Source organism: Amblyomma mixtum, chromosome 7, assembly GCF_055824585.1.
Source record: "Amblyomma mixtum isolate Tamu chromosome 7, ASM5582458v1, whole genome shotgun sequence".
Lineage (NCBI taxonomy): Eukaryota > Metazoa > Arthropoda > Arachnida > Ixodida > Ixodidae > Amblyomma > Amblyomma mixtum.
Genome location: NC_143018.1, coordinates 64,201,614 through 64,326,735, shown reverse-complemented (window position 1 = coordinate 64,326,735; position 125,122 = coordinate 64,201,614). Strand labels below are relative to the sequence as shown.

The 125,122-nt window shown below is 46.6% G+C and overlaps 1 protein-coding gene across 2 annotated transcripts; it reads left to right on the top strand.

Annotated features, from left to right (window-relative positions):
• Window positions 1-21,708: 21,708 nt before the first annotated feature.
• Window positions 21,709-124,022, top strand: LOC149336303 (venom factor-like). 2 transcript variants are annotated; one of them, XM_089552810.1, is made up of 41 exons: window positions 21,709-21,871; window positions 22,809-22,972; window positions 26,367-26,567; window positions 28,693-28,763; window positions 30,645-30,788; window positions 31,038-31,080; window positions 34,387-34,471; window positions 35,385-35,487; window positions 36,835-37,071; window positions 39,381-39,560; window positions 47,917-48,042; window positions 49,100-49,165; window positions 49,856-50,050; window positions 51,200-51,349; window positions 51,612-51,741; window positions 55,258-55,311; window positions 59,994-60,167; window positions 61,044-61,191; window positions 71,628-71,853; window positions 75,713-75,922; window positions 77,727-77,826; window positions 79,761-79,862; window positions 83,621-83,809; window positions 85,157-85,232; window positions 88,288-88,444; window positions 98,538-98,624; window positions 100,017-100,185; window positions 101,305-101,471; window positions 103,037-103,186; window positions 103,647-103,757; window positions 103,872-103,986; window positions 104,497-104,532; window positions 105,441-105,498; window positions 108,103-108,190; window positions 112,654-112,725; window positions 114,264-114,369; window positions 114,485-114,568; window positions 115,707-115,865; window positions 117,944-118,027; window positions 118,656-118,800; window positions 123,866-124,022. In XM_089552810.1, exons 1-41 carry the CDS (start codon window positions 21,741-21,743, stop codon window positions 123,993-123,995), a joined length of 5,223 nt encoding a protein of 1,740 aa, XP_089408936.1. In that variant the 5' UTR covers window positions 21,709-21,740; the 3' UTR covers window positions 123,996-124,022. The 2 variants fall into 2 exon arrangements, with proteins under 2 accessions (XP_089408936.1, XP_089408937.1); XM_089552811.1 differs by lacking the exons at window positions 108,103-108,190; window positions 114,485-114,568; window positions 115,707-115,865; ... (1 more) ...; window positions 118,656-118,800; window positions 123,866-124,022.
• The last annotated feature ends 1,100 nt before the right edge of the window (window positions 124,023-125,122 follow it).

Here is a 125,122-nt window from a genome sequence, read left to right as displayed (position 1 = left end):
TTAGGTTTATGTTGGCTTTCACATTGATCCTTTCCGAGCCATTCTCAATCACCTTTATTTCTCTTCTTAATTTTAATTACTGCCGGCCAGTTTCCAGTGCCATATTGTGCAAATGCAGTCGAGACCGCATATAACGAACATGAACGCCACGCTCCTATCATTATATCGGGATGCTCGCTACAAGTGGGTTGTCCATAGTATAGATAACAACCACTAGGAGGTCCTTTCGCGGAGTGCTGCGCAGTCGGTATATGCGAGTCGCAAAAGGCCTGGCCAAACTGGCGGGCGCGTTATCGCCCATCGCGACAAAGGGGGGATCGGCGCCGTGCCTTTAGGCCTAATGCGCACGCAATGAAAAGCCGCCTTTAATTATGGGGCATACATTAAATCACCCGCAAGTATCATCATTTCTGCGGCCACAGCCCTTACGTTTCGTAAGATCGACGCTGACGCTGTCTTTGCTGAGCGGTAACTGCTGACAGACTTTGCCGTGTGGGTACTGCAGCGGTGGTGTCTTAATACAGCACAACGCCGAAAACAGCATTCGAAAACCCGTCACCTTTCTGAAGAACCTAGCTGCCAGCCAAATATTAGTTTAGGCTATTCTTTTAAACAACTCTCCTGAAATAGAAAAGTGCACGCTGGCCAGAAAGACGCGCGTTCGATCCCGGCCACGGTGGTCGAATTTCGATGGAGGCGAAATTCTAGAGGCCCGTGTACTGTGAGATGTCAGTGCACGTTAAAGAACCCCAGGTGCTCTAAATTTCCGGAGCCCTTCACTACGGCGTCCCTCATAGACAGAGTCGCATTGGGACGTTGAACCCCAATAAACCAAACCAATCCAGAAAAGTGCAGGCTCCAAATTTTCAAATGACACTTTTTAGACCGAAACAATGCGCAAATTTTAAGAATTGCAAAGTTAGATAAGATAAGCCTCTGTTTACTACAGATAATTCAGTAAAACGTTATTTTTCTCTTTCAGTTTTGGTTCCGGCTTTGCTGGGTTGTTATGTGAAAAATTAGCACTAGGACGGTTATAGTGAACTACAGTGTAGCACGGTAGAGGAATGTGGAGGTTCAGAACGTATACAGAACCACCACAACGCACGTGGGTGGCTTTGACTTCATGCAGGCATTCAACGAGGAGCAAAGCTTCTTTTGCCACGTGACGGGCAAACGGCGCGTGTGATTTGAATGCAGTGAGAATCATCATCATCATCACCAGCCTGACTACGCCCACTGCAGGGCAAAGGCCTCTCCCATGTCTCTCCAATTAACCCTGTCGTTCGCTAGTTGCGGCCACCGTATTCCTTCAAATTTCTTAATCTCATCCGCCCACCTAACTTTCTGCCACCCCCTGCTACGCTTGCCTTCTCTTGGAATCCACTCTGTTACCAAGAGAAGGCCAGCGTCTCACTTCGTCCACTCCGTTACCCTCAAGGAACAGCGGTTATCTTGCCTTCGCATTACATGCCCTGCCCAAGCCCACTTCTTTCCCTTGATTTCAACTAGGATGTCATTAACCCGTGTTTGTTCTCTCACCCACTCCACCCGCTTCCGATCTCTTAATGTTACACATATCATTTTTCTTTCCATAGCTCGCTGCATTGTCCTTAACATAAGCTGATCCCTCTTTGTTAGCCTCCACGTTTCTGCACCATGTGAGTCCGGTAAAATACAGCTGCTCTATACTTTTCTCTTGAGGGATATTGGTAAACTGCCATTCATGATCTCAGAGAGCCTGTCATATGCGCTCCACCCCATTCTTATTCCTCTAATTTTTCCCCCAATGATCCGGATAAGCTGTCACTACCTGCCCTAAATAGACATATTCTCTTGCTACCTCCAGCACCGCGCCACCAATTGCGAACTGCTGCTCTCTTGCTAAGCTGTTGAATATTACTGTGGTTTTCTGAATGTTAATTTTTAGCCCCACCGTTCTGCTCTGCCTGTCTAATTCATTGATCATGCTTTGCAGCTCATATCCTGAAAGACTTAGCATGGCAATGTCATCAGCATATCGCAGATTATATACTTAGGTATTCTCAATTAACCCCAGCTGTTCCCATTTCAGGCCCCGAAATACCTCCTGTAAACAGGCAGTGAATAGCATAGACGATCAGATCCTGCAGGATTGGAAAACAAAGCCACCTCCGGGTGATATAGTTACTGCTCCTTCTCTCGAGCTATGGGAGACCGTGCTGGCTAGCTCTGACCCCAGAAAGCAAGTTCTGGCGGTGGAGTGGGCTGACAAAGTCGTCGATGGCTATGTACTTTCGACTACCTAACGCGACCTCTTAGCACCAAGTTCTTTCCGACGAATAAAATATTTTACAATCAAGCTCTGCAGGTTGGCTGGTTAGCTTTGCTCAATCACGTGCGAGCAACGGTGACGCGGCGTTTATAGAGGCAGTGAATAAGCGGCGAAAAATTGTATACTTGTGCGCACCTCGTTGCAGCTTCTTTCGTTTTATCGATAGCTGCACTCAAGTTCGATATTTTATCAACAACAGGAACTTTTGCAACCTGCAGCTGTGCGCAACGGAAGACCAACAATTGAGCACCGTGCATGCTTCTATTGAATTAACCACTCCAATCCCAAACATATCATACGCATTTTTTTTTCCAAAGTTGCGTACTGCCACAGGACGCGTGATACATGCTCCGCGATTCATATATGCGCGGTAAATAATTTTCTACTGAGTGATTTGCGCTTCGGATTTTGAACGTCAGGGTGTGCCATGACGTCACACCCAAGGAAGGGCAGCAAGCCTGGTGACGCAGCGGACTGCGGCGTCGTCTGCTCTCGTACACGTGCTGTGTATGCCAACGCCTTTTGAAATGCCTGAAATCTTGGTCGGTACTGCGATATGCAGAGAAAGCCGAGCGAGCCCTGGACGGCACCGATTGGAAGCCAAGCGGCTCGCTTGGGCCGATCTCAGTCGGCATGCCCCGTATGCCAACGTGGCTTCTGCCAACGTTTGTTTCTGGATTATATTTTGCTTTGCCACACTACGCTGATGTACGGCGGACACTTTTGTCAGTGTCCCGTAAATTTGACGATGGTTCGTTCCCTTTCTTCGAAAGGGCTGAGATTTTTCCAAACTTGGTTATTCGGCGGAGGTGATATCACGAGGCGATGATGTATAAATGATTAACTTGAAGAAATATATTTACATAACTAAAAATGCAAACTGCAGGTTGCAGAAACGAAGTCACACAGCCGATTTCAATAACTTTAGCTTAAAGAAACTGATCACACTCAGAGGAATAACGCTCGCGAAGACCTTACTTTCCGACCGAAGATTTCGATCGGAGCCTGTCCATAGCCTGCCAATTAATGACTTTTCTCGCTTTTTTAAAGCCTTTTGAAATAAAGAAGATTGGGTGGTCATTCTTTGAGACACGCTCGAGGCTTCAATGCACCAATGAAATTCTCGCACAGTCTCTAAGGGTTGGGTAGAGGGATAAGGATTGGGTTGTAATTAAGGTTGTGCACAGCCTCGAACTCAGGGCTGTGCTAAAAGAAAACAGACAAATAAAAAAAACATTTGAAACCTCCTCTCCCGCTACTTTGCTGCCGGCTGCCTTTGCCTCTGACATGCAGTCACTCCACTGCCCTCACGCGCTGGATATTGACGCGCGCGCATTTCTTTCCAACGGACCCTCCTCGGCTGTAAGCGCGCTTACAGACGTGAGGCTTGCAGGAGCCAAGCACGCTGGAAATTAGCTACCTTAGCGCTGATGGCCGCGACGCGATGTGGGAAGGCACCCTGAGGCGATGGGTCGCAATGCCTCGGATGGGCAGACGTCACGAGACTGCCACAAAGGAAAGGGGTCTTGCATACCGTACTCATTCTGGAAAGCATAGATAAGAACCGGTTGAGGACTATTGAGCGTACCGTTTTATATAATTGTGCAACGAAGGCTATGAAATGTTGGTGAGAATCCTTTCTTGCCGCTTGCAGTTGGTGGCACTGCACTTAATAGGCTCGCATCAAACATGTGGTATTCGCGACCGCAGTATCCAAACTCATATACACATTGCTCGTTCGGTGTTGGAGTCAGTAACAGAAGAGATTGGTCACGTTGTGTAATTCAGATTGATCTTGTGAAAGCCCTTGATAAGCTTAGTGCGTCATGATTTTTTGTTTGGAGTCTTGGAACATGCAAATACTGGGGATGTATTGCTTGATGACATAAGACTACACTACAAACAGTCCTATACAAGGTCGGTCGCAAATGAAGGACTTACCAAACTGATTCCGCTTAAGTCGTCTGTCCGGCAGGGTGGCCCGCTATCGCCCCTGTTATACGAATGGTATGTCTAATTCTTATGCCTTAGTATCATCAGATCCGGTGCTATTCCAGGACTCTGACTTTATCAGTCTGAATTTAAGATTTTATCTCATACTGATGTTACCCTCATCTGTCCAGATATAAAGAGTGTGCAGGAAACTTTGCGCATAACTGCACTGACCCTGACACGGCTGTGAGCTTGGTTAAATTTAAAGGGATCTGGTTGCGTTACTGGGATAAGGAAATTAATCTTTTTTTCGGGGTATAAACAGAGACTCAGATTCCCTACAGTATCTTGCGGTTCCCCTCCATCAGATCCGGAATAATGCGCCTTATTGGGGATCACAAATTATATTTGTGAGGCGCCAAACATAGTCTTGGATGGGTCGGAAGTTCTTGAGTATTGCTCGTGCTCAAGTCTGCCACATAATCTTGGTTGGAAAGCTCGTCTATGTATTGCAAGAGATGCACTGTGCAAGAAAGAATGTACAAGCGCTGTATAGACTTTTCGCAGACCTTTGTGTGGCGCTCTTAGTAGGAGCCTATGAGTCAAGACAATTTGTTCCTTCCTCTAGAGTCTGGAGGAGCTGACCTTGTACCCTTATTATTAACCAGCTCGTCTCACAGTTTTTCTTTTTCAGGACTGCAAGACACCTCTTTCTGCTATTGTTGCGACATAAACTCACACACCGTGCTACCCAGTACCCAGTGCCGCAGAGCACTCCGATTGGCATCAGCGTTTCGCACTAACCCAGCTTTGGTTGAAATTCGCATTACGGGAAGGTTGAACGTCCCACAAATGTTTCCCCTTGGAGTAGACAGGAACTGGTATAATATGACGCCTGGGTTGCTTCAAGTCTTGGACAATATGTCGGCGTTGTTGTTGGCCTCTTTCGAAACGCCGCAGTACCTGCGTTTGTTCGTCTTTGAGTCTGTCACAGCTGCAGCATCATACGAGTCCTACAAGGACATTGAATATGCTTAAATTACGCCCTTTTCGATGCAAATGCTCACTTTCCAAGCAACGTTGAGGCAACAAGTTATAGCTCGAATTATAGCCCGAGCACGTTTTGGCCGCCTCAGTGTCGATACTCGTGGTGAACTGCATTGCAGATACCTATAACACCGACTGTACAGCGCTTGTTCCTGGCAGTTTTCAGCGGCCATCGAAATGCCACCCCGTGCGTCTCAAGTTGACAATACATAAATTACACGAATGTCAATGTCATGAGTGTCAAAACATGTGTATGTTGATCTATATTAGAATATATCTCCACTTAGCATGATATTATGTCCCCGAGGAGGATGTTCCCAGCTGCGCGCGCTTAGGGAGCATGCTCTTAGACTTGACCTTTTAGCAAGCTCGCTCCGTCAAAATGCGCTGGCGTATAGAAATGTCGCCAGACACACGAGATAGGTAGATTTGGCCGACTGTATACATGAATAGTCAGGCGCGAAACTGCCGAAGTGTGAAATGAAGTGATATAGAAATAGTGTAATATATTTATGAACATATTTATTAATTCTGAACACGCTTTTATTATTGCCGCCGCGGTGGCTCAGCGGTTATGGCGCACTGCTACTGACCTGAAAGACGTGAGTTCGATCCCGGCCGCGGCGGATGAATTTCGATGAAGGCGAAATTCTAGACGTCCGTGTACTGCGCGATGTCAGTGCACTTAAAAGAACCCCAGATGGTCGATATTTCCGGATCCCTTCACTACGGCGTCCCTCATAGCCTGAGTCGCTTCGGGACGTTAAACCCCAATAAACCAACCAACACAACTCTTTCGCTACCGCGGAAAAATAGACGATTTGGAGTATACTGAAAGAAATTTTTTTTTCACAAGAACTAACACACCCAGCACATATTGCAATGCATGAAATTGTAGCTTATTAGTTACACTTCTGAATAAAGGAAACAGCAGAGTTGTGGGTGCAAAAGTATGTGAACATTTATTTGTGAAATTTGCCAAAAACACGAAAAAAGTATATAGAAAAAACAAAAATTACCGGCAGCACTTATCCAGAACTTGATTAGAGGAAAACTGGAATATACAAACTGTTGGACATGTTTATAGCTGTCATTCTCCCCAGTTTCAGCTATGATAAAAAAATTATTCGACTTTCCATGGCCGGTCAAGTCAGGGGTCATGACTGCGGTGCAACTGTGAAGAGCAATCAGGGGTGAAGATGTGAGCAGAGGTAGACTGACAGGTGCTTCACATGACGTTTTATCTTTGTTCCTCTCTTGTTCTCTGATAGCTGAGCTTGCAGTTTCTTCTTTTTTCATCTTTTTCGGTTGGTGAATATTGGATTTTATGGGAGGATCGGGGGCGTGGACTCCTTTTACCTCATCATATCGGAAGGTTTCTTGAATGAGCTCCTCCCTGAAAGCCAGCTGATAAAATTTGGTATTTTAGGCAAGCTCTAAAACATCAGGATGGATGAAGTAAGTTTCATCGATGTGATTCAAAAGCCAGAACACTTTCCAAGTCTTGCCAATATATGTTGCCGCCACTGAATCAACCGGGTACATTACGTGAAAAAAAAAACAAAAAAAGTGAAAAACCAATTTTGCGAAAATAGTTATTATGGCAGAAGGCCAGAATAGATTATTCCGTTACTTCAGTAGAGATATAGTCGCAGCAGGTCAAGAATTCCAATGCATATGATGATTCCAATGAACTTCAGCATCTCCAACGGATTCACGTCTTCCCATGAGCCGTCACGCCGAGCGTATGCTTGCTTGTCCAAAATCTTCATCCATGCATACTTATTAGTGTTTTTGCACACGGTCTTCATCACTTCCGCCGTCAAGAGCATCAAAAAAAAAAAGGCGAGAGGTTGAGCAAATCTCCGAGCGCCGCTCAGCAGCGATGTGCCGATATGGACACCTAGCTGTCGTCTTGGTTGAAAAACGCGACGTGACCTTGAGCCTTTGGCAAACTGTCTTCGCCATACGTTGTGAAGACCCTGAAGCACAAAAATAAACCACTGTCATCAATTACAAACCGCATGCACAGCAGAAAACACACAGCGAACGAAAACAGAACTTACATATAAGTACGTGCTGACGTACCAGGCGCCTGAGGCGAAGTGTCGCTGTCGAAACCGAAATGCGACGTTTGTACAGTCTTTGTCAAAAGTGACCAGGCTGCATGGTTTGCTTCTCAGTCGTATAATAAAGCTATTATGACAGCCCTTAAGCTATGAATCTCTGTATGGTAAGGAGAACTCCTGCCCTCACCTTCAAAGAAGTTTTTGATCTTTAGAGAAGACGTGAGGGGCATACTATACGAATGAGAAGCAAAACATGCAGGCTGGTTACTTTTGACAAAGACTGTACGTTGTTGCCCGACTAATAACCGCTGCATCCGTCGCAAAAAACGAAACCGAAACCGGCCCGTGCTCGGTGTCAGCTTTCGCTTTCGAGGAGCGCGCAGCGATGCGGGAGCCATTTTCTCCGGCTGACGCTGCTGCGGCCGTTCAAAATTTTATTTTTCACGGTGCCCCCTCATGTGAAAACACTGAAACCAAGACTGCAATCGAAAGAGCAGTTGTTTAGCTCGCAAACTAGATGGTGGAGCACGTCCACGACGCTTCGAAATGAGCTTTTTTCCGCGGGCGATTTGAATCGTTCATATGCGAACGATGGCCTATGGCGCGGTATAAAGATTTAAAATGTCAGTGCACGTTAAAGAACACCAGGTGGTCAAAATTTCCGGAGCCCTTCACTACGGCGTCTCTAATAGCCTGAGTCGCTTTGGGACGTTAAACCCCATAAACCAACCATGAACCAGCAGTCATCGCTGACATCATTTGCTTCCCTCCTTCGGGAATGTTCTTTGATACTGACGATTTGTGGCGTTACTTAATAATGAGAAAGCATTACTAGACCGATTACGAGAAAGGCTGGCAACGTGTGTGTGTATACTCGCAGATGGTACAGAGAAACCTAGCGATGGCAAGAAAAATACGCTGTCATCAAGCGACCGTACGACGCGTGCTGCAAGCCGAGCACCACTACTTTATACAATCTTCTACATATCGTTCCTCTATATATACTCGACACTGGCCGTTCTCCATGTGGTGTCACTTTCCCGCCATTCGTATCAAAACTGTGACGCAACCATTTGTCGCACAGCGTTCCGAGTAGTGTCATATGATTTCTCGTTGCATATAAGGCTTACATGTGCTAGTCAGGTTGGAGGATAGCTTGCGACAGGGACTCGAACCGACGACATATACATCGTCAATTGGATGCCTTCCCAGAGTTTCGTACTAAAATAGTGATGCAATCGTTCGTCGTGCAACGTTCCGGGTGGCGTCACACGCGTGTGTGTGTTTGAGTGGCGTCATTACATCGCGCGAACAGAAATGGCGCAGACGGTGGTGTGCACTGCCACGCGTCAATTCAATCCTTTCGCATTCCGACACGTAAGCAGTCCTAAGTGTCTCTGGTGATTTTTTTTTGCTTCAATCTACCACTGTTTATCTGTGCTTTGCATTGCATTGTGTCTTATATTTTGTTCTCCCACCGTGTTCAAATCCACGAATTGTGGGGTACAGTATAAATAACTAAATAAATAAATAAAAAAATGAAAAGGTTGATATGAGCAGCCTGCCAGAGTTGTTAATGTACAATGAACCCTAAAACGAAGCTGTCCATAAAAAATTTGGGCGCCGACAACTGAGAAAGAAAGCTTGGTTTTGTACTTGGTGCATCTTTAAAAGCAGCATTAAAAGGTGGTACAGCTTCAGGAAAGTCTTGAGAGCAAGCAGCGGAAAAAAAATTTGCTATAAATTTTTGTCTCCCGGTGTGATTTTCTGTAATCTCATCGCAGTGCCCTTTGGAAGCGGAGCGCCCGTGCGGTCCGATGTGTGTATGGCTTCGGCGAGCGGGAGTGCTCTTTCGATTACCGTATACTGCGTCATCCTCAAAATTCGTTCACCTCCCGGATTCGAGTAGCTGCGAGTGCAGCCTACGGACAAATCCAGGAAGCCGTCGGTTGCACTTGATTTTATCCTGCGGGAAAACGTTGCCGCGCGAGAAAATCCTCAATGTTCAGCTATGATGAATGCCCAGTCAAGGTAATAATGTCATAAGCAAAAATAAATTTCCTCAAAGAAGTTGAAAGCCCGGCGTCTTCTTCAGAACCTCATCGGCACGTGACAGACGGGGTGACCGACCTGTGCGGTTTCTCTGCCCCAGCCGTCCGGCTGCCCGTCTACCATCTTCCCCTGCCACTCGCCAGAAGCGACACGTCTGGTTCCGGCTCCCAGCCCCACTAGAGTACACCGGTCGCACACTGTAGAGGCGGCACAGGCTGCTGACGATGACACCGGGGAGCATCCGAGCTGGGCTCCTTCCTCGCGCTAGTCTGCTCTGGCTGGCTCAAGGCAGGTTATCGTTCCCTTGCAAAACAACAACAACGACAACAACAACAACAACAACAACAATTATTGCTTCCCCCGTCCTGGCCTCAGACTGGTTGACGCGAGAAGTGCATTTAATGCCCGAAGGACTGAAACCAACCGCTCTCAAGATGTAAGGTCTGGTCCGTGATATATTGTTACGCGCATCGATATTAGGGATGCCTTTTAGTGCGTGAGCAATAATCTGACGGGCACCAATCCTGAGCAAAATCATCCTGTGTTTGTTCTGTTGTCTGTTCGCCTAACGCGAGCGCTCCGTCCCGCGTCACTGCCCGCTCTTCGTTGTCTTCTACGTAGCAAAAATTCGTGTTTTCGCACTGATTCGAACGTAGTAAACATTCTCTGTAGTTTTTTACATTTTACAGAAGATCAGATCCACACAATAGACAAGTCACTGTCCTTGGTGCGGAGCAAGCCCCACGCTCTACAATACATCTTGTGAATGCCAGGATAAACCGGACGAAATGTTAATATCGCCACACCCTACATACGAGAAGTGGGGGGGGGGGGGGGTCCTGACAGCCTGGACCAGCAAGCTTGGATCATCCAGCCAGTACGCAAGTCAGCTGCCGCCAGCGGAGTCCTGGACTAGGAGCCCTGACTACCCGGCTCCTGGGAATTAATTTCTTCAAAATAAAAGTTTCTCTCTCTCTCTATCTAGTTTTTTCATTTGGCATTAAAACACATAATTTCCTCATCTCTCAGCAGACTCTGTTATACGACGTTCATTTCGTTGTTCTTTTGCTTCATAAGGTTTGGATGAGGCTATTATCTTTGAATTTACTCTGCTCGGCACTGTGATAAGAAGCACAATTGACCGATCATCAAATCTTGCCATAGCATGCACAAGATATTCGTTAAATTTCAGAGTCAAATTTATATGCTTTCCTTTTTTTTTATTAGTGGGATAAATAACATAATATAGAAACGCTTCTTAGATATATGCCTGATTTTGACATGCTGCGCACCAGGATAATTTCGGCAGTTATGCAAACAAATCTTTCGGTGCATTTATTAAGCACTGTGGATTCTATAATGTAGCGAAATTATATTGAACGGCTAGATATTTTCTGAAGATATGTACGCAGTTGAGCATGTTTCGGTGCGATAAATCTCATGAGGTTTAGCTTCCGTGCTAGGTACTTGGCAGCTAAATGTCGGTGTTTTGAATCTGGAACACTTGTCAGAGAAGCCGCTATCGCTCATAAAGAACAAACGTTTCACTTGCTTGCCACATCAGCCGGGCACACTATACATTCAAACTGAGGTTCTCGATCAGGCACAAGCTGCATTTCAAAAGTCTACATTAGACATTCGATGGAGTGGCAGTATGCTGCATCTGACCTTTTGTCTTCATGCTCATTACAGCATGAAGTTGAAAGGTTTGCGGGCGAGCTCAAATGTTGCGTACCATAAAGGAAATGCTTATGAGCTACGTTTTTCATTGGAATTTTGCTTGTGCCCCGGGCCGCCCAACTCCACGGCATATTTTCTCGTTAATGAGCTACCATCGAACGTCATTCATTACGAACAAAACATGTCTGCCGTCATAAACAAAAGCGAAAAGCAGCTTAAAACGGCATTAGGTTCAAAGTACAGGAAGAGAACAGTGTGGGTCATGGAACGAACGAGAGTTGATATCTCTGTCGAAATCAAGAGAAAGAAATGGGCTTGGGCAGAGCATGCAATGCGAAGGCGGGATAAGCGATGGTTATTAAAGGTTACAGCCTGGATTCTAATAGGAGGCAAGCGTAGCAGAAGACGGCAGAATGTTAGGAGGGCAGATCAGATTAAGAAGTTTGCAGGGATACGGTGGCTGTAGTTGGCACAGAGCAGGCTTAATTGGAGAGACATGGCAGAGGCTTTTGCCCTGCAGTGGGCGTTGTTAGGATGATGATTATGCTGGTTACATAGAATATTTCAGCATGTTTTGCATGATTTTATTGTTCCTCATGCTTAAGCTTGTGCCCAAAGCGTAAGAGTATATTGTACAAGTGTTGTGAGAACCAGCGAAACTGATGATGATAATGTCAAGCTACTCCTGTGGTGAAGAAAAACGAGCAATCAGACCCCTGGATGGACTGCTCGCTGGCCAACAGATGTGGCCTTATATGGACTTGATGAAATCTTTTGTAAAAGAATACGTTCTCAAGTTGGCCAAACTAGCCAAGCAATTTTAGAGCAACACCAGCAGTTTTGATGACAACCTCATTTCTTTTACAAATGAGAACATTATACAAAGAGCAGGCTATAAGGAAAGGAGGGAGCCTTAAAGCGGACTTCTCCTGAGAGCGGAAATTGGACGTCGGGCCGGTGACAAAATAATAATTGAAGAAAGCCTTACATGAAATGCAAAGATGGAATGCGGCTGGTGAAGATCAGATGACGGTAGATTTGCTGTATATTTTTCGCTATACCGCAATGGCTGGAAGCACACTGAAGCCTGATGATATCGCCGCGCTAGGACGCCTCAGCTAGAAAAAGTACAATTTGCCTAATTAGCTCCTCTCATGTGTGTGGGTTCATGTATATTTTTATGATCTGCAATGCGAGTTTTGAGTCACAGAATATAGTCCAATGTAATGGATGGCCGTTCGTATGCCTGCCAATTCGGTTGCCATGTATGATGTCTTAAGCCTAAAGCGATGTTTGGAGCCTCACCCATGCCAGTGAGCCGGATTCACCGCGTGAAGTAGAGTTCTTGCACTAAAAGAGCGCTCGGTATCGACGACTCGCACGCGAGGACTCTTTTTAGAGCGCTCCTGACTGATCGAAAGCGGCCATGCAGTCGAAGTCATGCTAAGACGTTTGTGCAGTTTATATTTTAATGCGTAGAAGTGTTTTTTTCCCACTTCTTCGTAATCCCATCATCTTTACGCAATTCAGCCTATCGTTGATGTGCCTCTAAGTCGAATTTTCGATGTAATCGTAAAGCAAGAAAACACCTTCGAGTGCGAGGTAACTTATGTGTGCGTGTGTGTGTGGGTGTCGAATTTCGGTGGAGGCGAAATTCTAAAGGCTCGTGTACTGTGCGGCGTCAGTGCACGTTAAAGAACCCCAGGGGGTCGAAATTTCCGGAGCCCTTCACTAATGGCGTCCCTCATAGCCTGAGTTGCTTTGGAACGTTAAACCCCCTAAAACCAAACACCTGTGTGTGTGTGTGTGTGTGTGTGTGTGTGTGTGCACATGCGTGCGTGTGTGCGTGCGCATGTGTGTGTGCGTGCGTGCTGCATATTATCGATCTCCGCATCACGGCGGCTGCCATTATTCGTCAGAGGGGTCATACTTCGCTTATTGCACACCTCAACTGACCGTAGCCAATGTATAATTTCGAGGTAATGTATTTTATATTTTATTGAAACCAGAGGGGCGAACAGAGTTCTGTGGCAGCTGTACAGTGAACTTCCATACAAAAAATTACATTTTCTCACATTAGACTCAAAATTACTATTTTTGGCTCTTTCTCTCCGAAGCAGTTTAGAACGGCCAGCAATTTGATAAGAAAGAAGAAAATTTTGGCTCCTAAAGTTCATGAACAGTCATGACCATGAAATCATCTTCCAGTGGGTACCAGGCCATAGCGGCATTGTTGGTAACGCCTTAGCTGACGATGCTGCTCGATCGGCTCACGAGACAACCAACACTGTCCGCATACCATTGACAAGAGCTGACGCAGCAAGGCACCTTCAACTGCTCGCCCGAAACCTGACTGTAACGTCGTGGTCTGCCCCTGGAGGTTGGACACCCCGCTCGCATCACTTCAACCTCTTGCTCCAACATCATATACCATTCGGCCTCCCCCGCAGTGATACTACGCTGTTGTGCCGCCTGTGGCTGGGAGTGGCGTTCACAAACGCTTATTCCTATCTCATCTCAATGGCTGACTCTCCTGCGTGTGGCCAGTGTGGTTGTGACGAGACGATCAGCCACCTCCTCTGTGACTGCCCTCGTTTTGAGCGAGAGCGCGGTTGCCTAGTTGCTTCTCTGCTTCGCTTGGACTCGCGTCCTTTAACAGAGTCTAACGTTCTGGGGCCTTGGACACAACCTTCCAGACAACGGAAAGCGGTGAAAGCGCTCCTGAATTTCCTAAGGGACTCGGGGTTGCATTCCCGCCTATAATCTTTACTTTTCAGTGCGCGCCCTCTGTCCCTGTGACAGTGGTCGCTGGTCACTTAGAAGACTCATTTCCTTGCCGCTCTTTTTCCTTTTTTCCCCTTTGTTCCCCTCCCCAAGTGTAGGGTAGCCAACTGGGCATCGCCTGGTTAAGCTCCCTGCCTTTCCGCCCTTTTCTCTCTCTCTCTCTCATGAAGATCTCCTTTCCGCCAAACTTTACTCCTGAGTTTCCGTGAAAGAAGGAAACTTCCCCGAATGGAGCATAACTGCATTTGGATTACATGCAGTTTCTCACTCCTTACAGCGCGGTCACTCTTTTTGGCCCAGAAACTTTTCAGGTGCTTTTGGGAGAGATGTCACCTGCATTAGTCGGGTCTAGTTACTTTCCCAGCGCAGCGGCCGGTGAGACTAGCACTGACGTCGCAGGCCATCAGTAAGAATCCCTCAGAGGAAACAGCTCAATAATAAAGAAAATGAACCTCGCCGCATTAGGTACACAGAATTCATCTGCCTGCCATTATATCAACCGGCTTTCTTACATATTCCTATAATGGTAATTGCTCTCATGCAGACAGCAGGCTTGATATTTAAGTTGAGAAATTGTGGAAAATTTTGTCCTCTCCTTAAGCACATGCTGAACACTATTACGTGCATTCTTCGAGCTTACAATAAGACTGATGAATATCTACTTCTTTCTCTGAAGAATAATTTAAGAAATTAACGTCACTCAACCCCGCCTCAATCGATATTGACATGTATTTAAAAAAAAATTATTGTGTCTCACAGTCGAGACGTGGCCATATGTTTCCTCAGAATGAAGGACATAGTGATCACCTTTTCTTTTGCAACCCTTATATGCGTCGTGTTTGTGTACGACCTCTTTACTTTTACTGGAATTCTAAAGGAATTCTTGCATGCTAAAAGCTCAGAGCAACATTTTTTTAGGACTTACAGTAGAATTGTTAAAGGCGCTACCTTACGTGTTTCTTACCCAGATGCGGGCAACCGCCACCAATACCTCCGGAGCTGCAGGAGAACATCTGCCCAGCACATGTAAGTATGCCTCGGCAGTCCTAGGAATGTAAGCTTTTTAAGATCGCCTCTTAAAGGCGCAACGTTTTGCCCTTCAGAGCAACGTTAGGCCGTCAAAAGCAACGCAGTACACTTTTCAAAAAATGTAATGAAAAGGTAGTAAGTTCAGCACATACTAACTCCGACTTCGTTTTACTACTTTTTTACAATTTACTACTATATTCAAGGTTTAGTTAGTAAAAGTAGCCCTTGTTACCTTTATGCTATAACTATGGTCGCTAGTTCGCTAGTTAGTGCGTAGTTATTAACCGTTCCTTCAACCATAAAATCATGTCAAAGAATGTAACTGACTCAGGCTGTTATGGGAATAAATTGGTTTTGCAATTAAACTTTCCTGCAAGGGCGTGAATATAGGTAGACTAAGCTATTTCTACAATTTCAATTTCATAATTAACGCTGGTATCTTAGCTCAACGGATAAGAGCCATGAGCCCGTAACTCTGAGTCAGATTTACAGAGTGTATAAGACTGGAGAAAGCTATGCCTTTGCATGCGCAATGCGCGTGTGACGCGTGTGTGACCCTTTCTCGTTTCTGCTCTTGCATTCTGGACCTTTGTGTGTGCCCGGTAAGATTATCTGATGACATTATCTCGCATAATTTATACATGTTATCCTCAATAAGCCTGAACAGAAGCGTGTAAATTACTCCCAGCGCGCTCTGAAAACTCTGACTGGTTTCGGGAATTAGTCAAATTGACCATGAAGCTGTTTAATTCTCCATTTATGCAGAAATTTAACAAGCCAGGCCAGTGTGCCATAGAAGAACTTAGCAACATATGCGAGAAGTTTCCACACATTTCTTTAGTAAATAATACTAGCTTTTTGTTTCGGACTGTAGTGCTCTTCACTAGCTTCTTGAAGTAGTGAATTTTACTAATTCTACCTTTACTATTTCTAGTCACTTAGAAGGTAGTGATCTGTGTGAGAAGTAACTGGTTGTTTGTTACAGAGTGAATTCGCCGACCTTTTTCGGAAGAGTGTAATATATGCTTTTCATTAGTGACTGTCGCTTGTGACCAGACAACAGCCGTTACTAACTCGATGGGCCAGTAACTGTCGCTAACATTACCGTTACTAACTGCAGTAACAGGGTAGTAACATACCTGACAACCAGTTACTACTCGAAAGTTAGTAAGTACTGCTACGTTTTTCTAAGAGTGTACTCTAACAGCTGGTTTGGCAACATTTTCTAGCCCAAGGTGAATCCTAGAACCTTATTACCGAAACAACAAAGTAATGTTAGCTGCACACTGCACGACGAACCATATTCTTAGCTGAAAATTTTTCATGCATATATATGTCGTCCCCCTTATGCAATTATCCCCCTGTATATGCAGTGACTGATTCCATAGAGGAACCATAGTCTAGACAAAAGCTACCAACATGCCCATACCTCAATGAAATTCCAAGTTTGCCAGTTCCATGTAAAGCCGACATCATTACGAATGCACGAAGTGAAAGCAAATTTCGCAGAACGAGGTGCGTCATTGGTTGCCTCGCTGCTTAGCTCCATTTCAATGTACTCTGATGCGATTGCATTTTGCCAAGCACTGGGAATAATAAGAGTAAAAGTTACTGCACCTTTCTTGCCGATGTCTTTGTAGTGCTACTTTTCGTTCTATTATGATGTTATAAATTAACACTTTTTTCAATCATAGTTCGTTATATTCGCTTTAGTTTAGCCCACTCAGGTAGGATTTATCTCAGTGATTTTATACGCTAAGTGAGCTTACTAGGCATTGTGAGCAGTGCTTAGGGTTTTAGAGTGGGTGTCAGGTTTTAAGATTTGAACAGGGAGCAGAATTGAACGGGGTTTTGGCTATCTCTCCGCATCTCCCGTTGCCTTGCTGTGCTAATCCCATTTAAATTGTAAGGTGCCATATTAAAAGTCTGTTCATTCAATGCTTCATTGCTTTCTTACTGTAAAAATTGTTAAAAGAAGACCAGCCTGCACAAGGAAATTTTAGCAGAACACGTAGCAAAGCTTCTTCAATCATATCGGTCTAGCTACTTGAAGATATCGAGAGTACATCAGAAAAAATTGCTCCCAACTACAGATGATAAAATATTGTGGTTCTGTAAACGCACACCGACGGGCTACGATTAGTTTAAATGAATTATTGCAGTAGTAGGTTTGGTTTCTTATATCCATGGGACGAAGTAATATGAATCTTAGAATGAGCAACTTGATACTTAATTTTATAGCCACTGAAAAAAAATTTTCTACCTAACTTGGGGATAATTTGACTGTGTTTTATTCGGGTTAATCGCATTTGTCTTCACGATACTTCCCTGAAGTCAGACTTCACAGGATGTATGAGAGGATAACAGTCGTCGTTTTCTTCAAAATTCCGCCTTACAAGACTCATTGGCGGTTATAAAAACGCCAGAAGGCACCAAATACGGAGCTGATCCTTGTGTCTGGCAGTAATTCTCTTTTATTTTCGAGCAGTGTCCTCCAGGATCTTTGGGCCGCCCGTGCTTTTTGGGATGCACATGCCGCCGCAAGAGAATCCCACCATGGGGTCGACTATTTTGCGTCACCAGACGTAAGCAGCTTCCTCCCGGATTTGTTTAAAAAGGATCAGGCTATAGGACTGCGTCATCATCGGCGAAAAGTGCGCACTTTTCAAGATATTTCACAACCGAATGAGAACGCCCAAACAGATGCACATAAACGTCAGCTTTAATAAAGGTGACGAAATTTTCAAGCCGTGATGCGCTGTATGACATAACTGTTGCTCTGGGAACAACATGCTTCCTGTTCACTTAAGCGTTTTGCTGAAAAACCAGAAGAGATTACGCACGTTAGGTGCAAACAACTTGCTCGCGTATGCAACAAAAAATGCAGCCCTTACTCTGTCTCATACGGGCCGCAGTCTCTTAGAGGGTGTAGTGTTCCGTTATTGAGCGCAAGAACGCGGAATTAAATCCCGGCCGTGCCGGTCGCAAATCGATGCAGGCGAAATATGAAAGGTTCCTGTACGCTGTGCGATCTCAGTTCCCATTCAGTAACCTCTGGCGGTCGAAATAATTCCGAAGTCATAACCTATACCTCCCCTTGAAGTCTATGCAAAGCTTTCGGACGGTAAACACCACACAACATACCTCGCTGGGTCATCCTTCCTGTGTACTCTTGTTTCTTGCTTCTTCGATGATGGCATGCCACTCACATCCCCCACCTTTTCATTCTATTCAAGCTTTTAGCAACAGCTAAAATTTCGCTCCGTAGTTGCTGAATGTTTCGATTTCCTGCCGAGTTTTTATAGATCTCATGTGTTTTCTTCCCTAAATATCCTATATAAGAGGAGATTAAAGGAAAATATCAGCCTCAGCAAGACAGAATGTTACTCGGTAACACTATCAACGTTTTTTTTCTACGCAGAAAAGTGTTTGCGTTGCTGACAAAACCGCAAATGAAAGCCTCGAAACCCTTCCAAATTCAAAGCGCCTGTGAAAACATGGATACTACATCAACATCGATTCTACATTTCCTTTTTGCGCGAAACCCATGAAAATGGTTCGGGTTAACAGAAGAAAAGTAAAAGCGAATGGGAGAATTTTGACGTAGCTAAAACGATAGTACGTGCGAAGGCACTTGAGCGACACCGCCTTAAAGGCAATCGCATGCAAGATCTTACCGCCAGCCCCTAATCCAGCCGGGCGGTGGGAGGGTGTGTGTGTGGGGGGGGGGGGGGGGGGGAGGGAGGGGTACGTGGGAGGTGCCAATCCCGCGCGTTGACAGAACAGCTGCAATGCAATGCCTTCGCCGCTGGCGCTTCGTCAAAAGTCAAAGGGTGTTGCTTCACACATACCTCGAGTTTTTCAGCTTTGCTAGTGAAGTAGTGCTTTCGCACTAAAATCAGCCCACTCCTGGCGCAACATCATCTCGGCTTGCGCACAATATGGGGCTAAGGACGAGATGCACTCCAGGGGATTCTTAAAGGCACCTGTGTTTTCCTGTAAATGCGGGACTCCTCTAACGTTTTTATGACGCGCCATGAAAATATAGACTTCATCGCGCCTGAGCCGAACTACGGCAAGAGGCGCTATCTTATCCAGCGCTGGAATGCGTTCGTAAGTCGTGCTAGTAATCTCCTGTGCCCCATGCACTGATAACCGAATCCGTAGAAGCCGGAACAAATGTTACAAGTTGAAAGAACTCCAATGCTTGCCCAGTCAAATCTGCGGTCTCGTATCTATTCACGAAGAGTAGATAGGCAGTTGCGATTCGTGGATATTATGCTGCATGCGAGCTTGCGAAAAGGGCCCTTACTATTGCACTGCGACCGTGCTTAGCTCACCAAATGCATTTTAAGTTTTTTACTTTACATAAGCCGAAAAAATTTATTCTAGCAAAGGCACAAGCTTGGATGGTGTTGAACATTTCCTGTGCACGGAAACCGGTCACCGCTGCAGCACCCGCACTGCAAAGGCTGTCAGTAGTTACCGCTCAGCAAAGACAGCGTCCTTACAAAACGTAAGGGCTGTAGACGCAGAAATGATGATACTTGTGGGAGCAGTTTTCTCATCTGATTAATGTATGCCCCATAATTAAAGGCAGCCTTTCAATGCGTGATGCAGCCTAAACACGCGGTGTCGATCACCCTGTTGTCGCACTGGGCGATAACGCGCCTGCCAGGTTCAAAGCTTGGCCAGGCCTATACCGGTCTATACCACGGGTACCGACTTGATAGCACTCCACGAAAGGTCCTCCTCGTGGTTCTTATCTATACTATGGACAACCCACTGGCAGGGAGCATCCCGATATAACGAATGATAGGAGCGTGGCGTTCATGTTCGTTATATGCGGCCTCAACTGTTTTTGCACAATATGGCACTAGAAACGGGCAGGCGGCAATTAAAGTTAAGAAGAGAAATAAAGGCGAAGGAGAATGGCTCGGAAAGGATCAACGTGAAAGCCAACATCAACCCGAAAGTTACGCCCCCCCCCCCCCGAATCTCTGTGTGAAATGAAAGTGCTTTGTTCGGTAAAAATAACTGGAAGGGGCACTCAAGCTCCAAGGTAAGGGTATGACGTTAGAGCGTTAGTGGTTTAATGCGCATATATGTGGGATTGGCCATTTTCTACTTTACATTCAAAGGTCCTTGGTGGTCGTCACATCATTCCTGGCTCAATAATGCAGCGGTGAAGCGATGCGCCACTGCACTGCAATGACAGGTGCTGCCACCGGTGGGCCTGTGGGCGGTTTCCTCACAATCCGGTGGGCAGGTTGTGATGACGTCACGAGGTCACGTGACCTAAGTGGCAAACTTTGTTTCTGTGGGGATTTTTGTGCATATTTTTCTCGCTGCCAACGATGCCGACGCTGGCTTTGCTGCGACACGAGACTATTTGTGCTATAGCGTTAATATGTTGAGAAAATGGAATGAATATTTATGTGCTGTATATTTTAAAAATATACAATGACAAATTGACAGAGGGTGATGACGGCGATTTACACTCTATGAAGTGTTATACACCAATTAGAGCACAGAGCGCGTGGAGATGCAGCTATGGCCGAGTGGCCTGATGCAATGAATCTGCTCTATTTGCAGAGTCCAGCGGTATGGCAGGGGAAAGTTTTTTCCACCTGGTGTAATTTGGACAGAGAACTTCGATATGTTTCAGAAAGGTGGCGGCAGTTGAGCGAAATGGCAGTGGCCTTTCAGTGAACGTAGTAAAGCTGACGGTGATTATGAATACACCACTTAATTCATAAGCAAAAGCTAAGGTGGATTTAACAAGCGGCCATATTTGAAGCATTCTTGCTACTAACGTGTGGTGATGCTTATTGTTTGCCTCCAGACATGCTCAGCGCAACGTGCGACAGAACTTCCGCCCGCCGTTAGAATGAGCAACTGCGGCAGCGAACTAAAGCGCAAGCTCGGACGGAAAACGGTAAGGCAGCACATTTCGCGCATACTCAGAGACCGCCTATCTTGTACCCGGATGGCAGCAGCAGCTGTCGCTGACGTGCAGTCAAGCAGGCCTCCTTCACAACAAGCGCATGTATCTACTCCGTTACTACAAATGACATCTCGCTTTATGTTTTATATGTTCGTCAGCATTGCGTCTTACCGTTTTCCCGCCGTCGCCATCGATCGTCTCTTTGTGCTCCTTATTCGTCACGACTTGCAAAGCAGCACAATAAATAATGTCTTTGCTCCGCTGAATTCATGCTGATGCAGAAAAGCGCTGCTATACCCACAGCATGGGAACATTTTGCTTCAGTTTTTTTGCATTTCTACTGTGACCAGCGTCTTTATGTCCCTGTTTGTCTAAAGGTGTACTCTCATAATAAACATATTCGCACCTTGTTTATGTACCGAGTTCTATTTGCTCTGTATATTTGTATTCAAATTCTTTCCTATAATTTTCCTTTCCAACGTGTCCGACAAGAAGTGCTTTGGTTGTTCTTCGCGTACTCTAGGTAAGACTTGATAAATTCATTGCATAATTAATTGTTGTCATTGTTCATGATGGCCACCCATTTACGCAGTTTCCCTTCGAGTACGCGCCGCATTCTTGAAGTCTAAAGTGCACTCGGAGCTCTAACTCGGACACTTACACTGATCAAGCTGCAACGTCGCGGCGAAGGCGGAACCATTTGGTTCAGAAAAGATGCTGCAAGAGAGTTTCGGTTTACGCTCGGACGCGGCGGCGAGATAAACTCCCCTCGGGAGATGAACGCAAGCGCGAGCTACAAGAGATAAACCGAGAGTGTGTGACTGCGAGCACTCAGTTCGCAAGGGGGCTTTGAGAGACACGACGAAAGGCTCCACGAACGTCGTCGATGCTTGCCGCCCTGGAACGAAAGCGGCGAATTTCGTTCTTGGGGAGGATGAAGTGCAGGGCAATTCGCAGGCGCAGCGTGCTTCAGGATTCGTCGCATCTCATCTGTGTGTTCTGCCTGCTGAGCCTCGCGTAAGTATTGTACGCATGCGCTACAATATCACGAGCGCAGTGCTGGCGACGGTGTGACTGGCACCCGGTACTCGAGGGACGGCGTCAGAACGGCTCTCGCACGTGTGACTGGTTGCTGAATTTCGACCATTGCGGCTGTCGTATGATCTGACTTCGTGCTGCTGAGCCTAGCGGTCGCGTTCGCAACCGATTACAGGCCTGTCTTTGTGCCAGCATGTTTTTAAGCCTGTCCTTAAGGTCCTGGCTGAGGTCACCTGCTCAGCGTCTAGAAAACGGCATTTTTTTTATATGTGAGAATATATTGTATTCAGAAAAAGGACGATACGGGGTTTTTTTATGTACAAAGTGGATATTTAACGCTACGGATGTTCGTAGAGCCGTTGATACGAGATGGATTGTCTTCTACATGGTAGCAAGGGTTCAATATTTATATTGTATGTCCACAATCGAAGAGATTCGCTTGAGTGCATCGCCCATCGTCGTAAAAAAAAAAAAGTAAAGCAACATTCAACCACGTAAGCCATATCCTAAACTGACTGAGAATCTAACATCAGAAGACGATTGATGCCTTTATGCAGCTTTTTGCCTAACGAATAAGGCATCTATCCTTTCGAGGAGCTTCATGTGAATTGCGACAACTGTTCACGTGCCTCCTTCTTGACAACGTTCAAGCACTGTACTGTTTAGAACGTTTCTATTGAAAAAAAAAATGTCATCACCAAGGACGACGTATTTCGGATCAGGATAGAATTTTGTACTTTTTCTCAGAACTGGTGAAGCACATGCCAAAACGTTCTTATCACGAGGTTTAGCGTCACAGTGGTTTTAGAGTATGCTCAACACCAAACCAATCCAGCAAATATTTCATCACCTTCTATATACGACAAAGTGAAGTATTGCTATATTCCCTAATGAACCGGTGTCTTGCCCATTGCAGTGAAGGATGCATCGTAACCGCGCCGAGCCTTGTCCGACTCGGCACCCAAGAAACTATCCTCGTCATAAACAGGGGAGGGGAACCGAAGAATGTTACTCTGCAGGCGACCGATCATCCTGCTGAGGCTCGCCTGCTCTTCAAAGAGTCATTCGTCTTGGCGGCCGGTAAGCGTGTGTGGATATATATATATATATATATATATATATATATATATATATATATATACATAGAGAGAGAGAGAGAGAGAGAGAGAAAGACAACTGTGCAGGCATGTGAGCAGCCTGCCACAAAGCAGGCTTCAGACACACAAACACACAACGGCTAAATGCGCGGCATGGCTACTATAAGTGCTAGCGTACGAAACAAATGGCCACTATATCAGCACAATTCGAAACTTTTACCAGTGCTGCAACAGGAGGCAGTGAACAAGAAAAGACGGAAGGACCTTGTCCACTGTCTCCTGTTGCAACGCTGGCAAAAGTTTCGGATATGAACCAACTAGCTGAAATCTTCGTGTTACTGCAATTTATATCAGCATAAGTGTCATGACATTGCTGCAGACGACTACGCCAAGAACTAAAGCTTGAGAATTCCCATGTGTTGCTACAGGTTGGTGACGCCGGTCAAAGCACCAGTGACAGTCACAGTAGACGATAGGAGCGGCGATGACAGTAATTTATTTATTTATTTATTTATACATACTGCAGCGCAATTATATGCGCTATGGCAGGAGTGGGAAAAAAAACAAAAAGCAAAATACTAAAGGTAATAAAATACAACAATATGTACAAAGTGAGCACAATGAAGTTCAAAACACACAAAAAGTAACAAACAAAAAAGGATCTGTTAATGGCACGGTCGGAATTTTCAGGTATTATGTGTCTTCCATGGCAGTTATAAAACTTTGAACTGGAGATGAACGAATGGATCCAGGTAAAGAATTCCAGGCTTCTATTGAACGGGGAAAAAAACTGAATTTGAGCAAATTAGTACGTGCAAAATACGGTATTAAATTTAGCTCGTGATGACTTCTTGTAGATGATAAAGGTGCAAAGTTAATGTAGTGGTTAACTGAGAGCCTTACCGATGAATTGACGATACAATGTAAGAATTTTAGTGATTCCGTGTGGCGACGGGCGGAGGGCGTGGTTAAATTCAATGAGAGAAGTGTAGAAGAGGGTGAGAAATCGCGATCATAACGATGACATATAAAACGCACAGCTTTTTTCTGGACTGCTTCTAACATGTTAATTTCAAACTGCTTGTACGGGTTCCACACTACAGCTGCGTAATCAAGAACAGGGCGGATTAGAGATTTATACAACAGTAGCTTTGTGTCTTTTGGTGAATTGGGTAGCGTGCGTCGTAGATAACCTAGTTTTTTTAGTGCTTTATTACATACGTAATCAATGTGTTTAGACCAAGATATGTTATGCGTGAATATGACACCAAGATATTTATACTGAGAGACCCTATCTACCACACGGCCATTGAACGAGTAACTAAAATGGGAAACGGAAGATTTGTTACAAAAGGACATGAGGACGGTTTTGTCGAAATTAATTCTCATTTTCCAGGTACTACACCAACTACAAAACATAGCAAATGACTCTTGGAGGTGACGATGATCATTAGGGCCATTAATTACTTCGTATAAAACGCAGTCATCAGCGTAAAGACGAATGTTAGAAGAAATGTTATGTGGCAAGTCATTTATATATATTAAAAAGAGTAGCGGTCCAAGGACGGAACCCTGAGGCACTCCTGACGTCACATCAACAGCAGCGGAATGAGAAGAATTATAAGATACGAACTGGGAACGGGATGAGAGAAAGCTAGAAATCCAATCAACCAAGTGAGGATTGTTTAGTACAGCATTTAGTTTAGCAAGAAGTTTGGAATGTAGAACAGTATCGAACGCTTTCGAGAAATCTATAAAAATGGCATCAACTTGGTTGCCGATATCGAGGTTAAGTAATATATCATGAGTGAATTCTGTTAATTGTGTTACCGTACTAAAACCGCGCCTAAACCCATGCTGAAAGTTAGATAGCAAATTACTGGATTCAAGAAAAAGCATGATGTGTTTATGAATGACGTGTTCCAACATTTTGCATGACTGTGATGTCAAAGAAATCGGTCTATAGTTAGACAAGCATTGCCTATCACCGGATTTATAAAGAGGGAGCACTTTGGCTAATTTCCATGAAGAAAGGACAGTAGCAGATGATAAAGACTTATTGAATATGATGGACAGGTATTTTTTATACAGGTATGGACATGGACAGGTATGCTTTTATACAGGTTTTATACATGGACAGGTATGCTTTTAGCACCGACCTGCTAGGACTTGTAATCCATACCTCAAGCGATAAGAATTTCCAGACAGCAATGTGCGCTAGTAGGAGGAGGAGGATAAAGAAGAGGAAAGGCAGGGAGGTTAACCGGAAGAGTAATCGGTTTGCTACCCTACACGGGGGAAAGGGGTGAGGGGATAAAGAAATGAAAGATGAACGAGAGTATCAGAAAATTGAAGTCACCATGAAAAGTCAGCGTTCGTTATAGTCACAGCGTATCATCCAGGCCAGAATTTCGCAAGAAGCGGAACAGTGCCTTGGAGGCCTTCACAGCCGACGATCGCCGCGGACAGTGGCCGAGAATCTTTTTTTCCGTAAGTAGGCGTGGATCTAGGCGCTGTAGCGCACGGCTGATAGACTGCCTTTAAGAGCTGTAGGCAGGGCAGTCTCAAAGAATGTGGGATATAATCTCGTCATACCCGCAGATGGCCCATGCAGGGTGTCAGCCATACCGATTAAGAAAGAGTAAGGTTGGTGAAAGCTACGCCAAGCCACATGCGACGGAGCTAAGTTTATTCACGTCGTGGTAGCCTGGATGTAAGCCGGAGCTTCAGATCTGGGTCCAAGGATTTTAAACGTGAATTGGAAAATTGGCCGCAATTCCACGCGGCAAGCGAGATATGTCCCGTGCAAGTGTGCGAAGTCTGCCCGCTCCGTCTGATCTCGAAATGGGGATCGACACTAAATTGCCGTCGTGGTGAGCAGTTCGCGCGACGTCATCCGCGCGGTGATTGCCTGGTAGGCCGCTGTGCCCCGGTAGCCATTGGTACATAATCTCATGTCCTTTATTGATGGCAGAGTGATTTAGTTGTCGAATTTCCACGACCAGTATTCATGGGCTCCACGGCGAAGAGCAGATTGTAAGCCTTGGAGGGAAGCTTAGGAATCGGTGAAAACGGACCACTGCTGAGGGCGCCGCTGATTGATGTGTTCAGTGGCGACAGGAAGAATGCGCGAGTAGGTAGTGTTTATAATCGGTAGAGTCAAGCTTTAGTAGTTGAATGAGCGCATGCTCGACGTAAAGCGCCACTCGGCGCAATGAATTAGCCCCATGATCACTTCTTCTATTTCATTTTTCTTCGTTTCTGCTACTTCTCGTAGACCTGCCCAGCGCAGAGAGTGTTTCACACCTTTTACTGCGTCAAACCTCTCCGGTGTTATTCCATTAAAAAGTATCTTACCCTTGCCACTGCCCCAACAGGTAGGGATAAGCTCGTACACATGAGACTTGACGAAAGCAAGTTCTCCGCTGAAGACTTCCAGGCAAACCGTTCCAAGTACATTTCCCTGAGAGTTCAATGCGATGAAGGGTTTGATAAGAAGGCGGTTCTTCTCCTGAGCCCACGATCCGGCTACTTGTTTCTCCAGACGGACAAGCCCATATACAGGCCAAAGGAAACAGGTACGTGAGTGTCTTCTTAAAGCACCGCATGACGCTCTTAATAATTTTATCCATATTTTACTGCGTTAGCAGTATAGCCTTCTTTTGCCGAAAAGCCGTGGTCTGCGTGCGTGTGTGTCTGTGTGAAGCCTCCACCATCCAAAAGCATCCTCTTATAAAACTGACCTCTCATACACGAATCTCCGTCCCACCACTCGCTTTACAGGAGTTTCACCCTCCACAAAAAATCCCCCTTCCTCTAGGAGCCTCTTCCTTTGTGTATGCGTGCGTGTGTGTGCGTGCGTGCGTGCGTGCGAGACCTTTAATCTCTGGAAACATACACCCTTAGGTTGGTGCATATCTGCGTACCCACTGGCGTATCTACACAAAGCCCACACCTCCCTCTTAACCACCTACCATTCCAGCTACCTCAGAACTGCAGTACATAAAGCTTGTAATGGCCGTTGGAGTTAAATATTATGAGTTCCAAAACGCATAGCACCGATATTTGGACACACGTTAACGAGGCCTTGATGGTCGCCATTGTCACTAGCGGTGGATCTCAGGGTGGACAGCGTTTCTTTGACACATTCTGCATCAATCATTAAATTAATAAGGCAGCGTAAAAGTAGGTGACAGTGAGCAACGAATTGCTGAAACAGAGAAATTTCAAGCAATTATTCAAAGTAGAAAGCAGCTCATATAAAAACGTTTATTACTTCCAGTTTCTATTTTACACATCCGTGATTTATAGAAACAGAAACAATATCACTCCAGTTAGTGAGGTTATCTATTGCTTGGAGCAAAAGGAATTAGCCACGTACAGAGTTACAGACTTGAAGCTGCGGTACTCACCGAGGTTGAATTAACCTAACTTATCCGTCGTTGTTTTCAATAGTCGTTGTCTTCTTTTACCTTGACACAGTCGCCTTTGAGGAGCGAATTTTTTACACGTTTGACGCGTATGCTGAGCTGGCTCAGGCGGAGAGGAATAAATTCGTTGTGACGGCCATGGCCATCAGTACACTAACTTGACTTTCGTTCTCAGGAGACACTGTTAAAGTATGCTAAGGATTTTCAAAAGGCCATGCCCGTGAAGGAACTTCTACCGCAAAAGCTGTTATAGCTTTGGTTTAGCTATGTAGCCACGCATTCTAGAGTGAAATCTACATCGCAGGCGTACGTAAGACGTTAATTACTCAGTGAATTAATTTGTTTTACCTTAATTTTTGGAGTCAACTGAATTTAATTCAATTCAGTTTCATTTGCCGCGGTGGGTAGAAGGCATTGTGGAGACAGGGAAATCCTCCTTTCCATATTTAGAGGGAAAGAGGAGAGGGAAACTGCGAGAGAGAAGAGAGTAAGGCGGTAGGAGGAAAAGGGCGGCCTAGTGGCTGTGGAGGTTATGGCGAGAAAGGAGGAAAGCGCAAAAGGTAAGTGGGTGTCACGGGAAGACCCCAAAGTGTGGCCACCGGGGAAGGTGGAATGCTCGGCTTGAGAGTGGCTCCATGGCATAATGCAGCCACTAAGCCTAGGTCTACAAATCTGCCTCCGAGTTTCTTCCCGTGCTAACTGCAACTGAGATCTGTTACTGCGCCTATCTGCGTGCAGTATAGGTTAGAGGAAATATCGACCTTTCTCAACATTGCCTCACCGTGAGAGTTATGAGAGGGGCTTAGTGAAACCATAACACTAAGTATAAAAGCACATGAGACAGGAAATTTTGAGAGGACCCTGCCGTTTCTGCATATAATACGGGTCTAATGTGGAGCTTCAACACAATTTCTTTCTTTTGCTTTTGTTTGAGTGCTAATTAGGGCCGTGTAATTTATATTCACCAGAAAGCAGTACATAATTATGCGCGGCTCATTCCACACGAAAACACTGTGTTTTGAATTTGCTTTTGGCGTCAAACAAGCATAAATTTTTGCATGCAATCGCTCTCGTCTTGTGCCAACATGGTTTTACACAAGTTCAGTCTGTGAAGTGGGCCAGGAAAGGGCCAAAAGAGAAGAAAAACCCTTTGGTCTATTCGACAAGACAATTTTTATGTTTCATATATTGTTAATTTTATTCCATTTCCTTAGATGTTAATAAATTACTAGCAAATACTTCCAGCCTCAAGATTCCCTGCCTGTCTTTTCAGTACATATCCGTGTTCTGGCCGTTGATGAAGCGCTACTCCCTTCAAATGCCAGCATTCTTCTCGAGATTAAGGTACCAGTAAGCATTTTGTATTTGTTTCACCGCTTCTGAAGGAGTTCGTCAAAACGTTTCTTCTTAGTAGCCTGAACTGTCACCGCTATGACACCCTGCTGTAAAGTAAAAGAAGGTCAGTGTTAAAATGTCTGGCTGCGGCATTGCCTCCACGCAAAATACTGGGGTGGAGGCAATATTCAGAAAAAAAAAGAAAGAGGGGAAAGCGCTTGGACACTACCAAAATATTATTTCCAATACTTTAAATTCATTGCTCTTGATACGCGGTCTTGTCGTTTACAAATAAACATGAGTGTTATGGCGATACTAGCCTTAGAGCGCTTCCGGTATCAATGGCGGGGCGTTTGAAAAGGTTTGCGTTGGTGCAGACGACGCGTCAGCTTTCGACGCTTTTTTTTCCCCTTGGTGTAACTGCTTGCTCGAAAAACGCGCCCTCTTGAAACAGGGAGTGTTCGGGGGCTAAATCACAATGTTACCAGAACAAAAAGCGTTCGACAAAGCCGTGTATGTCATTGGTGCAGGTCTTCTATAATAGCAATGGTAACAAAAAAAATGTATGCCGTTGGCCACTTATGTCTTTGAAGTAAGAGATGCTTCCCGTAAAGGGAACTGAGAGGTGAAAAAAAAAAGATAAGGTGGGCCTTTGGTACCTGTAATCTGAACAATAAGTTCTTATGATACTTTGCACTACTGCATGTATACACCAAGGGTTTTATTTAGAAATTAAGAAAACGTCGACACGAGATAGGATGGGCATCACTGTCGTAGTGATATTTTTATCCGGAAAGGGTTTTATCCCTGTGGAAAACGGGTTGGAATTTCGTGACTTTCGAACTTGGAGCGGGCTTTCTGAAGTGCGTGCACGTGGGAACTCTATTCTGTTTTAGCGAATGGCATGGCGCAAGCCCCCATGTTCACACACCTGCAGGTGCAGCCATAGTTCCGGGTGGCTGCAACGTTTCATGCAGCAAATATTCACGAAATTCCGTTAAATAGAGAAAAAGGCTTCAGAGCAAACACCTTTTATAGCCTCCTTTTGAAGCCGGTAAAGAGTCTGATTGAGAATTTTCTGACCTGAAGCGGTGTAAAAATTGGAATATTGATTTTATTTAAAGGACAACTTAGTCTTCAAGAAAAAAAAAAGAACGGTTTTTTCCGTCCACTACGATCTATGGATACTGCGGTATTACTGTTCCGGCAATGTAGGCAGGCAGACATCTTGATTACGTTACGGGGCCTTTTTTTTCTGGTGTTCTTCATTTTTTAATCCGAGCGAAATTTTTTAAAAATCTGAGCGAGTATGCTTTGTATGCAGAAAGCCGCTTTCTGTACAAAGCAATTTGCTTTGTGCAAAGGGCTGAAAATACTAGGTAGCTATGCAGTAAGGGGAGATTGATATTTGAGTAAATAGCAGTCATTTAAATTTTAGTCCAGTGTGATTCAGGGCTTTTCTCGAGTTTAAAATATATTGAACTGTGGCCTACTAGCGCGTAAAAAATACAAATTGTGGCTGATTACTTTATTTTGTAAAATTCGCTCAGAATAACTTTTCGAGTAACGAAAGGCTATCTATAAAAACTTAATTTCCCTTAATTCGACAAGTGGATGAACTGCTGATCTCTGACAAAGAAAACACAAAAACTGAAAAGGTGGATTTTTTATCCTGTCTTATGGCGTAAGCGTCTCATCTTAAAGGCGCAGATCGTAGTACAGACCCCAATAAAGAAGCACCAGTTTCTGCAGTATTATTTCACATCCTAGCTTTAGTAAAAAAAACAAAAAACAAGGGAAATAACGCCTGATCCGGGTAAATCTCGATTTCCGACTATAAGATGTCATGTGTTCAGTGTTTGTAATATTCTTTCTCCCAAAATTGCTCAGAATCCGCAAGGCATCGTATCTCAAGCACGAAACCTATGGTCATCATCGGAACATCGCAGCTCTGGCATATTCAGCCACAACTATGACCTATCCAAATATGCAATGTTTGGTGAATGGACAATCACGGTCACTTACGGACAACACGTGAGTGCTTTATTCAAGTAAACACTACGCTTCGACTAATTAGCAGTTAGAATTGCAATAACGTGGAGTGGTTACACTGCTTTTATAAGTGTACTGTACGAAATTGTTGCATGCTATCGTTAAGTTTTATTTCTCCTTTTAGTGACGAATGTGTTTTCGCTACCAGCTACTATAACTCATGCCTCTAACTTTTAGTAAACTGGACCTAATTTTATTGTTTCTTAGATGTATTGTTATTTCTCGTTGCAGAAAAGCCATAAAACCGAGGTTTCATTTGACGTCAAAGATTACGGTGAGTAAAGTTTTCTGCAATCAATCTCTTCATAATAGACATCGTATACCTTGCAATTTCATAAGTTGGAATAATATAACTTGAACCTACTTCAGGAGAAATTCCTGCGTCACTGCTGCATTACAATGTGAGGAGAAAATTACATTCAGTTCAGTCCAGTCTACAACCAGCAACAAAGCTCATTCATAGGTGCTCGTCAAAGCCGTTAAGTGATAGTAGATATCACCAATAATCTATATCACCAATAATTTGACCGAGTTGACGAACTGAGGCCTAAAGGTGTTATAGAGAGAGAAAAAACATTACCCAAAATCAAATTTTTAAGGGTACTTCTTAAGACTGAAGTTATCAAGTGTTAGTATCAACGTAAGAATAATTAAAACTTTTGCTTTTAAAATTATGCCCCATCCTACTACTTCAAAGAGGGTCGAAATTTAATTTTCTAGCACAGAAACATAGAACAAGCAAATATTTTAAGCCTAATTTCAAAAGTGCGACAAGACAAAGCTTTCTAGATTTAGGGTAGCATAGCACTAATAAAAACTATTTTCGGTAATTATTTAGTTTTCAGATCACAAAAGTGCCTCATGGCCTACCAGTAGCCTAGTTTTGATATGTAGGGAAGGTAGGAAGGTGGGAGTTAAAGAGAAAAGAGTGACATAGGTGCTTTAGTGGAGGGCTCCAGAATAAATTCTACTACCTGGGGATCTTGACATGCACAGCACATGGGCACCTCTTGCGTTTCACCTCCATTGAAACACGGCCGCCGCGACGGGTTCGAACTCGGGTACTCCGGCTCACTAGTCGAGCCCGCTAACCAAGCGGGCATAATCAAGGCCGCTAGGGCGCTTTACGAATCAGAATTAAAATCAGTTTATTGGAATGAAAAACAAAATACGAGATGGACAAATATATACAGAAGGAGGTCCCGTAGTCAGTGACTGTAGTCGGACCTTCTTGAGACCTCCTTGAAACCTCCTGGTTCTCCTGGGACCTCCTGTTTGTTGGGTTTCCTGAAGGAGTTTGAGGATGAATTTGGTTCCCTCACTTCTCGTTTTTCATTACAATATTTGCTCGCACTCTTCATAAGGCAGATTACGAAGGAAATGATAGTCTCTGTCCCCTGTGCCCGTGTATCGGCAGCTTTACCTTGGGCTTATGGACTCTAGTTTGTTGAACTGAGTTCAGCGGATGTATGTTACATCTTCTGCAAAACCCTTTTTTTTCTTTTTTAACACCACACATTGATTCTGCCCGCGAACGCCTGGCTTTGCGCCAAGGGGACTTTTGTGCCATGGTTGGTGAACTGCCACCTCTGTGACCAACGAGAGGCGATCGACCATTGCTTTATGTGGTGATGTGATGCAGTGTTTTTCCCTGGACATACCTAACGGACACTTGGAAAGGACATTGAGGTCTCACGTTACCCTATAAGGTTCCTGCCTGTATTGAAAGACTCTGGGATTTCTTGCTGCCGTTAGGAATGATTGGATATTTTAACTTGTGGAAGGGATGCATGATGGGTCTCCATGCAGCATGGCTTTGTTCAGCTAAATATCTGCTCAGAGAACAGTGTGCCTTGGTGTTGGAAGTCTATGCCGTGGAGGGTCACTCTAGTGAATGGTCGCCGTTTCTTGACGCATGCATATCACTCTCGGAATTTTGATGTGCGGGCAGAGTACGGTATATTAAGGCAGGAGAAAGTGTATCGGCATCGCGGAATTCTACTCGTGTATGCAAGGCATCTGACAGGTCTGCGAGATTGATGTCCATGGGATGTAGAAAATTTCCTCGCGGTTTAGCATTCCTGAGCCCGGAATTTTGAGCGAAAGCAGGTTTTTGCAGGTGGAGACCAACGCCACGTATACTCGCCGTCAAAAGTAAATTCAAGGCGACTTTGTCAAAAAAATTTAATTTCTTTAAATGTATAGCATAATTATCCATGTTTGTTGGTTCGCAGTGCTATTCGCAACAATCACAATTAGGCTGCACATGTGTATTCAAGAACGCATGAATTCAGGGGGCAATGATTAAATGTTTTCGTTAATATTGCCTTCCATTTACTTCTGATGTCACCTCTACATGAAAGCGAGATTGTGGTGTCCACTGACCCAGGGAGCCAGTTGCGCGCCTTTCCTTTATCAAAATCAATGGAATCTACAACATTGTCATCGACAACGCCGATGAGTCTACTTGTTTTGATTGGTTTTGTTTTTGAGATGTCTCACATCTTGATGGGCACCTGAACCACAACAATCAATGGAATCTACAACATTGTCATCGACAACGCCGATGAGTCCACTTGTTTTGATTGGTTCTGTTTTTGAGATGTCTCACATCTTGATGGGCACCTGAACCCCGTCATGACACTGCCACCACCCCACAGTACCTTGTCACCCTTATCCAGCGCCACATGGCGACAATTACAGACAGGCTGTTTTATTTCAGCCCACCGTCTCTAATGCTTCCACCCCACCTTTCCTCCTGATTGTAACACCTGTGGCGTGCCCAGATCCACACTTTTCCACTACCTTTGGGAATGTCCTTCCCCAAAGGCAGTACCCCCCATCCCCAATCCCACTCATCCTTCCTGGGAGGCTGCTTTACGGACCGCTCGGCCCAACGGCCAGAAATGGCTGGTGGATCGGGCTTTACGTGAAGCACAAGCCCGTGGACTTCTGGACCAGTAGACCACCCTGGAAGATTTTTTTTGTAATAAAGTTATTTCCATCCAACCACGTCTTAAAGGCAATGGAAAAGGAAGGAATGAGAGAAGTCATCTCGCGTGGCTGCCCCACCTCAATCACTCCTCTACTTGAAGGTGAAATTGCGGCGCCGGTGACCTTGACTTGACTAGGGCACTGAAGTTTTCGCTTAAAAAAAGTTTCTTGAAGCCACAGAGGCAGTGTGTCGGCCTTATGATAGAGGAACAGATGTTCGTTTCCACGACTTCATCAACCACTTTTTCTTTAAGCGAAATTGCGGGGCTATGGCGTTACGATCCTGTCGACCAATCAAGACTTTTCTGTCCCAACGCCGGCAACAGACGGATTTTCCTCCGAATGGCACCGTTAAATTTGTCGCGTTAAAATAGAGTGCATATAATTTCAGCACTATAATAACATTGAATGTTTCGGTCAGTTGTCGGTGTTTAAAATGGCCATTGTCCTCTATCGTTCAAGAACTTCTTCTCCAGAAGGTCAAAAAACTGCAGTAGCCCACTATAGACAACAGTTGTCTTCTTGCATACATGAGTTTGTGCTCCTAACGCGAAGTTTTTTTTTGTTCCAATTCATCCGTGCGCAGTGTTGCCAACGTTCGGCGTTCGTATCGGTGTACCCAAAGTGCTGCTGCCCACTGACAAAAGCTCTCAGCTGGTGGTGGACGCCAGGTAACGCTTCGAGTCACTCGCCTAGCTGAGTTTTGAACTTATATGCGCGAGCTTTGAAGCTTTCTGTTGTTTTGGGGAAACCTTGGCTTTCTCTTTGCAGTTGTATGCGACTGCACTTAAATCGATATTATTTGTAACTGTTTTTACCTTTTGACAATGATGTCTGATGTTCCAGCCGAGAGCGAATTCACATGAAACAGTTATCATACGCTGAGAGCCGGTATAATAATCAAGACAGCGCATCAGCCTGCCCAGCTTAGAAACCTTAGCCCTTGTATAAGGCCAAAACTTGAGCAGCTTTGCTAATCTGTGCTTCCACGAACACCCGTTTTGATATGAGGAACCATAATCAAAGCTTTGATGGTCCGCGCTCAAAGATTCTGAGATGCTTAGACGCTGTTCAGGCTTTCGCGCTTGGGTGATACACAGTAAGTGAACGACTGTGCAGACCATTCAACGCGGAGATTACGAGACTTTTTGCGTTAAAATCACTGTAGAATAAAGAAAAAATAGAATTACATGCGTTGCGCTTTCACCAGGGGCAACATAACGTCTGATAAATTCCAAACACAACGCTTCAGTAATTGTTTACATGCGGTTAACAGCTGCTTAGCACGCCGCCGTTTTCCAACTGGTTACGTTGCCCGTTTAAAATTTTGTTCTATCGCCGCCTTAGCTAGCGGGCTGCAGCTAACAACCGCGATAATTTCGATTATGGCCGCTCTTATTCGTTGCCCATTTGAATTCAGTTTGTTAATGCGCAGCCTTTCCTTGGAGTTTTCTTATTAGCTCTATGGTCGACAGAGCCGCCGTCTGCCAAACGTGTGCTAACGTATATATGCCTTTCGCTCAACTGCTTGTGTTAAGCAAGTAGCTTAACATTTGTAAAGTTATTTTGTTTTTGTTATTACAGATATGTGTACGACAAGCCGGTGAAAGGTACAGCAATCATTAGGGTGTACGTGCGCAACGAAGTGAACCACGACGTTCAATTTGGCTCCAAGCACACTGAGGCGGTACGTGCTGTTGTCAGCAGTTTCCACACAAACAAAACATTCAAAGTTCTCTCTGGCCTGAAGTGCTAACTGACAGCTCGAATAATGCACTTCAGCAAAAGATGTTGCCGGGCTAGTTGGCTAGATACTTTTAATACCATTGAAGGTTATGCGAAAAAAAAGACGACACGAAGACAGAAGACACTGCGCTCGTCCTGTCGTGTCTTCTTTCTTCGTGTCGTCTTTTTTTGCGCATAACCTTTCATGACATTACAAGTCTCAAAAGATGCGAATTTAACTTCGAGGAAACATAGAATACGCATATAGGCGGCCGCTTTACCTGTCCTAAGTGGATTATGAATTCAGTCTTGCATCCTGAACCACGCAACAGAAACAAATCGGAAACTAAACAGCCAGGGAAAGAGACCCAAAAAGGCGTTGACATACGTGTTGATACAATGCGAAAGAAACCAAGCAACAAATAAAACAATGCTATCTTCGTTCTCCCGTTTCTGCGTGTGAAAAAATTATGGCAACAAACAGGAACTTCCTTCGAAGCCGCCATATATGCTGCTTGTGCATGCGTCCTTATCGGTTCGCGTTTCTTGCCTGATGTTCACTTGATATCTTGCTATTATCTTGAAGGCCCTATACATGACAATTTAACAATGAAGCGTGGAAGTAATGCGTTAACGTAAAAAAGGATGCCTGATAACGTTCCTTGTAGAGTGAACGAACAAACGAGGATATCCATGTTGCACAGTAAGTCGTTTCAGTTTTCAGCTGCATGGGGAAAAATAAATGAAATTGCAAATGCAGCGCGTAAAAGTGTCCAAAAAACCTAAAGAGGTTGGGTGTCCTTCCTATGGTCAACCATGGTCATGGAAATATGGCGGTAGTATGCTCACCGTCGATAGTTAACTTCCGAAAATATATTACGGCGTGATGTGTAAAGACGTGAGAGCAGTTCTAATGCTGTTCGCACAAAATGGTACAACCAGTGGACGGTAACGAGTCGCGTGCATCGTCAGCCTCACATCTGACGATGGCAAGCAGATGATGGTAACGAAATGGTGTCATCATTTCGTGACCATCATCTGCATGCCATCGTCAGATGTGAGGCTGACGGCGCAGGCGACCCATTACCATCCACTGGTTCCATTGATAGAGTAGGCGACTTGTTAAATGTTGTGTGACACATTACTCCCTTTACACATCTCGGCGTGCCATTACACATACGTTGGCCTCCTACCAGGTTATGATGCCAACACACGCACTGGTCTAACTCGAGTTACATCACGTGAATGCCTCTTCAATTTTGCTCAGTGTTCAGGGCTAGCTGTAACCCCTAAATGCCTCCGCATGCAGCTATTAGACGGAAAGGTGTACTGGAACCTCAACGTGTCGGAGCTGAAGAACGGGAGCCGCTGGAAGGACTGGGTCACCGGCAACAGACTTTCAGTGCGAGCTTCGGTTGTCGAGGAAGCAACGGCGAAGCAAGAAGCCGTGGTCGACCACTCAGCGATATTCAGCGACTCGTTCTATAGCGTCGGTTTTGAGCACACTCGCCGAGACTACAAACCTGGCACCCGAGTCGTGGTCGTGGTAAGAACATGGCTCCAGAGGAGTTTATTTCGTCAACTTATCGCGTGGCGTCGAAGGAGGTGTAAAAGGAAAAAGTCCCGGCCAGCAGTCATAGTATGCATGGACACTAAATTATTAGCCTGCAATAATTTCATAGTTTCCAAGTAGTGCTCATAAGTGCGTTTTTTTTATTTTTGTGGTCATCATTACTTAGAACTGAATATGTGCTTCAGTGACGTTAGAGTGCCCGATTATACGGCTTTGAAGCAGACGCCTTGAGTTGCATACTTTTAAGGCGAAAACCTTTAATGCCTCATACTGTCGTTAGCAGCCGTGTCGGCAGCCGTGTCGACAGCCGTGTCAGCAGCCGTGTCGGCAGATGTGTTCGCGTTTTGACGGGTGTCCACCGAGATAGACAGTTACTGTGTAATTTTCTTTCCTCAAATACAATTTTCAGTTTCTCCATTATGGCCCCTCTTTCTCTTTCTTCTTTCACTCCCACTTCCTCCCTTCCTGTACTGTGCGGTTCAAGTGTCCACCTAGATGACAGAGAATTACTGCTCCATTTCCTGTCCTCAAAAAGCGTCCCGTTCAAAGGGCAAGGCATCGCGCCGAACGGGTGGTGGTGTTCGGTGGACTGCCTGGCAGCGCTACAACACGCTGTCGCGTTCCACTCCTTAAGGCGAAGCTTAAGCGTCATTAATTAGCAGTTAATTAGTATTTAGTCATTAATAAGTAATAACCCACTAATTAGTAATTTGCCATTTCTTCGTCGTCAGTTATTTGTGACGTCATCCAGGACGTCACCAAAGTGGTGCGGAAAACGCTTTCGCCTCTATGCACTTTAGACAGTCGAAGTGCTCCCTGAATTTTTTATCAAAGGTGTATAGTTGGCATCGGCAATAGTTTCTTTGTACTCAGTTAAATGCACTTTATCCACACGTAAAGTCAGGCACCACAGGTACCTTTAAGACATGAACGGCGATACCAAGTTCTTAGGGCGATATGTGCGTAGTATTAGTGCGTCGCATGTAGCAACCAATTAGGAATACGTTAATTGTCGTGAAACAGTGTCTGGTGCGATCTGTATTATGCAGGCGTTCCTCGTGTACATGTGGTGGTTTCCTGAACTTGGCTATTATAATGGTAATTCTGCTTCTTCTACAGGTTGTTTTACTGGAAGGGACTACACGTGGAATCAGTCATCCCCACCATTTTATAAGACTGGTTTATCTTCTTGTGGACTCTAAGCTTGAATTCACATCGGTTATTTCGAGTTCTATTGGCACTATGCTGAAAGGTGGAATGTTCCTCAGTCACCGCTTTTAATATGGGTACTCAAAAATGCTGAGTAAATGCAACCTCGAGGATTAGGCAACTGAGCGCGAAAAACTGAGTCTTCTTCTATGTCCGGGCAGTCTTACCGACAGCTTTGATTTCTAGAATTAGCATATTGCAAAAAGAAACAATCCGGGCACCAGAAACTTTATTTTTGTGAGTAAACACTTTGTCATACCAATATTGTAATAATCGAGCAGCTGTTACTTTAAAGACTACCTAAATTCATTGATGGTTATACTATTTCAATTTTAGTGTTGTTTCTGGATGCTTTTAATATTTAGTTGCAAATGGGCTTTTGGGTGTGTCTTCCATAAATTAGACTGCTGCTGTTCATGAACGCAACAAATAAAAAAAACCGATCATCATCGACTTCTCTACAGAGTTCCCCAAACTGTTCTGAATTGCTCCTGTCAGGAATATTCAAAAGAAATTCACGCAATGAATAAAGGCTATGCCAGAGCCCAGGCGAGTACCTAATGGGGCTTCGACAATTCGATGACTCTAATATTGTACAAATGGGTCAAGACCACCTGTGTCAGTAAATCTGGTATCCATCTTATAGATCGGTAATTATGCTGTCCGGCAGCCATCCCATCTCAGACACCGCAACATTGCGTCACACATATACCCAGACACCTGCATCGCATGTGGTAACAGTTATTCCTGTCACAGTCCGTAAGTTGAGTGTTACCTGGTGGCAAAGAACAGCGGCTTGCTCTTAGGCCATCTTAACTGCTTTCTTACGTCTGCAACTTTCGGCGTTGCTATTCGACAAACAACGTCCTTTTAGCACAAAAAATTCTCTGAAATATTGCGAACATTGTTTGCAGAAGCACTATGTGGGTTTGAAATAAATAAATTCTCTTTCTGCGCAATGAATTCATAGGTGAGTTGAACCAGCAGTTTTCCCAGAAGTTAGCGAGAACTAATGCGGCCAGGAAACGAGGAAGCATTTGTGGCTGAATTTAATTACTATGCTGCTCGTGCAGGCCGACATCCGCCAAGCAGACGGACAATCAGCGAGCAATGTGGAGGCCCGTATCACGGCGACCACTGACGACGGCAGCAAGGTTACGTTCCCACTTTCAGAAAGGGCGAAATCAAATCAAGATGGGAAAGCCTTCTTTGCACTCAGGGCCCAAGAATCTGCTCAAAGAATAAATGTCACGGTAAGTAACATTCTATTATAAAATATTTTTAATTATTAACTATTGTTATATGAAGTTATCTTCATCAACCTGTTGGACATTACACCAGGGTTCATAATGTTCATAATTTACTGATAGAAAAATCATAATCTACTGATAGAAAAAAAAAAGTGTTTGGCGGCGATGTGAATAACATCTGGTGGCAGTGTTGCAATCTCGGGTATTTGGAACAAAAATAAGAAGTACAAAAAGTGTCGCTTCTAACAGAAAGTTTCTTGATATTCGAATTGGGTTCCTGCAGCTTCGGTATGTTAACCAGCACCGGAATATATTTTTCGCTGTTTAATGCCGGTTTGAGCATAGTAAACGTTGTGGAAGATCTCGAATTTAAGATATTTTGCTACGGTCAACCAGCTTTCTCCATTATACTTTTGTTTGCTCTTTGTCATGCCAAGTTTTCAGCTAAAATTTTCTCGAACGAAATTGACTGCCCTTACTTTAAATTTTTATTTGCTAATAAGATGCATATGTGCGTCCTAATACAAGCATTTAATAAATTATTCACCGTAGTCGCGGAGACAAAGGTAACTGCCCCCCCCCCCCCCCTCCGCTCCCCTATACGTTCTGGTCCGTACGACCCTGCATGCGGGCACCACCTGACGGTGAACACTTGGTGTCGAGACCGGTGCGCTTATAGGAGGATCAGGTACTTTTGTCCCCAATAGTACGTCTCATTAATGCATCTGTTTTTAAAATTATTTTGTTAAGAACCTAAATTCCGAAATAAGGATCCTAAACCTGATTGTATTTCCTCTCTATGCAATTAACGTGCCATTCTATTTACGTTAGCGATATCTCTTATTTACGCCTCTAAAACTTATCACCGGGCTTTCTTGCAAAAGCGATGTGAAAAGAGATATGTTATCTATACTACTGATATTTCCCATCATGCACACAAGTCTGAGATGACGTCGAAGTCCGCATACAAAGATTGGGAATCACACATGGTACTGATAACTTTACAAACAACAGAATCATCGACAAACATACTCAATAAAGGCTGAGTGACAGATGATATATTGTCACGTATATTACGCGCCGCACAGTTGGGGACAGAAAACATTTCCAGACTGCCGAGCGGTCGCAAGCAAGATGGCGAAACACTTCTTTGCCCACTTCTGAGCTGTATCATTGCTACGTCCTCTGCAGCATCGCCTCGATGCGGTCCACTTTCACAGTGGAATCGCGGTTAGACGCGCAAGGTTGAACACAGTTATCACGACACAGAACCGGCGGCACTCAGCCTCAAGTACAAACAGCAGGACGGTCGTGGTACGGCTTCAAACGAACGACGTGCACAACATCCGGATGCAGTGGTCTGCGCGATGGGCGGGCTGGGGTTGCCGGTGAAACTTCATACGTCACGTCGCTAATGCGGCGGAGAATACGGTAATGTCCGAAGTATCGGCGTAGTAATTTTTTAGACAACCCACGGCGACGAACTGGTGTCCAAACCCACACACGGTGGCCTGGCTCGGACGTAACAAATCGCCGTCCGAGATTGTAGCGGTCAGCGTCGACGTGCTGTTGACGGTGTATTCGTTGCCTGGCCAGTTGACGTGCTTCTTCAGCCCGCTGAACGAAATAGGCGACCTCAAGATCAGGTTCTCGGTCGCACTGAGGCTCCACGGGCAACATGGCATCCAAAGAAGTAATAACTGGACGACCAAAGACGAGCTGGAAGGGCGTTAGCCGCGTTGTCTCCTACAGGGCGGTATTGTAAGCGAATGTTACGTATGGGAGAATATGGTCGGTCCCACGTTTTATGCTCCACATCGACATACATGGAGAGCATGTCGGCTAGGGTTCTGTTAAGGCGTTCCACGGTCTGTGATGATAATCGCAGGGGTGCCATGACGCAGCACGAAAAACGTGGCTACTTCGACAGCAGTTCCGTTTGCAAGTAGCGTTGTTTCAGCGTAACGCGTCAAATAATCCGTCGCGACAGCAATCCACCGTTTTCCAGTGGATGACTTCGGGAAAGGGCCGACTAGGTCCATTCCTACTTCTTGGAAAGGCGTCTTCGGAGGCGCTATGGGGTGAAGAAATCCGGCGGGTTTGAAGGGAGGAGACTTACGGCGTTGGCAGTCGCGACAGGTTTTGACGTATGTCCGGACTGATAGAAGTAATCTGGGCCAGCAGTACCTCTGCCGAATCCTTGCTAAGGTACGACTGACTCACAGGTGGCCGGCAGATGGTTTGTCGTGGCAAACGCTCAAGATATATCAGGTCACAGCTGTGACGGGACTACGAGAGAAATGTCACAATGCTGTTTTCAAAGTTGCGCTTGTGGAGGATGCTGTTTTGCAGAGTGAAAAATTGGAGCCCACGATGGAAAACACGAGGAACACGAGCACCATCGCAGCCTTCCACGTACGCCATGAGAAGCGCTAACTGTGGGTCCTCCCTTTGAAGCTTCCCCATATCGGTTACGCTAACAGCACCAAGGGCAGAGAAGTTGTGATGCCAGGTCCACTGGGAAGCCAGGTCCACTGGCGCGCGTGATAAACAATCCTCATCATGGTGCTTTCGCCCCGACTCGTACACGACCGTTACTTCGTGTACGTCGACAGTAAGAGCACAGCCCCAAAAAACATCGAAGAGTCTTTTTGTCAGTGGGGCGTGGGAAACTGGAGCCAGCAGCGGTCCTGTCGGGATCTGGGAAAATACCGCGCGCGCTGACAACATGCCCGAGGAAGCGAAGCTCCTCAAAAGCGAAATAGCTTTTCTCTGGCTTGATTGTAAGTTGCGCACATTGAAGCGCCCGGAGCACTGTGCGCAGCCGCTCTAAGTGTTGCTCGAAGGTGGGCGAGAAAATGACGACATCGTCCAGGTATACGAGGCACATCTGCCACTTGAGCCCAGATAAGACAGTGTCCATCATGCGTTCGAACGTGGCCGGCGCTGAGCAAAGTCCAAACGGGAACACCTTAAATTCGTATAGACTATCAGGCGACACATAAGCAGTTTTCTCGTGATTTCGCCCGTCCACCTCTATCTGCCAGTAGCCGCTCTTGAGGAAGAAAAGAACCTGACATCACGTAGTCTGTCGAGTGCATCATCAATCCTGGGGAGCGGTTAAACGTCTTTGTTGGTGACGTTGTTCAGTTTACGGTAATTGACACGGGTGGCGTGGTCTCGTCCGTCATGATGCGGTGCTTTCCGACAGGCGTACGACCGACCCTGGAGCTTGTGGCAAAACAACCCGCGAAGTCGGTTAGAAGCGCCGAGAGAAGAGCCTTCTGCTCAGGCGCCAAATCCGGATTGATTCTGACGGCCGGAAGGACAGGACATGGTGGGGCCTGGTCTTGAGGGCTTGTCTCCAGGGCGCACACTTGAGGCACCACGGCGAAGTCATGCAGGAAGGCGACAGCCGTGCCCTTGGCGAAGTGCTGCAACTCGTTGACAAAATTTGTAAGGAGCACACTAGCGCAACCGTCTTGTAGTTGGATGAGCCTGCGAGCGACGGCTACTCTCTTCTCGAGCAACAGGGTTACGTGGCTATCAGAGATACCCTCGTAGTAGTGGAATAAGTCATTCCTCTCGAGAACTAGCACACTGGACCGGGGTGGCACCATTACGTGGTCGTCCACAAGTCGCAGAACATTGAAGCGTGAATTGTCTGTGTCAGTGCGCGCCACAGCCCGTTTCGTCGAGAACGTGACCAGTGCTTCGTGGTGGTCAGTGACAGCACCGTTCGTCTGCAGAAAGTAGAGACCGAGGATCAATTCTCTCGAACACTCACGGAGGACTATGTATTCGCCGGCGCACACAAAACCACGGATATAGACACGAGCTGTGCACCTGCCGGCGGGGATACTTAGGTAACTCCCAGCAGTGCAAATGCTAGGCCCCGACCACTACACCGTCAAAACATTCTTCAGTTCTAAGGCAAGGGCAAGGCCCATGACAGAATAATCGGCACCAGTATCCGGAAAAGCGGTCACTCGACTCCATCAATTTTAACGCACAAATCGGATGTAGCGCGTCGGATGCTGTCGCCACTTGCTGCCAGAGAAACATCTCGCGTGGTAGTGGCGTAGGAGGATGTTCACAAGTCCCAGCATCAGCGGCCTTGCCTCCAGAGACCACTGGAATCAGTTTTCCCGGCGTGGACTGGGAGAAGGCGTCCGGAGTAGCCTGCGGCTTGACGGGGGCATGGAGAACGGTAGCGTCTCGGCGACGGGGATCAAGCCTCCTGGTCGCCTGATGTGATGTGGTTCTGGCGCGACTACTGATGATATGTTATCTCGTGCGGTCGTTCGCCGTTCTGTGGGCACGGGTTGTCCGGCGCGAAACCACGCAGGCCCACGCGGTTGTATGGGCACGCCCTATAGAGGTGACCCGCCTATCCACAGTGATAGCAGAGGGGCCGACGATCCTGGGCACGCCACACTTCACTCTTTCGCGGTCGCTGGTAGGTTGGCGGATCGTGGCCACGGTGGGAGCTCGGCGAGAGCCCTGCTGGAGTCGCGGCAGTGACGTGGAACCCAGAGGCCTGGCATAGGACGGACGCATACGTGGGCCTTGCATCATGCTGGCGAGGAACCTCGGAAATTTGGTGCTGTTGTTCTGCCAGGCGCACCTAGGCCCGGACGACTTCACTCAGTGGCGTGAAAGATGGCGTCTTGGACGGCATGCGGAAGGCCTGCAGTTCCTCTCTGACGTCAGATCGGACCAGCTCGCGTAGAAAGGTAACGTCGATACCGGAAGGCATAGAAATGGGTTAGGCCCAAAGGTGTTGACGGCGCTATTCTACTGGCGGGCTCGCTGTTCCAGCGTCTTCTCCATAGTGGCCGCCTCGGTGAGGAACTCTGCCACAGTGCGCGGTGGGCTGCACACGAGTCCTGCGAAGAGCTCTTTCTTGACACCCCGCATGAGGTGGCGAAGCTTCTTGTCTTCCGTCATGTTGGGTCCGCGCGTTTAAAAAGGCGGGTCATGTCCTCGTAGTACATGCGTACACTGTCGTTGTGGCGCTGGTTGCGCGAGTGTAGCACAGCTTCTGCTCGCTCTCGACGGTCTGCATTTGGGAAAGTGGCTATGATGTGGCGGCAGAAGGCTTCCCAGGATGTAAACGAAGCTTCATGGTTTTCGAACCATGTCCGAGCCTACTCTTCAAGCGCGAAATAGATATTGTGGAGCTTATGGTCGTCGCTCCAGCCATCGAAACGGGCCACACGCTCGAAGATCTCGAGCCAATCCTTGGCGTCCTCGAATACGTCGCCATGAAACGACGGGGGTGTTCGTGGCTGGTGACAGAGGATGTGCGCCGGGAGCCTGGTCTCAGTTGCCATGGCCACTGGTGCCTCCGAAGACCGAGGTTGCGTCGCCCTGGTTGCATCCGGAAGGAGTCCGAATTGACGCTCCACGGAGGCGGCGGCCGTGGCGCTGGTGAACTGGGGTGAGATCCGTATTGGTCGGTAACCTGCGCGGGTCTGGAAGCGTGCCCGGCTCCTCCACCAGATTTGTCACGAATATTCCGCGCCGCACATTTGGGGACAGAAAACTGTTCCAGACTGCCGAGTGGTCGTTGTTGTTGTTGTTGTTGTTAGCCTTCGAAAAGATGGTGTATAGCCACACTGGGGGATCGGACACAAGCACGATGGCGAAGCACTTTTGCTTTCTCCACTTCGGAGCTGTATCAATATCATTTATGTATAACAGAAACAGAAGACCAGACAGTTAGCCTTCACGTAGCTGGAGCGTATTGCTAAGTATAACCGTACAGGGTTACAGCCTGTCTCCGCAAGCACGAATGAAAGGTGGGGTGGCGAGAGCTGCAGTGAGAAAGACGCCGACTGAGCCTTTAGGTTGTCAGAAGAGGCCGATAACAACAACACTAGCGCGTCCTACCGTGACGTAGGCGTAGTGGACAACTTCGTGCACTGAAGTATATGGGGACTAGAGGGAGCCACCATAGCTGAGCAGAAGTTGGGACAGTGTTCCCCATGACCAGACTTTCTCAGTGGAAAAATGTGCACGTTTGGGGTCAAGCTTTGATGGGCACGAGAACCGAAAGCGGGCAGCGTGGACTTGTGTGTGCGAAAGAACACGCAGAGCGCCGCCAAAGCGTCTTATTAGTGAACAGATGAATTGCTGCGGAAATCGGCATCGGAAGGAGCGCGGCGAGTACGGCGAGGTGCGCGAACAGAAAAGCACAGGGACATGCGGATTGCATAGTGTTCCCGGCAGGAGGTACGAACGGAAGAAGGCTGTCTGCACAAATATCGGAAGGACAGACAAAAAGACGGTTCGATGGACCGCGCAGTAGAAAAAACAGCGACAGCAGCAAACACAGCTGCCTCTGGGATGATCTGTAGTAAGAAAGCGATGGTAGTTGCTACTTTTCCACCTTTTGTTCCCATTGTTTAAGAATTGCAGTTTTTTTTCCTATGGTTAGCTGTTCTTGCAGCAGTAAGTGGATGATGGATACTTGGCGGGTTTTCAGACGTTCTACCTGGTCCATAGTGTATTCACCGATGCCAATGAAAACAGGAGGCAGTTATGAAGAGTAAGAGAGCGCGGAAAATAACAAACGCTCTACGGGTGTCCAACTTTCAGCGATCGGTGCACTCTCAAAACTGGTGAATCCAGTCGTAACCACAACGCGCGTGATCCCCCATTACAAAAATTACCTGTGGTTCAACGCGGCTGAACTAAGTAAGATGAGCGAAAGCTCTTTTAAGGTAACCACATCGAGGTTATCACACGCCACATTGTCTTATGCAGAGAACAGCACGTCATGCTATTCCCGGCAGTTGCGAGAGTGTCGTCGGCTCCGCATACGCTGCTGTGGCGAGGAGCAGCCAGTCACGTGATTCGATAGGTGCAAGGCGAGCGAGCGCCGTCGGCTCAACGCGCCCAACTGTGGCGAGGCGTGGCAAATCACGTGGCATGACGTCAGAGCCAAACGTCCGCTCCTCCTGGTTTGGATGTCAAATTTCATAGCCATATGACCTTCAGCTTTGTACGGGAGGAGTAGAGCGTTCGCTCAAGTAATCATTGTCACCATCAGACCACCTACGCTCACTGCAGAACAATGACCTGTACTATCGATGCTCTAAGCCGCCGCAGTGGCTGGGTGGTTATGGCGCTTGGCTGCTGGCCCGAAAGATGCGGGTTCGATCCCGGCCGCAGCGGTCAAATTTCGATGGAGGCGAAATTCTAGAGGCCCATGTACAGTGCGATTTCAGTGTACGTTAAAGAACCCCAGTTGGTCGAAATTTCCGGAGCCCTTCATAACGGCGTCCCTCATAACCTGAGTCGCTTTGGACGTTAAACCCCCGTAAACCCACAAACCCAAACGCGATGCTCTATGAACCCAGTCTTGCGTCACCTGCGGCCACACTATCGTTTCAGACTACCTAAGCTCGTCTATACAGGTACTGTCTGCCGGTCCTCATACCCAAACCTATAACAAGGAACGTGGAATTTAGCGATCTATTGTCAATGGATACAAACCTGAACCAAAACTCCTTTAGATTGCGAACATTCAGGACTTCAAAAAGGCAGCACATCGTCAGAAACAATCGCACCCCGCCCTCTCCAAAGGAGCAGGGGTCGCTGTCTGTGTTGTTGAACTTTTGACGTCATGAAAACTGAAAACTCCCGCCTTGCATGTCCACTAAATGCGCTACGCACGCATTTCTGCATGGGACCTGAATACTGTTCAATCTTGGTGCACAGGCCGCAACGTGCAAGAATGCATCGACACTATAAAAATGAGAGAAAATCTGCAAACATTTCGAGTCATGTGTGCAAAAATGAACGCAGGGTAAATTTTTGAAGATGGACCCCTCCGCTTTACACAGTAGCTCTGGCACTTCTCTGGCCAGTTCGCGTTTCATGTCCCTTTTTTTAGGGGGAGGGGAGGATTAGTGCATTGAAATTCGGAGATGTGCTCATTTGTGTAATATTGCGTCCTTATAGCCTAACTCAGTCAAAAAAAATGAACCAACACCATGAACGCAATGTTTAGTCACGGTATGAGGAGAGGAAGTGTCCAGAGAACTTGAATAATTAACGCCTTGAAAAATGTGATTTTTCGTTTGTGCAACCCTGACATTCTTCGCAGTTAAATGCAAAAATTTAAAGTTTGCTTCGGACATCAATTTGGGCCTGAAGGGGCGACGCGCAAAAGCCGCACTGAGCACAGGAATATCCACTTTGACGTCATCAACTTGACCTGGCTAAATGTGGCATGATATTGGAAAGAAGGCGACATATTAACGCAAAAATGCACCGCAATTTACGAGACCTCGAAAACTCGTCAAGCGTGTTGCGCTTGTGATCACCAGGTGTGTCTTTCTTCGTCCAGGTCTCTACCATCAAGCGGGACCCGCACGAGTCGGAGGCTCGTGCCTCGACGGTTCTGGTCAGGTACGCGTCGCCGGCCGACGTCTTCGTCGTCATTGAGCAGGACATCTCGCAAAAAACTTACCACGTGAGTGGAAGCTGCTTCCCTCAAAGAGGCACTGAAGACAACTTATTCTATTCTTGTTCTGTGTGAATATTGATTGCTTGGGATTTTGTGGCCACGTTGGTGTATTTTCGGCGGCAAAGCACGCGTTTAATACTGAAAAAATATGATTATGACAATTGCATGCAAAACCGAAACCACGCGACCAACAGCATCCAGTGTGCTTAGCTCTAAGTTTGCAGTTGAGCCTTCCTTTGACGATGGTAGTTGACATTTTGTTAAGTCATTTTTCTTAGCAACAAGTTCACTATGCTTTCAATTGTTTTTCATCGCCATGGTATTCGACATCTTCACTGCTCTTCAGGAGTAAAAATGGCTGAGGCGTCCGTGAACTCAGGCAGGGGGATTTAAACTAAGGAAATGTACCGGGTGCGGTGGCAGGGACTTGCGCAGGGCAAGAATGTACTTAACTGGCAGTAAACGGGAGAGGCTTTGAAATGGGATTGACGTGACCTGACTGATGATAAAGGTGGTGGTGGTGTTGGTGGTGACGGGTACAGGGCAATTTCTAGAGCGCAAAAGAAATGCCTACAGCTAAATGCGGCGCCCCCGCGTTCATCATCGTTATCAGCACCAGTCTGACTACCCGCAGTGCAAGGGAAAAGCCTCTCCCATATCCCTCGAATGAGCTAGTACCACGCCAGCCGAGGCCACCCTAACCCCGAATTCATCTCCGGTGTTCATATCCCGTCATTTGAGATTTGATAGAGAGGGCCTGGAAAGCCGGCTTTCTCGAGAATGTCTCAATTTGCTTGCCTTGTCTGTGTCTCGGTGTAGCCTAATGTTTTGCTCTCCGCGGCGTGCAATAAACATCGCTGTCATTTGTTTTATCTTGTGAATGGCGAAAAGAGGCAAACTTCTGTTGTGGAGACACTGAGAATTCTAAGCTCAGCTCAGGAACATTGCATGATAAGTTAACCAACGCTTAAGCTAACTTAAGCTAACTTGGACTACCTTGGCGCCATGAGTACTTTACTGAAGACCAACTTGCGTCTTTTCTTTTTTATGGGAATACACGCAGGAAGACGACCAGTTCGACAAGAGCATCGTGGTGTCCCCCAACGACATCGACACGGTTTATTACCAGGTAGGTTGTTAAGGGCTGTAACTAAATGTGAATTATCACCTCTTTATATTAGTCGTCGCAGCGCCACACTGTCGCTGTACCACAAGTTCTATTACTCATCACTTAATCGTGCCCCTTACATCAAGCCAGCATCATACATTTCTCACCACACTACCTACAAGCTCCAAGTTTTTCGTCCGCATGCCCGAACTGTTAATTTTCAGCCTCCTTCTTCCCACGTTCAGCTAAAGATTGTAACGGTCTTCTATAACCTATAGTCCACTTGTCCACTGCCATTTGCTGAAAATTTAAAAATCCTTTTTTTTTATATGAGTACACGTCGCAGTGTCATTTTCCTTTTCCGCTAGTTCCACCCCTTAGGTAATGCACCCCCCCCCCTCCGACGAGAAGTTTTTAAGGAAGTAAAGTGAAAATGAAATGAAAATCGCGATTTTCAAAAATTCCACGTAAAGGTAGTAAAAAAACCAGGGAGACATTGCTGCGCAGCTCGGACCCTGAGCTCCATTCCTGCTCGTCCAACTGGCTGAACAGCGACGAAACGCAAAATGATACAGAACGTCACTTTTGCACTAGCCAAGGAGTTTACGAAAGCTTCGACGTGATTTCTGTGCCAGCGATTACATTTCCAGTGGGAACCGTAACACGGTCACAGTGTTGGGGCCACTCTGGTAACGATGACCTTCTGCGCAGGTAACCAGCCGTGGCAAGATTTTAGCCTACGGCACAGCGCAGAGGACAACGAGCTCAATCCGGCATATAAGATTCCCGGTGACGGAAAAGATGTCACCAAAGTTCCGCCTGCTTGTCTTCGCCTTCCACAAGGGACACGTGGTGGCCGACTCTCAAGACTACAGTATGGACGAGGAGTGCTCTTCCGAATCAAACGTGCGTGCCTCTGTGACGTCCTGGCGCCATGAATTTCTCTTGCAGTGCGTTTGGTTATCGTATCGAAATTCAGCTTTAGGGAGTAAAACCCAGCTTCTTGTGGAGTTTTGCTCAATGAAGTGATTTCTGCGATAACCAGGCTACGGAAGCGTTGGCCTAGGGGCTAAGGAATGCGCCTCGCAATCTTAAGGCGCCGAGTCCACCCGAGTCTTGAGGCGCCGGATACCCACCTGTTTTGCGATAGGTACAAGGTTTTTGTCGGCCTAATTTCTCCGTTGAGCTAAAGGGAAATGCTTTAGGAAAAGCTGTTTAGCCTGTCCCCTCTTTAACGGAACGCCAGTCCCCGAGTGAGCGAAATCCGTCCTGAGTGGTCAAGCTCATTGTGGCCTTTCTGTTTCTTCGCAAATTAAGACAGCCCCGGGTGAATCCGGACTTTCCCAATACCGCATTGATACTCTGAAGAGAACTTCTTTCGAAGGGTCCCTTGCAGTAGTGACAGCCGAAACTGCACGGCTATTGAGACACGTTGTTTAAAACGTATGGACACTATCTCTCTCCCAAAGTGCAAGGTAGCCTTCCGGGAACTGCCTGCTAAGCCTCCCTTTCTTTTCTTCCTGCCGACTCGTTCTCTTGTTTAAATAAGATTAGAGCTGTTTCTATGCCTTCGATAGCCGTGAGTGCGTTGAGTTTCGTCGTCGAATATGGAAAAAATGCTCTTTTTTAATTTCCGCTCTTAGAAGATGGTTACAAAAAGGCACTTGGACGTCATACGCTGTTATAAGATAGAGAGTGCAGTGGTGCAGCGCATATGCCGTGCAGATGCCTTCAGAGATAGAGAGCGAGTTGGGAGGAGATTGAAAGACAGAAAGTGAAAGAGGAAAATTATGAACTTGGTCCCCTTGGCGTTGTAAAACGTGATAGGGATACAGGGTGGCCTGCATGGCAGCCGAGTTATTCTAGCGTGACACTAGTTGTCCTTGTAATTCGTTTCTTAATTAAGCCATAGATAGGGTAAGTAGAGCAAAGATTTCCTGAGGCATCCGGGTAATAAAAATATTTAAAATAGTTTCTATTTTCACTATAGTTTTCATCAGCTCTAAACTGGGCTTTGGATGAATATTTGTTTACGACTACGTGTCATTACTCCAGATAACGGTGAACACCGACCTGAACGAAAAGGAACCCGGCGTTCAGGGGAAGATTGTTATCAAGGGAAAGCCCAACACAGCGGTGGGCCTCCTAGCCGTGGACAAAGCCGTCTATCTCCTCAGCGACGCCGGTCTGCTCACGAGGGATAAGGCAAGTGAGAAAATATTACCGAAGAAAAGAATATTGAATCGATTACAAACTTCTACCCCCCCCCCCCCCCCCCCCTTCCCATAGCTTACTCGCTTTTTACTCCCATATAGGTATATTCATGTTTAGAGTGTATTCATTTTGCGTTTCGTCAAGTTTGCGCTGTTTTGCGCCATTATGATTCGGCACCGACTAGCCCAAACTTTTCCATTTTTAAAGAGTGAAATATAAGAAGTTGTGGGGCTCACACAGTTGTGTACTGCAGCTTTTCAAGAAACTTCGCTCGCACGACCTCAGCTGTGGTCCTGGTGGAGGCATCACTTCGGACGAGGTCTTCGCCGACGCAGGTGTCGTGCTCATCTCTGCCGAAAATGGGAACGACGTCACCATGACAGGTAAGTCGGGAAAGGAAACCTTTGTATCAAACGAGCAGTTCCGACTTTCATTTCACGATATGTTGTTTCGTTTCGATGTGCTGTTGCCATAGGTTTCCGCCAGGCCCATCGTCACAGTATTTCATGTGGTTCTGTTACCGTGTGTTTTGGCGCATGATGGCCTCAGTTCCTTATGCGCCAATAGAACCGAATGTAATGGCTGACTTAGCCTAAATTTCATGCTGTTTAATGCTGTTGCTTACTGTCCTTTGAGGGTCTCTGCTTTCTGACGGCACAAGAGTAAAACAGACGGCAAGCTCTCCTTTTTCAGGGAAGGCGAGGTTCGCAGAATCTATGAAGAACTTATGCTGCGTTCGTTATCGTCTTCGTCTCGTGGTCTTAAAAATGTCATCTGGTGCCTTCGAAAGTGAGGCACAGTTCGGTAGACACGTAAAAACCAAATCGGTACGTAGTAAATGTTACAGGCGAAGCTTCCAGCTTTTATGTTTGAAGGTTTTTGGCAAAATTCTGTGTCTATGAGGTCGTAAATTAGCTGGACTTTGGGTCGAAGAAACGTGCTTACTAGCAAAGCAATTTTCTCTTTCACCTGCACTAGTATAATATGAATATTTCGCCCAGCGTCCTGAAAATTCGCAGCGAAAGGTTTAGAGCCGATGGTGTTCTTTAACTAAAAGTTATAAACACCCATGTCAATTGAAAGTAGAGAATATTTCAGAATACTCTTGACAGCGTCAAGGTAGCTTGAGTGCTGTGGTTGCCAAAAGTAAAAATGCAGTGCTCTACTTTTCAACTCTTCCTCGCAAATGTTGCCACTCACGCAGTTCGTTCATAGTATTTTAAGCACGGTAGTGTAAACCCTGTTGAACATCATTATGGCATCGCGGAGCTCTAAATTATGAGCAGTTGGCATCAACTTCCGATCATCTTCCAATCTTTATGTCTATTGAGCATATTGTTAACACCAACAGACACTCAAGACAACCTTTCCAGTACCGTGTAATCAACCCAGAAAAGCTGTCATCCTTTCGCACCCGCTTAACCGGCTTTAATTGGGCCGATGTACTTGAGATGAGAAACCCTGAAGAAGCTTACGATAAATTAATGGAAAAAATTACTGATGCCTATTACGACTGCTTTCCACTTGTTACACTAAAACGACCTAAAAAGGCTCGCAAGCCATGGGTTACCACCGACATGCTAAAGCTTATTAGAAAACGAGATCGACTGTATGCTAAGTTTCTGCAAGCCAGGAACCTTGACACATTAAAAACTTATAAAGAGTACCGAAACTTTGTCAACAAAGAACTACGTGCAGCTAAAAGGAATTATCACGAAAATCTTTTCAACTCCTCGACTGGCCGATCAGAGGACATATGGAGGATATTGAGTCTTTTGACCAGAGTGCCACCCGAAACAGTCTCGAAAGTAACGTTAGATAATGTAGAATTAACCGGAGTTGACCTAGCCAATGCTTTTAACGATTACTTCCTTTCTGTTGCACAGGCACGAAACACAACTGCTAATTACAGTTACATGGAGCAAAGTACCGGCCACAGTATGTTTTTGAAGCCCGTCACTATTGATGAAGTTATTGCAGCGTTTGTATCGCTGAAAAATAGTAAGTCAGAAGATGCCCTTGGTCTTCAAATCACACCAGTTAAATATGTTATAGATGCAATAGCACCCTATTTGATGCACATTTTTAACGCCTGCCTGTCGCTCGGTCTGTTCCCGCCTAGCATGCAAACCGCAAGGGTTACCGTGATCTATAAAAAAGGAAACCGAGATGAATTATCAAATTATCGTCCTATTTCTATTCTTCCTGTCATTTCCAAAGGATTCGAAAAATTAATTCTGCAACGCTTGATGGCTTTTTCTGACAAATATAACATTTTAACTCCGGCTCAGTACGGTTTCCGAAAAAATAAATCAACCGAGTTAGCTTTGCTTGCTCAAAAGGAGCTGATATCACAGAATTTTGAAAATAAAAATATCGTGTTAGGCCTCTTTTTAGATTTCACGAAAGCCTTTGATCTCATCAATCACCGCATCCTGCTTAAAAAGATGGAATACTACGGTTTTCGCGGCAAAGTTTTTTCTTTAATATCTTCTTACTTACAGCATCGCACACAATTTGTCGATATTCATAGACAACGCTCAGCTATTAAACCAGTAGTTTCGGGTGTCCCTCAGGGGAGTATATTAGGGCCCTTCCTGTTTCTAATTTATGTCAATGAAATTGTTAATATTGACAAATCTGCTGACTATATTATATACGCCGACGACACAAGTGTGTTTTTTTCTGGACAATCGAGCATCAATTTAGCCGATCGTGCAAACAGGACACTGGGACATATAAATACTTGGGCGACGGAGAATGATTTAAAGATCAACGTTGCAAAGACAAAAGCAGTGATCTTTCATCCACGTCAAAAAGATATTTCTATTCCATCCCTTGCAATAAACAACACTACAATTGAAGTGGTTCCCCATTTTAAAACACTAAGGGTCATTTTTTCAGAAAATATGTCGTGGGACGACCACATTACATACCTTTCCGGGAAGCTCTCGCGTACGACTGGCTATTTGCGTCGCTACTGTTCATCTTTTCCTACATCAGTTAACGTATTGTTATACAATTCCCTTTTTTCCTCGGTTATGAATTATGGCGCGCTTGTCTGGGGAACCACAACGCTTGATAATATTAATAAACTTTTGCGTTTACAAAAACGTGCTATCCGCATTATTGCAAAAGTCCCTCGTTACTCACACACAGCCGAATTGTTTAAGAAATTTAACATAATCAGTATAGAGTCTTTATATTCATATAGACTAATCCCTCACTACAAATCAGAAAAAATTAAACACGACAATTCTTTAGCAGTGCTAGCCGCACTTGCTGCGAACTATCCTGTGTATTGTACACGAAATCCGGAAAAATGGAAAGTGGATGTATGCCGCACAAATTACGGGAAACAAATGTTGAAATATCGTCTGCCAGCTATCCTGAACGAACTATCCGGTGATGATAACCGAGACGTCCTCAACAAATCGTTCAGGGATCTACGCAGCATGTTTCTGTAATCAAAAGAATTGTACGTGGCGATAAAGTGAATTTCTTTGTTTTTGTTTGTGAAATAAGCACTGTTACAGAGATGTGTGTTATTTTGTTGTTTTTTCTTCCCTTCACTTTCGTGCCGTGCATTTTTTGATACTTAGCCAGCTTTGTGCACTACATTTTTTTTCTTTTTCTTTTTTTCATGATCCGGACACCTAAAGTTTTGTTTGCCTTTCGTTTTCTGCCTAGTGGGCAGCTGCTTTTTCTGCGTTTTCTGAAAATTCACTGCCTGTATTTGAAACATTCCGCGTATTCCACTGTATGCCTTGTAAGGGGCACGGACCTCGTCAAGCCACCTTTGGCTTTTTGTCCGTGCCCCTAAGCATCTCAGGATGTTTGAATAAAATTGATTTGATTTGATTTGAACTACAGTACTGCTTTCACTCTGTCTTTTGCAGAGAAGAGCTGTGCAGCTAGGGTACACCGTCGCAGGAGGGACCTCGGAGACGCAAGTAAGAACAGAAATTACGATTCATCTAAAATAAAGAAAAAATGCTAATTTCAAACTATTTTTGAATTTTTTACACGAATGTATTTTTGTCCATAAGAATCACAGGCGCGCCTAACTAGCCAATGTTTTGGAAATGCAATAGTATTAAAAGCCCAAAGCCCTTGGCACCTCCAGAAGCCCGTGGCGGCGGAATTTCTTTGGAACAGAAATTGCTAGAGGCCCGTGTACTGTGCGATGTCAGTGCACGTTAAAGAACCCTAGGTGGTCGAAATTTCCGGAGCCCTCCACTACGGCGTCCCTCATAGACTCAGTCGCTTTGGGACGTTAAACCCACACAAACCAATCCAAACCTCTAGCAGAAGTGATGCCACTTACGATCAGGTGACGTAATTTTCCTCCAGCGAATGGCAGTTATCTGCTCTAGTGACGCTACACTTTTTCCTGATGAGGCTTTTAATGCTATCACGTTAATAATTTTTCTTCTTGGTTCACGAGCGCGCTGCATTGATCGGATGCAGGGAAAAGAACGCAAATGTCTGCAAAGTGAGAGGAACACGAAGGAGCACTCTGAATGCTCGAAATTGGCCCTTTGGTTGCACTAGTGGGCCCGGTCATGTGATCGGCGAAAGGCTGTAGCCAAATGGTTTGATGTCACGCTTTTTATTCGTTTGTAAGAGCGTTAGTAAAAAAAAAACATTTATTCCTCGCAATTTTTTTTAACCACAAAGAGTAATTACGCTTTTGACGGCACTGGTTAGAAGCTTGCCGGTGGTTTTCGCGTGGGGTGTGGCCTCTGACGGGTGCAAACACGCGAACTAAGCTCGCGTTCTGAAAGTCAGCGTACATTCACACGTGTTGACCTAAAATTAACATTCCAACGCTTTCTATAATTACTCACGCGGAAGGACTTTGCTAACACAGTGATGCGGAGCGCAACGGTGCATGTTTAGGAACTCAGAATATATAAAGCCGTTACGTACTGTCTTTGTCAAAAGTAACCAGGCTGCATGGTTTGCTTCTAGCTCGTACAGTAGAGCCCTTACAACATCCCGAAAGCTGAAATGGTCGATAAAGGTAAGGACTGGGGATATGCTTACCTTCCAACACCTTCTGATCTTTACGAAAGCCACAAGGGCTCCACTATAGAAGCTAGAAGCAAACCATACAGCCTGGTTACTTTTGACAAAGACTGTACATACACAGGCAATACCGAATAATTATTGCCTTTGTGAAAACGTCTACAAAAAGTCTAAACTGTATACGAACAAATCTAAAATTCAAGTCTAAAACAAACGTAGGGCAACATAATATTCCGAGGTGTTCAGTCATCTCCCACTTTAAAGCTTTTGTGAGAGCACTGAAAAAACATTTTCATTTAGACAATTAAATCTCGCATTCTAGAGGCTATATTTTCCATGCGTAAGTGCTGCAGTGTCGAACCGGCAGAACAGCTGCGCCGGATACAATTTAAGAATTTCAACAGTTGCTAGGACCGAGGAATGTATAAGCAAAAGTTGTTTCTAATTTATATCGAAGAAGAAAAGACAAACAAAAAGGCGACACAGAAAAGGCAGAAAGGTTTATTTTGTAAAAAATTCTTCAAATTATCGTCTATCTCAAGTAATTTGACAATTATTTTCTTTTCCAAATCTGCTTAAACCATAACAAAAATCGTAACACTCCATTTTCCTTGGTTTCATATATCAAAGACGGTTGGCTTCTTTCGTTTATATGCAGAGTGTTCACCCTAAGATTTTACACAAATTTTAAAAATAGGATTCTTGAGTGTGACTAGCGCTTTTTCGGCACAGCATTGTCAGTGGTGAAGCGCATCAGAATACAGCTAAGACGTGCTAACTGTCAGGCTGGTTAACTAATACTGAATAGTTAACTTTTTGCTATTAGTTTTATGCTCCTTATTTATCGAGAGGTTATTTTAACAACGAGTTGCGCATAAAGGACGAGCACAGGAAAGACGATGAAGATGGAAAGAGGGCAAACTATCAACTATTTTTTTTCGGATCCATGCTCGTTACATAGGATCAGGGAAGGAGCGAATTTGCCGGCTTATTGCACCGCATTCAAAGGTTGTGAGCCACGGCTCAAGAGCATGGAGATTCTTGGCAGGAGTGAAATCGAAATCGACCGTGAGCTTCCACAAGCGTATTGTATAAAATTAAAGGGCAAGGAATGTATTAGTGAGATATCAGTTACCTTGTATAAAGCTGGAAAAGCGGTCTGTGCGCATTTTGTTGATTTGTGAGCAGGCTTGATTTGTCCTCTCTCTCGCGTCCACGCCCCCCCCCCCGCCTCCCCCCCCCCGCCCCCCCCCCCCCCCCGCCCTTCGCTTTTTATGCGCATGTGTACATCGCCTATATAAGAAGCATTGATCCGAATAAAACTAGTTGATAGTTTGCGTACTGGCCGTCTTCATCGCCTTTCCTGTGTTCGTCCTTCAACTCGTTCTTAAAGATAGCCACGCGCCAACTAGCCCGCCAAGAAGTTTTTCCAAACTGACAGGCATGTAATACACCGTAAGTAACAACCATATCAATTTTTAGAATTCCGAAAACGTGGTTACCCTCTGTGCTATGGCCCAAAAAATTCTGGCTCCTTCAGCGAGTTGCATGAACTGGAGAGGTTCCTTTTTTGCAAGCTTCCATAATGCACATGTACTTTTGCGCGATGCAGCCAAAACTTGTTGGGCTACAGCGCCGAGGGCAACCGAGTTTTTGAAATTCTAAAAGCTGACATGAATATTACGCACGGTGGGCTACGCGCCTCTCAGTAATTAAGGAGCCTAACAGTAGTAGTGAAAAAGTTGACTATTGAATATTATTTAATTAGCCTGCTAGTCAGAGCGTCTTAGTTGTAGTCTGATGTACTACACCGCTGGGAATGCTATGCCGAAAAAAAAAGCGCGCTTCGAACTCAGAAAGGCTACATTTCAAAATTGTATACAATCTTATGTGTAACACCCTGTATTCTACTGAGTCCCAAAACACTTAAAGGTGCACTGAAGAGGAATCTGAACTCGTCTTTTTGCCGCGGGAACTCGATCTACACGGTCCTAACATTCTTATAAACTGCGACTTATTGCCCTGTGTGGCCGATGTCCCTAATTAAAAGGAATTAACACCCGGCTCCCGCCTTTTTTTTTTGAATTCTCCCTCGTACGGTGGGCGGAGTCGACCAACGCGGGGTGTGCCTTTCAGCCAGCTCCGTGGAGGCTTTGCTTTCGCTTCATTTTGTTTTTTAGGTTTCCGCGAATAAATAGTTTCATTTGCAGATAATATAACCGCAAAATAAGCCCGCAGAAATAAATATATGCGCGGACTATTCGCTTCTACGGACTACTACGTATTACTCCGCCGATGGCAGAGCGGCAAGCCGCCACGGGACTGGGTGAAAGGCACTCCCCGCGTTGGTCGACTCCGCCCACCGTACGAGGGAGAATTAAAAAAAAAAGGCGAGAGCCGGACGTTAATTCGATTAAATTAGGGAAATCGGCCACACAGGGCAATAAATCGCTGTTTCTAAGAATGCTCGGAACGTGTAGATTGAGTTCCCTCGGCAAAAAGGCGAGTTCAGATTCCTCTTCAGTGCACCTTTAAATTCCAGCGTGTGATTCAAGAAATTTATTACTTACGCAGCCCATGAATGAGTGTTCAAACTTATTCATTATAAGAAAAAATGCACTCATGATCAATGCGCTTCATATGGCAGATTATGCGTTAGCATTATTGTTCACCTCGGACAGAGCATTCGGTGCTGCTGACGGCGTCGGACCGCGCGAGTCGGTGGCGTGATCCAGCCCAGCAATCACAATGTGACATGCCGCACCCCCTCTCCACTCTTCCCATTCCTCGAATTTCACTGGAGACCGTTGTGCCCCCCTCGCCACCCGTAAAATGCTACCCTCTCTACCCTCACCTAATTTCGCCCACCCTGCCCCTGAAATAGATGACAGGAATTTCTCTTACTCAAATTTTGCCTTCTTGCAGCCGAAGCTTCACACGACAACTCCAAAGACGGACACTTTTTGCGATAATGATCTTTGTAATGCGAACGCATTAAAAAAAATCATGATGTATCTTTTTACATTCTTCCAAAAGTGCTGTACCTGCTTAGCAACTACAGCGTCTCCTGAATTTGCACTTATAAAGAAACCTGTAGGTTGCATATTAATGGACAGAAACGAGCTATTTTACAACTACTCGGCTGTGCAGCCCACTGTATACAATTATTCAGCTACGTGGCCTTAAATAGCGTAACTGGCGGCAACAACATCTACTCAGCTGTGCAGCCCACAATATACATTTATTCGGCTACGTGGCCTTAAGTACCGTAGCAGGCGGCAACAACGTTCATGTTTCACCTCAATACTCGGTGTCTTTTCCTCCACGTTACCATTCTCTTCTCTCTGTACATTTGGTTACTATCCCATTATAGCGTAACTACCCCATCCTGAAGGCTCACCTCCTTCTCTATTATTCCTCAATGCGTCCTCTTTTCCCCACGTCAAAGAGAGTGCCAGTGCTACTGATACTGTACGAAGCTGCACACATCGCTGGGCACAACGCCGAAAGTTAGCCTCACAGAAGGCGACAAGTATTTCGGACAAAAGAATAATTTTCAGAAGCGTCAGCACTCACGTGAATACGTTTTCGCTTTTCTTTTTAGAGTCCCAGTTCGAGGACTCGTTTCTGAAACACTGCTGTTTTGTGGGCACTCTGAGGGACAGACTACGGCGGCACTGCTCCACGAGAGAGGAGATCATCCGCCGTCACTTCAACAGCCCGAAAGGCGACAGCTGTGCTGAGGCCTTCGGACAATGCTGCGCCCGTGCATTCGCAGGTAAGACGGGTGATTTTGACCGATAAAGCATAGTGATGTCGTTTCATTAGGGAGTATTTGCGGGTGCTGAGTAGTTATAAAAGACACAGGTAAAGAAGAGAGAAAAAAAGAGGACAGGCAACGTTAAGCAACTAGCCGGAACGCAAGCTATATTTAATGTTGTTTCATTTTGGTATTTATATTTCGTTGTCTTTGGTTTAGGCAACGCCACGCAATCCCAATCGGCGGTACAACGCCTCCTCGTCATCAATGCCAGCTCGACGACTGGCAGGTGTCCGTAAGATTAGGAAAGATTAGCGTATGCGAGATTGTACAGAGGCGCGAGACTATGTTCGCAGACACCCATGAATACCTTTGAAAGGAGCTGTGTAGTAACATCTTTTACAGCCTCTTAGAGCTATACTCGCGGACAACTTTTTGTGGCAATGCAGTGCAACTTAGGCAGGAAAGGGAAAAAGACGGCCTTTTGTACCCGCCCTGTGTTGATGGATTATTCATTGTTCGGGCTAGGAAGAGAGAGAGTTAAAAGGGGGAACCTATGGAGCTGAATAATGAACACCCCGGGGTTACAAAACTCTTCTCCTTCTCTTTCCTTCCTAGCCTCTACTGCATGGCCACAAAAAGTTGTCCGCGAGTATAGCTCACGTCTTTAAAATGACACACAAGATTAACCGGAACATTTTTACACCTTTTGAAATTCAGAATCCTGCTAGCTTCAAATCAGAGACGGTAAGCCACTGAATTAAATTCGGTTTTCTACAAGTTAACGTCACTAGGAAACAGACGGAAGGTGTTTTCAATTTCTGGGAATTTTGATATTGCGCTAGAACGCCGTAGCAGCGAAAACATGTTTTATACCTTTCTTGTCCTTTCTAGGCCCCGCAATGACGGGCCTACCGAGGGCGCGTGGTATGGATCCCTTCACGCAGCTTCCCGATGACACGCCCGACGAGGATGACACTACGAATATTCAGCTGAGGAAGGATTTCATGGAGACTTGGCTGTTCATTGAAGGTACCATCGGGTAAGGGCAAGGCACTTTAACTGACATCTATCAATCACCCTCGGGCCCATATTTTGAAGATACTATTAGCGGTTATCACTATACACGTGACTTATAGCAATCAGCTCATCATTGTAAGAGCACTTGTATTGAGAATGGAAGGAATGTAATGCGAGAGAAAAAAGGTTGCCTGCTGGCAACGGTGGAGCGATGATGTTTAAACCATCGAGCTGTCTTGGGGCTCTCAGAAACGGAACTTGATAAAGACACATATGTAAGTAGTAGTCAAGAATAGCCACAAGGCCGTAGCCAGTTAATACAATATCTGCTTACCCCTAATGAGAACATAGTGATGTTCTTGCCCAGCAGCGTGGTAAAACTCTCACTCTGTGCTACACTCCATGGCACCCCATAGGCTGTTCGTGTGCAGTACAGCCCGCGAAGGTCCATGGGTGCTCAACCCAGGTGGTGTAAATAAGGCCTGTTCCCTTCATAGAACGTATACCCGTGTGGTGTACTGCACAACTGCATTAGAATATATAAGGGGCAGTACAGCAGGTGTCTCTGTGGGGGCTCACCACGTGTGGTATAAATGTGGCTCATAAATGGTAGAGATGGACCATATGCACACTTTGAAACGCACATGGGGTGGGGCAACACGGAACACGTGACCAGACAGAGCACACTCGGTAGCTCCTACTCATTTATGCACCTGAACATTTTCATCCGCAAACAGGAGAACCGAGAGCTGGCAGCGGGAGCTGGTATTGACGTAATATAACACGTTGAGGGACCACGATAGAAACGCAGCCTATTTCTGACTAGAATGCACAGAGTGAAAATAGGTTATGTTTGACAACTATGGTTTTTTAAGATGCCGGGACGTTCACAGTTAATAGACTTCGCCGTGTTGCTTGAGCGACTAAAGAAGGTCGACAAATAAACAAAAATACAAAAATAAAATGAGATCAAAGTACAGTCAGTATATTATCCCAACCATAACTCCTGATACGAACTGACTATTTTACAAGCATCCGCTCGTCTAGTCGCATTCTTTTCTCCTCTTCTGCCGTGCCCAGACTTTAAAATGATAATACGTGACAACCTGCAAAACCTCTAGTCAAGCTCCTCCGAGCTTCTTACATCGAAATATTGCCACGCGCCTAACGCGCCGCGCGGCCTCCGCGCTGAGTCGAAGACGACGACGAAGCGCCGGTGGGCTCTCGAGGCGCGCTTGTTCTGTTCGGTGGCCTGGAACCTGCTGCTGTAATTAAAAGAAGGCTCCCAGTCTTGGGTTCTTCCCGACGCCTATCTCCACGGCCCCTTCTGGTCGTGACACTGGTGGAGGTGCGGCCGATGCTCCCTACTCCTGAGGACGACTCGACGCGCCCGCCTCTTGTGACCACCCCTGTCCATCGTGCCAGCCGGAGGATCCGAGGCCTGTCCCCCGAGGCCCTCCCTTTTGTCGGTGAGCCCTCGACTACCCCTACACTCATGACGACGCCAATACCCGCCCTGCCTCCGACTGTCCCTGCAGCCAACCCCACCTACCTCACTCTTCAGACCCCACGAACGCCTAAGCCCTTTCACGGTGACCTGTTTGAAGATGCCGAAGATTGGTTGGCGCACTACGAACGGGTTGCGACCTTCAACTGCTGGGACGCCGCTACAAAGCTGCGTAACGTGTATTTTAGCCTTGAGGACTCTGCACGCACGTGGTTCGAAAACCATGAGGCTACTTTCTCGACGTGGCCGGACTTTCGACGTCAGCTCCTGAGTACGTACGCCAACAGCGACCGCCGGGAGAGCGCGGAGCGCACCCTGTCATCTAGAATTCAGCTCCCCAATGAGGGTGTTGCCATGTACGTCGAGGATGTGACGCGTCTTTGTCATCGCGCCGATCTGGCAATGCCTGAAGAAAAAAAGCTGCGGCACCTCATGCGCGGCGTAAAAGACCAACTCTTTTCCGGCCTTGTGCGGAACCCGCCCAGCACCGTCGCAGAGTTTCTGGCCGAGGCCGTGCACATGGAGAAATTGCTGCAGCAGAGATCCCAACAGTACGCCCGGCAACTGCGTCCGTCGTCGACACTGTCAACGTTGGACCGGTTCGACCATGATCCCAGGACGAATCCGGACTCTCTTCGCGAACTCATCCGTTCAGTGGTCCGCGAGGAGCTGCAGCACCTTCAAGGAACCTTTGCCCCTCGCGTCGATTCCGTCACCAGCGTCATCCGCGAGGAAGTCCGGCAGGCCCTCAGAGCACAAGAAGCTGCAGTTGTGCCGGCGCCGCAACCGACTCCATACGATCCCGCGCCGTATCCGACTCCGGTCCAGCCAGTCACGTACGCGGACGTCGTCCGACGCGCGGCCCCATCTCCTGGGCCTTTGCCTTACACCGCACCATTGGTTGCGGTGCACTCTGCTCAGCCGACTCCTTCCTGGGCGGATCGGCGCCAGGCACCGCGGAAGACTGACCTCTGGCGCACCCCAGATCAACGACCGCTCTGCCACCACTGTGGTGAGCCCGGCCATCTCTACCGGCGGTGCCCCTACCGCGAAATGGGACTACGCGGATTTCCTATCGACAGCCCCCGTCCACGGCCTGGAGAGCGCCCTCAAGACATCGCCGAGTACGTCACCCGCCAACGTAGTTCACCGCCTCCTCCGCGCCGCGAGTCGCGATCGCCTTCTCCACGCCGGTCTTCCCCCCCTGGGCTCCGTTTCGCCTCAGGACAACGCGGTTCCTTGAGCCCTCGTCGGGAAAACTAGCTCCGGCGGCCTTTGGAGGCGAGGCCGCCGAACGCCGATCCGCCGCAAAGCTTCCACCGCCGCAGCCACCGAATAGCCCCGACGTCGGATGCCGCAACGCTGCACAGTTTTCCCCGACGCGCCTTCCGACTCGCCGCGATGCCGTAACCCCAATCGCCGACCCGCTTCCGCCGCCGCACCGACTCGATCGCCCCGACGACGCAACCCCAGTCGCCGACCAGTTCCCGCCGCCGCACCGACTGAGTCATCCACAACAGCCATCGATGGGCCGCGCTGAAGGAAGGGTCTCTTTGGATATCCCTGTTCTCGTCGACACAAAGGAGGTCAGCGCGTTGGTCGATACGGGCGCAGATTACTCTATCCTTAGCGGACGGCTGGCGACGGCCCTGAAAAAAGTGACGACACCCTGGGACGGCCCCGACATACGTACGGCCGGCGGACATCTTGTCGCACCACTCGGTATGTGTGCGGCCCGGGTTACGGTCCGAGGCTGCACATTCGTTGCCACTTTTCTCGTTCTGCGCGAATGTTCTCGCGATGTCATCCTTGGCATCGACTTTCTTCGCGAGCACGGTGCTATCATAGACCTGCCGAATCGCTTGGTGACATTTTCTACCCCAATGGCCACAGAAGAACCTGCGCACCAGGGTTCTCGGTCCGCCCTGCGAGTTGCCGACGATACCGTTACGGTGCCACCACGTGCCAGCATTCTCGCAAGAGTTAGCTGTGACGAGCCACATAGGGGACTGCGGGTTGTCGAGCCTAATGTCTCCCTCGTACTCACTAAGGGGGTTGCGGTGGCACGGGGCCTTGGATCCCTTCATGACGGTTGTACAGAGGTCCTTGTCACCAACTTCTGCAATGAGCATCGACATCTGTGAGAAAACCATCTGTGTGAGAAAACCGCCTTCATCACACCGGACGGGCTGTATGAATTTCGCGTCCTCCCATTCGGGCTCTGCTGTGCTCCTGCCACGTTCCAAAGAATGATGGACACCGTTCTAACAGGTTTGAAGTGGCAGACCTGCCTTGTTTATCTTGATGATGTCATCATTTTTTCCGCAACGTTCACGGAACATTTACACCGCCTCAGGACTGTCCTCGAAGCCGTTCGATCCGCCAACCTCTCCCTCAAACCAGAAAAATGCCACTTTGGTTTCACCGAATTGAAGTTCCTCGGGCACGTCATTAGTGCTGACGGAATCCGAGCTGACCCAGAGAAGCTTGCTGCCGTTGCTGCCTTTCCGGTCCCCGTCCACAAAAAAGCAGTCCGACGCTTGCTGGGCCTGTGTTCCTATTATCGCCGCTTCATTAGAAACTTCGCCCAGCTCGCCAGCCCTCTGACGCTCCTAACCCGTGATAACACGTCATTTTCCTGGGGCAACGAACAGCAAGCTGCCTTCGACGAGTTACGACGCCGACTCCAATCACCGCCCATCTTGGCACATTTCGACGAAGATGCCGACACAGAGGTGCACACGGATGCGAGCAACGTCGGCCTTGGCGCCGTTCTAGTTCAGCGGCAAAGCGGTGTCGACAAAGTAATTGCCTACGCTAGCCGCGCACTGTCACGCGCTGAGTTGAACTACTCTACCACGGAAAAAGAATGTTTAGCGGTAGTCTGGGCCGCCGCTAAGTTCCGCCCATACCTGTATGGCAGACCGTTTTGTATCGTCACCGACCACCACTCGCTGTGCTGGCTGAAAAATTTAAAGGACCCTTTCGGCCGCCTAGCACGTTGGGCATTACGCCTGCAGGAATTCGATTTCACCGTCACCTACAAGTCAGGCCGGAAACACACCGACGCTGACGGCTTGTCCCGCGCTCCCGTCGAACCTCCTCCACAAGACACCACCGACGATGATAGCTTCCTTGGAGCGGTCAGCACGTCTGAGCTCGTTTCCAGACAGCGTGCCGACGCCGAGCTGCGTCTGCTCATCGATCATCTCGAAGGTGGGTGCCCTGAAATACCACGGTACCTCGCTCGTGGACTTTCGTCGTTCTGCCTGCGGAGAGGAGTGCTTTATAAAAAGAACTCTACTTCAAGTCCGACAACTTACCTGCTCGTCATACCGTCTGATCTACGGGATGAAGTCCTCCTTGCCTGCCATGATGAACCAACTTCCGGCCACCTTGGAGTTACACGCACCTTGTCCCGAATCCGGCGGAACTATTACTGGCCCAACCTTACTTCAAGTGTGAGGCATTATGTCCGGACATGCCGGCAATGCCAGCGGCGGAAAAAACCCGCGCTCAAGCCTCCTGGACTGCTTCAGTACATCGAGCCGCCCCAAGTACCATTCGACAAAGTTGGCATGGACCTTCTGGGGCCATTTCCCCTCTCGTCGACCGGCCACAAGTGGATCATAGTCGCCACAGACTACTTGACCCGATACGCTGAAACGAAGGCCCTGGCGCGAGGTACTGCCGCCGAAGTTGCCCTCTTCTTTATGCACGACATCGTGCTTAGACACGGCGCCCCATCGGCCATCATTACTGACCGAGGCAAGGCGTTTACAGCCCGACTCCTACGTGACATCTTAGCGCTTAGCCATACAGCTCATCGACCAACAACAGCGTATCATCCCCAAACCAATGGTCTAACGGAACGGCTCAACAAAACATTGGCGGACATGATCTCGATGTACGTCGACGTTGAACACAAAACCTGGGATGAGGTCTTGCCGTACGTCACCTTCGCATATAATACCGCGACGCAGGAAACCACCCAGTTCACCCCGTTCCGTCTCGTGTATGGCAGAGAGGTCCGCATGATGCTAGACGCCATGCTGCCGTACGGCTACGCAGAGCTTCCCCCTGAAGCTGGCCACTTCGTGGAGCAAGCAGAGCAGGCCCGTCAGCTGGCCCGCTTGCACATCAAGGACCAGCAATCCGCCGATGCCCGACACTATAACCTTCGGCACAGGGACGTGCACTACGAGCCGGGCGACCACGTGTGGGTGTGGACACCCGTGCGCCGCAAGGGATTGTGCGAAAAGCTTTTAAATAGGTATTTTGGCCCGTACAGAGTCCTGCGCCGCCTGAACAGCGTCAACTATGAAGTTGTCCCCCATGGAACTGTGATCGCCGGCCCTCAGCGTCACCGGCCGGAAATCGTGCATGTAGTGCGCTTAAAGCCGTACTTTGCGCGTGACTGAGCGCTGTATTCACGCTTCGTTTCGTACCTTTCTTCCCTTACCCCACGTGTGTACTTGACTCTCCCCGCATGTCTTCTAGCGGGCATTGTATAGTTCACCTCACCCCTATTTTTCTTTTTTTTTGCTCCTCCTCCTCTCCCTGTACATATCCATTCCACATCGAGACGATGTTTGCTTTCGCGGGGGGGAATAATGCCACGCGCCTAACGCGCCGCGCGGCCTCCGCGCTGAGTCGAAGACGACGACGAAGCGCCGGTGGGCTCTCGAGGCGCGCTTGTTCTGTTCGGTGGCCTGGAACCTGCTGCTGTAATTAAAAGAAGGCTCCCAGTCTTGGGTTCTTCCCGACGCCTATCTCCACGGCCCCTTCTGGTCGTGACAATATGCTTTAAAAGAGTTAGATAATGGGCTGGTTGGTTTGCTGACAAAGTATTCATCCTTTCAGCGCAAACACGACTGGGAGCATGCAAATGGCCTGGCTAACAGGGCACGCACGAATCTTGTTGACCACTGCAATGCTTGCACAGCTTGTGAACCGTGTTTCCGTTGCGTATCACTATTAGGCAGAAAAACCGCTTGTGAAACCTTGGAGACATTTTTATCAGGAAAGCGGGATTGAATTGTGTTAGTGACACTGGAGTTGCCCTGTACAATTCTGAGGTAAATTTGCTATCACGTCTAGTGCGATGGCGCAGACCTGTGGATATACGAGGGGCGTTCAATAAAGATTTCCCCTGACTCACTTCTACTTATTGCAGGATGCTGAAACTGCGCATGTGTAATGACTTAAGTCCCCATAGGTCACTTGCTAATATGCAACTCTTAACTAATAACGGTCTTCCTTTCACAGGTGCTGAAGTGGTGTGAGGTGTGATAATAGATGCAGTGGAATACAAAGCAGTCATCAAGTTCCTGTACTTGCAAGGTCGCACTCCAAGGGAGATTTTCGATGAGACAAAACAAGTTTATGGGGAGGATTCCCCATCATATGGTGTAGTAAAGAACTGGCATCGTCAATTCAAATGTGGTCGGACTTTGGTGGAAACAGCTCCGATTGCAGGGCGACCTCACTCCATTATCGATGAACACACCATCCAGCAAGTAGAGGCCGCCATTTTAGAAATTCGCCGCGTAACTGTTCGAGGCCTAGCCCAAAATATCAAGATTAGTGTGGGGTCCATGGAAAAAAATCATTCAGAACCATCTTCGCATGCGTAAGGTATCCTCTCGCTGGGTTCCCCGGCTGCTCGCACCTTTCCGAAAGCAGGAACGAGTCGAGTGCTCCCAGGCTCTTTTGACCATGTGCCATGGAAACCAGGAGGACTTTTTCAACAGACTGATTGCACAGTATGAAAGCTGAGTCCATTACTATGATCCGGAGACTAGTGTCCAGTCGGTGCAATCGAAGCACTTGGGCTCACCGCCTACAAAGAAGGCACGCGCCCAGCCCTCGGCGGGCAAGGTCATGCTCAAAGTCTTTTGGGACCAGCACGGAGTAGTCTTGATGGATTTCCTAGCAAATGGTGCCACGATTACTGGGGCATACTATGCTGCACTGCGGCGGAAATTGCGGGAGTCCATCGAAAGCAAGAGACGTGGCATGCTCACCAAAGGTGTCCGCCTTCTGAAAGACAATGCCTCAGTTCACAACTCTCATGTTGCCCAGATGGAAGCACGCTGCTGCGGCTTTGAAATTCTACGGCATCCCCCTTATTCACCCGACCTCGCACCATCGGACTGCCTCCTCTTTCGAACAATGAAGTCATATTTGAAGGGCAAGCATTTTCCAGATGATGAGACTCTGATTTCCGAAGTCACAACATGGCTTTTGGAGCTACGTGTTGACTTCTACAAGCAAGGTGTTTACAGATGCATAAAAAAATGGTAGAAGTGTGTGTCCCTGGTTGGCACCTATGTACAGCAGGACTAATAAATCTGCAAAGTTTCGTTGCTCTCCGACCAAAGGAAGTGGGTCAGAGGAAATCTTTATTGAACGACCCTCGTATATGCTGTGGTACTGCCTTCAATAAATCGTTTTCAAGTAGCGTCCATGTTTGTCTTTCTTTCTTCCTTCCTTCCTTTCTTTCTTTCTTTCTTTCTTTCTTTCTTTCTTTCTTTCTTTCTTTCTTTCTTCCTTTCTTTCTTTCCTTCTTTCTTCCTTTCTTTCTTCCTTTCTTTCTTTCTTTCTTTCTTTCTTTCTTTCTTTCTTTCTTTCTTTCTTTCTTTCTTTCTTCCTTTCCTTCTTTCTTTCTTTCTTTCTTTTTCTCCTTCTTCCTTTCTTCCTTTCTTTCTTTCGTTCTTTCCTTCTTTCTTTCTTTCCTTCCTTCTATCCTTCTTTCTTTTCTTCTTTCTTTCTTTCTTTCTTTCTTTCCTTCTTTCTTTCTTTCTTTGATTTCTTTCTTCATTTCTTTCTTTCCTTCCTTCCTTCTTTCTTTCTTCCTTCCTTTCTTTCTTTCCTTCTTTCTTTCTTCCTTCCTTTCTTTCTTTCCTTCTTTCTTTCTTCCTTTCTTTCTTCCTTCCTTTCTTTCCTTCTTTGGTTCTTTCTTTCTCTTTTTCCTTCGCTCTTTGTTTCTTTCCTTCCTTCCTTCCTTCCTTCCTTCTTTCCTTCCTTCCTTCTTTCTTTCTTTCTTTCTTTTTTCTTCCTTTTTTCTTTATTTCCTTTTCTCTTTTTTCTCTCTTTCTCACTTCTTTTCTTTCTTTCTTTCTGCCTTTCTTTTCTTCTTCTTTTCTTTCTTACTTTCTTTCTTTCTTTCCTTCTGTTTCCTTCTCTCTTTGTTTGTTTCTTTCTTTCTTTCCTTCCTTCCTTCCTTCCTTCTCCTTTTCTTTCTTTTCTCTTTCCTTCTTTCTTTCTTTCTTTCTTTCTTCCTTTCCTTCTTTCTTTCTTTCTTTCTTTCTCTTTCCTTCTTCCTTTCTTTCTTTATTTCCTTCCTTCTTTCTTTTTCTCTTTCCTTCTCGCTTCTTTTCTTTCTTCCTTCCTTTCTTCTTTTCCTTCTTTCCTCCTTTCTTCTTATCCTTCTTTCTTTCTTTTCTTCCTTTCTTTCTTTTTGTGTCCTGTCGTGTTTGCGCTAAAAAGATGGATACTTTGTTCTTACCTCGAGTTTTTACAACCATACGAGGTCTGTTAGAAAAGTATCCGACCTTTGGCCGAAGAAAAAAAACTGGCATAACTGGAGCGTTGGAAACCTAATCACCTTCAAAGTAGTCTCCTTGGGACTCCATATACATCTCCCAGCGGTGCTGCCATTGTTGGAAGTATTCCGAAAAGGCCCTTTTCGGAATGGAATTTAGCTCTGCTGTCCTTGCAGCCATAATGTCCTTTCCTTTCTGAAATCGCGCTCCTTTCAATGGCCTCTTGATTTTAGGAAACAGCCAGAAGTCTTAGGGGGACATATCAAGAGAGTAAGGAGCCTGTTGAACTACAGTAGTCCGGTTTTTCGCCAGAAAAGTCTGAATCAAATGCGAGGAATGTGCAGGAGCAGTGCCGCGAGGGATGCGCCAATTTCTTGTTGACCTCAATTACGGTCTCTTGCGCCGCACAGCACCACGTAGGCGATGGAGGACATCCCTGTAGTACTCTTTAGTCATTCTTTGATCCTGTGGGGTGCGTACTCGTGGTGTGCCACACAGAGGGAGTCAAAAAAGCAGTCAGCATCACTTTGACATTGCTGCGCACTTGGCCTGCCTTCTTTGGTCTTGGTGACGTGGAATGCGCCCTCTGTGACGACTGGGATTTGGTTTCCGGGTCGTACCCGTACACCCAAGACTCGTCACTAGTGATTACGGCGTCGGTGAAGTCAGGGTAACTGTTTGTGGAATCCAGCATCTCCTGTGAGACTTCAACACGAAGCTGCTTTTGCTCCACCGGCACGAATCTCGCCGCAACTCTCTCTATGGCCAAATTCTCGGTGATAATGGAATGTGCAGAAAAATTGCTGATGTCCACCTCTTCCGCAATTTCTCGGATAGTCACACAGCAGTCCCGCATCCCCACAGCGTTCACTTCGGCAATTACCTGGTCATTTCGGCATGTTGATGGCCGACCGGAGCGTGGCTCTCTCTCCACAGATGTGCGGCCGTCTTTAAACCAGTTGCACCACTGCTTAATCTGTGTGCTGCTCACAGTATGATCACTGAAAGCCGTGTGAACATTTCGAATGGTTTCCACTTGGCTATCGCCAAGTTTCTGGCAAAATTTGAGGTAGTAGCGCTGCTCCTCTCGCTCCGCCATTTTCCTTGCAATAAAAAACCGACGAGAGCACTCCGTACTGCCTCACTCAAACGCTGCTTCCCAGCGACTGACGCTATCGGCAGGCGGGAAAAAATTCGTGCATACGCACGAGGGTTCATGGTCGGCTGCTGTAAGCGCGCGTGTTTCATATCCAACAGGTCTTCGCAAAAAAAACTAAAGTCGGATACTTTTCTAACAGACCTCTTAAGTTGTAATTTACAACTCAATACTGACTTTGAAAGAAAAACTTTGCACAAATTTATCGCTATGCCAATGAACTGAGATGTCGCCCACATTCCTTGCAGTGACGACGGCCAGTACACTCACCACGCCAGCACGCCACACAGTGTGACGACATGGTCGATCCAGGCCGTGTCCGTTTCTTCCAAAGGAGGAATTTGCGTGACAAAACCCGTAGAAGCAAAGGTTTTCCGCAAGATGTTCCTACAAGTCAACTTGCCTCCGGCGGTTGTGAGGAATGAGCAGGTGGAAGTCGTGGCAACACTTTTCAACTACGACACCAAAGGACACGTATGCTTACAGCATCTTCATCATGATCCCCATAAGCCTTGAGTGCAGTGTCGCTGAGTGGCCACTTTCGCTGAGCTCTAACTATCACGGTTGTTCGTCCGCCGCAGCCACTTTGTTCCGGCAACGGTTATTAGCTCAACAAACCACTGAACTACTTGCCGCACCTGATAACTTTATGCACCCCTTAGTATCAGCAGAGTTCAATATTCTTCAGCCTGTGCTGTGCTACAAGGGTGCGCAAAACGAAGAGCTGGACTAGTTGGTATCTCATGCTTCTAATTCCACAGCGCGAAAAAAGTACAAGGGCGACAGAGGAACACCACAAGCTGTGGTATTCCTTTGTTCTTGCTTTTTTTTCGTGCTATGTAATTAAGAAAAAAATACAAGAGTGCGGCCTTAAGGTGCTCCCATTTCTGCACCATTTCAGAACCAAAAATTTGTCTAATACACGCGTCATTATTGCCCAGAAAAATGTACTTTTGTGCTTAGCCGAGTGAAATTTTCAGTATGTGTAGGAGTGGTGCAATGGAATAAAGCGAGCCAACTTATTTTCTAACAATACTTCCTTCCTACCTCAACTGTCGCTCCTCCCACTGAAGACTATCGACGCGGAAAAGAGCTATTTACATTGTTAATAATGAAATTAAAAAGCAGCTATTGTCCCAACCCGGTACAAAAAAAAACTAAAGCAATAAATAGAATGAAAAAAATGGGAAACAAACTAGGTCCTTGCACCATATTGAAGTCCTGTTACACTAAATAAAAGCGGCCAACATCTTGCCGGTGTCAAGCATTCTGCTTGGACTACATAAGGGTGTGCAGTGTGTGCAAATAAATCGATTGGAGAAATTATTTTTTGCGCATATTGCTCAAGAATCAGAAGCTTTACTTGCTCGAACAGTGAGAAGAACGCAGTGATGTTAACCCATGATTTTTCGAAACTTCAAGGCCACATGGCGCCTGCATGAGATTACACATTATTTTGGAATGACAAATTCTCGGTGTCGGTCTAAGATATTATGGAACCACTTCATAATCAAACAGTCTGTCTAATATGACTGCACGTTAAGGATACTCTAGAGTCGACATTAATAAGGAGAGTACTGCTTCGTTGTCCCCGATCGGCCCCAACGGTGCTTTCATAGGTAAAAAAAAAAAATCATTCGTTTAATGAGCATTCCTCCTCAAGAAGGCCGCGCAACTTCTGCAAAATTTCTTTCAATGCTGGTTAATTTGCAACTCCGTTGTACTTGTTTGGTAAAGAGCTGAAGAGCACATTAAGGTAGGTTCTATGGCTTACTATCGTCGTTTTTATGCTGTAGTCTTTCGCAAATCAATACCATCGTTCATGTTGCATGTTTGGAGCTTTGTTTCACATCTCTGTTAGGACGGCACTGCACGCTTTATTGCGCCACTTATGGTTGAAGTATTTGTCTAGATCTTCCTGGCATGTTCTTTATTCGAGTTTGCATTGTCTCCTTTGGCTGTTTGCTTTGACTTTGTTTTTCACTGTTTTTCTAGCGCTGTTTTTGTCAGTTTTCAATCGCGTCTCCGCCGAAGGGTTGACACATCATGGTTTTTACTTGGGATGGTCAGTACTTACAGATATATGAAGAATTTTTTTTTCAAGTCAGTGCAATGCACCAAAACACAGACCAAGAAAAACTTGAAAGTTTGTTAACAGCGCAAATCGTAGTGCTATCGAAGTTTTTTTATGATATGCATTGCCTTTTACAGGAACTCTACACGATGATCCAATGGAAATTTATGGAAATAACTCAGTCAGTATCAGAATGTAAACTTTGTGCTTGACTCTTTTCGATGTGAAACTCTAGATCAGAGCCTGGTTTTGTTTAGAAGGCTTTTAGTGCGCACTAGGGCCCGAACTCGCCAATTTCACTTCTGTCGGTTTGTCCGGTTCATCGGAGCTGAGCAACCTGACCACTTGGCACGTGGAAGTTCAATTAATGACTGGTCACGACAAGTCACTCGGGAAGAGGAACCTGGGTCTGACAAGCCCCACCGGTGGCAAGTACTGCCATCGGAGGGCAGTGGCACATAGCTTAACCGATGCACCACTGCGCCAGGAGTGGCATGAGGACTTCCAGCGATCTAGGAATGTAAAGATGAGAATGACCAATTCGGCATATATGGCCAATAACCTATAAACTCTATCATGTCATACCTTTAAGGCGGAGCTTAAGTCCAATTTCGCAGATCTTTGTCGGAAGCCTACTGGACCTTGAAAACCAAGCCTCGAACCGCAACCAGCGAAAACGGAAGTGCTACCGCACGTTATAAGGATATGGCCTAACCACACTAAATCCTCCGCCATTTTTTCTGCAGTTGTTTTTAAGCTTTTATTAAAAAATGCCTTAAGACGATTAAGCTGTGAATACAGCGGAAAAACAGTAAAACACTCACTGTTCGCATCCAGGGGCACTGCTGTGCTTCAACACAAGAAACGGGAATGGCAGGCTTCTTTCTGAAGCCATGCTTCCTGGACCTGTAGCGTAACTTACTTCACTGTAGCGTTCCAAATTCCAGAGTGGTAATGAAATGGTAGACTCGCACAGGACGCAAAACGACTGAACAACGGCTAGTACTGTTGCTTTCCGCCTGCCTCTTTGACGTCACCCGTAATAACGAATTCATAAAGCCGCTGCCAACAATCCCAACTGAACGTTTTAACGCCCACTGTAGCCGAGGCGTCATAGGCGGCAGGGCTATTAATTCCAAGGTTATCGTCATCTTCTGTGCTCAGATCTCCCGATTTCTTCCTATCCTTCGCATTTGATCAGAAAGTATAGCTGGGGAAGAAATAAATGAAATCTTGCTCAAGTAACTCCAACCTATGAGGCTCAAGCTGAGAAACAAGGCTCCTACGAGTGGATTTGGCTCATCTTAATCCGTACGTCAGCACAATCTGGCTCGTCCTTGAATTGACATAGGATTTCCGCGCAGTAATCTATAGGTGTTACTAAGCACCTTCCGTTCTCACAGCTTTCGCAGCTTTTACAAAAGTAAGATGTGTGGATGAGCCTTCCGTTACAGCAAAATCTGATTCAGTTTCAGTTTCTGGGTTGGGCTCATTTTAAAAACTGCCCATAGTATCGACAGTACTGCAGTCTACTATAGTGACTGCCCCACTCATCGCGCATTCTATCGAAACGACCAGCTACGCCTTGGGAGGAAAGCATTGCATGCTCTCAGTGTTGGGCAGCAAGTCATATTCCGAAGAGGTATTCACACACCCATCGTTTGCTCTTGTTCTTAACTCATCATTCATTCATCTGCAGAAAGGGGAAGTGGTGTTATCCGTGTTCTGGTTTTTGGTCTGTCTGTCTCTTCCGCTGCTGCAGTTCAACCTTCTTCCTTGTATTGTATCTTCTTTTGTGACCCTGTACTGTCACTTCTTATCCACACGTACGTAAGTTCTTATTGACATCATTCCTGTCACTATGACTCTCTTGCTTGCCTGAATTTCGGGCTAGCCAAAGCACAGTCACTCCGCCTTATCAATCTTCTCTGTCCATAAGGTTATCTGTGGCAAAGTCTGTCCTTCCGTCCGTCATTCCGTCCGTACGTTCGTCCGTCCGTACGTTCGTCCATCCGTTCCCAATGGGCACTGAAACTTCCTTGGACGTCCCAAAGATGTCCTAAACGTCCACCGGACGTCCAGGAGAGTTTCAGTGCTCATTGGCTCTGTCCGCCTGCATATGCGTTCAGCTGTTAGGGAGTTAATTCTGAACAGGCTCAGGTATGTTTACAGCTAGGGTGATAAGCGCTCCAGAATTTTAGTGAACTCACAGAATGTCACCACAGAGTCACCGGAATTCATTCGTGTCTGCGCCCACAGGCTACGGTTTCACTGCACGGTGTACCTGGCCTGTGCATCGGATCGAAGCACCCGCACCTGCCGGACAGGAAGCAGTTCGAGGTGGAAGGCAACTCCGCCACAAGTGTCAGCTTTCCCGTGGTGCCCTTGCAGCAGGGCGAATTTCCCATAAAGATCCACATGCGGAGCTCGGGAGGACAGGACCTTGTGCAGAAGACCCTCGTAGTTGTGGTGAGCTCAGTGAAACGCAAAACGTTGTCAGTGAGAGTATAACTGCCACTTTCTTTTACCCTTGCTGTTTTCCTTTGGATGTTTACGTAACTTGAAAGTGAGCGACGTAGCCCATGTCTCACTCTTAACGTCAACGATGAGAAAACTCAACTTTACATAGCAGCTTGTCACAACAGTACAGATAAGATGTGCGCAAAAAAGTAGCTTACAATCAAAACTCAGATATGATAGCTCACTGAACTACCGCTCACTCCACATTTGGACGAAGTCAGAACGCACCTGCCTCACTGTACGAAGCCTGACAGAATCCGAATCAAAACACACCGTACACGCTTGCGTCTGCTTTTCACCCTTGAATCATCCTTGCCAGTCGCAAGGAGTGCGAAAAATAGCTTTACTCTGATGCCCACGCAAAGGCGTGAGCTCAATACTGGGATTTTCCCAACCGAGCGCCTCTGCCTTGACCCATGGTAGTGTCGCTGCCGCAGACCGCGTAAAGCTGTGAACCTTTCACGGGCCGTTCGAGTTTTTACTAGAATAATATTTTCTTTGCTGAACTCGATGTCAAGGTCGGTCGGAGAGGATAACGCGGGTCGTGTTAAGCAGGGTGTATAATGCTGTTGCCCTTTCCCGGTGAGTTCGAGATTTCTCAGGAATTATTTTTTTTTTGCTTCTTCCATCTAGAGCGACGCAGCAGCCCTGCGTCAACTCAAGCGGCCCTACACTGAGCTAGGAAAAAAAATCCCTTAGTTACTCCAAATTATTTCAGCGTGCGATAATATACAGCTTTGATTCCTATTCACTCCAAGGTTCGTTATGTCGTGGCGTCTTGCTGAGGCTTCACCCCGCAATCTGGAAGAGAACATGAGGCACACGAGGCTCAAGACACGAGATTACAAATCAGCGAAGCGCAGTCGCTACGAGTTAACCCAACGGTTTGGTCGTATGCTTTCATCCTTCAGGACAGTTGTTTTTTGCCTGCGTGATTGACTCTAACTACCTAACTGCCCGACATAACCTTTCACTGACAGCCGGTACTGCAGGTGGTAAGTACAAATCAAAGAAACAGAATAATCACAATAAACCGGCTCTACTTGGATACCATTTTTTTTATAGGTAACGGGATGTTTCTTTGTGTCATATTCTTCGCCGATGGACTACGGTAACACGGAAAGAAACAAAAAAAAAATGAACGTCTATTTCGAATAAAAGCAGACTTAGAAACGCGGCTGTTCTCTCTTGGAAAAATGTAACTTGATTGTGATTCGATTGGCTGATACGAAGCCAGACCGCCACGATCGCTGGGCTACCGACAGTCACAAAGACGTACGCGGGGAGGGGCTTCGCTCCAGGCAATCGCAAACAGTGGACGAGAACAGAACTGACATCAAATCACAACTGAACCTCATATTGTACGGGTCATCGCAGTGTCTGAGCGTGGTAGTAACAGATAAAAAAGATGTACGGAGAGACACTTGGTAAGCGACTGAGTGACGCTGGCGTGCGTATACAGAGCGAAATTTTGAAATTGAATCACAGTGGCGCGTCACTGCAGCTGGTCTGCCGCAGTAGGCTTCTTCTCATTTACCTCTGAATATGATATAACAGCATACACCCGAGCTCAGATGTGCGATTACAATTGAAGTCTGTGCAGCTCTATGATAAATTTCCTAGTTGAAAAAAAAAATTATGTTCGGTTTTTATCAAAGAAGCGGGAAAACATATAGAGGAGACAGTCGTGTTAATCCGCGCGAAGGAGACAATGCGTGCGTCTGTTCTTACTCTGCGGTCGATCTCTGCGCAGCCTGAAGGAATGCCATTCGAAGAGACCTTCTCCATCCGGCTGGACCCCAGCAATGAACAACGCCGAAAGACAAGAGCTGTCCTAAAGAGAGGCTGCAGAGGTTGGTTCTCGTGTTCTTTTCCTCTGCGCCCATCTACGTCCCTTTTTCTCCTGCTTGTGTGCGTGTGGTGCATGTGAGCTGCCACGCTTAACTGCAAATCGTACGTTTCATAATCGCTTGATTCACTGAGACCTTCCCAGTGGGCCGAGCATGTAGAATTACGCAAATACGGTGTCCGTGAGACATAGCAATGCGTACGAATTTGATGCTAAATGCGGTGTGATTTGCATATCTTTTCCGCATGGTCTTCGCGTGAGTTCCACATGTATACTACCTACCGATGTTCCAATTGGTACAAGATTTCCACTGGCTTGATGATCGGCTTCTGTAGAGAAAAAAACTAGAAAAAAAACGAGGCTTTGTCTCTTACACGTGCAGTGCTCTGTGGTGAAGTTGCCTTCTCGCCGGTAAAGTACAATAGTCATCCTCATCAGGAATGCCATCTCATCATCCTCAGTCCTCTACTGAGCCAAAAAAAGGTATTCAGGATCTGCTCAGGATCAGGGGTGCAAGAATAAGCGTCTGCGGTAGGCTAAAGTACGAACATAATGTGGTAACATGTAACCGAGGCCCGCAATCGAATTTTCTTTGCGTGATCTAGATTCATTTCGCTGGGGGCCACCTCCTTCAAAGTATTGTTTTTTTTTATTCCGCTAGTGTTCAATAAGGCATATGCTAAGGAAGGTGGGTGAGGGTTGAATAAAAAGTTTGGCCGGGAGTGTCCGTCGTTCACATTTACAATCACCTTCGCCACACCGCTACAAGACCACCTCCCTGAGGAAACATTCAGTCGGTTTCCGCCAACAAGCACCGATCAGCCCGACTAGGCCCTCTTCTCGTATACTCTCCTTGCTCGCGGGTAGAACGAACAATCTTGCGACCTCTATTAGCGCGCGTGCCGCCTGAGCGCATAGCTATACGACGGATATGACCGCGAGTAGCGTGGGGGCTGATTTACAGATGGCCGTTCGCCCCTGTGTACCGGTGCCAAGTAGACCAACAATCTGAAGCGTTTATGCCTATTGGATTCGGGAATTATCTATTTTGAAATTAAAAGTAACACCTTTAATTCAACCAGGTTTGTTTCTAATGCAAATAAAAGGTGATTTAATAGGTGATAGGGACTGGAAGGCAGGCTGTGGATAGACACGTCTTGGTGCTGGGGTCGTACTCAGCTTCTGGCAGAAAAGTGTCAAAACAATGCATCAGCTTCACGTGTAAACAACGTGAGGCTGTATGCGCCGCTGCAAAATATAGATTTAACGTTCATAACAAGCTCTGGCAAATAGAATGTCCCGGCACGGCTGGGGCAGCGAGGGCTGGTGAGCATCGCAGAGGGGCAGGGAAGGTCACGTGGCATGTGGGCCATGGAGTCATGCAATATTACGGGTGTCGTTATGCGCACGCCCGCAGGCGTGTGGTTTTTCAGTTTGCACCAGAAACTGTCAACATTTGTTGTGGTGCAGCAGCGAGGGAGATCGCGTTTTTGAAATTCTAGAAACTGGTTTGGTTTGGTTTATGGGGTTTAACGTCCCAAAGCGACTAAGGCTATGAGAGACGCCGTAGTGAAGGGCTCCGGAAATTTCGACCACCTGGGGTTCATTAACGCGCACGGACATCGCACAGTACACAGCCCTCTGGAATTTCTCCTCCAATTCTAGAAACTAATAGAAGCTACACACCTCCAATTTCATCCAGACTCGCGTTTGTACTGGTTGTGAAGTTGATTATACGAATTTACTTAATGATCATGATTCTATCTTTTTTTCGATGTCCGCAAATAATGACATTACTATGCCGCAAGAAGCTCTCTCTACATAAAAAAAACTTAATATTAAATATTCTTGCAGTGCTTCCCTGAAACATCTGGTACATACACAGTACGTAACCTGTCTGCAGTCACTCACATTTATTACGTTTTTCTTGGCCTTCAGATATACTGGACGAAGAAAACCAGCGTCAAGTGGTCACTATAACTCCATGGTACCCTCCCGACACGGTTCCGAACACTGAATCATGCAGTCTGTCAATCATTGGTGAGTAAAGAAGTTGCAGTGATCTCAGCGAGGAAGCGGGATGAAAATTCCCGGGCTGATGAAACAACACTGAGAGATGTACCGCGCCGATTCCTTCCCCCGCGCACCACACCAGTGTGTTCTAACAACGCTCACATGGAGAACATTCTTATTGGCGGAGAGATGACAACAGGAGATGTTGCCTGCTACGTACGCCAACGCCCTCTAGTGAGAACGGTAATGTTTTCTGCTAAAGTGGACGAGTTCCTAAGTCTTGGAAACTGAAGACAGATCATTGCAGTTCTTTAAACAGCAAACAGTGCAGAGACGTCCTCGAAGCCTATAGAAACTCACAAATGGGTTTCAATGCTCTCACCACCATATGCTTCCGTTTCACCTAAGACTTTACACAATCTTAAAAACAGGCTTTTTGAGATAGAAGTGCACTTTTTTTTGCGTAGCATTTTCAGTGGTGTAGTGCATCAGAATACAGCTAAGACGGGCTAACCAACAGGCTGGTTAACTAATACTGAATAGTTAACTTTTTGGCTATTAACTAGTAATTTCTAAACTTTTTAACCTTATTTATTGAGAGGCGTGTAGCCCCCCGTAGGCAATATCCATATCAGTTTCAACAATTTCGAAAAGAGGGTTACCCTCGGCGCTGTAGCCCAACACATTTTGGCTATTTCAACGAGTTACATGCACTGGAGGGGTTGCTTTGCCTGAAAGCCTAATGAAAGCGCATGTATTTTGGTACATTGTAGCCAAAATTTATTGGGTCACCGCGCCAACGTTCTCCGCGATTTCAAGATAAAAAGAACAAACTCATATAGATATTACTAATGGTGGGCTGCAAGCCTCTCAATAATTAAGCCTAAAAGTAATAGTTGAAAAGTCAAATGTTAAGTATTACTTAACAAGACTTGTAGTCAGCATGTCTTAGCTGTATTCTGATGTACCACACCGTTGACAATGCTATGCTCAAAAAGGCGCTCTCCTAATTCAGCAGTGCTATATTTAAAGAAATTATGTAATGTCCTAGGTTTAATACCCTACAGAGTTAAAGCCTTAGGCATTTAGTGCCAACAGCCTTGATATTACTAGTGGTTTAAAATTTGCCTTTTTGTTGTTTATTATTTTGCACTGTATACTAACTACCAACCCTCTATCCTATGTAATATCCTCAAACGAGGGTCTTTAAAAGGTGTGTCGAATAAACATAAAATAAAAAATAAGTTCGGTTTAGCTCCACCTAACTTAGGATAGTGACAGCTGTTACTAGCAGTGCAACTGTGGTACAGTTAGGTTATTTGGTCGTTGTCAGCTAGCTTCTTTGGCTGTGATACAGTTGGGTTGTTGGTCTTCGTACAGCTAGGCTGTCTGGCCGACCAGACTGGTGATGCGCTAGGCACATCAGTTGAAATGCGACTCACTGCTCGGTCGACGAGCGAGCCTTAACTCGCACATTTGAGCTAGTTAATTGGTTCACGTTCGTAACTTTTACCAGCTCTGTACCAGGGGACAAGGAACAAGAAGAGACTGAAGGACAAGCGCTACTAACAAATGAAAGTTTATTGAAACACAATGGCAATATAGTCTCATGACAACCAGAAGCACATACGCGACCCTTCCCGCGAAAACCTTAAAAGGTACAGCTATGAAACCAAATATGACAATTCACTTTCATGGATGATTACTGACGGTGTGCTTACGCACGTGTCGCTGTTTTTATGAATACAATATGCTTCACTCAATTGCCTAATCAATTTATCTCGATGCTTGTACATAAGCTTAGCCTTATTAATAAGTGGATTGTATGCAATTCCCCGTTTAGGAAATGCATAAACAGTGTCCGATAAAAAAGCATGCAATCCGCTTCTTAATAAGGCTAAGATTATGTTCAAGCATAGAGATAAATTGACTAGGCAATTGAGTGAAGCATATTGTAATCATGAAAACAGCGACACGTGCCAAAGTATGCCGTCAGTAACCATCCATGACTGTGAACTGTCATGTTTGGATTCATAGCTGTATCTTTTATGTTTTTCGCGGGAAGGGCGGCGCACGCGCTTCTGGTTATCATGAAAGTATCGCCTGTTGCGTAAATCAGAGAAAATCGAAAAAAAAATTATCTCGGCCTAACCGCATGTTGTTTTGGGCTCAAATTTCGCACAGAGGTTGCATATGGCGGTCAGTTTTGTTTTATAACACATTTAGGTGGGGTACTTGCCTGATTCGGTCAGAATTATTTGGAAATCCCCATCGTCTGCGGCGACGGGGAACCAAAACCGAAAGGCTTCTCAGCAGTGGTACCTGTAGCGCCATCTCGTACCAACCGGAGAAACCCAGCTGTGCTAAATTGGTGAGCAAATCATTTTTGCTTGGTGCTGTCTGCTCCGAAGCAGCGCGAGACATCACCGAAAATGCGGTCGTACAGCGATCAAGAGATGGCCATGGCCGTGACTTTGATGCGAGTCCAAGTCCTCCTACGCCGCCCTCCCCAGTAGAGGGCTCGTTTCTCCGGTGACTGCGAGATGGCGCCACGGTTACCAGCGCTGCGAAGTCTTTCTGTTCTGGTTTTCCGTCGCCGCAGACAATGAGGATTTCCAAATAATTCTGACTGAATCAGGCAAGTACCCCACCTAAATGTGGTATAAAACAAAACTGACCACCAAATGCAACCTGTGTGCAAAATTTGAGCCCGAACAAACGTGCGGTTAGGCCGAGAGAATTTTTTTTCGATTTTCTCTGATTTACGCAACAGTCGGTATATTACCATTGTATGTTTCAATAAACATTCAGTTGTTAGTAGTGCTCATCCTTCCCTCTCTTCTTGTTCCCTGTCCTCTGTTGCAGCGCTAGTAAACGTTTAGAGCGAGCCTTTTATTCCTCCTGGCCCTCCTGACCTCCCAGCCATTCTACAATGGCCATAGAGCAAAATAACCGGTCTCTTACACTGAGTACTTGCTGGCATGGCCTTACTTTGGGTAAATTGTTAGCAGCAGTTCTGACATTGTCTAGGCTGAGCAGATTTGCTCTAGCCTGTGGACGCGCCTACCGCGCATTGCATTATGACAGATGCACTTACTTCTAATGCCCGACATCGCATTAAAGTGTTTTGCCACGTAATATCTGTTGGTTTACCATGTGAGCATCAGGAATCGGTTCACACCCAATGCAGTTGTTTTAATTACAGGCAGCGGCTCAAGTATAAAAATACCATTGTGCTGAAGACCGCGTGGGCTGGTCATTCATAGACATGTTCGCACTTGTTTTCACGTGCTTTATTGTATCCATTTTCCGGCATTGCGTCAGCGTGACCGGTCTAACCGTGACTCGGGACAGCATATTAGAGTTCGCCTACCGAGGGTAGAAGTAAAGAGAGTAGCCAGAAATTATCATTCTTCTATTCTGGCAATCTAGTTGTTAGCATAAATAAGAGTGAAATTAATCAAAACTTGATCATTTCGGTGTAACTACGTGAGCTAAGACAGGGGCAGGTTGAGCAGATAACAGACAGGAAAAAGATATCTATTATGTTTATTAAAACGAAGACTCAGTGAGAGATATGAGCGCAGCAGATTGGCGAGTTTAGCTTTAGAAGAGCCAGAGGTCCTAGCATTCCTAAAGAACAGCGAAATTATGATTACGCTTCTGAACTATGTACTCTGTGAGCGCCGAAATTACACACAATTCAAATCCTAGCATACACTCTCATTGTGCGAGCAGACCCAAATTTGATACAAAAACTGTCTTCTGTCTTTTTCCTATTGCAGGTAGCGAAGCCTCCGCGTTGACGGAAGCTGCTATTTCAAATGTCGAATCGTTGATATCGATGCCCATGGGATGCGGAGAGCAGAACATGATGATAATGGCTCCAGTACTGTATGCATACAACTATCTCAAGATGAAAAACATGCTCAACGAGACCTTGTTCAACACGGCTTTAACCTATCTGCGGAAAGGTAAGCCAGACGAGACTGCTCAGGTTTTGAAAAGATCTTCTGACCCTCAAATTCTTGCACACATCTGTTTCCTCTTGAGCGTAAAAAAGGGAACAGAAACCTTGAAAAAAAGGGCTTCGAAGGCAAAATACAATTTTTCATCATCATCATCACCAGCCTGACTGCGCCCGCTGCAGGATAAAGACCTCTCCCATATCTCTCCAATTAGCCCTGTCCTGTGCCAGCCGCGACCATCCTATCCCCGCAATCTTCTTAATCTCATCCGTCCACCTTATTTACTTTCTCCCCCTGCTACCCTTCCCTTCCCTTGGAGTAAAGTCTGTTACCCTTAAGGGCCGTCAGTTATATTGCTTTTGCATCCATTTGTTCCTCTGCTTCGACGACGATGTCATTAACTCGTGTTTGATCCCCTGACCCACTCTGCTATCTGCCTGCCTCTTGCGTTACACTTATAATTTTTTCTTTCTATAGCTCGATGCAGTGTCCCTAAGGTGAACCCTTTTCGTTAGCCACTACAGTGTTCTGAGACTACCAAGTGGATACAGACATAATAGCAAATGTTTCAACACAACTATGATTAGGATGGTTAATTGTGAAGGGTTACTTTGTTGTAGAGTCCCTGCCGACACCATAGTATAGCTTGTGCCGTGGAATCCAAGCCCAGTTTTTAACCTAGCGTCACATTATCTAACGCGCACTGTATAAGAGGCAATGTATGTCTACCGAGAGAGTGCAAGTATGCTGACAACAAGTGTACAAGACTTAGCACTGCTGTGGGGAGCAATAGCTTCTAGATGCATCAACCTCGTCTCAAGTCAAGGTTAAAAAAGATGAATACATTGCGATTTCCAAATGTCTGCCAGCGGACGATCTACTGACATTCTCACTAGTAACGCACTACGCTCCGCTGCGTGATGTACATTTTTTTATAACACAGCAGTGGTAAGCAAGAATGGATGAGATTGTTAGAAAAGTTCGGACCTGAACTTGAACGGCCGAGCAGGACTATAGAGCTTGCTTTTTTTCGGCAGAAAATGTAGCTGTCAATATGATATAAAAGGCTGTGAAGGCTATTTTCATCCAGAAACCTGAGAATGCTCCGGCTCTTATTGTTAACGTGCACGCTAAGGGTTGGACTTTAAGCGCTGTTCCGAACTACTTTAATGCAAACACTGAATACAGTTTAAAGTAAGGTATGCCAGATTGTAATTGACCTTAACGGGAGTATCACATATAATCAAGAGTTTTCGCTCATCTGTTCTAACAAGCCTGTATGGAAATCGAAAGGATTTCTTCCTTCCTAAGGTCCAGAAGTCCTCTTGATCCTCTTACACTTTATGTCTGCAGGATATGAGCAAGAACTGGCATTTAGGAATGACAATGGATCATTCTCTACTTTCCTGAACGGGCCAGGAAATGTGTGGTTAGTAACCCCTTTTATCCCTATCTTTGAATGCCACTCGTTTTGTGTACAACTGGCTGTGGGATTCACAGACTAACGAGAAACTCCTTCTTAGGGTATGTAACCCTTTTTGGCGGAGCGAAACTTTTTTTTCTATTTTTTTCGCGCCTTTTTTCCACAGCTACATGCACAGAATCACGCCAATTGCACAGGTGTCCGGCCAAGCATACGTTGCCAATTCCAACTTAACAATGTGAGAAAGGAATAGATAGGATACCTTTCCCGGAACCGTGAATCTATCGACAGCGGCTTTCTGAGAGCGTTCGAAAGGAAACCCGTTAGTCGTACACGCGGCCTTTTTCTGCAAGTTCTCACGCCTGCAAACGAATTTTCAGGCTTCGGAAAATGTTTTTTTTTTTCATAACTTTTCTCCATGAAAAGCCGATCACTAGGCATTGGGAAAGTTTCTACCTGTTGCAAATTGGCTGGTAATCGGAGGTACTGGTACCGGATGCTTTAACCACTAGGCCACCGCTGCGGTAGTTTCAGTACATATCCTTTTCAGCACCACGGCTGCCCAGGAGAACCCAAGCACCAGGCAGTGGGAAAGCTTGCGCTCTTTGGAAAACCGGCGCATGGGCAGCGCCAGTGGAGAGGGAACCTATACTTAGTTACAGCGTTTCTTGGCAATGAAGGGAAGGCAACAGGGGCAGAAATTTCGTAACTTGGTCATTCCGCTTAATAGTTCCACCGTACGGGGCGGTGCGTCGTAACACCTGGTGCGTTGCTCTCTCTGCGGTAACCTCATTTGATTGCTGGAGCATCTGGCGCCATCTATTGAAGTTCCTTGTAACTAGACCTGCCTAGTGAATTTGTTGCAATCAAGAAAACTTTTTTTTCGTCGACTTTTAGCTTTGAAAATGGGAGAAAACTTTTTTCGTCGACTTTTAACTTTGAAAATGGGCAGATGTGTAAGGAATGTGTCTTAAATAACTAATATTGACAATGTATTATATTTAAAAAGAAAACTAATACAGCAAGCGGAGACTACATCCTGCTGCTTAAAAACAGATTGCATGTTTCGACTCGACAGTTTCAGCTTTGTTGCCAGTATAAGTCGCGGAGAAAAGTAACTTAAGTAAAGCTGCAAAGGGACCTACTTGGTTTTTCATGTTTGACTTGGTTAGTGAGCTACTCATGGGTACAAACAACTCCGGACACAATAAACCATTCAGAGAGAGACGGCGCGCAAACATCGACAAATTTTGCTGTGCGGGAAGTTCATTTTATATGAACTGTTAAAAAGATGAAGAAAGGAAAAGAACACATCAAAAATGATGGTGGAAATGTGGCTAAAGCACGCGACAGAGCTCGTACCTTGCTCAGTCGGAGGGGTAGATGAAATAACGCTGTCATGTGGCCGAATGTGCTTTGGCCTTGCGGGAAGAAGCTTGGAGTGAAAGGCTCCGGAGCAGCGTAGCTTAGCCGGCTTGTTAATCGCGCCAAGCAACCTTTCGGCACATTGCTCTAAGTGCGATAAGTGCAAAAAGTTGCGAGGACACTTTGGCAACTGAAGTTTTGAGAGGCGAAAGCCGCTATGCCGTGACGACTTTCGGAGGATGTGACGTCACATCGTTCCCGTGGCTCTATCGATATTCCAATTCTACATCTTTCGGAAATCTTTAGTGTTAATTACGCTTAATTACACATTTTCCCATCTAATCTGGCACAAATTCGACGTTTTTCCGACCAGTCTGTGACAATCTTCACTATGCCGTGACGACTTCCGGTGGATGTGACGTCACACGGGCTATTTCGACGCAATTTCGACATTTTTGCCTATAATTAATTAACTAATTAATCTACAGTCATCAAACTTGGCTTCTATGTTCATTTTTTCCTCCTCTATCCGAAGCAACCATTGGTTTTCTTCTTTTTTAGTTTTTTAGTTCCCGAATTAAACGCGTGTGACACGCTTTGTTAAAGGACGACAGTATGAACCATTAAAGACTTTCGCCTTAACAATTGTTTTATAACACCACTGTCATCCTTCGGTCACAGAATAAGGTGCAAAGAAAGTTGTTTGAAGCCATTTGCATGCTTGTCAGAAAATGTACACACATGCGCGAGTGACCCGTCAGTGAAATTGACGAAGCGGGAAGTCTACTTCTCGAGGAAGTGAAAAACCTGTACTTCCGCGCATGCCCATCAACTAAAGACGAAAAGAAGTTAACTCAAGCACCGTGACACCATAATTTTTGATGTGTTCTTTCATTGTGCTGATCTTCCTAACAGTTCATTAAAATGAATTTCCTGCGCAGTAAAACAACTTGGTAGTTTGCGCCGTGTCTGTACGTATGGGCTTTGCGTCCGGTGTTATTCGTGCCAATGAGTAGGGCTTTAACGAAGTCAAAGGTAGTGTATTCGCTCTAGGCACGAGACTGATGCTGAAACCACTACGCTGCCGCTCCTGTTCGAAATGAGATAAGCGCTACGCAGGGAGTGATGAAGAGCAAATTATGTTATCTTTATTGACAAAAACAGAGCTGCGTGCGTTTACTTATTACAGTAAATTGATCGTATACCAGCCAAACGAAAAGGATAGGCCGCGCAGCTGGGACACGGGGCGGAACATGGGGACGGTGGTCTGTAGCGTGACAAGGGAAATTTTTGGGGAAGGGAAACATGGTGGGACAGCAAAGGCTCTTTTGATGCGATGGTGGTGCAATGTTTGGTGCCGTTTCGTGGTTTGGATTGGCGCAGGGCACGACTGTTTTGATATCAGTCGAAGGCGCCGTTTCCTTTCAGAGTAACTTGGTAGCGGTAATAACAATTTAAATGCATGCGCTTTGATAGGTAGCCCGTTACTGCGGGGCCTATTGATGCGCAAACATGCATTTCATCGCACCGCTGATGTGCGCAGGTCCCTGCATAAGCACGAACACCATACTGCTCACCCCACCACCGGGACTCGTTGTTGACCGGGACCGGTTAAAATGTCAATCGTCTATGCACAAATGCACTAATACAACTGTTAGAAATTGGCGTCGTCTTGCGAATGCATTCTTCTTTACAGGTTGACAGCATTCGTGCTGCGCGTCTTTTGCGAGGCAAGAAATGTTATCGACATCAGCCCTGAAGTCATACAGAGAGGCCTGTGGTGGCTTGCCACGAAACAACAGGCTAACGGCAACTTCGAGGAACGTGACCCAATTCTTCACCGGGAACTGTTGGTAATGACAACTATCTCTGTACACTTACTATATAGCATTAAATTCTGTGTTCTTTATTATTTTTTTACGGCAAAGTTTTTACAGCTTCGGTTTAGCTATAAAGCCCAACATTCTAGCGTGGAATCTCTAGCGTCAGCCGTAGCAGCTTAATTATTTAGTGGACAAATTTAAGCTAACTCAATTTGATTAAATTCGGTTCAATTGCACCTGCCAACCGTGACAGGTGGCGGCACAGGTGAGTAAAGAGGGTAAAAAGGGTAAAAAGGGTAAGTATAACACGGGCTGATTATTATCCGGAAACATGGAACCAATAGTCAGGGGAACGAGGACAAGCATAAGTGCAAAGTTTTTTTTATGTAATGTTTAAAAAATTGATAAACCAATACGGTAATCATTGTTCATAGTTGAACGGAAATTCCCAGAGAGGTGAAGAAAGTGCAACATGTCGCCGATGCAATCTTACCTATGTAGCGGCCTTTATTGGCAAGAGATGACTGGTTGTTAAGGCCGGTTAGAGCGGGCAAGGGCAGGTCCGGTCCCGGAACAGTTGATGCTTTTGCCGCGCGTCGGTTCTGCTGCTTCAGCTGCCGATCGTCTTCTTCTCGCCTCGCGCCGCTCATCGGTTCTGTTGCTCCGTCTGCTAAGCGTCTTCCTCTTTACATTTGCCCCCGGGGGAAAAATAGCCATCCTGGCGATTTAGGGAGTCAACAGGACGCAGGGGTCGTAATACGGCTTCAAACGCGAAACGTGAACGGTCTCGCGCCCACGTCGTCGGAGATCGGGTGATGGCGTCACGGGCTCAACGATGTAAGTGACGGGAGAAGTGCGCTCAAGGACACGGTAGGATCCGTGGTATTTTGGCAGCAACTTGGTAGAGAGACCTGGGGCAGCAGAAGGCACACGGAGCCAAACAAGGGATTGGAGCTGAAAAGTGTCTGTGCCATGGGAGTGGTCGAAACGGTATTTCTGGCGCCCTTGGTCGTCAGACGTGAATGACCGGGCGAGCTGGCGGCACTCTTCAGCGTGTCTGGAGGCTTCAGATACGGTTGTGGATTCCGACGAATCAGGATGGTACGGAAGAATAGTGTCGAGCGGCGAGGATGGTTCACGGCCGTATAGAAGGAAGAATGGTGAGAAACCAGTAGTGCTCTGCGTAGCGGTGTTGTAGGCATATGTGACGAAGGGGAGGACGACGTCCCAGTTAGAATGGTCTGCCGCGACGTACATTGACAACATGTCACCTAATGTTCGATTGAAACGTTCTGTCAAGCCGTTCGTCTGGGGATGATAGGCAGTAGTGGTGCGGCGAGTAATGTTGCATTGCTGCAGAAGAGATGAAACTACGTCTGACAGAAACACCCGCCCACGGTCGCTCAACAGTTCACGCGGGGCTCCGTGCCGAAGTATGAAATGGTGCAAGAGGAAGGCTGCAACATCCCGCGCCGTAGCAGCTGGGAGGGCGGCTGTTTCGGCGTACCGTGTCAGGTGGTCTACAGCGACGATGACCCAGCGGTTTCCTGCAGCAGTGTAGGGAAGTGGTCCATACAGGTCAATGCCAACTCGGTCAAATGGCCTGGATGGGCAAGACAGAGGCTGCATAGGGCCGGTCGAGTGGTGATGAGCGAGCTTGCGGCGCTGGCAATCGGGGCAGGAACGGACGAATTTTCGTACGTAGTTATACATGCCGCGCCAGTAATAGCGGAGGCGAAGCCGGTTGTAGGTCTTAAAAGCACCGCCGTGACCAGCTTGCGGGTCGCTATGAAAGGCTGCGCATATTTCTGAGCGTAAATGTCCAGGGATCACTAGGAGCCATTTGCGCCCATCAGAGAGGTAATTGCGGCGGTACAAAATCCCATCATAAACAGTGAAGTGGGCAGCCTGACGGCGGATTGCGCGCGGTACCGGCACGACAGAACGGTCTGAAAGATAACGTACAAGAGAAGTGATCCAAGGGTCCTTGGACTGCTCGTTGGGCATATCGTCCAATGACAAGGAGGCGCAGTCGATGGCGGGAGGAGAGGCACGTTCATTGGCTAGAGGTGAACGAGAGAGAGCGTCGGCGTCGTTATGCTTCCTGCCAGAGCGATAGATCACACGAATATCGTACTCTTGAAGGCGTAAGGCCCATCGGGCGAGGCGGCCATTTGGGTCTTTTAGGGAGGACAGCCAACATAGGGAATGGTGGTCCGTGACGACCGCGAAAGGCCGGCCGTACACGTAAGGCCGAAATTTTCCGATCGCCCAAACGATCGCCAAGCACTCTTTTTCAGTTACTGAGTAGTTTTGCTCTGGCTTCGTCAGGGTGCGGCTCGCGTATGCAACAACATACTCCGCATACCCAGGTTTGCGTTGAGCAAGAACAGCACCGATACCAACGCCACTGGCATCTGTGTGGATTTCAGTTGGAGAAGCAGGGTCAAAGTGGCGCAGTATGGGCGGAGAGGTAAGTAGACGGCGCAACGTGATGAACGCGTCGTCACAGGCAGGACTCCAGCTTGATAGGTCGCTACTGCCACGAAGAAGTGCAGTCAGAGGTGCGATGATGCAAGCGAAATTTCGGATAAAGCGCCGGAAGTAAGAACATAAGCCGATGAAACTGCGAAGTTCCTTCATCGTAGAGGGCTTCGGAAACTCAGAGACAGCACGAAGCTTTGCTGGGTCAGGAAGGACACCCTGTTTCGACACGACGTGGCCCAAAATCGTCAACTGACGAGCAGCGAAGCGACATTTCTTTAAATTGAGTTGAAGCCCGGCTGCCGCGAGGCATCCCAAAACTTGCTCCAGCCGAACGAGGTGCGTCTGGAAATCTGGGGAGAAAACAACGATATCGTCCAAGTAACATAAGCATGTTTTCCATTTCAGGCCGCGCAGTATCGTGTCCATCATCCGCTCAAAAGTGGCAGGGGCATTGCATAGTCCGAAGGGCATGACGTTGAATTCATAGAGCCCGTCAGGCGTCACAAAGGCTGTCTTGGAGCGGTCAGCGTCGGCCATCGGGACTTGCCAATAACCCGAACGTAGATCTAAAGAAGAAAAGAATTCAGCTCCCTGCAAGCAGTCAAGTGCGTCATCAATGCGGGGCAGCGGGTAGACGTCTTTGCGGGTAACTTTGTTCAGGCGCCGGTAGTCAACGCAAAAGCGGATAGAGCCATCTTTTTTGGTGACAAGGACGACGGGGGAAGCCCAAGGACTGTGCGATGGTTGTATGACGCCCCTCTGTAGCATGTCATTTACCTGGGCGTCGATAACTTGGCGTTCGGTGGCCGAGACGCGATATGGCCGTTGGCGCAACGGTGCATGGGCGCCAGTGTCGATCCTATGGGTAACAGCTGAGGTGCGGCCCAAACGGTGGTTGGAGAAGTCAAACGATGACCGAAACTTATTTAGCAGGGCCTCAAGCTGGGTCTTCTGCGGTGGCGAAAGATTCGCGTCGATTGGGCGCTCAAAGACGGCTTCGGGAGCGGGATCAGGAGACGATGGGGAAGAAGTAAGTGAAGACACTTGCATGCGGCAGGGGTCATCCTCATAAGGCTCCCAGGCGACGATGGAGGCGAAAGGCTGGACACGTCCCAGGCATTCACCGCGAAGAAGATTAGAGGGGCACAGGAATGGATTCGTCAGGGGCAAGGCGCTGCAGCCGGCTGAGACGGTAAGGACGGCTAATGGCAGGGGTAGACAGTGACGAGAAGCGAAGGAGTCGGACGGGATGAAGATGACAGGGCCGTTGGATGCAGAGTGGCAATGAACAGAGACGAGCACAGCAGAGCACGGCGGGATCACGACGTCATCAGCCACAGTCAACTTGGAGCACGGGTTAGTGGAAGCGCTCACCGATGCGTCGCCGAATGGAAGAAGGGCGACTTCGGAACGAGTGCAGTCGATGACAGCTTCATGTCGCGAGAGAAAGTCCCAGCCTAAGATGACGTCGTGAGACGGCGATGCGAAGACGATGAATTCAACAACGTACAGAACGTCCTGAATAGTAACTCGAGCTGTACAGGCCCCCAAAGGCGCGATATTTTGCGAATTAGCGGCGCGAAGCATAAAACCAGATAGCGGAGTCATCACTTTTCGTAACTGGCGGCACAATTTTGCACTGAGTACAGATACAGCAGCACCGGTGTCAACAAGCGCGAAAGCATCGGTGCCCTCCACAGAAACGGTGATCAGATTGGCCGGAGAAAGTCGAGGTCTTGAGCTTGGCGACGAGCACGCAGTTCTTGCCTCCGGAACTGCGGGCACTAGTTTTCCGAAGGGGAAGAGGGACGACGGCGCATCGGGGAAACCGAGCGGCGACGCGGAGATGGAGAACGGCGGCGAATAGAGGGGCTGTAATCGGAGGAACCAGTGGGCTCAGAAGGCGAAGTGCGGTGAAAAGGCTGGGGAGGGGCGTAGGCGTAACCTCGAGGGTCGGTATCCGCAGCAGGGGACGAAACTTGGCGGCGGCAGTGACGCATCACGTGGCCAGGAATGCTGCAGGCATAACAAATGGGTAGGTTGTCTGGTGTGCGCCATGGACGGAAACGTTGCAGTGGTGGCCGGGCAGGACGAAATGGGGTCGACTGCGGTGGATGTTGGTACGACACGAATGTGTCTGGGCGGGGACGCCTGACTGCTTCGGCGTAGGTTAGTGGCGCAGCGACGGGAGACTGGGAGGAAACCGGCGGCAGGGCCTCGGACACTTGCTCCCGGATCACGTGCTGGAGTGTCGGAGTTAGGTTAGATGGACTCGGAACGGTAGGAAGAAGCGAAAGCTGCCGCGCAACCTCCTCACGGACAAACTGCTTGATCTGGAGCAGTAGCGAGCTGTCCTCAATCGTCATGCTCAGGCTAGTTACTGTGTCTGTCTGTGCAGAGGGCTGCCGAGTGAAAACGCGCTGTCGGCGGAGCTCGTCGTAGCTTTGGCAGTGGTCGAATATATCGGTTACAGATGTGACGTTTTTGCCCACAATCATATTGAAAGCGTCGTCTTCGATTCCTTTCAGGACGTGTTTAACTTTTTCGGCCTCCGCCATGGACGCATTGACGCGCTTGCAGAGATTGATGACATCTTCTATGTAGCTGGTGTATGATTCACCACTCTGCTGTGCGCGAACGCGAAGACGCTGCTCGGCTCGAAGTTTGCGTACTGCCGGACGGCCGAAGATGTCGGCGAAGCTGGTTTTAAATTCGGTCCAGGTGGTGAAGTCCGATTCGTGGTTTTGGAACCAAAGGTGGGCGACGCCGGTTAGGTAGAAGATGACGTTGGTGAGTTTCATAGTGTCGTCCCAACGGTTATGAGCGCTCACCCTGTCGTAAGAGGACAACCAATCCTCCACGTCGTGATCGTCCGTGCCGCTGAAGACGGCAGGGTCGCGCTGGCGGAGCGCACCATGGCAAGCAACGGGTGCCGGCGAGGAGCTGGCTGGCTGGTTGGCGTTGGCAGGCATGGGGGTAGTGATGGTACGGTTACGTAGCTCCAGGACGGAATCCCGCAGCCTCCACCAAGATGTAGCGGCCTTTATTGGCAAGAGATGACTGGTTGTTAAGGCCGGTTAGAGCGGGCAAGGGCAGGTCCGGTCCCGGAACAGTTGATGCTTTTGCCGCGCGTCGGTTCTGCTGCTTCAGCTGCCGATCGTCTTCTTCTCGCCTCGCGCCGCGCATCGGTTCTGTTGCTCCGTCTGCTAAGCGTCTTCCTCTTTACACCTAGGTATTTTGGTTTGGTTTATGGTGGTTTAACGTCCCAAAGCGACTCAGGCTATGATGGAGGCCGCAGTGAAGGGCTCCGGAAATCGACCACCAGAGCATGCGGTGCTCTACTGTGTGAGGTGCAAGCCACTCACCGCCTAGAACAGCCAAACTCATAAGTGGCCTGGCAACCCTGACTGTCTCCGCGCGTTCCCTCTCGGAGTGCCGAGTCGGGGAGAGAGCCTTCAGCCGCGAGCGGAGACGCTGCCGTCTGTATTTGAAGCCTTTTGTTTGTAACTGTCCGACGGTAGAATAAATGCATCCGTGCTCACATATGGCGCAGTCGACGTCCCGAACCTCGGTGTAGCCCGCCCATTCGAAGCCGCAAGCCACTTCACCGAAAGCCAGAGTCAACGTGTGTCGAGCACCAGCAGCCAAAGCCCAACGCCCGTCTCACCGCCGCCGCCGCCGCCATGCCGCTCATAAACTGGGAGGAAGCCACCGCCTCGGACCTCGCTGGTTTTAGAATGGACTTCTTGCGAGATGAACTATCGCAACGCAATTTGGACAATACTGGTTCCAAGGACGAACTTATTTCTCGCATCCTTGCTGACACTGCCGCAAAACGAGTCCTGCTACCGGAAACAACTGGATCAGTCACCGAGACGCAGCCCGCTCCAACTCAAGGTGACCAGTTTTTCCAGCCTATGCCAGTGTTCAGCGCCGACCCCGTACAGAATATGCAGATTTTGACCGCCTACCTTCAAAATCAACTAGCTTTGTCACTGTCACAAGCCTCTACGAGAGCAGTGCACGTAACAACTTTGCCGGACTTGTCATCAACGCTTCCGACATTCAGTGGCGACGGAGGGTTATCCGTAACCCGATGGATAGACGATCTCGAGCGCACCCAACAGCTTGCCTCTTGGGAACCCGCTACCCTGCTAGCCATCGCCCTCTCAAAACTTCGTGGCCCAGCCGCTGACTGGAAGGAAATCACTGGCCACCAGCTAAAAACTTGGTCAGAGTGGAAGGAAGCGCTTATAGCGCAGTTCGGCGAGCGACTGTCGCTTATACAGTGGCAGGAACTTGTCGGTGCGCGTGAGCAAAGCCCCGGTGAGAGCCTGGTTACCTATACTTTCGCCAAGCTCAAGATAATTGGAAGGTGCCCGCTTTCATTGACTGACAAAGAGCGCATCGAATATTTAATTCAGGGCATCCGTGATGAGCAAGTGGCTACAGCGATCGTCGTTCAACGCCCGAAGACTGTCCAGGATTTCGTCAGCATCGCTTCAGAAGTTGATCGTGCCATGGACCACTCTCGCATGACTAGACTGACAAAGCCATCCGCGCCAATTTCAAGTCGACAGCCGCGTCCTGTCACCTCCAGTGCTACAGCCACGACCGAGAGCACTGCAGACATCCGCCAGCCTTCCCAACCTATAAATAGCACCTACCAGCAACCAAACCGTGCAAGGCTGCCGCCCTCAAGAATATCCAACCTGCCACCTGCTGACCAAGAACATCGGTACGAGGCAATCTCTTCCAAGTATGGTGCACCTGCCTACAGACGAGGGCAAGACCTAAGCGAAGCAGTATGTTATAGCTGCAAGGAAAAGGGCCATCTGGCTAGCAACTGCACTGAGAAAGGACAGCCCTCCCGAGACAAGACGCAAACAATCCCTAAAACGCCAACAGCTTGTGTTGGCCGCACTGAGGACCCTTTGCTTGGATCCATGCTCAGGTGTGCGGTTATCACTGCTCACGTCAAGGGCCTTGGAGAGATCAATGCCTTCCCAGACAGTGGTTCCAACGTCACTATCCTCGCTGCCAGCCTAGCTGAAAACCTCAGCATAGAGCCGTGGACAAAGCCACCCCTTCTCGTCGTAGGAGGAGCCTCCGTCGCGCCTCAGGGATCTGTCTTCTTGCAAATCAGCGTAGGCCCCCTCTCTGCAATTGTGGAAGCAGCAGTCCTTCAGAGAAATGCCCTTCCCCTTATCCTGGGAGAGGACTGGTTTTATGCTGCTCAAGCGGAACTTCATTTCAGACCACCACACCTTCCTGTTATCTGCCAGCCCTCTACAAACACTGTCGTGCTGTGCAAAGAGGAACTGTTACCGCGTATGTCCAATGCAGTGATACTTAAAACATCAACTTTGTCTCGCTTTGACCCACCGCATACCACCAGCGAACCCCTACAAATGGATTTTGAACCAGACGAACACGAGCCCGTGTGGAGCAAGCTCAACAAGGCAGCCCAGTCTCAAACTCAGCCAGCAGACTACAAGAGCCCAGCCCAGCCAGCCTCATGCAGCGTATTTCCTTCTGAGCCATGTTCATCCACGCCCAACAGTTTCCCTGATATCGTCATCGGGACCCAACTCAAGCCCGAAGAACAGCCAGCAGTGAAGCAAATAGTGCACCGCCACTCACGTCTCTTTGCTACCAGTCCTGATGACATTGGCCTTTATGAAGGCATCAAGCACGAGATCAACTTACTGCCGAATGCAAAGCCTTATGGACGGCAACCATACCGCTACACAGCCAGTGATCGGAAGTTCCTCGAAACCCAAACAGCATCTCTTCTTCAAAATGACATCATCCGTTCTTCATCTAGACCTTGGGGATTTCCTGCCATTGTCGTGACGCAGAAAGACAAAAAGAGCCGCTTCATCCCGAACTTCTCGAAAGTTGCCGCACCTCTGCAAGCTGTCATCCGAAAGGCTGACTTCGAGTGGACAGTTGAGTGTCAACAAGCCTTTGAAGCCCTTCGTGCCGCACTTACAACAGCACCTATACTGGGACACTTCCACAATGAAACTGCTGTGCCTACAACCTCTACAAAAGATGCCTTGAAACATCTCCACTCAGTGTTTTACAGGTTTGGTGCTCCTGACCATTGTTTGTGTGACCATGCCAAGTCATTTGAATCACACCTGTTCAAGAACTTCATGCATACGCATGGTGTGAACATACACTTCGCAGTAGCTTACAGGGCAGCTAGCAACAGACTGGTGGAACGTGCCAATGCCACACTTGTGACCGTCCTCCAAAAACTATGCAACAATGATCAGGCACTGTGGGTCTCCAAACTCGACCCAGTGCTAGTGGAGCCCACATGCGAAGCCGTGCAACCTATCCCGAGTCCTGACGAAGACAATGCCGAGCAAATGCCACCTATAACCAATGAGCCGGATCAGCCAACTGGTTCAGCGAGTCAGCGACCTCAGCGTCACCGTGCACCACCCAGGCGACTGCTTGACTACGACTTTGCCAAAGTAGACTAATGTTCCTGTCCAAGAGGACTTGGACTTGCAGGCGGGGTGGGATGTGAGGTGCAAGCCACTCACCGCCTAGAACAGCCAAACTCATAAGTGGCCTGGCAACCCTGACTGTCTCCGCGCGTTCCCTCTCGGAGTGCCGAGTCGGGGAGAGAGCCTTCAGCCGCGAGCGGAGACGCTGCCGTCTGTATTTGAAGCCTTTTGTTTGTAACTGTCCGACGGTAGAATAAATGCATCCGTGCTCACAACTGATAGCACTGCGGCTAACTTTGCACTTTTGATTGTGTTTGTTGCCCGCGTACGCTATCCTTGTGAGTGTTGACCTGCGACATTCCAAACCGTAGCGGCGGACTCGGAATGTCGTGTCACGTGTCTTTAAACCGCCAGCCCCACCAGATATAAACAGTCTACACGGCCTTCAAGGCCATCCAAGCAGCGCCACTTTTCTAAAGCAGCGCCACTTTTCGTGACATCACTTTCCTACAAGAAATCGAAATGCTTGGGTCTGATGACGTCATATCTCTCGAGCCAATGGGCGAAATTTATAACCGACAAATTTTGGCTTCATGGGGCTTCTAATCCTATCGAATTAATAAACAGTGCTTCTGCTCCGGGCTTTCTTTCCGTGCTTGGTCCCTTTACCCACCTTGCCGGCTTTCTCTAGCGCCGAAGAAAAGAAGGAAATTGTCAACTGATGCCTCCCTATCTCTTGTTTCCGCCGGAATCAGATATGGAACTTGCGATTTGTTGGATCAGGCGAGGCGGTATACCCTTCGTCGGAGCACGTTTGTCCGCCAGGATTGCAGTGCACACGTAATACTGTATGAACGGACCCTTGCTGTCGAATAATGACTCATAAAAGAGCCATAAAATATTAACACACAGCATTTATATATCATTACCGCACACTGCTACGACCAGTCGGCAATAAAGGGTTATGCAGTCAACATAAGTGCTACGAGTCGCTACCTGCCTTCTCCACACAGGTCAGCCTAGAAGGGTCCTGACTGTGAGTATCGCCATTACGAAGCACTGTTCCCCGTGACTGTAAGCAAGTCGATACCTTTAATAGAACTTGCATCTATGTTATGCTCGTAGCGTCCAATTCGCTGATCCCCCCTTGCTGTATTTCCGCCGACTTGCAGGGCAGCGTGCACGGCACAACAGCCATGACAGCATTCGTTCTGCTTACGTTTCACGAGTGCGCATCTACATCGGCACCCATATCACAGGTGAGCTTGACACGCTGTTTTTTTTTGTGCGAATGTTAGTGTACATGAGTAAAGGTTGACATTAGGGCATTCGTGAACTTACGTAGAGACACTAACACGAAGTTACTGAAGGCGAAAGATCTGCTTTCTCTGATTACTCGTTATTTGGGTTAGTTTAGATAAAAAACATGATATTTTATTCTGCTAAAAATGTAGCCGGGATAAATATTCACTGGAGCCCTATGCTCAGTATAGGTTGGTTGGTTTATGTGTTTTAACGTCCCAAAGCGACTAAGGCTATGAGAGACGCCGTAGTGGAGGGCTCCGGAAATTTCGACCACCTGGGGTTCTTTAACGTGCACTGACATCGCACAGTACACGGGCCTCTAGAATTTCTCCTCCAAAGAAATTCTAGCCGCCGCGGCCGGGATCGAACCTGCTTCTTATGGGCCAGCAGTCGAGCACCATAACCACTGAGCCACCGCGGCGGCTATGCTCAGTATATACATAGTATATAGGTATATATAGTACATGCGTTAGCACAGATATAGGCCTTCTATGGTGGCTCTTAGATTTGCATTAGCCTGCTGTTCACATTAGTTAGTGTGAAATACAGTTAGTGCGCTGTCGAGCTGTGTTGAGCGTTCGTGTTCCTCGAAAATCATAAAATAAACTTTGTTTGCAGCTCCGACGTCGAAGTGAGATCACTTGGCGCGTTGTACATTTAATATTTTAATAAAATAGACAATCATCTAACAGCCGAGAGATCCGCATCAAGATTGTAAACTTCGAAATCATTCACTGACACACAACTTAACACTGCGGATCGTGTTGTGGTGAAGACAGGGTTCTTAAAATACTGCACACAACAATAGCGAAACCAACGGCAATCCCGACGACTTTCCCTCGGTTTTTACAGATTGCCCACTGGAATGGAAGAGCCTACTAGAAGCGATTAGTTGTGAGGTAGAAAACCGGCTGTCTTGGGAAATAAATTTACACTTCTGTCACGAGCGAAATACAACACCCTCATAGCAGCCATTTGTCCACATTGGCGAAGCAAAAAATTAACACCTCGCTTTAGCCCACGAGTTCGGCAAATACAGTTTATATGGAGGCCAGAGTACTAGTTAGAGATCAAAGAACATTCAAAGGCAGATAATGAAGGCAGCTGCATTCTACAGGAGCAGTTTAACGGCTGGCAATTATCCAGCAGCAGACGCATTAGAACTTATGTCAGAAAAAAGAAATGTAATTCGGAGACCAAGCATGCGCCTATTTTTGCACTTACAGTTGTGGTCTCACTGACCGTAGCTACCTTTTGATCCGTGCCTGATCAACAACAATGACACCTGCCGCGGAAATAGCGCAACGTGTTCACAGTTGTTTCATTGCAATCCTGTTCTGTTGCAGGAAGCAAATGCGACCATAGCGCGAGCCAGGTTTTACCTCAGCGAGCGTCTCGACGTCATCAAGCACCCTTACGTGGCCGCCCTTGTAGCCTACGCCCTAAGCTTCGTCCCAGGAGCCGACCGTATGAAGTCGATGGATGTCTTGAAAGGCCACCTGCTCGAAGACACTGGTACCATATAACGCAGACTAGGTTCCTCTAAAGATATGATGCTATCTCTTCGTCCTTCAATTACATTCTTTGATAAACACGTGGTTAGTAGACTGGGTTGGTAGAAACGAACTAGGGGCTGTGTTGACGAAGCTTTTCGCAAAATAAAGCATCGCCTGACCCTTCGCGATAGCTTTGCTGCTACGAGATGGTGCTCTATAGCACAGCCTGCCAGTAGGCGATCCATTTGATAATCAACCTTCTCATTTCGACACCAGGGAACTGTAACAGTCGTCAATAGTACCCACGTGCTCTAGCTTTTTACATGCGACAAAAATCAGCAAAGACGCATAGCCTAGAGTTTTTATTGCTTGCTTCACCAGTTGCAGATAGCATTTTATAATTTTTATGAGGTTGAGGGCGTTAGTGCAAAGTGAAGATAAGCGATGGTCTCTAATTCTAAGGGAATAGAATCAAAGGAAAACGTATTAGGATACAGCAGAAGTTGCAGTGGGTGGATAAAATTAGGAAGCTTGTTAGATAAGTTTACCGGAGCTGGCGCAGGGCAGGAATTATTAAGGCGAAAGCCTTTAATGGCTGATGCTCGCTGTGTCCGTCCGTGCGCTGGAATCGTGCTAACTGTGGACTCTCCTCCGCGCAGTAACGGCGCAACCTCCTCCCTTCCTTAGCAGCCGGTGCGCCGGTGGGGGGCGCACCTATGCATAGCAACCGTGACGTCACACAGTAGCGGTAGAACGAGCGCGCGGGCGACGGCCGTTGGCAGCTGCACCGCCGCTCCTTCGCCAGACCTCTCGGTGCAGTCGATTGAGTGAGACGCATGGCTCCGAAGCGGCCCAGTGATTCCGCGCCAAGCGGTTCGGGGAAGCGGCAGTGGGTTGACCACAAGGCTTTCGCCAAGCACACTTTAGAATTTCCAAAGTTTCTTCTGTAATTTTTGGAAGTCAGTGGAAGAGCCCTCTGTCCTGTAGTGAAGGTAGTTAAGTTGATTATGATGATAATGATTATGGAGAGCGATGTGAGAGGAGGTGAGGGTGGGGTAAGCGAACAAACTTTTGAACTTTTTTCAAGGGCACAAAGAGTGTTTTAAAAACGGAAGCACGTACTGGCATGCATTTTCAGAGATGAACACATTGAGCACGGGAGACGACGCCACTGGCGTGGATGTGGAGGGCGCAAGCTACGCATTGCTGGCGCACCTGAGACACCGCGACATCGACTCGAGCAGGAAGTTCGTGAACTGGCTCCAGCGGCACCGGTCAGCGTCTGGGTCGTTTGTGTCCACTCAGGTTTGTGCAATACGAATACAGTTAACGGTAGCGTTTGGCGGAGCGCATTTGACGGATATTCTCATGTCATAAAGGGCATATTGGTCCGGTCCGTTGCAGGAAAAGTAAATAAAACTTGCATCCTGTCTGCACTCACCTCTGAATGAGAACCCTGTAGGCTAACGAGAAGGCTTGCAATTAAACTAAGAGCTGCGCAGTGACCTGCAGAAAGCAAAATTGTTGTTGTGACATTGAGACAGAACTGATGAAATGTTTAGGGAGTCCCCCAAAGTGTAGTCGATTTATGATAAGGGAGTAAATATTCATCGGCATCCACCCCAACATAGCGATGCGCTTACAAAAGGAAATCTATACAGCTATACAACGGTGGTCCTGGGTTCGAAACACGAACCAGGGCGAATTTTTCTTTAAGTATGAAGTTACTGTGGAAGCTGTATAGCTTTCCTTTGTAGCCGGACGGCTGCGCTCGGGTGGATGACAGAGTAATTACTAAGTTGTCAGGAACCCATTGCACCTTGGGGGATTCCGGTAAACATTTGACCAATACTGTTCTCACTTCCAGTGATTGATCAGTTCACTTTCGCCCTATCAAATGCTTGCCGTCCCGGTTAGATTATTTGATAGAGCGACGGCTCCAGAGAAGCGGTGGTCCCTGGTTCGAACTCCAGACCAGGATGAATTTTTCTTTAACAACGAAGTTTCTGTGGAAGCTGTATAGCTTTCTCTAGCGGCCGTATGGCTGCGTTTGGATGGATGCCAATGTGTAATTACTTCCTTATTTGAAGAGATAAAAAGAGAGAAAAGTGGATTAGTGAAGAAACGTGTTTATTACACTCCAGTCTGGACCAAGAAGGAGAAACCGGCATAGCCAGTGCAAGTAATGCGAAGGGTAGAAAACAATTGTTCTCCTTGGGTGACATTGTGCTTTCCTAGACACGACAAGCGCAGACAGGGATGGGAGAGATTCAGGTGGGGGGATGATATTAGGAGTTTTGCTGGGATAGAATGGCAGCAACTTGCTAAGGACAGGGTTAGAGGTCAATGGGAGATGAGGCCTTTCTCCTACTGTGGGCGTAGTTGTTCTAATAATGATGATGATATTGAACATGCTGGTGAAGTTAAGCATGAAGGAATCATATTCTTAGCGGTAAGAATATGATTCCTTCAAGCCATTACCAACTAGCTCAACTTAATGTTTTAACGAAGTTAAGCATATCGTGGTGTAAAATGCAAACAAAACCAGGAAACCAAGCAGTTGGTAATTGAATGATTGAGCATGAAAGTGACTGACCCACTGATTGATTGATATAATACCTAAGGACTGACCTAACCAGACATGATTCCAAAGTGATGTTGGAAATTTCATCGCGCTTTATACGATGCGACATTGTGAGAGCGTAAATATTACGAACGTTAAGCCACTGATGGCGGTGTTTGGTGTTAGGTGGTCTGCGACCGTTTCACTCCCGCTGCATCGCTACAAAACATTTCAAAGTCTAAATCACTGACAGGCGTCAAGAAGCGACCGCAACACGCGAGCAATATGTCTTGTATTCTTTCTGCAGGACACTGTAGTCGCGCTACAGGCCCTCTCCGAGTACTCCATGCAAGAAACGAATGCTGCCCCAAATATCTCCGTCTCAGTTTTTGCCGATAATACGAGGCATCATTATGACATCAACCGTGACAATGCTGGTGTATTGAAGGAGTTTGACGTGAGTACAAAATACTCTGGTTGCCGCACCTCGTAGTGACTGCAAAGTATCAGTCGCGCTTCACGAACTGTCGCTTGTGCTGAAAGCAACAATTTTCCGGCCATCCTGGTGCAGACTTGCTTTAATGAGAGATAAAGACATAACCACTCAATTCACTGCTGGAAGATGTCACCACGAATTAGAGTAACTTATACCTCAGATGTCGCCTCGTTAAGGCTTCAAGCTCGAGGTCCAAGATCGAATGTTTGACGTAGCCAGAAAGGGCGCTTTGGATAAATAATGGGAGGTAAGAGAATAAAACTTTGGTTTGGAATTTTTTAACTATCATACATTTTGAGCATTCGCTTTGACAGTACTTGACTCTAAATAACTTGCTCAAATGCTGCTTGTTAACTTGCTCAAATGCCCATCTATCATTACCAGGCTTCACCGAGTCCTGACGCATTAAATTCTTGTTCAGATCTTTGATGCCCGAGGACAAATAGTAATCAACGCAACCGGAACGGGAGCGGCTGCGCTGAATGTCAGGATCAGGTACAACGCCTTGGTGCCTCCTGAGAAAGTGTGCAAGGTATTTTCTTTTAGGCACTGCACTCACGTTCTTCCGTACTGCTCACTTGGAGCCTTCAAACTTCCAAGCTCACAGCTATGTTTTCTCAACCAATGCCTCTTTTCTCCGTTGTAGTTCTCTCTTTCAGTTGAAGTTGAAACTGGTAAAGGAGGCAAGAAACTCCCCAGAGGCAGGAAACTGCCCGAAGAATTTCCTGCTGCACTTTCGGAGGAGTTAGGCGTTGATAAAGGTAACGAAATTTTTGAGTGGTTCCTGTGCCTAGCGCCGTATAGGTAAGATTGCCGGCCACCTATCTAATGGACAGCGATACGTATCGTCGACTGACAGTAACTATGGCAATGCAAAAATATGTTATCAAAAATATACGATGTGTCTCTAGCAGCAGAGAACAGATACTTTGTTTCATTAGGCTTGACTCCTCGCAAAACATAATTCTTCCTTTAGCCTTTGACTCTGCGCCTAGTAACTTGATCTTTCAAGGGTTAACTTAGCTAATTCAACCATTTCTGGGTCTGGCAAAAAAAAAAAGACTTCAAGCATCAACTTCAAGATGTGAGCCGCTAACCATGGTCCATCTGGCGACAACGCATGCCATGTGGATAGCCACGCACACAAAAAAAACTGACATACCAACGTGACTTCGCTTCTTAATAAGAAACATAAGCGCCTTTTAAACGACGTGCATGCTTTATGCCATATCACATTGTCTTATATACTGCACTCTTCTGGCTCGTTACAGAACAGATATCAAGAAGCCGTGTGGGAAGATCTACCGGTGAGAGAAATTTACACGCATAAAGTCAGCCTCACCCCCTTCTATCTGAGTTGCGTGAAAACACGAAGAAATTTTAGACACTAGCATGCATATGCTTTCCATAACCGTTTGCCAGCAGTGAAATGTTCTTGTTTACTAGACATGATTATTAGTGTGCCTTTTGTGTTGCAGCAGTGTTACGGCTGAGAAAAATAAAAAAAAAACACGCCAAACTAACTTCATTGCTTAACACTGCTGCGTGATCAGGCGTCTTTACTCATGGCCGGTGCTCATGAGTTAGAAATCACGCCCACTTTTTTCTCAAGGGAGCACGCAGAAGCTTGAAAAAGCGTGGGCTGAGGCTCCTAAAATGTTTTTGGGTTCTTTAAGGGCTAAACGATAGTTCTTTAACACCCTTATAGGCCTCATGGTACTTGAGTCTCAGAACTTACTGGCAGCTTCTAAAGTCCCAAGTTTTTTTTTACAACCACAGAATCAGTAACAAATAACAAAATACGGTGTGCGCTGGCAGTGATGTACAGGGTGGTCCACTCTAAGTGCGAACACGGCTCCACGTGGCCGCGCTCCGCGAAGCGCCAGCGGATCCGGCGCGTTCGCGCATCGAAGCAAAGCCGCGCAGGCGCACAGGGGCCCGGGGGAGGAGCTTCGTATCGTCTGCTACCAGCAATGCAAGCGAGGTGCGCGCCAGCGCTGTAGCAGACGATACGAAGCTCCTCCCCCGGGCCCCTGTGCGCCTGCGCGGCTTTGCTTCGATGCGCGAACGCGCCGGATCCGCTGGCGCTCCGCGGAGCGCGGCCACGCGGAGCCGTGTTCGCACTTAGAGTGGACCACCCTGTACAGCTTAAACTTGTCGTTCATGAAATGGAAAAAAACAACATGAATATATATGCGTCCCTACAAAATTTCAGGAATGAACTCAAACAAGCCTGCCGGCAACACCACCTACAATGTCAAGGTCTGCTCAAGGTAATGTGGAACACTCTTAACCGAGCTTCAGACAGCCGTTGGCTGAAATGCGCGCAGCCTTCGAAGATCATAGCCCACAGCAAATGCCCCTCTGGGTGAATACAGCGATTGAGACCGTTATGAATAGCATGCATTTGGCGCGGATTTTCCTCTTCAGCGGTAATCCCACGAAGCAATGTATCTCGCAACGCAAATTAAGATGATGATGGCTGTCGTCTCATTCATGCTGGTACAACCGCGCAAAGCGATAAGACTTAGGAGCGCAAAGGCGATTTTCAATAGTGTTGCCTGGCTGCGGTCGCTTCATTGTTGCCCGGCTGCAGTCGCTGCGGTCGCATCACTTTGCGTTATCAGAAGAGTACACTTGAGCTAGGACGATGTTTCAGATTCCAAACAGCATGATGCACAATAAAATGACGATGAAATTTCTTCTTTGGTAAATATATAGTGCATTTTTTTACACTATACTGACATTAGGAACACTTCAGAGCGGAGCCTAACTACATTTCCGATGTGCTGATAGTTGTAATGAGTGAGAGACGCGCCCCACAAACACCTTTGCTGTTCTACGACTCTTACCAGGTTTTCACTGAGCCCGTTCGATGATTGGGTGATGACGAAGCGATCGTGGACAGCTTCTGTGCTCAAACCGTGGTAAAAAAAATTTGCTGGCGAAATTGATCGGAAGTCACGTAACCACAATGCCTTTTGCTGCAGGCTAGCCTTACTAGCTGCTTCCGGGTGGTGGGAGGGTTTTTCTGCAAACCCAGGACCTGAGCGACTTGATAAACGACAGGGACTCGGCGGCCCTCAGCTCATCACGCGAAATCATCGGGCGGCCTGTCGAAGGGAATATTCACCTCCTGCGTTTGGCGCTTCAGTCTCCCGACTCGCTCCTACGACAAAAAGATATAACACTTGATCGTGATCATTACCGTTGTCACGGATAGGTGAACTCCTTCTTACAGAACAGTGTATATCATAGCTGGTATATTGAGGAACGACATTTAGCGAGGCCATAAGTATGCTTGGTTCCTGATTTGTGCACATCTTTTTCATCGGCTGTCACGATTGGCTTGTTGTTCTGCGCCAGCCATCTCCGTACTGTCTTGCGATTTTTGTTCACATACGCTATAAAACACAACACCTTGACGTGATTAGCTGGTGGAAGACTGTGGAAGTGCATGTTCCTACAATATGAACGATAAAAACCGTTTTCAGAAACACGGATGTTGTAGTTTTTTTGTCTGGTAACGTTGAAAATGTGTTTTGCTTATCATAAACGAACAGAAAACCCAGAGAGACAGAAGAAAGATTTCGCCTGCCACGCATAACGGCATAGTGATAATTGATTGAATGTTAAAACACTGTTCCGCTTTATACTAGAGAAACCTGTACGCTTCATGAGGCTTGATCGGCGCCTAGACAGTCATGATGTGGGCAAAAACTTTCGTTTCACTGCCTACAGTAGTCGGCAGCGATCTGTCTCCGGCCCCAGGGGCAGTACAATGTAACTGCTATTTTTCGCAGTGCGATGTTTGCTTTTGGCTAGTACCACTTTTAAACCTGAGCCGGTGAGTGGCACTGATAGCTACCAGTGAGGCAGCTGGCCTACCGACAGAGCCAGTGCCACAGGGGACAAAGGTAAACGATGATATAATGAACCATTTAAAAAGAAAAATAGATATCGTAAAAGATGACTTTACTTTAAGATGATTATTTCCTGCGTGCTGCTGACCCTACTGTTTTTGATGATGAAGCCAGCCTTATACATTCCGTTGGCAGCTACCATCCCTGGCGTCACACGGGGGTCTTTATCAGGGGTACAGACGAAAGAAGTTAATTAAGAAACAAATGGTTACAAAATATAGATGTTGATTTTTCGTCCAGCTCATTATAAAACAGGTGTCGTGATTCTGCACAATCTGGAAACAGAGTTGGCGTAATGCTTTACCTCATACCGCAGACCGACCCGTCCAATTGAATGTAGAGAGAGAGAGAAAGAGAGTAAACTTCATTTTTCTGATAGGGGTTGATGCTGGAGTCATCAGAGAAGAGTCTTGGGTCCAGGATCCCTGTGGTCCGAGCTATTAGCTGGGCTGGGGGATCAGCTTGCGCTGGTGGACAACTGCTACCTCCCACTGCTCCCAGAGTAATGAATACAACCCTCACACTGACTGGAATGTCCTAAATAAAAACTAGAAGTGCTGTGACCTTTTTTTCAAAGAATTGAAATGAGCGCATTCAAACCACCGTAGCGGTGGCGTAGTCGTTTGAGTTTGCGCCTCGTATGTCGGGGGTGGCATTGTTTGATCCCCAGTGCCACCGGGAACTCCCCCGGTTTCCAGTGGCTACAAACTAACCATTGACCAGGTGCGGTGCTTCTTTGGGGTGAAACGCTAGGAGAATGGATCTCTGGTGACATATGCGTTGGCGCTCTTGAACTGATTCTGTCCTACTTTTTAAAACCAAATCTTCATCGTTATTTATTTAGCCTTAGTGTATTCAAAATAGTTGTTTCAGTTCAAAGTCTATTCACATTCGTTTTATTTTCACATGTGTGTTTGGAATATGCAAGATCTTCAGTCTGCATAAACTTTGCAGGTACTTAGGCGGGCAGGAGTCCAACATGGCTATCATAGACGTTGGAATTCTGACCGGCTTCAGCGCCATTGAGGATGATCTCAAGAAAGTAAGCCTAATTTCACCGCCATAGCCTATTTATTTTTCTAACGCCATTAGGAGCGTATGTCTCTCATGCATAGAGATGCATAGTTCTGACAATCCTGTGCAACAGGACGATGAATGCGAACAGCTAGCTACCAATATGTATTATTATTTATTTTTATTTTACTTTGAACCTTGGCGAGTGTATGTTTTCTTCGACAAATCAGTATGAATTTTCCTCGCCAGACGGGATTCCGTCGAACCCTAGACTTCACTAGCTACCAAGAGCTACAGACCACATACCTGTAGCTGAATCAATTCTCACTGAAGTCTTCACGTCTATTCGCAGTTTTTCTGCATAGTTAAGTGAACCAGCTAGTAAGCTGTAAGTCATGATTCAATATTTCTCAGCTTTCAGGTCTGTTTCATTCTTGTTATTCGCCAGATGAATCCGCAACGAAAGCGACGCGTTATTCAATAACGTATAATAGATATAATGACAATTGAATATAGTTTTTAGCACGCGCTACCGGCACACGGAGGAATGCGGCGACGATGAACTCGGCTGTTGTTCGGGGAAGTAACAATTAAGACGTGGAAAGGAATTGGGTGTGTTGGTTGGAACGCGCCGGGGAAAAAGGCGTTCGCTGAAGAACTGCTCATTGTGGTGGACAACCATGAAAGTAGTGTGCCATGACTGAGAAACACGCCCATCATGTGAGCGAGATCCTGCAGGTTGGTTGGTGTTCGGAGCGAGGAGGGCACATGAGGCATGTCGAACTGGTGAAGAAGGCCACACATGGCAAGTGGGGTGTGGACAAGTAGGCCATGAAGTCGACACTGAACTTTTCCGTTGGGGCCAAGGGTCATCGATGAGAACTTCGATTCTCTCGCCGACTGGGCAGAAATAGTGACATACTTGTAGTCATCAAGTGCGCTGCCCTCAAAATAAGACTTTTCCGAAATGCGCTGCCATGTGCTCAGGAACCAGGCAGCGACACTCGTTCAATGGTCATGGGCCATCTGGAGGGGAAGGAGACGATGGTGCAATGGAAGTTACAGAACAGTATGCTCTCTTCCGTACATCATTTAGAGCCTGCCAAATTAATACGAAATGTAGACGTTAAATTCTCGAGATGGCGTGTTTATTTCTGTGTGCCGTTCAGAGCTTCTCTTACAAGCTCAGTTCGATTCCATACGAGAGGCCCTTTGGACTTTCCTAAACAGCCTGCTACCGTTAGCACAAGGTCATTTACAGCTGCCAAATGGGCTGTCAAAGGCCATCATTTTCTGCATTCAAGTGAAGCAGTTTGTCTAGTAGGTTTTCTCGGTATTTTTTACTTCAACTGCTTTACCGTTCAAGGAAGCACATGAGACCCTGTCGTTCCGAAGGCAGTGTCTGATTTTACACGGGAAGACCTGGAGCCGGAAAACCCAACAACGAACACTCGGAGGAGTTGATTTTGCTTTGAGGAATCATCCTGAAGTGAAGATTGGTTGCTGTGTCTTTCGAAATTGGTGATTTGCAAGTACGACCGTTATGATTCAACAATCCATTACGTAGAAAGACATTCCCATTGTCTCATGGTCCAGTTAGTTTCTCCTTCGCACAGCACCCGCCTTACGAACGAGACCAACTGCAGAAGGTGGCTCTCTCGTTTCAAGAGTGCCGCTGCAGCACCAACACCGCGAGAACCTCTCTCGACAATGAACAGCTTGTCGAGCTTTTCAGAACATTACAAACTGCCAGATGATTCTGAGAGTAAAGAACTGTTCTGAACTGGTTGTTCATTGCAATCTTTGTCTCCACTTAGGAAGGTTAGGGAAGGGTATTGCAAGTATTGAAACCGCGCACTGATCGCCTTAAGGATTCACATGCAAGCGACATCGCGGTTGAATGGCGCGCCGCAGCGAAAATTTCCAGCTTGTTATAACTTCACCGCTCGCAGCCGCGATGACAAGAAAAAGGTTTTTTAGCTGCGTTGGTAGGATTCGCTTGAGTGCTCGCTTGTATGTGAAACAGGCGTTATAGGCCACGGGATAGCCAACCGCTCTGCTAGTGTTGGGGCGCTGCAATAATGTGCAAGCATGTAAGAACGGTCGGAGTAGTTGGCCAGGAAGCGAGGGACAATAAAACAACTGGTACAGATCCAGCCGCCGTCTTGTCAAGCCTGAGGTAACACCGTCACAAACCGAAAAAGAATCTTTTATTCTGCCTTCCGTGGTACTTTCCAGTTTGCAAGCTGAAGGTTATGGTTTATGGTTTATGGGGTTTAACGTCCCAAAGCGACTAAGGCTATGAGAGACGCCGTAGTGAAGGGCTCCGGAAATTTCCACCACCTGGGGTTCTTTAACGTGCACTGATATCGCACAGTACACTTGCCTCCAGAATTTCTCCTGCAAGCTGAAGGGGCTTCATGGACAGTGAAATGTCCTTTCAGCAGACGTGCTCATTTCAGTTTTCTTAGCGAGCTTCATTATTTGACTACGCCATCCAAGGAATAGTTATGATCAGCTCACTTTCGACTGCAGTTCTCTGCCTTGTCAAATAACATACTGTTGCGTGGTGGTGACAGCATCGCAGGCAAATCGACTGGTTGGTTTGGTTTATGGGATTTAACGTCCCAAAGAGACTAAGGCTATGAGAGACGCCGTAGTGGAGGGCTCCGGAAATTTCGACCACCTGGGGTTCTTTAACGTGCACTGACATCGCACAGTACACGGGCCTCGAATTTCTCCTCCAAAGAAATTCAACCGCCGCGGCCGGGATCGAACCCGCGTCTTTCGGGACAGTAGCCGAGCACCATAGCCACTAGGCCACCGCGGCGGCGGCAAACAGACTAACGTGACATCGAAGCAAAATCTTTTTTTAGTCTAATTTATGGCCTTAAAAAACTGAACAACTCGGGGGCTGCGATAGCAACAGGCGTGATCGTCGGCTGTCCAAGAAAAAAAAAGACCTCCGCTCGCCGCTGCATTGGAATTAAAGCTTGGAAAGAAGTTTTGAGACATGACTCGAAAAGCATCTAGATAATCTCGAACAACGTACAAGCAGCTGCGTATGGTAGTGATAATTGGAGAGAAACCTGGTCTCGTCTCACGTAACAGAAAATACAGAAAAGCCCCGTTACGGCGTATTTAGTTTAAGCGGGCAACCATTAGAGAGCGAGAGAGAGAAAGAAATTTTAATGAGGAAAAGGTGGAGAGGTCGGCAACGATTAGAAAGTACATCAGCTCAGTGAACATCCTGTCTCATCAGCCGTTTCTTCTTCGCCTCTTTACCCCCTCCACTTTGTGCGAGCTCCAAACAGACAGTTTATGCAACCGCTTTTCCACACTCTGTTTGCACCTCTCGAGTACTCCTCCTACATTTCCTTTCTGTGAGGGCCTATATACCGTCTGGCAGTTGGCTTTGGTCCATATATTTGCCACTGCGTTCTACACTGGCTTTGAACTGCAGACTTCATATGGGGGTTGTAGACAATCTATCGTGTGAGCAAAGGTTAAGCTTCTTTAATTTACAAGTTTCTTTCGCAATGTTTGTCAAATTTATTTCATGTTATTGAAGAATAGCGCTGACAACTCTGAACAAAGAACTTTATTTATTTTTTCTTCTTCCTTGCGCAGGACAGTTCGCTATGTATTTCCAAACGTCATACACACTGATTTTTGAGTCGCCGAGATGTCTCAGAGAATCAGGTATTTTCTTGTTTCCCGATTGCACCGGATGTGCAAGAACACTGCGATGCCAATATACAGGGTGTTTCACCTACGACTTTCTGCAATTTTTAAAAATAAGCTATTTGAATTAGATGCGCGCTTTTTCTGGCATAGCATTGTCAGTGGTGTAGTACATCATAATGCAGCTAAGACGTGCTAACTAGCAGGCTTGTTAACCAATATTTAATAGTTAACTTTTAAACTATTACCATTGGGCTCCTTAATTATTGAGAGGCATGTAGCCCACCGTAAGTAATGTCCATATCCGTTTTTAGAATTTCGAGAACGCGATTATCTTCGGCGCTGTGGCCCAACAAATTTCGCCTACATCGCGCCAAAATACATGCGGTTTGAGAAGCTTGCAGGCAAAGCAACCTCTCCAGTGTACCTAACTCGTCGAAATAGCCAAAATTTGTTGGGTCACAGCGCCGAGGATAATCGCGTTCTCGAAATTCTATAAACGGATATGGACATTACTTGCGGTGGGCTACATGCCTTTCAATAATTAAGGAGGCCAACGGTAATAGTTTAAAAGTTAAGTATTAAATATTGCTTAACAAGCCTGCTAGTTTGCACGTCTTAGCTGCATTATGATGTACTACACCACTGACAATGCAATGCCAGAAAAAGCGGGCATCTAATTCAAATAGCTTATTTTTAAAAATTGCAGAAAGTCTTAGGTGAAACACCCTGTATTTCAAACTTCAAATTCTATGATACCAACCTACCTTTTTTCACTGTGCGTGTTCGTTTTTTTTTTAACTTCAGGTTATCAGCGACACCCCAGAAGTCAAGAAGTACGAGATAAAAGAGAAGAGTGTCATCTTCTACCTCGACACGGTATGTCTTCAGTGACGGGGAAGTGTGGGTTCTGTACCGGCCACTCTGTTCTCTTCTGTGGCTAATCGTGACATAGAGAAGCTGTTTCTTTAAACTGAAATTTCGAAAAGATGCTTCAATGACTGTGAGTATCACAGGTTGCCTGGAGGAAATTTATTCCCTGTGTCGCAACTTTGACTAGATAACTTGAACTAAGCGCAAACTGTGCGCCAACAGGTGCGTGTGGTCTGTTTAGCAGAGAATGGCGCAGAAGAGACTTAGTGGTAGCCTGGAGGAAATAATGGCATTTATAACTGTAGTTTTCCTGAACATTACTCACTCTTCAGTGCCTTCTACAGAAAATCCCTGCTACTAGGACAGGAAAATTACTGCAAAAGCTTGGCTTTCGGCGTTGAGGAAAAAGCGGAGTAAGAACAATTGAATTGCCTTCTTTCCTGGTTGCCGTCCTTGAATCCTACCTCTCTTCAGCAATATACAATGTCAGCACTAGAATAAAGAGCGGCGTCTAGACAGCTGTACGATGCAGAGACTGGGGCAGTTTTGCGTGCTGCTTACAAGAACTCATAACCGTTCGTTTGAACGAAAAATGAGCAGTTAGCTACAACTGAACTCATGCGATGGTAGCCGATGAGCATCATAATGTGGAATATTATAGGTGAAAAATGCGAACCGTAGATAAATACGTTCATCGAGTTTCATAGCGCAGAGTCACCTGTAGTCTTTGAACCATACGCTCTAAAAACGAATACACCTATATGGGAGTCAAAAGGGAGTAAGCTGTCCTATAGCGCCCCCTATTTTTTTAAAGGGAGTGCACTAGAGGACAACTTTACTTACTTTTTACTACTTTCTGTTTAAAGCGTAAGGCGGAAAGTGCAGAATATTTTGACTCTTGTTCTCTTCTCGTTTAACAAAGTTTTGGCATAACTCCCCTCCCTCTGGCATAACCCTTTCTCCTTGGCAGCACGGCCATATTGAAGCAGCCTGATTGACGTCATAAACCAACAGCGCCGTTGTGTGCTGCAAATCTGCCGCGTGCACGGTCGGTTCTGAGCAGAGCACGCGCCTACCTGAGTGCGGACGTGGCACATTGCGGTGAAGTCACCGAGACCGGGCAGAAGCTAGACAGAAATGGAAAGGACACAGACCTTTGTTCCCTTTGTCGCCGCTTCAACTTCCTCCGTTCATGCCACCGCAGCCCAAGCTTGAACGACGAGCAACTCACTCCCCTATGGCCACTGAGCGCAGTTCAGTTATTAAGTCACGAGCAAGAACGTGACTGCCAATTTATGCGCTCACGAACCTCGAACGCGCCAGTGTTGCCCGAATACCTCACGATCCACGAGGACTTTTAAAAATTCAACTACAAATTACTCGCTGCACCAAATGAGATCATTTTTTTGTCCAGTTGTTGCGAGATGAGACGTATAGCGGACAACAGGCAATAAACAGCTTGAGTCTGAAAAATGGTGTCATGGCGCCTTTAAATTCCTGTTCAAATGGCAGAATGTAAATGATGCAACTCGTTGAATTTGCAGATAAAGTCAGCCATTGAGACCTGTGTGGCCTTCCGAATCAAAGAAGACTTCGCAGTAACAAACCTCCAAACTGCAACAGTGAGAGTTTATGACTACTACAAACCAGGTAAGCGCTATTTCATTATCTTCCATGTGTATTGATGTTCGTTTCGTTGTGCTTAAAACCGGTGATGGAAATCCGACATAAAAAACACTTACGTGGACCTTTCAATAATTTTCAGAGGACTCTTGCAGTCAGTTCTACAGACCCACTCGCCCTTTGGTGGGCCTCTTTTGCGAAGGCAACCAATGCAAATGTGCTACAGGTACGGAACTTTAGGTGTATGTTCCATTTTTTTATAGGTCTATATTTCATCCCCTTTATCTACAGGTCGGGCTTTAGCTCTTATTCTGCCATGCCGCGTGTGACTCTGAAGAGTCCACTTCTCTGTGATGATAAGACTAGGGTAAGATTCGGAATTTGAACCCACCTTGACTGAAGGAAAAAAACCTTGTGCCATGGCGCTCTTTGGCAGCATAGTCCTTGCGCCATAAAAATTCACTATCATCAAGATTAGAAATATAGCTCGTTCTGTTTCTTAACACCGAATCAGCTGCAGGTTTAGGCCAGAAAAAAATAACTAACGCAATAAATGAAACATGATTCATGCATTGCAGAGAACAAAATAACATTTTGGAACTTATGCAACCCCAGAAGGCACATACCTAGCTGGCAACAAAAAAGCATACGCAGAATCAGTGGGCCTTAGTGTCAGAGAGGATTTGTTAGCGAATTCAATGCGGGTTGGTAAAAGTATTTCTCCGTTAGGTTTTAGCGTAAAAATGTAAGCATTTTGACAAAGACAGGTTCCCACTTACTTACGCGAAGTAGACGCTAAGAGGTTGCAAGTGGCAACAGCGCACAGATACCAAAACAGGCCCGACGTGCGTCGTGATCCTTCATCTACGCATTCTAGCCTTTCGTCTTAATCCTTATTAAAGCGGCATACTTTTCGAGCTCTTACAGTTTTGAACAATTATAGTGGTCAGCACTTCGGCACTTTATCCCGAAGTCTCGGGTGCCCGAAATGGACACCCAGTTTTAAGCCGGCGGCTTGCGACACCTCACAAAGTGAAGGGTATACCAACGTGTTCATGATTCAGGTTCCTGATAGCCGCGTCTAAAAAGAGCAACGATGTAATATATAACTAACTTTCAATGTTGCTGTTTTTTTTCGGGATATCCGAAAGCACGACTGATCGAACAATTTATACGCACATAATAGAGCGTTATCCGAATGCTCGTGCAAACTGATCTGGCTGGAATTCTGTCGAGACGCTCACATATTTCACTAAAGGTTCGTTTTATTAAATGTTGTCAGTCTTCAAAGTTGTTAGCTTATAAGGGTTTTGATCGGTATGAAAATTTATAACATTATGTTTAAATTCTTTTTCCACATCCAGCTGAGTGCCCGGTTGCAGAAACTTTCGAATACCTTATACCGAAATACAAAGAGAAGCAGAAGGCCAACAGCGGAGGAAGAAGGAAGCCGAACAACAACAGAGAAAGAGAGAACCAGAGGGCCATCGTAGAAGAAATAGCATGTAACAAGCATAACTTCGGTATGTACTGCTTCAGAGATTTTTTTTGCAAGCACAGCCATCAATGGATTGTTGGCATTTCTGGGAACGCATTTCACTGACAGTTCACGAGGTAAAAATCGGCAGGTCGCTTAGAGAATAAGTAGGAAAAGGCTAGAGAAAATGACAGGCTCCAACCTTGCGCCGTAAATACGTTCAGATATACAGTTACGAGTAAGTGCGAATCCGTAGTGGCAAAAAGAAGTAAAGCCAATCGGGCGTATTACTGCCACTCCAAATGCGATGAAAAAAATAACACTCTTCATGTATGCTAAGAGATACACGGCTGAAACTGGAACGCTCGGTTTTGCTGGCGTGATAAACTGGCATATTTCTTAGCTCGTGTCAAGGCTAACACCCCTTCTCACCATTTTTGCGTTAAAGTGACAATACTAGATCATTTTGCTGTTTGCTGGAATGAAGCGAAAGGGCGATAGCGGCCGTGTTTACATCCTTACATCAAAAGTTGCGTAACAGGCAATGATAAAATAGAGTACCCTAGGTATGAAAAACTGGATTCGTAGTCTGTGCGCTTGACAGGCTAAACTAGGGTTCCTATAAACATGAGCATGCCCAACTACGACGAGGCGACGACGAATTGCAAGCACGGACAGTCTGCAGTTCTGGAGTGAAAATAGTATATGAACCAATTGAGCGCCAGTCAACCGGCTTACAGACGCCGAATGAATACCGTACCCACAACAACGGAGGCGAAAAGAAGCTTTTTGGAATGGGCGTAAGCGACTATGAACTTCGAGGCACTGTTCGCGGGTGGAAGCGGTGTAAGAGCTGTAGCCAGGTGCAAGGTAACCCCGCTTCCTAAGGCACCTCTTTTTTTCTCACCCTACTTCATCTTGCTGTCTTCTCCGCTTCTCTCCTCATCGCTTTCATCCGTCACAATGCTTTCATGCCGCCTTAGTCCTATGAAAATGCGCCTCATAAGCTATCCTTTAATATACTACTGCGAACAAGCTCTTGTATTGCCTTCTTACCCATTACAAATATTCTTTAGACAGTCTGTAGAATTTCCATAGACTTCGGTCTATAAAGTATATAGACTGTTTGATTTATTGCTTTATTGGGGTTTAACGTCCCAAAGCGACTCAGGCTATATGAGGGACGCCGTAGGGAAGGGCTCCGGAAATTTCGACCACCTGGGGTTCTTTAACTTGCAATGACGTCGCACAGTACGCAAGACTCTAGAATTTCGCCTCCGTCGAAATTCAGCCGCCCCGGCCGGGATCGAACCCGCGTCTTTCGGGTCAGCAGCCGAGCGCCTTAATCACTGTGCCACCACGGTGGGGCGTATAGGTGCATATTGCAACCGCGCAATACGACGAGGGACGAAGAGAGGAAAGCACAGGCCAAGACGCGGACAGAAGAGAGGAAAGCACAGGACAAGACGCGGACAGGGCAAGTCCGTGTCTTGTCCTGTGCTTTCCTCTCTTCGTCCCTCGTCGTTTTGCGCGGTTGCAATATGCACTCCATTGTCAACCACCAACTAGCCCGCCTTCACTTGTTACATGGGCGTATAGGTATAGTTTGTGTACAGACAATTCTTACGGAATAGGCTACAGACAATACAAATCCGACAGAAAGTCTGTAAACAATCTATAATTTATGAGCAGAAACTTTTAGTTGACATTTATCAATAAAGTGATCATACTATTAATAGAAAAAAAAAGAAATATCGTTAGGAAGGTAATAATTAAATAGAGCCGGTAAAAAGTCTATAGACTGTCTATAGACCGTTAGTATAAGGGGTACGTTTTCGTCCCTTTGATATCGTACGCCGCGCCGCGTTTGATTGAATCAACAGCGTTTGCAAGGACTTATATCACTGAGCTGGCGCAGAGCACCAGGCCCCCGGGAGAAATAGAATTGCAATGTGCTTTCCGTTATGCTAATTCACTCAAGACTTGACTTAAACTCGTGATATGGGAAGTTGAATCCGATCTGGAATTTTAAGAATAAGTCTCACTTCATGTCTACTATTAACACCGACGTTTCTTGATCGTGCACCTCAGAGTTTTTAACATTTTTTCTGCTTTATTACGCAGTGTGGAAGGGAAAAGTTCTTGCCAAATATGTAGTCACGGGCTACAGGCACATAGTGTTTAACATCAGCCTCGTCATAAAAGAAGGTGAGTGTTCTAATACGCGGAATCTGAATGAATGAGTCCGCATCACGATGTACCGCATCGCATGCTGCTCTACACATAAAATGCAACCTGTTTGCACTTACCGGTGTGAGGTGTGCAACTGTTTGAAAGTACTACCACGCTCAATATGAATTGCAACGTGTCTGGAGATGAAGCTTCCGCTTTATAGTCAAATGGAATGCACGTTCTTTGCATCAACGGCTAAGTGCACAAATAAAGTAGCTCGGGGCTGGCACGTGCTGCTTCAAGGACGGACCCCCTGCTACTGCTCCTGTGCATCAGCTCATGCTGGGCGCGATAGTGCAGTGCACATAGCGATTTTCAACACCAGACCTCGGCGAATGTGTCGGTATCCAACTCAGGGTAAGAAGAAGGCGATGGATTTTGCCAGAAATCTAATTCTACTGCCTTTACATTCGAGTAAGTCGTTATGACAACACTTGTTTGGCCCTGCCCTCTCCTTATTAATTATAATAAGTCTTTATGTTTAGGTTTGTCTCGTACTTCTTCAAGTACGTTGTGTTTTACTTGGTCCTCTGAGGACAATGCGTAACGTCCTCCCTTTCCGCCGGCTGCGCACCATAAATGTCCTGCACAATCTTACTTCCAGGCGAAGAGAACACAACGGCTCTGACTGGTAACGTGAGAGTATTTCAAGGTCGGGAGCTTTGCAAAGCTACAGACCTGGATGTGGACATGGAGTACATTATATTTGGCAAAGACAGCGAGCAACGCATCACGGAGGACACCGACAGGTAGGTCTTTTTGAGGAGTGCTTTGTCAGTGCGCCTTTGGTAGGAAGTGATGTGACAGCAGAGGGGGTTTGACTGCAGCACCAGGTAAGAAATTTAAAATAATAATCATTCGAGATAGTTTTGGCGCTTCTAATGTCACGCATATTTACGTCTGCCTCTTGTATGAATTGCGGAGGGCTCTAGGGAAGTTTCACTGTATCGCAGGCAGCTGAGGCTGAAGGACGGAGATAGGGGACTTTGTTGGGTCACTGTTGACTCTTTATATTTAAGGAGAACCTCTTCAAATAATTTTCCACCCAAACAGCTGAAACGGCGACTGAGATGGGGAAATCAGTAAAATATGTGGTGCAGAGTTCCATTTAAATCATTCCTTATACGGAACAATGTTCCACATACGAGCACCTCGAACACCGTTCCAGTTATATTTTGCAGATTATTATGTGGAACAGTGTTCCAGGTAGAGCCTGCTCGAAGGGATTCAGCGTGCAAGCCGCCGTTCACATAGAAAGCCTTGTATTGCTGCTCTGCCGTCGCGCCCAAACTGTCTTGCTGCTTACCCTTCTTACATAGTGTCTGCTATATTCTCGGCACTAACGATTCAGTAGTGTCGGTCGACCTCAACTAGTATGTTAAATCTCTGTCCATCAAGGGACGCTTTCCCCTGGTTAATAATACCTCAGTCAAGTTAGTGTTGGCAAACACAGTGCTCCATTCCATTGGATTTTCTTGTTTAGAATAGCATTGCCCACATGGTAATTTATATGGTCAGCATTCTATACAGCGAAGTCTTTATACATGTGAATAACACTGCCAGGCCAGACAACATACTTGCGCTGCCCTTAACCCACGGCTAAGAGCCACACAGCAGAGAGCCGCAATATGAGCTAAGTGAATCAGAATAAAACCATGAAAACGACGGGCACAGTTCTTCAGTGCATGTATCAGAAGTACAAATTTGAGAACAAAATCGTAACCTCGGCATTAAAACCTGCTTTCGAAGGTTTGCGAAGCGTTCTTAAAGCGGACAACACTTTTTTACCCCTGGGCTATCACACGTGACTATACCTTCGAACTCGGATACTGGTAGTATTTACATGGCTACACATCTCAAAAGGGCGGGAAAAGGGCTCCTGGAAACGTCCGAGTTAAAGGCGGCGCCGTTCTGATATAGACTGTACCTCCTCTTCGGGAATGACTATTGTCTGTTTTATAGGTAAAAAATTAAACTGTGGCAATTTTTTGCTGCTTTTAAAGATGCCGTAATGGGGCAAATAATTGAAAACACTTGGGCGCATACCAAGGGATCTGCTGACATTGTCTAAAGCCTAAAGGCAGCTCGTCGCACTAAGTCCAAGACTCTAGCATAAAGCTTTCGTAGGTTCGGATATTACAAAGACAGGTTTCTAGTGCCACCAAGTGCAAAAATAGGAATTTTTGAACTGTGTTCAAAAAGAAAGAAAAGCATTCGACTGAATTTCCTCCACCCATGGACATCAACATTATTTCTATTAGGAGTCTAATGGAGTATGAAAGAGTCAAAACCATCTTTAAATTTTCAGGCCATTTTCTTGCCCCTCTAATACATATTTAGGCACATTCGTCCACGACAAAAAAAAAAATGGAACAAAATGGCCTGTAATTGTAGCCTGTCGTGTGTGTGTGGACAAAGTGAAAAATTCCGAGGCATCAGCGTCCACAATACCGCAGTAATAAAGTATTACATGAAACCACTCGCAGAGTCCACCAAGCCTGCTAAATAGGCTCACTTGGCAAACAAACATTGAATCAAGTAAAAAATTCTGCGTCTGAGAAGCCTGCCCAGGCTTATTCAGCAAAAAAAAAATATATATATATATACAACTCGCGTTGCCGTATGCCAGCTGTGAATTTCCAGCTATGAGCCACGGTTTATAACTATACAATGGAGTAAAATTTCGCGCATTGTCTAGACAGATACCTGATGCATGTGATGGAGCTTTTCTAATTGAAAGATATCAGCGGAGGACATTTTTGTTCACTTGTGAGCGTGACATATTTCTCACAAAAAAATATTGCAGGGGCCCCTTAAGCTTCGTCTTAAGGGTATTATGCGATAACTTTAATGGGTTAACGCCCATATATGCGGAATTGGTTGTTCACTAATTAACATTTATAAATCCCTGGGTGTCCTCATAGCTCTCCTGGCACCATGGTGCAGCAGTTAAGCGATACGCCAACGCCCTGCGATGGCCAGTGCTGCCACCACCGTTGCTTGTGCGACCAAGGTTGCTCCTCCCGAGCAACCTCTCGCGATTAGTCATTCATTTGAGCCCTGCGACACCTGCCACATTGCGCAGCTTTCTCACAATCCAGTGGCCATGTTATGATGGCGCCACAAGATCACGTAACCTAGGTGGTCCATCTGCCTCCTATGTTGCTTTTGTGGGATTTTTAAAAATTTTCCCTCATAGTCAAGGGCGCGTGACTTTCTGCGACACGAGCTCCTTAACGACATCGTGTTAAAAGCAAAATAGTTACCTCTCACATGTAGCTACACGAGTTCTTCAGCTGTTTATTTAGACCCCACAATGTAAGATTTATAAGCACAGTATTAGTTAAACTAGAACGGCCGGCAAAATGAAATTCATAAAGAACATATCAGTTACATTTTTTTATTTCACCGTTTACACTGCAGACAAAAATTTCCAGCGCACAGTGAGCATTTTAGATGTACAGTATAACAGCAAGACCAAAAGTTTTTCTCTGGCCGTCATGCCCTTCTTTCAAAAGAGAAAGGATGGAAAAAGAATCATGAATCGTGGTCGCGGTATGCACGGTGAATATTGGTTGTAATAGCTCATGCATAATTCGAGGGCTCCATCAAAAGGAGCAAGGGTTAGCCAAGCATTGTTTTATTGTTTATTGTTTATTGGGTTTTAACGTCCCGAAGCAACTCAGGCTATGAGGGACACCGTAGTGAAGGCCAAGCATTATTTTAACTGAGAAACAAAATACATTTTGTAAACAGCTAAAAGTGGCAAAACTGCCTCGACAATGACAGGGATCAGGAATAAGTATACTTGTGAATAATTTCAAACATTGCCCATGATAACTGCTTTACTTTGAAGGTTTAAGAAACACAAGCTTACAAAAGCAAACTAACCATGACAAGTTGCAAGTAAAGAACCCCTACAACTTGAAAAAAAGCCACTCAAACAGCTTTCTTGTTGTCGGTTAGCAACTACCATTCTTTATAAAACGGCGCTGTGGAACTTCCCCCTCTGTAACGTGATGAAGAGCTGCCCATGCATTGAAGACATTTTTATCGAAGCAGGTAATCAAAAAAAAATTTTTCACCAGATGCACGTCGCTCATTTAAGAAACCCGTCGACATGAGCAGTGTTAATCCTTTCCGTGTTCAGCTTAAACCCGAGTTATTTTACTCGACGGATCGTATCAACCGGAAAACAGCATAAAAGGGCATTTACATCCCAAAGGACGTCATTGCTAGCGAATTGAGGTAATTTTGAGGTGAAGTGCCCTCCAGCTGCCCTCACGCTTCATTACAGTACAGGAAAATAGCTTTGTCGGTTTTCATAGCAGTTAATTAAGTACACCCCTCCGCGTAACGTGAAAAGAAAAAAATATCTTTCACGTAAAATTTCTTTAAGCATGGGTACTTATCCGAGCTATCAATGCGTTGAAGAAGCCGCCGCGGTGGCTCAGTGGCTATGGTGCTCGGCTGCTGTCCCGAAAGACGTGGGTTCGATCCCGGCCACGGCGGTTGAATTTCTTTGGAGGAGAAATTCGAGGCCCGTGTACTGTGCGATGTCAGTGCAAGTTAAAGAACCCCAGGTGGTCGAAATTTCCGGAGCCCTCCACTACGGCGTCTCTCATAGCCTGAGCCGCTTTGGGACGTTAAACCCCATAAACTAAACAACCAATTCGTTGAAGAAAGCGAAGAATGCACCGCGAGACCAATGAGAGCGTACCGTAAACAGCCTAGTTTCCATTTCCACGCAATGACAGTCCATACGCTCACGCAGTTGATGGAATTTTGAAAAAGAAGATGTGAAAAACTCCTGTGTTGTCTGTTTTGCGCATCTTATTTTTTAGAAAACATGCACAAACTAGCCCCCCAGAGTGCACTACTAGTTGATCAAAGATTAAGAATATGATGCGCTGGTGGTTGAGAGAACAGGCAAGAATGCGCAAACTACGCGGAGACTCACTGTAGTGACATGCCTATTATAAGGAGCCACTAATCCGCTCTTTTCAATCCAGCCTGCCCCTGCGTTCTGTAGACACAGCGATCAGGGCTAATGTCGCCGTAGTTTCGTCCTTAGTTTCTCAGAAGTTTATCGACGGAAAATACCACCACACCACTTATGAATGCGGACAGAGAACTCTTTCGTCGAACGCAGCGCTCGCTTTGCGGCCCACCACTATAGAAGTGAAGAAAGCAACAATTACACACCATGCAAGCGCGGTTTCTTGCACTGGCCCAACTGAGAAGAGAAATGTAATTCAACTGAACATTGCTCCCGGTTGTCACGTGTCCACTGGCCACATGCCCAATGACAGAAGAAAGAATGTCTACTCTCAAGGCCCTTGTCTCCTCCTCTCAAGAGCAGTAACCTGGATGTAACTGGAACCGGGTTCCATATAGATGTATTGCAAAAAAACAACGAGCTGACTGTGTGATATCAACGTGTTCCTTAAAGTTGCATTTAACAAGGCGAGAAGGAGGCTGCAATTGTTTGTGTTTCGGAAGTTAAATAAGCCTCGTTCCAGATAAAATATATGGAACAGAAGTTTGAACTGGAAATTGTGTGGAACCAAAAAATTAATTAAGTGCAACTTAGTATCAGAGTGTTGCTATTAAGCCATGTTTCCAACGCAGCAGAGAGCCCGAAAAGCAAAAACAATGGTATTTTATTATTTTATCCGAATGTAACGTCTTTTGGTGCTCTGTGAGTAACGACCAAGCCCTTTTCTTCTACATCAAAACTGTGACAACTTCTGCAGACAAATCACTGTGGTCGAACGGCAGACATGGATGTTTCATTGCTGCTTTTCTTTTCAGCATCAGGTACCCGCTCAACCAGCACGTTCGTATCTACGACAAAAGAACAGGTGATAGAAAGCCGCCTATCAGATCCACCCTCAACTGGCTAGCTGGCCCATTTGTAAAGAGAGGAGGCTGCAATCAATAAACGTTGAGAAATGAAAAGCAGTGAACACTCATCGATTGCTGAGTTTTGTCTCACATAAGTGGCCAAAGTTCGTGATAGAAGAACATGGGGTGGTTATACACATATACACAGGTAGGGGTGTTAGACTGCCAGTGTGGCCAACGCTGTAAGGGTGAAACATAAGTAATGTCAAATCTGTGGAGGTGAAACTTTATCACCAGCGGATAGAAAGGCGCTACCCGAAGCTGCCCCCCGCTTAAACGACGACCGCTATCCCTTGGGCAGCGGCGGCGTCTTCAGCCAACTGGAGGAGCTTGATCCGTGTCCCCGGCTCGGGGCTGAGTATTAGAGCTCCCAATGATCAGAGTCGGTAATGAAGTAACTCGCGGGTAAAGACTGCGGGCAGTTCCAGATCTTATGATTTAGACCGGCTTTGCTATCACAATTTTTGCATTTGTGGGTATAAATTGATGTTCTTGTCGTATAGTGTTTAATGGGCCTCATTTTATTAGGCTATATACGCAAATAAAAAATATCTGGCAATGCTTTGAGCCCTAAATTCATGTTCTTGTCGTATGGTGTTTAATGTGCCTTATTTCATTAGGCTATATACGCAAATAAAATATATCTGGCAATGCTTTGAGCCCTCTTTTTCGCGTTGCAAGAGGCTACGTTTCAATTATTTGACCGCTCCTCTTGAAACGCGACTTTATCTATATGTCACAGGTAAATAAACAAATTCAAGAGCCCCCCCCCCCCCCAAAAAAAAAAATGCAGATGGGCAATAATGTGGTTAAGCGTGCCTGCAGTACTAATTTATGGACTCAAAGCTGCACCGACATTGCACCAGCCCTGTGTTTTCAGCTGCATATCAGCCTTCCTAATCAGGTTGGAAACTTGCACTGAAAAAAGAAACACACTCTCACTAAATCATGAATGAGGCCCCTCATTCAGAGTCATGCCTTTCCAGTCATCACTTCGCACTCTTATGCCTTTGTCTTGCCAAGATCAATATTCGTAGACAGGCGCCGTACATTTAGTTCGGCCTAAATGCTGAATACTACATGCTTTAAGAATTGTACGAGCCCCAATGGCACAGTTACTCCTGCTAGAAAATGATAATTCACTATTATAACCACAACCAGCTG

Excerpts from the sequence above, each read along its gene's own strand:
- LOC149336303 (XM_089552810.1), top strand. The coding sequence starts at position 21,741 with ATGCTTGCCGCCCTGGAACGAAAGCGGCGAATTTCGTTCTTGGGGAGG. Across the intron at positions 30,789-31,037 it reads CGGTCACTTACGGACAACAC|AAAAGCCATAAAACCGAGGT; the intron begins GTGAGTGCTTTA and ends TTCTCGTTGCAG. Across the intron at positions 35,488-36,834 it reads GCTCCAAGCACACTGAGGCG|CTATTAGACGGAAAGGTGTA; the intron begins GTACGTGCTGTT and ends CTCCGCATGCAG.